Source organism: Xenopus laevis, chromosome 5S (genome assembly GCF_017654675.1).
Source record: "Xenopus laevis strain J_2021 chromosome 5S, Xenopus_laevis_v10.1, whole genome shotgun sequence".
NCBI lineage: Eukaryota > Metazoa > Chordata > Amphibia > Anura > Pipidae > Xenopus > Xenopus laevis.
In genome coordinates, this window is record NC_054380.1 from 9,701,213 (window position 1) to 9,845,391 (window position 144,179).

Sequence of the window (144,179 nt, forward strand, 5' to 3'; positions counted from 1 at the left end):
CATTTTACAAGTGATGTGTGGGTCAAAAAAACCTCGGCCCAAACCCTCCCCACGCACACCCAGCTTTCCCCTTCTATTTATAGACAAGCTCCGCCCCACTGATGGTGTCACAAAAATAGGCGGGGCAGGCGTGCGCCTATAAAAGCGAAAGCTGGCAGTGTAAGGTCGCGGGTGGTGAGAGCAGGCAGAAGAGCAGACAGAAGAGCTCAGCCCACGGCTTGCAAAAGGTGTGCTAAGGTCAGCCCGAAGCCGTCCGACCCGTGGGTATCAGGCCAACCCGCACATCACTACATTTCACTTCTGGGCATCACAAGGCTGCCATGGAAACTGCCGGCCAATCACATAGGGTTATTATTGACTTTTAATGTTTATCACTCCTCAAAACTGGTGTTGCATTATAATTGGGTGGGTGTGGCCACCAGATCAGTGGGTGAGGTTAAATCTGCATGGTACCCCCCTTTCCCCAGATTCGCTTCTAAAAAAATCTGTTTATGTTGGTGACAGGAGTTTGTAAAGACCAGGGTTGCCAGGTTGGAGGTTTCCTAGCCAAATTGAGCTATTAATTTAAAGCCTAGGCGGGTTTTGAAAGTACAAACTAGCCAAAGTACGGATTTGGGCTACTTTTGGGGCCTTTGGCTGGTTTGTACTTTGGAAACCAGCCAAAGTTTTTTTCTTGCCCTAATGTGCCATGCCTGCATCTCCCAATGCATGTTGGGTAATGTAGTTTTTGTTAAACGAATTGCCAACTAGCAAGTTTAATGTAAAACTATAATACCCCACATGCAATGGGACTGACTTGTGTAGACGTTGGGAGTTACCAGATTTTAGGCTCTGTAAACCAGTCTCCCGTCACCCTTAAGCATTCTCGCATTTTCTGGTGACTTTCAATCTGCTGGCCATCAAAATGTAGAGAGGTTTGACCAGTTTTACCAATATTTATTGAAATGATATATGTATTAGGGCCTTGTGGGGCCCCTATACCCACCGGCGACGGGAGAATCTGTCCTATTTTGCTTCATGGAAAAATTTGAAAAAGGCATAATTTCATATATATTCATTTATTTTTTAGACCTTTTTTCACTGCACATATTGCGCAATTTTGGGCTTCTTTTGAAGTGCCTCTTGGCTTGTTTTGGGTTGGTTTTGTAGCCTACTTTGGCTAGTTTTGAACATTAGACCTGGCAACCCTGGTAGAGACCAATGCAGTGCTCAGCCATTCCCATCTTGGCAGTTCACTTGTGGGTCAGTCATTTCTATGTGATAATCATCTGTCCCATGAGAGAACCTCATGGGCAGGACTGGACTGAGAATCAGAATAGGCCCCGGCATTTCAAGTACACAGAGGCCCAAAAAATAGTGACTGTCTATTAGAACTTGCAGCAGCCCCTCTGGCATTTGCCAGAACCCACAGATTGCCAGTCCGGGCCTGTCATGGGACAAAAGTCCTGTCAATTATCATTAAGGTTTAGAGAGGGGCATTCTGCTGGCACCAAGCTTGGAAATCATGCAGATGACAACCAGGCCCGGACTGGCAATCTGTGGGTTCTGGCAAATGCCAGAGGGGCTGCAGTAAGATGCAATAGAAAGTCACTATTTAATTGATCGGTGGGGGGGCTGTTTGGGCCTTAAATACCTGAAATACCAGGACTTGTTTAGAATCCCAGTCTGGGCCTCCTGCCAACTGATTCATGTAACATTGCCCTAAGGCTACGAACATGAGTCTGTGACTGAACTGCCTTCTGGCCTTGGGCCTTTGTATAAGGGTAGGGACACACTGGGCGATTTGTCGCCAACGTTTTAAAGAAGTAAATCGCGGCGACAAGACGATCGTCTTTTTTGAACAGACGATTCACAGCGACTATTGGCACAGAGCGATTTGTATCCCATTACTCTGTGCGGTACATGCTCCACCCAAACCGGAAACGGTTTGTGCTTCCCGCTGTAACCTGGCGTCTTTACGTGCTTGCGTTCTTGCGTCATTGCGTTCGCATTGTAATTTGAATACAATTGCTGCTACTTATCTGTATGTGTGTGTGTGTCTAGGAGATTTCAGTGCTTTTCTAAGTACATGCTATTTCTGATAAATCGCTCGGAAAAGGGTCTCAGTGCGTTTTGGAGCTACAGGCGATTCACAAACGCGCTGTGGGCACAGGAGCTGGCGTCTTTCATTTGGTTTTGTTCAGAGACAAAACGAGCGATATGTCGCCGCGATTTGATTTTTAAAAACGTTGGCGACAAATCGTCCAGTGTGTCCTTACCCTAAGAGGCTACTGGAATATGCCCTTGTTCAGTCTATGTAGGGCTGATGGGTAAATGCCTTTGCATGAGTATTAGTGGGGCTGCTGGGTAATTTTCTTTGCATGAGTGTTACTGGGGCTGATGGGTAATTCCCTTTGCACGAGTATAGTGGAAATGATAAGTGTTATTAGCAGCAAACGGCAATGTTACCATACCAGACTAAAAGAACAACTCTGAGACATGTCACTTGCCGTCAGCCTCCTCCAGCTCCCAGCAGATTGAGTTAACAGGCTAGGGGCGTGGCACACGCTTCCATTCCCCCCCATCCTTCCACTGATTGGACTGGTAATTTAGACAGCTGACCGCCTTCTCTCCAATCACATTGGACTTTTACTGTTCCATAGCTCTGCGTCCCACCAGGGTCGCCATGGTTACAGGGGAAAGGGTTACCCAGTTTGTCCAGTTACAGAACTCGTATTTATTATCTGATACAGCCAGGCGTAAAACGTCTTACACAGCTGGTACTTTGTTGTAAACACCAAACTGCGATTATTGCTATACAGTACTTTTGGGTTTGCTATTAGTTACTGGTAAACGTGTGTCTTGTCTTCAGGCATTGCCTAGGACACCTGTGAGGCTCAGTGTGAGGACCCCTGCTTACTTCCTGTTTGCGCTGAGCATTGGTTTGTGTCGGGAGAGTGTTTTGCAGCGCTGGGGCTGAAACCTTTCTGACTTACACCGTCCCGCCTTCTGCCAATGGGGTGAGTTTAGCAAGAAACGAGGACGGTTTCCAAATCCTTCCTGCACTACGTTTCCCAGCATCCCTGGCGGTCTCGCTGTACTGGGGATCGTATTACAGTAGCAGCTGATAAGTGACTTAGACAATTTCTTATTTTCATTTCTCATGAATAATCCAAAGCTTTTACTGTACTGGACCAGAGATGCCTGGGAACCCCCTGCCATTGGGCACTTCATGAGTTTTCAATTCTTCTTCCCCTTTTGTTCTAAATCTGACAGTAAAGCAGCCATTTATGGGCAAATTGCACGGGCAAGGTGAGCTCATAGTCTGCAGCTGTTTAATGCCAGTGTATGTCCTGCCCACACCACCTCTACTTAGTGCACTGAGGGCCCCCTACAACAACATTTTTGAGGCCCCCTGGGCCCCGCCCACACTGGCACCCAAGCCCCACCCCAGATCCCGCCCACACCAAAGTTGAAAGACCATAACCCCCCCCACACACACAAGTTATAAAAAGCTATTGATGGTCAGGGCCCCCTTATAAGTTAAAAAAAAACATTGGTGCCAGGGCCCCCCTTACAAGTTAAAAAAATTGGGGCCCCCCAAAAAAAAATTGAAAAAAAAAATTGGTGCCAGGGCCCCCTTACAAGTTAAAAAAAAATTGGGGCCCCAAAAAATTGAAAAAAAAACATTTAAAAAAAAAAACCATTGGTGGCAGGAGCCCCCTTACAAGTTAAAAAAAAATTGGGGCCCCAAAAATGTTTTTTTTTTAAAAAAAATGGTGCCAGGGCCCCCTTACAAGTTACAAAAAAAATTGGGGCCCCAAAAAAAATGTTTAAAACTTTAAAAAAAAAAAAAACATTGGTGGCAGGGGCCCCCTTACAAGTTAAAAAAAAAATTGGGGCCCCAAAAATGTTTTTTTTTTAAAAAAAATGGTGCCAGGGCCCCCTTACAAGTTACAAAAAAAATTGGGGCCCCAAAAAAAATGTTTAAAACTTTAAAAAAAAAAAACATTGGTGGCAGGGGCCCCCTTACAAGTTAAAAAAAATTGGGGCCCCAAAAATGTTTTTTTTTTTTTAAAAAATGGTGCCAGGGCCCCCTTACAAGTTACAAAAAAAATTGGGGCCCCAAAAAAAATGTTTAAAACTTTAAAAAAAAAAACATTGGTGGCAGGGGCCCCCTTACAAGTTAAAAAAAATTTGGGGCCCCAAAAAAATTTTTTAAAAAAATTGGTGCCAGGCCCCCTTTACAAGTTACAAAAAAATGTAATTTTTTTTTTTTAAAACATGGGTGCCTGGGGCCTATAGAATATTAAAATAATACATTGGTGGCCAGGGAATTAAAAAAAAACCACACACATTGGTGTTCAGTAGAATTGAACTCGTGGCTTCAGGACTTCAACTTCACCTCCTTTCATGATTTCGGGTCTTTTCGCAGCTTCGGGTCCTTCGGCTGTTCGGCTTTTCTAAAATTTGCGAAATGGCCGCACTGCTTGGGCGCTTGTAAGGGGGCCCGGCTCTTTCAAAACTGCAGCACTGCCGGGCCCCCCTTTATGCCCGGGACACTTGTCCCCCTCTGATTGGCAGCCCTATAGGATGTTGAACCATGTCATTTAGCACACGGGTGTCCTTTAAGTTAAAGGAACAGTAACACCAACAATTAAAGTGTCCTAAAGTAATGAAAATATAATGTTACAACAATGTTAAGAGAAAACTCTGAAGGAAATCAAAATGTGTCATCCAAAGCCCCATGTATAAAAGAGTAATAGATATATAGATACATTTGCATAAGCCCAACCCTGCTAAGGTCAAAATTCCAGTTCCAGTGGATAACAAATGTATAGATATATGGGCATCGCTCCAACCCTAATGCAGCCAAATTGTCAGTTATAAGAGGGTGACATCTATCTATCTATCATTTTACACTATTTTTTCTGGTCCCCTGAAAAACGTAAAATGGGGGTCAGCGCCGATCCGCGCCTTTATGCCGCCTGAGGCGGCCTTCCATTGCCGCCCCGACCCCTCCTCACGGCGCTCACATTTTCTGCGCAGGAGGGGGTCGGGGCGCTGCACAACGCTAGTGCAGAGAGCGAAATTGCGCTCTCTGCACTAGAAGAGCCAAATTTCCGGGTTGAAAACCGGAAATTCGGCTCTTAGTTACCAGGAGCGGCATTTTTGCCTCATTGGTGGAGCGCCCCTGATGGGGGTTCTAGTGTATACCGTATGTTTACGTGGACATAACTCCAACCCTACTATGGCCGAACCTCCAGTTATAAGACGGTACCCCATGTACTGAAATCCACCCCATCTGTGTCCTAAGAGGCCGGTGCCATGCCTGTGAATGCACCGCAATTTTAGGGAAAAAAAGGAAGCAGATAGTCGGTTTCTCCCTTTCGCACGCAGTACAAAATGCACCAGAACTTGTCTCTTCCAGCTCTTAACCTTCTGTTACATTGTTTCAGTAGTCAGAACCAGCAGTGCTGAGAATTGACGCAGCCAGTCAAGACATTATAGAAGATGTGGTTCTCCTTTAATAAGAGCAATACGTTTTTGCATACAAAGCAAGAGAGAACAAAATCATATGAAGAATAAAATAATACGGTGAAGTTCTGCTGAGCACAGGACTCCCCTGTACAAGTTTATTTATTCGACATCTATGGAGACATTAGTCAAACAGTAGAAATGGAGCGGCGAGGTGTCTATATTTGGACATGTGTTAGCAGCCCAAACTCAGTGTGAAACTGCAGGTTCCTGTGCGGTTTCCTCTGCATCAACGTTTGCTCTATGGGCCGCTTTGACAAAGCATTATTTTTGACACCAGCTGTATTTCATGTAGCCACAAGGTATTCTGTGGTGCGTAGCAAGAGGATAGCTTATTCCTAGGCCAGCATATCTGTGCCGCCACAAACTTGACTTCTGCTGCCACAGGAAGAGTTTGCTCCCCTTCTGCAATGCCAGGGGGCAAAAATAGCAACATTTCTACAATGAAGTATAACTTATAGGGAATGGAAAAACAAAAAAAAACTGTGGCCTAATGAAAGAAAATGTCATTCTAAGCAACTTTCCATAGGATTCAAAAAGAGAATAGAAGTAAAATTAAAAAAATACCAAAAGAATCCCAAACCAAATGTATCCCAAGTCCAGCCACCTATCAGGCTCTCTTCTGCCTTCAACACAGTTCCAAATCCAATCGATAGCAATTCCATTTACACAACAGTTTAAAGCAACTAAATGGATATTGAAAAGTTCCAAATCCAATAAAGGTCGCGGTATTCCTTAAAAAAGTGTATGGGAAAAAAACAGAAAAATACACAAAATAGCGTAGCGTTCCTGATTCGAAGATACACCCAGGGGCACATTTACTTAGCTCGAGTAAAGGATTAGAATAAAAAATACTTTGAATTTCGAAGTATTTTTTTGGCTACTTCGACCATCGAATTGGCTACTTCGACTACGACTTCGAATCGAACGATTCGAACTAAAAATCGTTTGATTATTCGACCATTCGATAGTCGAAGTACTGTCTCTTTAAAAAAAAACTTCGACCACCTACTTCGCCAACTAAAACCTACCGAGGTACAATGTTAGCCTATGGGGAAGGTCCCCATAGGCTTTCTAAGTATTTTTTTATCAAAGGAAAATCGCTCGATCGATGAATTAAAATCCTTTGAATCGTTCGATTCAAAGGATTTAAACGTTCAAACGAACGATTTTTCCTACGATCGTTCGAACGGACGAATTGCGGTAAATCCTTTGATTTCGATATTCGAAGTCGAAGGATTTTACTTCGACGGTCGAATATCGAGGGTAATTTAACCCTCGATATTAGACCGTAAGTAAATTTGCCCCTCAGTGTTTTTGTCATATAGAGAATCGGTGTTAAAGGAGAAGGAAAGGTTAAAACTAAATAAGCCTTATCAGAAAGGTCCACCTAAATATACCAGTAAACCCTCAAAGTAATGCTGCTCTGAGTCCTCTGTCAAAAGAAACACAGCATTTCTTTCCTTCTATTGTGTACTCATGGGCTTCTGTATCAGACTTCCTGTTTTCAGCATAAACCTCCAGGGCTAGGGCTTGAGCATGCTCAGTTTGCTCCTCTTCCCCCGCCCCCTCCCTTCTCTACTGTAATCTGAGCCCAGAGCTATAAGTGAGCAGTGAGAGACTCAGGTAGGAAGTGATGTCACAGCAAGCTAATACTGCAGCTGCTATCCTAAACAAACAGAGAGCTTCTAGAGCTATATACTCAGGTATGGTAAAACATTCTACAGAATAAATGTAGCATTCTAGCTTGCACTATTGCAGCTAATCTATTGGCAATAAAATGCCTGCGTAGCTTTCCTTCTCCTTTAAAGTAGAGACTTCCACCATGTCTTAATAGTGAATAGTGCTCTTATTCATCATCAAATTGCCAGCGATAAACCAAAAGGGATGGTTATATTACTATTAATATAAAAAGAGTTGGAGAGCAACACAAGCATTAAGAAGTCCCTGGAGTTACCAAATAAGGGCTGTGATTGGCTATTTGGTACCCCTATGTGGACTAGCAGTCTATGGGAGGCTTTTTTTGGCATTACACCTGGTTTTTATGCAACTAAAAGTTGCCTCCAAGCATGGAATTAAAAAATAAGCACCTGTTTAAGGCCACTGGGAACAACATCCAAGTAGTTTGTGAGCAACATTTTGCTCGCGAGTCAATGGTTGGGGATCACTGCTCTAGAGGGACAGTAATTTTAATCTATAAGAGAGAAAAATCTTTTCTTTGCCTTCAGGACTAATGATCTCTTTTCATGACCTCAGGGCCCACGTTCCACTCCTCTGCTTTCAGTCAACACTCATGGGTGTGTTGTTTTATCACTATTGACCCTGTTTAATCTTCTCTGCACCTCTTCCTGTGTTAAACATGAGATAAAGGCTGGAAATGCCCCAAGTACTACTATTTGTTAGCAATGCAAATACTCGGAAGTTTGGATCTGATATGCCTGCAGTAACATTGCCAAATAAACATTATTTGTAAAGGAGTCTCTTAATGGCTGGTCTTGTATTTTTTAAAGACAATGTTCAGCTTCATTCGTTTTTTTCTATAGCGAACCTGCAACCATTTGTTGGGGTCACTGACCCCGGCAACTGTTTTTTTCTGTTTTAATTGTACAGGTATGGGACCTGTTATCCAGAATGTTCTGGGGCTTTCCAGATCTTTTTGTAATTTGGATCTTTATATCTTATGTCTACTAGAAAATCATGTAAACATTAAATAAACCCAATAGGCTGGTTTTACTTCCAATAAGGATTAATTATATCTTAGTTTGGATCAAATACAAGGTGCTGTTTTATTAATCCAGAGAAAAAGTAAATTACTTTTTTTAAATTTCAATTATGTTATTTTAATGGAGTCTTTAGGAGACAGCCTTTCTATAGGAACTTTCTATTAGGAACTTTCTGGATAACCGGTTTCCAGATATCGGATCCCATACCTGTATATGAAAATGTGTACCGTTTTTATAAGAAACCTGACTGTATGCAGCGATATTCCCCCTTCATTTACTTGCTCTGACTGCTACAGAAAGGACGGTCCCTAACTGCTCTGCAGGGAAACAATCATACTTTCAAACAGCAGGGGGAGCCCCTCCCACCTTACTCCCCAGAACTCAAGTAGCTTTGTTTGTTTCCTGTAGAGCAGCCGGCGACTGAATAGAGATTCGTATCCACAGACCCAGTGCAGTCTGTTCTGAATATTAGTCTTGCTCCATCAGCTTCTATGGCAGATATCATTTGACTTGTGCTTTTTTGATAATTAATGACGATCCGTAAGATTAACCTCCCAACTGAAGCTCAGACCACACTGAGCATGTACATGGTCTTGGTCTTGCAAAGATGTACAGTATAACAAAAGTTACAAGATGACCCCCTGTGGCCAACTTTGGAAGCATAAATCATTTGTTTGATTAGGCTTGGGGGGCAGTAAGTTCATGTTTATATTTAGTATACAAAATACAGCATTTCTAGCCTTATTCTATTTTAGACTTTACTTCCCCTTTAACTGTGTAACGATCCTATGAAGGTGCCCATTAATTCACTGAAACTGTCACTTTCTGCCACATAGACTAATTACTCTGCTATGGCATTCCCTGTAGGGGGCAGCCCTGTATTGCACACGCACATATTTTTCTGCTCTAGCCACACAGGTGTTTAGGGGCAGATGTGAGCGGCTGCTGTTACACTGATCTCTTCTGCATTAGCCAATATGCATTGGGCTGAGGCACCTTGAACAGGGCCAAAAACAGGAAGAGAGAAATGAATTGCAGCTTAATATTTACAGTGAGTTTCCTATCTCTTGTGCACGTTGTGTGTTGCACCTGCTGTGGTTTATACATACGGGGGGAAATGTATTCATAAATATGTCAGGACTGATATCTCTCACCCACATACTCTTTATTGCAGCCTGTCTGATTTTAATCAAAAAATGAAAGTGTTTTAAAGTAATGAAAATATAATGTAGTGTTGGTAAAACTGATCTGTTTGCTTGAGAAACACTTTTATATAGTTTATATAAACAAGCTGCTGTGTAGCCATGGGGGCAGCCATTCAAGCACAGGATACACAGTAGATAACAGATAAGTACTACTATAGTTTATATAAACAAGCTGCTGTGTAGCCATGGGGACAGTCATTCAAGCACAGGATACACAGTAGATAACAGATAAGTACTACTATAGTTTATATAAACAAGCTGCTGTGTAGCCATGGGGGCAGCCATTCAAGCACAGGATACACAGTAGATAACAGATAAGTACTACTATAGTTTATATAAACAAGCTGCTGTGTAGCCATGGGGGCAGCCATTCAAGCACAGGATACACAGTAGATAACAGATAAGTACTACTATAGTTTATATAAACAAGCTGCTGTGTAGCCATGGGGGCAGCCATTCAAGCACAGGATACACGGTAGATAACAGATAAGTACTACTATAGTTTATATAAACAAGCTGCTGTGTAGCCATGGGGGCAGCCATTCAAGCACATGATACACAGTAGATAATAGATAAGTACTACTATAGTTTATATAAAAAAGCTGCTCTGTAGCCATGGAGGAAATCGAAGAAAGGCTGTATGGCACAGGTTAAATAGTGGATAACAGATAACACCATTATGTTCTACAGAGTTTATCTGCTATCTGACGATTAACCTAAGCCTTTTCTCCTTTGAATGGCTGCCCCCATTGCTAAACCGCAGCTTGTTTATATAAACTATAGTAGTACTTATCTGTTATCTACTGTGTATCCTGTGCTTGAATGGCTGCCCCCATGGCTACACAGCAGCTTGTTTATATAAACTATAGTAGTACTTATCTGTTATCTACTGTGTATCCTGTGATTGGATGGCTGCCCCCAGGCTACACAGCAGCTTGTTTATATAAACTTTAGTAGTACTTATCTGTTATCTACTGTGTATCCTGTGCTTGAATGGCTGCCCCCATGGCTACACAGCAGCTTATTGCTAGGGTCATTTGCCACAGCAACCATATATACCTTGAAATTGCCAACCGAGGGGCTACATAAAATATCTTAATAGTTCCAGATCCAATCCCAGAATTCCGACTTAAATGTCATTGTCTCCATTATACTAAAATAGGATCTCACTCATTAAGACATTCTGATATGGGGGTGTATGTTCCCTGTACTTGCAGCTGCGGTTAGAGAAAACCCATTCACCCACATAAACAGACAGGCTGCGTGACAGAGCCTGCATGTAACATACAGGGAAATAGCTGACTCTGCAGTATGACTTGTACAAGATTCACTACCCCTTTCTGCTGATATTCACATAATGATACCCTGACGTGCTCAGTCACATCCATATCACCCTCTGTTCTATGTAAGGAATTGCCCTGGGCATTATGCCATTCTCACATACAGACTCCTGCACTTTGCAACTGCCGCCTATGGATTTGACATTATTTGCCATATAACAAGCCCAGCTTTGTAGCGACACATTCACTCCTACCTGTACAGTGTGGTTATGTTATTGCTAATTTGTGACTCGGTTAAAGGGGAAGCTATGGAATTGTAAACATGCACCTACACATGAAGTTTATTTTTCAGCCATGTCCAATGTACTCTAACCAATCCTCTGTTAAAGTGCCCACATATGCCCAGATTTGATTGACTGTCGCGATGCACCGAATCCAGGATTCTGTTTGGGATTCAGCCTTTTTTAGCAGGATTCAGATTCAACCAAATCCTTTTGCCTGGCTGAACTGAATCTGCAAATTAGGGGGGGAGGGAAATTGCTTGACTTTTTGTCACAAAAGTAAAGTAAAGTAAAAAGTAAAAAATGTAAAAGTAAAGTAAAGTAAAAAATGTTTTCCCCTTCCCACCCCTAATTTACATATGCAAATTCAGATTCGGTTCGGTATTCGGCCGAATCTTTTTGACTGCATTTAAAATGTTACCAGTTTACCAGTTACAGTGCTTTAGTACAGGGGTCCCCAACCTTTTTTGGACTTTTTGGGATTTTTTTTTTTGTTTTTGCAAGGACCGAGGGATGGGGTCGGTGCCCGGTGGTTGGGGATCCCTGCTTTAGTATCACAGTTACTATGTCCAAACCAAAAGAGGAAAACTACAGTATACCCCTCAAACAATGTAGGTCTCTATAAAAAGATATTGCATAAAACAGCTCATGTGTAAAACCCTGCTTCATGTAAATAAACCATTATCTAGGGCTGTGCAACTGGCGGCTACATTTACTCCCTTCAACAGATTTTTATGCCCCCCCAAAGTGTTCAAAGGGATTTTGTCATGTTTTTTATGATGTCGTTTTTATTCCTAAATTACACTGCAAATAATTCACTCTACAATATAACATTTCATTCCTGAATCAGCAAGTGTAGTTTTTTTAATTTATAATATTGGTGTGTAGGTGCATCTCAGATCATTTTGCCTGGTCATGTGCTTTCAGAAAGAGCCAGCACTTTAGGATGGAACTGCTTTCTGGCAGGCTGTTGTTTCTCATACTCAATGTAATTGAATGTGTCTCACTGGGACCTGGATTTTACTATTGAGAGTTGTTCTTAGATCTACCAGGCATCTGTTATCTTGTGTTAGGGAGCTGCTATCTGGTTACCTTCCCATTGTTCTGTTGTTAGGCTGCTGGGGGGGGTGATATCACTCCAACTTGCAGTACAGCAGTAAAGTGTGACTGAAGTTTATCAGAGCACAAGTCACATGATTGGGGCACCTGGCAAACTGACAATATGTCTAGCCCCATGTCAGATTCCAAAATTAAATATAAAAATATCTGTTTGCTCTTTTCAGAAACTGATTTTGTGCAGAATTCTGCTGGAGCAGCACTATTAACTGATGTGTTTTGGGGGGGGAAAAATCATTTTAAGAGATCCATTAACCTCATTGGCGAATATAATTTTATTATAATCTCTCCCCCAAATGGGCAGTGCAGTGAATAATATATGAAAAGAGTTGGATAGCAGTGAGCTAGCAGAACAAACAGATAGTCTTCCCAAATCTCACCCAACTGTCCACTCTTGCATCACAGCAACCAATCCCCACAGTTTGGGAACCACTGCCCTAAAATTCATCCTTTCTTTGGTAATCTTCGCCTCTTCTGCCCTAGGTTTTAGTTCTGCTCAGGGAAAACCAGGACATGTGAATATGCCCTGCCCTGGAACTTACGGTTTATAAACCGGAAATATGTCTCCTCTAGTGTGAGAGACCGTAGTTACATTCTCTGCTCTAGCAAAGTGGCCCAATATCAACCCCCCTCCAGCGCAGAATAGATAAGCATTGGGGGGCGGCATTGCCGAAACCAACTCCTCATATAGAAACGGCACTAGGATCATGCCATAATAATGCCCTGCCAGTTTCTGGGTCTCAATATAAGACTATAATTTGGAGGGTGCAACCCTAATTAATGCAGAGGTGCTAATCCCATGGTGACCGCCCAAATGAAGCCTTCTTGTACAGAAATCCAAAAACAAAACATAAGGATTGCGCACTCAATATAAATATAAAAAGTCGAAAATATATTTTATCAAAAACACTTACATATCGGCAATTAGCCCAGTGATTGGCCCTACGCGTTTCGACCACTAATCCATAAAAAGGCCTTTTTATCCTTTTGTTGTACTTATATGGATTTTTCCCCTGATGAAGACCACTCTAGTGGTCGAAACGCGTAGGGCTAATCACTGGGCTAATTGCCGATATGTAAGTGTTTTTGATGAAATAAATGTTTGACTATTTATATTTGAGTGCGCAATCCTTATGTTTTGTTTTTAGCGTCTGGGTCTCAGCAGCCAAACCCAGGCACAAATAGCATTAGTTGATCTCTATCTGTGCTGGTGAATTTCTCAGGAAATAATACAGTATATATTTGCGCTGATTCGTTTTAGTGAACTTCCACAGAACTAAGGTGGGGATGTGAGATGTCACGGGCAGTGATTGATTGGGATTCCTTCCAATTCTCCCCATTGGATTTACACATAGCAGATTCTCTTTACTTGTATAGGATTCTCACTGCATTCTTACACATTGCTGGGGTTTGGGGCAGGGTGCCTAATAGCTTTCGTCTAGACAGAGTGCTAAGGGCGAGCAAATTCCTCCCTTCCATGGAGTCTGTTGTTCATCTGACAGGGTGGCTTTTATTTGCTTTTATTCTCCTGACTCTGCTAAGACTTCTACTTGTCCATATGTACTGTCAGCTAAGGTTAATGGCCAATGTGGCGTATTCTTACCGGCAGAAAGAAATGCCAAATATTGCCCCTGCCTCCTGACATTCATTTAGTTGCATCTGCCTTGAAACAATGTAGTAGAAGTCTGTTTTTCAGGTCTGTTACTCAGTTTCTGGGTGGAGTTACCCTTTAATTTAGGGCAGAGCCACAAACTCAGATTCGGAGAGATTATTCGCCTGGCGATAAATCTCCTCTTCTTCGGGGTCACTAAGCTCCCCTAACTGCTTCCCACCAGTTAGAATGTAAATCCCCGGCGGGATGGCAATCGGTGCGCTTTGTTTTCCGAAGTTGCCTCATTGGGAAACTTGGAGCAGCTTCGGAAAATGAAGCGCTCAGAGTGCCATCCCGCCAGCGATTTAGATTCTACCCGACGAGAGGCAGTTAGGGGAAATTAGTCGCCCCGAAGAAGTGGAGATCTATCGCCAGGCGAATAATCTCTCCGAATCTGAGTTTGTGTCTCTGCCCTAAATTAAAGGGTAACTCCACCCAGAAACTGAGTGTTCCCGAACCTGAGCGAGTGTCTCTGCCCTAAATTAAAGGGTAAGTTCACCCAGAAACGAAGTAACAGACCTGAAAAACATACTTCTGCTGCATTGTTTCAAGGCAGATGCAACTAAGTGAACGTCTTCCCGAATCTGATGGTGTGTCTCTGCCCTTAAAACAAAAAAACAAAAAAAAAAGATAAAATGATTTCTGTCTCTAAATGGCCAATCTATTATTCCCCCTTGCCTGCTGTCTGGGATAAACAATCATCTGTTGGAAAGGAGACATATAAATCAGACCTACTTAGTCCCTGAGTTCTGCGAGTGCCAAAATAAAGCAGGAAAGTAGGAAATCCGGTCTAGGGAGAGAGGGAGATATAATATTCTGTGCATAATCTATTCTGTGCTTTAATTTATGGATTCCAAGGAACAGGAAAATTCTACATGTGCTCCATCTATACTGAGCCTTACAGATAGGGATGCACTGAATCCACTAATTTGGATGTGGCCGAACCCCGAATCCTTAATGAAAGATTCGGCCGTATACCGAACCTGAATCCTACATATGCATATGCAAATTAGGGGTTGGAAGGGGAAAACATTCTTTACTTCCTTGTCTTGTGACAAAAGGTCACGCGATTTCCCTCCCTCCCCCTAATTTGCATATGCAAAATTCGGATTTGGTTCGGCCGGACAGAAGTATTCGGCCGAATCTGAGTCTTGCTGAAAAAGGCAGAATCCCGAACCGAATCCTGGATTCAGTGCATCCCTACTTACAGATAATAATACTGATAATTGTACTGAGCAGCTATGGGTTGAGAAAGCATTTTGCAATTGGTCTTTTTTTTGTTTTTATGTTGTTTAGCTTTCTGTTCAGCAGCTCTCCAGTTTGACATTTCGGCAGCTTTATGGTTGCTTAGGTCTTATTTACTATAGCAACCCGGCAGTGGTTTAAATAAGAGCCTGGCAAATGAATAGTAGGAAGGGCTGAATAGTAACTGATTAGTAACAATAAAATTGCAGCCTTGCAGAGCAATAGTTTTTGGCTGCTGGGGTCAATAACCCCCATTTTAAAGATGGAGAAAATCAGAAAAAGAAGTTAAATGCTCCAAAAATGAAATAAAAAATACTGAAGATCAATTGCAGAGTTGCCAGGACAGTCTATAAAATACTAAAAGTTAACTTAAAGGTGAAGCACTCCCGTCACCCAAAAAAATGATTCCAAATCCTATTTTATCACATTAGTCAAGCAAAATTAACTTTAATTACACTATATAAATTATCTGTATCTTGTTTAATTCAGTCTGGGAATTCATAATTATAACAAGCAGGCAGGAGCCATTTTGTGGACACTGTTATTAAGACAAGCCTTGTATCATCTCAGAATCTTGTTTGTGCACCAGAATGGGGGACCTGATGTCCATCCCCATGCCCTGGTTACTCAATTAAATGGTAAAGGGAATGTGGGGAGAGAAGTAACTAGGAAGTGCTGAATGGAAAGTGAAAGTAATTGCCTGTCCCGCCCCTATGCCTAAGGCATAGAGTAGGGGCAAGCAATATTTGATTGACAGCTGAGATTTTTAAATGAGCTTACAACAGATATGAATGCTTTAATAAAAATAAAGAATTTGGATTTCATGTTTAATAGGAAAAGGACTTTTATTATACAGATTTTTGTGTCTAGGTGACAGGTCCCCTTTAAAAATGAACCCCCTGTTTGTAAGGTCAGAGATGGTCAGTGGATAGTCAGACTGAGTATTGAATTGAAAGCGTTCGTATTCCTGAAATAAAGAGAGGTGGGGGCTGGGTAATTTAATGAATTGGCATATTTGAATAACATATGCCGAGATTCAATGGAAATATGATTATAATTTGAATGAGTCACCTCCGTCTCTGAGTTCTGGCAGCTTGTTGAGCAGAGAAGCTCATTCCTTGCTGGCGACGGCAATCCAAGTTGTAATGCATTTAATGCCATCAATTAATATTAATTGCTGTACAAGAGAGACGGTGCTGATTTGTGGCCTCATGTCCTTTATCAATTATAATCTGATTTATTTTACGTGGTTTGCGTTGTGTTTTTTTTTACAGTGATGGCCTAGGGCTACTGTGACACACTCTATGGCCACTCTATGGCCACTAAGTTACTTCCTGGGTTCCTCAGCTGTGGCCCTTCTTTTCCAAGTGAACGGGTAAAGAATCACCGGCACAACGTGGGTATTTCTAGAAGGGAGAACCCTCTCTTTTATTGCGGTGAATCACCGGCACAACGTGGGTATTTTATTTAAAAGTTTATAGAAGTATTTAGAAAGTTTCTTATTTCAGTATGATGAAGCTTATATTAAATTTTTATTCTCACGGTAGGTCCACTAAAAGATTCCAAGTTCACCTTTAAAGTTAAAAAGGGCTTATATTTTATTTGTTTAGTTCAGTATGAGGGCAGATCTTATTTTGTACACAAAACATATGGTGGAAGAAGTCACACTGTTCCCCTTTGACCAACATTTGGCATTCCAACCTTTGGTTAAGGCCCCCGTCATTTTGAGTCAAGCCATGGGGCCATTAATTCAAGAATAGTATGCAGCATATGAATGTTTACATGTATCTAATAGAGTGATTCTTCTCCAATCTTACCCATCAGACTGTGCCCCCCCTACTCCTCCAGGTCCCCTTCCATTTATTTGGGAGGTATATGCACTTGGGGAATATCTTTGTATTTCTGCATTTAAAGGGTTATCTGTACATCTCTGTAATCTCTCCTTCTGAGAAGGTATATCTGTTCACTGTCTCCCTCTCTCAATTTGGGGGGGGGGGGAGAGAGAGAGATACCTGTATTTGTTTTGGGCTGTATTTATTCCTCTGTGTGTTTTGGAGTAAAGTCCTGCAGCGGGTCGGGTACCCGCGGGTTACCTGCAAAAACCTGCAGTAGGATGACGTTTCAGGAGCGGGTATAGACGTGGGTCGGCAGTTCTCTGGGTTGTCGGGTTGCGGGTCTTCTCAATAGCGAGTTTTACTCCTTTTTTTCTGATCACGCCTACTTCTAATGATGTCACTTCCAGTTTACAATGACAGCACTTCCTGTTTCTTGATGGTCAGCGGGTCGCAGATCGGGTTGCGGATAAGGTACTTGCAGGTCGGGTTGGGTAGCGGGTCCAAGTGGGTAAGTATTCGGGTTCGGGTTTAACAAATTGGTTCTGCGCGGGACTCTATTTTGGAGTATCTGTATATCTCTGCATTTAAAGGATATCTTTGTATCTCGGTATTTTGGGGCTATTTGTATATCTGAATTTAGGGCTTATCTGTACCCCTGGTGAGATCTATCTGTGCCATTCTGTATTTTCTGTGGGCTGTCTCTTCCTCTCTCTCTCTCTCTATATTAGGGGTGGTATCTATACCTCTAGAAGTCTGGGGGTATCAGTGTTTGGGTGGTATCTATACTTCGATGCGTTTGGGGTATCTTTAGCACTCTTTGTTTGGAGAGGGTATCTGTACTCCTGAGTATTTGGAGGGCAGGCATATGAGCAGATATCAGTAGGTGTTGAGCAGTTGTACGTGTACAGTTAAATCTATGGCAGATGTGATTTACACTGGATTTGTTCCTGTGTTGTTATCCCTGTGTTTAGTGCCTGTGCATGGAGTGTGAGTGGTTTCTTTGTGTTGCTGTTTTCATTGGATTGCTTCGGTAGTTTTGTGGGTCTGGTTTCCCAGTTCTCATGACTTTATTTCGGATTTATAGGCCTATAATGTGGGTGAAATCCTTCTTGCTGAACCTTTTGCTCTTTAGAGATAATAAAAGATGTTTTTGTAATCAGTTTCTCAAGGCTGTTTTGTGCAGAAGATATTTTAATATAAATGTGATAAATGTCATTTTACTAGATGGGCCCATTCCAAGCAGGGATTTCAGTTCTGAATAAAGGGAGAAAAAGATCTTTCCCATAACCTGCTGCCAGTTGTTTACTGGGATCTGATGCCTTCAACCCCAGATGCCAGCCTTGTATACTGCACCCTGGATAGTAGCCCTTTACTTGTAAATTAGGAACAAACTGTTTACACTGACGGCAATGACAACCACTACATTCTATTAAAATGCAACTCCCAATATCCCACTGCCAGCCAAAGCCAAATAAACCTTTGCCATGCTCTTTCATGATCTATTGCTGTTGTTTTCTAATGGGTAATATCTCACTGATTGTAATCTATTCACATTGTGGTGCTGTTTTCGGAAGGTCCGCTTTTTTTGTGGAAGTCGGCAAATGAAAAGATAAGGCCAGCCTTGTGTTAGGCTCAAATTGGACTGATATTTAATTTGGCCTTGGGGCAAACACTTAGGTAATTCAGTCCTAAAATTGGCCTGAGTATCGCCAGCTTTAGTCTTTTCCTGTTGAAAGTACAAAAAGTTGAGAACACCCAAAAATCAGGAAAAAAAGATAGTTTGCTATACATATAGTAGGTCAACCAATGGGAAGACCAGACCAGTCCTTCAGCTTGAGGATCAAACCGATAGTTCACCTGTAATGTTTTATACTCTTTTGACCTGCCTTTATTGGGCGATGAGCCATCTGGTCCCCTTCCTTTAAAGGCTGCGGAGACCTTGGTTGGAAAGACTTATCTTCTCCAAAATCTTGCCATTCAACTGCACACAGTAGCAACATATTTTGAATGATGCTACAAAATCTCATCTTCAGTGTGGTAATATCAAATGTGATGTTTGCAATTTTCATTTGTCCAACAAAAGTTTCCCATTATAGGCTAGGTATACCTTAACAGAATGACTAGCCCAGCTGTAAAGGTGTCGGGTCAGAGCTGTGATTGGCAGAAACTCGGTTTAAAATAGAGCCCAATCATTCTCTATTAAGTGCCAGATGGGTGCAGCATTGCTTTGTTTCCCCAGTTCCCCTTCTGCTCTTTGCCCTGCACAATAGTGGATTTTATTGTCCATACACAGAAAGAAAACCCAATGAGCTGATAACATAATCGCAAATGACCACTTCATACTTAGGAGAAAAATACCTTAGACCTTGGCTTGACTTTTGAACAAATATGTATTTCTTTTGGACTTTGCCCCCTCTGTTGGAGCAGCAGCTTTTCCCAAGAAATCCTCAGCTTAAGCGATAATGGCTAAAGAGTTTGCCAAGAAAAGTAAAGGTCTGAGTGTAGTAAAGCAAATAGCAAATGCCCATCCATACCCTAATGTCGCTGCTTCAGTAAGCCGACTACATGAAAATATCATTGGCTCTTTGGTAGTAGCAGCTTGACTTTCTTTGGGATTAAATACACTGTAGTAGTAGTCAAAGCACTGGTCTTGGACTACATTAGGTTTCCATAGACTTAAGGTGGCCACAGACGTAGAGATCCGCTCGTTTGACGGCATCGTGGAAGTGGGTGATATCGGGCTTATCCAATCGGATTGTAATGCATCCGAAACAGGCAGTCGGATCGTGGGAATGCATAACCGCACAGATCTGACGGGATTTTTTTAACCTGGCCGATCGAGATCTGGCCGACTTTTGGCCAGATATAGATCGGGGAAGGCCGTCGGATGGCCCCACAGACGGGCCAATAAGCTTTTATTGGCCCGTGTATGGAAGCCTTAACGCTGGACTCACACAGGCTATACTTACAGTATCTGTACTAACTAAGTAAGATAGGACACTAGTACTCTCTGGACTCACAAAGTGGGATAGAAGGAGAATGGGCAGCCCAGATGGGCTAGTCTGTAGAATCCATAGGGAAATAAAACATGGGATAGACACAGGTCTCAGCCCAGATGAAGCAGTGACAAAAGAATCGTAGCACCCAGTATGGGGACAGGGGACAGAAGCCCCTGAGCATGAAGTTGGAATTTTCCTAATCTGATCTCAGATAGTTAGGGAATGGGCAGCTCAGACTGGAAGTAACAAGAGAATTGTAGAACCAAAATGGGTAGGGAAGTCTGGGGTGGATGAGTCAGAATATTATAAATCAGGGAATGAGAAGCCCATGGCACATGAGCCATCAGGTTTTCTCATTATTTTACATTCATACCTCTTCCATTGACAGCTCTTCCTCTGTGCCTTCTGCTATTTATGTTAATTTGATGACATTTTTGCAATTAATATAGTGATATTTTTTGTCTTGTATATGCCTTAAGGTGACCACGCACTGACCTACCTTCAAAGTGACCAAGCGATAACATACAGTACATACTCTATGGGGGTTATTTATCAAAATCCGAAATTTTCCCACTACTTTCTGAAAACCACTCCGACCTAATCCGCAGGGACTTCCCCCCCCCATTTATCAATACATTTTCATGAAAAAGATGGAAAAAGACTCAATAAAATCAGATTTGTTGCCACAAAACACAACTTTTTTCGGATTTAACGTCCAAAACCTGGGATTTTTTTTCGGATTTGATGCCCGTAACCATGAAATCTTCGGATTATTGAATGGAATCCTATTTTTTAATTCCTGGCTTGGACACAAGTTTTAGTTGCATAAAAACCAAGTGTACTGCCAAACAGAGCCTCCTGTAGGCTGCAAGGTCACATAAGGGCTATCAAAAACCAGAGCCATTGTTTGCCACCCCAGGAACATTTTTCATGCTTGTGTTGCTCCCCTAGTCTTTTTACATAAATTTGTGGCTTATGAGGATGGGGACCCCTAATCTAGAAGGAGGAGTTGAGACTCAAGGCATGGGAGGTGGCAAAATCATCAGTAAGCAAGGTGGGATGTTGGGTGGGATGTTGGGTGTAATAGGAGTTATACGGTATGGGTTAACTTTCAGTTGCGTGATTGCGGTTTGCATGTTGCAGAGCAGTGTCGGACGGGGACTCCAGGGGCCCACCAAAAACCCTTAGACCAGGGGCCCACCCAAAAACCTTGAGACCAGGTTTTTGGGTATTATTTTCTTCCTCTCCTTACTGAACCTCTATTTTCCTATTCTCTTTTCTTTACATACTATAACCTATTCATCCATCTATTTAGCCTCTTTATTCTCATAGAAATAGGGAATGGAGATGAAATCAGCCAAATGTTTAGAAGCAGGAGGGCCCACAGACACCTTGGCCCACCGGGAGTTTTCCTGGTTTCCCGGTGGGCCAGTCCGACACTTTTGCAGAGACTTGTTTATATATAAAGCACCATGCCCAGCCCTGCCTTCATTTTACTCCCTCATTTGGCATTGGTTTTGTACCCGTATACACAACATGCCTAGTTCTCAACAAATATACTTGGGATTCCCAATCTAATTGCCCCTTTCAGAGAGCTGATTGCCCAGTGATATGAGCAGAATGTATCAGCAGCAGCCAGGGCAATCATTTCATCTTTTGATTGATGTCTCTCTGCCTTGAGTGTAAGCGATAAATCATTCCTCGTTTGAATAAATCGCCCAAAAGTCCTTTGTTCATTTGTCTGTCTTGTGGCTACACAGTAATTGACTCAGTATGTGAGACTTTATTACAATGGTAAATAGTTCTGTCTCCTTCTCGCAATCACTCGTGTTTACAGACTGGAAAAGAATAGATTGTTTTAAAACGATCCTTTCAATTTGAACTTTTGACACAACGAAAAAGCCCTTTCCAATAACTGGTCTGACATATTTCCCACAATGCAATGCTCAAACCACCGTGCCGCCATGTTTGGGGCTTTTACTTACAGCAATAGCTCTGTCTGTTGGAAACGTTCAGTCTTACTGGTTACTATTTTGCAACTTGTAAAGCTATAATGAATATCCATTGCTTTATCACTTTGTGTTTGCCTTGTCCATAATGGAAAACTGATGAATGATGACCCAGTTTTGCTTGTCTGTTGGTTAATACCGGCCTATCTTGAAATGCATGTTCTCTCATTTCCCAGTACTTCTGCTAAGTGACCTTATCAACCTTTCTTCTGATTGGTTGTTTCATTGTGCTATGGCCATTTAAACATCAAGAAGAATTGGCATATGTGGCCAACATTACACTATGGGATGTCACACTCTTTTATTTACTTATTTATTGTTCACGATGGACTTGAACAGTAAAACCAAAAAAAGAAAGTCTTTTAAAGTAATGCAAATATAATGCAATGTTGACCCGCACTGTTAAAACTGGTAAAAACTACTATAGTTTATATAAACAAGCTGCGGTGTAGCCATGGGGGCAGCCATTCAAGCACAGGATACACAGTAGATAACAGATAAGTACTACTATAGTTTATATAAACAAGCTGCTGTGTAGCCATGGGGGCAGCCATTCAAGCACAGGATACACAGTAGATAACAGATAAGTACTACTATAGTTTATATAAACAAGCTGCGGTGTAGCCATGGGGGCAGCCATTTAAATCTGAAAAAGAAGAAAAGGCAAAGGATACACAGCAGATAACAGATAAGCTATATAGTATACAATGGCATTCTTCAGATATTTTATCCATTGTGTATCCTGTGCTTGAATAGCTGCCCCCATGGCTACACAGCAGCTTGTTTATATAAACTATAGTAGTACTTATCTGTTATCTACTGTGTATCCTGTGCTTGAATGACTGCCCCCATGGCTACACAGCAGCTTGTTTATATAAACTATAGTAGTACTTATCTGTTATCTACTGTGTATCCTGTGCTTGAATGGCTGCCCCCATGGCGACACAGCAGCTTGTTTATATAAACTATAGTAGTACTTATCTGTTATCTACTGTGTATCCTGTGCTTGAATGGCTGCCCCCATGGCTACACAGCAGCTTGTTTATATAAACTAAAGTAGTACTTATCTGTTATCTACTGTGTATCCTGTGCTTGAATGGCTGCCCCCATGGCGACACAGCAGCTTGTTTATATAAACTATAGTAGTACTTATCTGTTATCTACTGTGTATCCTGTGCTTGAATGGCTGCCCCCATGGCTACACAGCAGCTTGTTTATACAGGTATAGGATCCCTTATCCGGAAACCCGATATCCAGAAAGCTCCAAATTACGCCCATAGACTCCATTTTAACCAAACAATCCAAGTTTTTAAAAATGATTTCCTTTTTCTCTGTAATAATAAAACAGTAGCTTGTACTTGATCCCAACTAAGATATAATTAAATGGGTTGTTCACCTTCCCCAGAAATAAAGACTTTTTTCAATTACCTTCCATTATTTATTTTTTACATTTTTTCCAAAATCTAAGTGTAAAGTTGAATGTCCCTGTCTCTGGTGTTTGAGTCTGGCAGCTCAGTAATTCAAATGCAGGTTCTGAACTGTTAATAATTTTAGGCTGGTTTTGCCTCCAATAAGGATTAATTATATCTTAATTTGGATTATGTACAAGCTACTGTTTTATTATTACACAGAAAAAGGAAATCATTTTTAAAAATTTTGATTATCTGGATAAAATAGAGTCTATGGGACGTGGCCTTTCCGTAATTTGGAGCTTTGATTAAGGAATGATTAAATAATGTCTTTATATCACAATGTGACTAGAATATTGTCCATTTAACTTATTTACAATCCGTTAGTGGGTGCAGTTAATCGCCCTTTTGTGGATTTCATTATGGGAGACCGAGCACTGGGATCAGCATTATTTTGCATATTTTCTTTGTTTTTCTCAGGCCAATCAAGGGATTTTTTTTGCAAACGTGCATGGAAAATCAAATCAAAAGGAACTAAATGGAAATCAGGGACATTAGCGCTACATATGGTGCTTATTACAGAGGAATGGCAGCGGTCTGATGTAATTTTTATGCTGAGATGAAAAGTATTTATATGTTAATTAAAACTCAAATTGAATGGACCGTGTGGTTCAGATTAGTGATGTGAGGGCCGGCCTGAAACCCACGGGACCTGCAGGTTTACTGGCTCCTGTGCAAACATACCTCCCAACTGTCCCTTTTTCAGAGGGACAGTCCCTCTTTTGACAGCTCAACCCGTAGTCCCTCATTTGTACTGGAAAGTCCCTCTTTTCTCTGCACTGAACAGCCAGAAAAAGAAACAAAGTTTCTCACTTAATTGGCTTTTAGCAGAGAGCCCAGAACAGCTAACAGGTGCAAATAAGATACTTTGTAACAATTTTGAGACACAAACACACAGTTTAGATAAGGAGAAATATTTTCAAACTTTCATAACCTGTCAAATTTTGTAAAATGAACATGGTAATTAGGGAGGGTGGCCACAGAAAGGGCTGTGGTCAAAAAATTTGCTGCGCTACGTGCGGAAACATTTTTTTGTCGCTCTTTTTACTTCCAAAATGTTGGGAGGTATGCGCAAAATCTTCAGGTTGCTGGCGGGACCCGGTTGAATTTGTCACCTGCTCTCCCCTGCCGGCTTGCGCCTGCCCCACCCCTTTTGTGATGTCACTGCGGGGTGCGGATCTAGAAACAGTGGGGGAAGGGTGGGCCAGGGTGGGTGTGGTTTGGGAGGGGGCGGGGTAGGTGCAGGGCCAGAACTAGGGGTAGGCATAAGTAGGGATGCACTGAATCCAGGATTCTGTTCGGGATTCGGGCAGGATTCGGCCTTTTTCAGCAGGATTCTGATTCGGCCGAATCCAATTCCGAATTTTCATATGCAAATTAGGGTTGGGGAAGGAAATCACATGACTTTTTGTCACAAAACAAGGAAGTAAAAAATGTTTTCCGCTTCCCACCCCTAATTTGCTTATGCAAATTAAGATTCAGTTCGGTATTCGTCCAAATCTTATGCGAAGGATTCGGGGGTTCAGCCGAATCCAAAATAGTGGATTTGGTGCATCCCTAATATAAACAAGCTGCTGGGTTCATGGGGGCAGCACCATTCAGTCTGAAAAAAGGGAGAAAAGGCCCAGGTTCACATAACAGATAAGCACTGTAGAATACGAGATTCTATAGAAATGTTCTGTTATCTACTATGTAACCTGTGCCTTTTCTCCCCAAACATGCCTTTAAGCACATTTTAGGAAAATAACGTCAAAGTACACGTAAGCGCACACAGAGCTGATTGCAATATTTCGCCCACAGCGAGTGAACCTGCGCCAACCACAAAACACCTGGGCCTTATTAAGACTGGCAAGTAACACACAGCTGGCACCAGCCCCAAATTGTCGGCTGCTATAGCAGAGTGCAATCACCGGGAAAAGAGAGGAACGGGAGATAATGCCAAAGGCCTAAATTATAAGCACTTTTGTGATTCCAAAATAATATAATCCCTTGGCCACATCTGCTGCTTTGAAATGATGCCACCCGCTACCTGTACAGCTAAATAACAAATAGCGGACATGATGGCAGGTTAGGAGACATTATAATCAATTAATGCAAATTGCTTTTTGGAAGCAAAACCAGCCAATTGGGTTTATTTGCCATTTGCATGATTTTCTAGTAGACTTAAAGGACATGTAAACCCTCTCCACAAAACTGTAATCAGTGAACAGCTTCTTTGAAATCTTTAGATAACTGCGACTCTGGTTGTTAAAAGGTTACCAGTAAGGCTGTACCATCCCCATAATCACTTATAAATCTTTCTCCTCCTCTAACCCACTCTGCCCCCTCCCTCAGGAATTTGCTTTGGCTGTTGGCTCATGAGCATGCTCCGTTCTTCTCAGCTCAGATTACTAAACACACCCTCCAGTCTAACAGGCAATGAAGAGATAGCATTGCTGGTTCCCATAGAATCTCTAGCTGTCTGATCCTATTTTTTTCTCCTAACCACCTCTCCTGAGCTCAGTTTAACCATTACACTGCTCAATACCAGCAGAACTTTATTATCAAAGTATGTTGTGCCTGTGTAAACCTGCATTCTGCATTGCGTGACTCAATGTTACTGATAATGTGTCAGAGGGAAAATGGTTGCCGGGTGAAAGCTATTTGTTTTAGGAAAATGTGATGGTGTTGGCAAATGGAGGGGTATATGATGTGGCTTAGGTGGGGAAGATATGCCCAATTTATATACATGGTTAGAAAATGTAGGCTTTACATGGCCTTTAACTGAGGTAAATGCTCCTCAGTCAGTGATTCTTAAGGAATGAAGATCCTAATTACGGAAAATACCTCCTGACATTTTAGAAATAGAGAGAGGGACAAAAAGATTTGACGCATGGAGCATGTTGGAATGAATTCCATCATACTGAGTTCAATTGCAATTACAGGCGACTTCGGAAAACCATACTTACATACTAAGGGGCAGATTTCAAAATTAGAATTTCACGGTTTTTTTTTATGGTCAAAACTGTCAAATTCGACTAGGGAGTTATTCAGATTTGTGTTTTTTTTTAAATTTAGATTTTCGAGATTTATCATACTCTGGCCCTTTAACGGACCAGTAACATAAAAATTTTTTAAAAAAAATTAGTTTCTTTGCAAAGAAAAAAAAAACACCAAGAAAGTTTTAAATCACAAAGCTTTTATTAAGAAATTACTTACCGATTCTCTGCATGCTCTCCTCTTCAGAAATGGCGACAGGGCGACGATCCACTTTAACAGACCAGTAACATAAAAAAAATTGTTTCTTTGCAACGAAAAAAAAACACCAAGAAAGTTTTAAGTTTTAAATCGCAAAGCTTTTATTAAGAAATTACTTACCGATTCTCTGCATGGGCTCCTCTTCAGAAACGGCGATAGGGCGACGATCCATTGTGCCGCGCTCGATTTCTCCTCCCTGCCTTCTATAGGAGATAGGCAGGGAAGAGAAATTGAGTGATGCACGATGGATCGTCGCCCTGTCGCTGTTTCTGAAGAGGAGCGCATGCAGAGAATCGGTAAGTAATTTCTTAATAAAAGTGTTGCAATTTAAAACTTAAAACTTTCTTGGTGTTTTTTTTTTTCGTTGCAAAGAAACTAATTTTTTTTTCTTTAAAAAAATTATGTTACTGGTCCGTTAAAGGGCCAGAGTATGATAAATCTCCAAAACCTACATTTTAAAAAAACTCAAATTTGAATTTGACCATAAAAAAAACCTTGAAATTCTAATTTTGAAATCTGCCCCTTAGTATGTTAGTATGCAAGTATCGTTTTCCGAAGTCGCTTTGCGATTGAAAAGTTAAAACTGTATTGGTGTTTTTTTTCGTTACAAAGAAACAATTTTTTTTTAATGTTACTGGTCCTTTAAGAACTCGAATTTGACTATTCGCCACCTAAAACCTGCCGAATTGCTGAAAAAAACTCAAATCGAGTTTTTAAAATTCTAATTTGATTTTAGTCTTCGGGTCGATTCCATTCATCTGAGTTAGAACATTTTTTTTTAATACATTTTTTTAATAAATTTCGATTTGGTCGGATTTTTAATGGTTTTGAAAAACTCACATGAATTCAAAATTCGACCTTTGATAAATGTGCCTCTTAAAGTTAGGTTTAAGGTGATCCACCCCATTAGGGACTTGGCCACTGGGGGACTGGGAAGTGTTTTTTATAGGGGTTCTGTGGAACGTGCAGTGGGGGTGCTGGATTGTGCTGTGCAATATATAGAAGAGATTGATGGGTTTGGCAATATACACATAGTTTACTGTGTCTGCAGGATCCTATTGCTATAAAATAGGGATTCACCGAATCCACGATTCGATTCGGAATTCGGCCTTTTTCCGCATTATTCGGATTCGGCCGAATCCTTCTGCCCACCGAACCGAATCTGAATTTGCATATGCAAATTAGGGGAGGGGAGAGAAATTGCGTGACTTTTTGTCACTAAACAAGGAAGTAAAAAAAAAATGTTTTCCCCTTCCAAACCCTTATATGCAAATTAGGATTCGGATTTGGTTCGGTATTCGGCCGAATCTTTCACAAAGGATTTGGGGGTTTGGCCGAATCCAAAATAGTGGTTTCGGTGCATCACTACTATAAAATATTTTATAAACCTGCATTAGAAGTGATCCTATCCCCGGGCCTATGTTAATTAGTAGCATGGAGTCAGTATCCCTATTTGTAAAGAATCACATTGTCCCTATAAGGGCTCTTACAGACGAGCGTTTGAAGCTGCGCTCTCCTGCGTTACGTTTTTATGCGTTCAGCCGCAGGGGTGCGCAGGAGTAGACGCATTCAGTTTTTTTCAATGGGGCTCTACAGGCGCATGTAGGCGCCGAACGCAGGAAAAATGCAGCATGTTGCGTCTCAACCTGCGTTTGGCGCCTTCATGCGCCTGTGTGAGTACAGCCCCATTGAAAAAAACTGAATGCGTCTACTCCTGCGCTCCCCTGCGGCTGAACGCATAAAAACGGAACGCAGCATCAAACGCTCGTCTCTAAGAGCCCTAAGAAAGAACCCCGTGAGGTTTTTAAACCTGTTGTCTCAAACCTTGTTTTGACTGTCTCCCTGGTGTAAAATGTAGCACCTCTTCTCCAGACAGGTCATAAATCCCTGCGGCCTGAGCCGTTCCTCTCACATTCCTCTCTCCTTTCAGCATTTCACCACAGCTTTGTCCCCGTGCCAGCGCATATTTTTATGATCTTGTTTATTTATAAAGAGCAGAATGTTTTCTGTAACATTGAACAAAATGGGTAAAGTCCGAACAGCGGCTTATAAAATACTAACTGGGACCAATTGGTCAGGAATGTAGAGAGTGAGGGGGATGCTACTGGAATATAGCAACTTAAAGGACAACTAAAGATCAACAAAGAATTAGAATAAAAATATGTTTTGGGTTTCTATATCAGCCAAAACCACCTACAGCCCTTTAGCAGGTAGGATGGCCACCTGTCTGGATTTCACCCGGACAGCCCAGTATTTGGAAGGGCTGTCCAGGTGAAACTTTCCTGTCCGGATTTCCAAATTATGAAATCTAGACGGATTTTGAAAACAACGACATGGCAATCAGCCAAGCGCAGTCATGTCATCAGTCCTGCCCAGAGTCGGACTAGGGGGCCAAGGGCCCACCGGGACTAATGTCCAGGGCCCCCTCAGACCTCCGCCCCCCTACTATGACACGTAGAGCGCGCATGGATGAAGGCGAAGGTACCACTGCACTCCTAAATCAAAAGGTGCAGCGCGCATGCGCAGATGACGCTGCGCGGTGCCGGAAAAAACTTTTTTCCCCTAAATCTGATCGGGAGAGGAGAGGGGACTGGCCTGGCGGGGGCCCATTAGGGGTCGGGCCCACCGGGTTTTTTCCCGGTGTCCCGCCGGCCCAGTACGACACTGGTCCTGCCCCAACCCGACGTCACCAGTCCTGCCCCCCACCCTGCCTCCCTGCCCATTTTCCGACCCCAGAAAAGGTGGCAACTTTATTATTATAGATCTGTGCCTGTAAGATGCCCCAGTAGCTCCCCATCAGAAAACAAACCGCACTCCAAGGACTTCGTGTCTCAAATGAAGGTTTATTCTTGCTCAACGTTTCGGTGCTCCAACTGAGGCCGTCTTCAGGGTCTTCACCCTCCTGAAGACGGCCTCAGTTGGAGCGCCGAAACGTTGAGCAAGAATAAACCTTCATTTGGCTTTTGAGACACAAAGTCCTTGGAGTCCGGTTTGTTTGCTTTCTGCTATACTAATGTGTTGACCGGCACCCAGGCATTTGAGGACAGTTTAGAGTGCACCAGTTGTATGGGAAATATATATATATATATATATATATATATATATATATATATATATATATATATATATATATATATATATACACACCAGTCTAATTCTAAAACAACTGGACTTGCCGAGTAATCATTGAAGACGTTTCATTACTCATCCGAGCAACTTCTTCAGTTCAACTGACTGGTGTGGGAAGTCGTCAGCATAGAAACTCTTCCATCAATCCAATCACAACGGCACATTTATATGCCAAGGATTTCCCACACCAGTCAGTTGAAGTGAAGAAGCTGCTTGGATGAGTAGTGAAACATCTATAATGATTACTTCAATGAAGTCCACTTGTTTTAGAATTACTTATATTAGATATACCATGACCTGAATGAATGAAAATCTTCATAGTCAATACACCAGTCACAATACACAGCTAATTAGTAATGAATTCAGAATTACACTGCATGGCAGCATAGAAATCAGTGCAACCTTAATTAACATAAACATAAGGAGGCCGAGCACACTTTCAGCTCTCCAGGTTACTTTCCTCTGTTGTGTCTCTTAGTCATAGATTTAATTAAAAAGTTACTGCCCCATCATTAATATAATTAGGCCTGAACTTAAAATGTAAAACATTTTTATACAGGTCAGCCACCCACCCAACTAATTAGTGCAGATAAGTACACGTTGTTGAGCGATTTATGCTGATGATCACTGCAATGCTGGGGGTGTTGTCAAATGCAGTGACTTTAAAGAAATTGTTCAGTATAAAAATAAAACTGGGTAAATCGATAGGTTGTGCAAAATAAAAAATATTTCTCATATAGTTAGTTAGCCAAAAATGTAATGTATAAAGGCTGGAGTGATTGGATGTGTAACATAATAGCCAGAACACTACTTCCTGCTTTTTAAGCTCTCTTGGTTTCCACTGATTGGTTACCAGGCAGTAACCAATCAGTGACTTGAGGGGGGGCACATGGCTCATAACTGTTGCTTTTGAATCTGAGCTGAATGCTGAGGATCAATTGCAAACTCACTGAACAGTTATGGCCCATGTGGCCCACCTTAGAATTGCTGACTAACTCAGAGTTAAAGAGCTGAAAAGCAGGAAGTAGTGTTCTGGCTATTATGTTACACATCCAGTCACTCCAGCCTTTATACATAAAATTTTTGGCTAACTAACTATATTAGAAAGATTTTTTATTTTGCACAGACTATTTACCCAGTTTTATTTTTAAACAGACCTGTAAGCCACCCAAAGGTAAGAGGATCATTGTCATATCTGTGACCCTCCTTATGTCTATGGCGCACGTGTTTTTTTACCGCAGTGAAGCTCTCACAAATAACGACAATATGTAGATATTCCCATTGAAACTTTCTGCTACTTCTGCCCTCTGGTTTATGGCATTTTCAGCAGTCGGGGCTTGTCACTGCCAGTTTCCGCCTATTGCTCATTCGGCAATGGTCGTCTATTGCCCTCGTACTTGCAGACGAGGGCAATAGACGACCGTGTCATTTAATGGAATCGTTTTAACTGCTGATTTAGTCAAAGTTTTGGAGCCACGTGTCCAAACGACCAATCAGGGCCACCCTGCATATATTTGCTTCCCTTGTGTTAAGCATATTTGACTCACTGGGGGGGGTCCTTTTTCTCTGTGTCTAAATGTAAGTCGCTTTGGAATGGACTGGGCAAGAAGATGCCTTAAAGCTAATGAACACGTTAGACTGGGCTTTGGTATGAGAGGAAATTCATAAGTTCAGTTTAGATTTCAAAAGAGCTTTCTCTGATCTCCGTAAGTCTGTAAGATTTCCCATAGTCTGTACAGAGAGATCCCATAAAACTATGGCAGCATAGGTATTCCCTGTACTAAGCACAATTCAGCAGGAACATCCCCTAAGTTTGCTCATAGCCTGTACATAGAGATCCCATAAAACTATGGCAGAATAGGTATTCCCCTGTACTAAGCACAATTCAGCAGGAACAGCCCCTAAGTTTGCTGATAGCCTGTACAGGGAGATCCCATAAAACTATGGCCACATAGGTATTCCCTGTACTAAGCACAATTCAGCAGGAACAGTCCCCTAAGTTTCCTCATAGTCTGTATAGAGAGAATAAAACTATGGCAGCATAGGTATTCCCCTGTAGTAAGCACAATTCAGCAGGAACAGCCCCTAAGTTTGCTCATAGCCTGTACATAGAGATCCCATAAAACTATCGCAGAATAGGTATTCCCCTGTACTAAGCACAATTCAGCAGGAACAGCCCCTAAGTTTGCTGATAGCCTGTACAGGGAGATCCCATAAAACTATGGCCACATAGGTATTCCCCTGTACTAAGCACAATTCAGCAGGAACAGCCCCTAAGTTTGCTGATAGCCTGTACAGGGAGATCCCATAAAACTATGGCCACATAGGTATTCCCTGTACTAAGCACAATTCAGCAGGAACAGTCCCCTAAGTTTCCTCATAGTCTGTATAGAGAGAATAAAACTATGGCAGCATAGGTATTCCCCTGTAGTAAGCACAATTCAGCAGGAACAGCCCCCTAAATTTGCTCATAGATTGTACAGAGAGATCCCATAAAACTATGGCAGCATAGGTATTCCCTGTACTAACACAATTCAGCAGGAACAGCCCCTAAGTTTGCTCATAGTCTGTACAGAGAGATCCAGTAAAACTATGGCAGTATAGGTATTCCCTGTACTAAGCACAATTCAGCAGGAACAGTCCCTACATTTGCTCATAGTCTGTACAGAGAGATCCCATAAAACTATGGCAGCATAGGTATTCCCTGTACTAAGCACAATTCAGCAGGAACAGTCCCTACATTTGCTCATAGTCTGTACAGAGAGATCCCATAAAACTATGGCAGCATAGGTATTCCCTGTACTAAGCACAATTCAGCAGGAACAGTCCCTACATTTGCTCATAGTCTGTACAGAGAGATCCCATAAAACTATGGCAGCATAGGTATTCCTCTGTACTAAGCACATGAAATGACTCTTCCGTGACCCTTTCGTTTTCAGCTGTATTTCCCACACATTCATTCCTATATATGTGATGTAGTTCAGCCGTTCCAAGTGGGAAAGGAAAGCAATTATGGCTATTGTGTCTGTGCAGCACAGATGTTTTCCTTACAGTGCCCAGTAGCCGTCTGACTGAACTCAATTCCTGGTTCCAGTAAATCCCACAGTTACCTTACGGTAAAGGGGATTTGTTTGTATAATGTCCACCATTGCACATTCCACTGCGGATTAACCTCACTACTCAGTGCTAGTAGCAAGGTCAGCCCTCTGGTGGAACAGATACGATCTGGAGTACAAAGCTGATTCTGGATCCAAAGGAACAGTAAATCCTATGTAAGAGTTGCCTTTATGTGAAACTGCCTATAATTACGCAGTTCTGCATCAGGGGTTGGGGCTGTAACTGTGCAATAGTGTATATGAGTTTGCAGTAGTTAGGCACTCATTGCCCGGTTACTACCCATATATCCCACAATATCCCTTGGGTAGGATTTTGAATCTCTTACTGCTGCAAGTTTGCTTAAAAGGGTGGTTCACCTTTTAAAGGGATACTGTCAAGGGAAAACATTTTTTTTCTAAAAATCAGTTAATAGTGCTGCTTCAGCAGATTTCTGCACTAAAATGTGTTTCTCAAAAGAGCAAACAGATTTTTTTATATTTACTTTTGAAATCTGACATGGGGCTAGACATATTGTCAGTTTCCCAGCTGCCCCCAGTCATGTGACTTGTGCTCTCATAAACGTCAGTCACTCTTTACTGCTGTACTGCAAGTTGGATTGATATCACCCCCTCTCCCCCCCCCCAGCAGCCAAATAAAAGAACAATGGGAAGGTAACCAGATAACAGCTCCCTAACACAAGATAACAGCTGCCTGGTAGATTTAAGAACAGCACTCAATAGTAAAATCCAGGTCCCACTGAGACACATTCAGTTACATTGAGTAGGAGAAACAACAGCCTGCCAGAAAGCAGTTCCATCCTAAAGTGCTGGCTCTTTCTGAAAGCACATGACCAGGCAAAATGACCTGAGATGCACCTACACACCAATATTATAAATTAAAAAAATACACTTGTTGGTTCAGGAATGAAATTTTATATGGTAGAGTTAATTATTTGCAGTGCAAACAGTCTTTTAGAAATAAAAACTACATCATACAAAATCATGACAGAATTTAAGTAACTTAGAACGCCCAACTCTAACCAACTTTTCAATTGGTTTTCATTATTTTTCATAGGTTTTTCTTAATTATTTGCCGCCTTCTTCTGACTCTTTCAGATTTTGAATGGGGGTCACTGTCTCCATCTAAAAAACAAATGCTCTGTAAGGCTACACATGTATTGTTATTGCTACTTTTTTATTCAGGACATTTCCTACTCATTTTCCAGTCACTTATTCAAATCAGTGCATGGTTGCTAGGATAATTTGAACCCTAGCAACCTCATGGCTGAAATTGCAAACTGGAGAGCTGCTGAATAAAAAGTTAAATAACTCAAAATCTACAAATAATAATAAATGAAAACCAATTGCACTCCCTCTCTACATCATACTAAAAGTTAACTCAAAATTGAACAACCCCTCTAATGGATAAGTCCCACACACAAGGAGATAAAATTATATATTTTACTATTTTTATGCAAACATTGTTTGCTTATGCCTGACACAGGCGAGATCAATAATTCTGCCCCTAGCAAGACTAATTCTCTGTCTCAGAATCCTGCACTGCTGTATGGACCTGGGCAGTAACTAGCTCCGCCCTTTCCTAGCGCCAGCTGTCATTTGCATCTTCTTCACTTTTGTAAAAAGCAGCAAAAACAGGGACATAGTGTTTTATCTGAGGTACTTGTTCTCTATTAAATCTCATTAATTCCTGCTGCTGGTTAGAGATGGAAGCCCATATAATAACCCACAAAGTCACTATTAAATTGAATAATTTTTGCATGCAGGGCTCCCTGGTTTAGCGGCAACCGAGCAGCTTCCTGTTCTTTATGGCAGCTTCCTCTCTCACCGCTTCCTTTAGTGCTGCCAACCATAACGTCTGCCTCACATACCGACTGATTCTTGTTTTTCCTCATTGTATTGTGCTGCTTATCCCTGCTTAGCTTATTGTGTGCCCAGAACATTCCTCCTCTGTATATTTGCATTGAGACATATGGGTGGGAGGTTCCATATTTGTTTCCCTTAGACAGTACAGTATTAGGGTTAAAGTTTACTGTGTGCCCAGAACATTCCTTCTCTGTATATTTGTATTTATACATATGGGAACGAGGTGCCGTATTGATTCCCTTAGACAGTACAGTATGAGGGTATAGCTTATTGTGTGCCCAGAACATTCCTGTTCTCTGTATATTTGTATTTATACATATGGGAAGGACATACCTCCCAACTGTCGATTCAGAGGGACAGTCCCTCTTTTGACAGCTCAACCCGCAGTCCCTCATTTGTACTGGAAAGTCCCTCTTTTCTCTGCACCGAACAGCCAGAAAAAGAAACAAAGTTTCTCACTTAATTGGCTTTTAGCAGAGAGCCCAGAACACCTAACAGGTGCAAATAAGATACTTTGTAACAATTTTGAGACACAAAAACACAGTTTAGATAAGGAGAAATATTTTCAAACTTTCCTAACCTGCCAAATTTTGTAAAACAAACATGGTAATTAGGGGGTGTGACCACAGAAAGGGGTGTGGTCAAAAAATTGCTGCGCTACGTGCGAGAAAAATTTTTTTGTCCCTCTTTTTACTTCCAAAATGTTGGGAGGTATGGAAGGAGGTGCCATATTATTTCCCTTAGACAGTACAGTATGAGGGTATAGCTTACTGTGTGAAACAGAAAAACTTACACTCGCACACCCTGGCCGTCCAAAGACAAACGAATCCCAGGTGCTCGATGTTAGAGGAATTGGGCAACCTCAAAAACAGCGTAGACACAGAACACACCGGCACAAAATAGATAAGTCTAGCAGGATTAACCTTGCTCGTTTATTGCGGATGCAACGTTTCGGGGCGTGACCCCTTTCTCATGTTGTGCCGGTGTGTTCTGTGTCTAGCTTACTGTGTGCCCAGAACATTCCTTCTCAATATATTTGTATGTATAACCATTTATGCTAATTATACCCACTCCTGCAGATATATCTCTTACATTTGGCTTCATATAATCCAACTGGAGCTTACCAGGTGCCCTCCCCTTCCCCTTCATGTCCCCTTTGTTGAAGTTGTATCAGGTGAGAGAGTAACACTGGGACACATTCCAGGCACAGGGCAGATTTATTTTATCCCTCCATCTTATTCACATATAATGAAATGAATTTATTGGCGGTTCTGTTGAAGGTTTGCATCGTGTCATTGATCGGATCAGCACTTTGCAGGGTACCAGTTTTCTCCCTGTGTGTTCCTTTTTGCCATAAAAACAAGAGCTGTCAGGAATGGACTAATATTTACCTCAGTGCTCTTTTCTGGCCCAAATCCTATAAATGTGTAACCTCCAATCCGTATTTGCCTGTGTGATGTGTATACACTCACTGTCATGTCTGTCTCTCTGTCTGCCAGGGAGTGGTGACAATTACTGGGGGATTTATCTAATGGGACCCAATCACGGAACAAAGGTATTTTTATTTGGCATACTGAGCAAGGTGATACGGCTGTGAAATATAACAGTTATGTGTAAATGTAAGTCTGGGACTAGACAGGAAAGTTTGGTACTGCCAAGAAAAACTGTGGCAACAAATCACTGACACATAGAGCATATTGTACTACACGGGAGATGTAAGGAGCAAACACACTACATGTACTGCTTGACAGTATTGTATTTAGTATGGCTTTGTGTGTGCCCAGAACATTCAAATGTAAAAAGTGTTGGGGAGCAACACAAACATGAAAAAGTCCCTTGTGGTGCCAAATAAGGGCTGTGATTTGCTATTTGGTAGCCCCTATGTAGACTGACAGCCTTTAGGAGACTCTACTTGGCACTATACTTAGTTTTTATGCAATTAAAACTTTCTTCCATGCCTAGAATTTAAAAATAAGCCCCTGCTTTGAGGCCAATGAGTGCAACATTGGTGAGCAACATGTTGCTCACGTTCTACTGGTTGGGGATCACTGCCTTAGACAGTACAGTATGAGGGTATAGCTTATTGTGTGCCCAGAACATTCCTTCTCTGTATATTTGTATTTATACATACAGTATGGGTAGAAAGGTACCATATTGTTTCCTTTAGACAGTACAGTTTGAGGGTATAACTTTTTGTGCGCCCAGAACATTCCTTCTCTGTATTTTAGTATTTATACATACTGTATGGGGAGGAGGTGACATAATTCTTCCCTTATCGTGTGCCCATAACATTCCTTTTCTGTTTAGCCCAGTACCAGAGATATCGCCACCATGAACCACTTTTAATGCCTCAGACTTGACGTCCCTCTCTCTCTCTCTCTCTCTGCTTGTGTTTAGGACTCTAATGAAGACCCGGGAGAGGATGTTACTCTCCTGTCAGTCAGTTTTGAGGACACAGAAGCCACCCAGGTTTTAACCAAGCTGTTCCTGTCTCCACGAATTGAGCAGTAAGTAAAAAAGAAATTGGGGAAGCCCTTGCTTATTTCTTTTGCCAGGGTTAAATAAAATAAATGATAAGTAAAGGAAAGGGTAAGGTGTTCATTTACTGGTAGCAAAAAGCGACCGAAAGATGCTGGGTACATGCTGCGCTCTGTGCTGTAGATACAGACTGGCAGGATCAGTAATGCTATGAGTTTGGATTCAGAGAAGACCACCTGTAGGAAATACCTGGTATGTGTCACTCAGCTGCCAAAACAAAGCCAACAACAGAAAGCAGAGCCTGGCACCTCCATATGGTGCCCATTTCCCTTATTTAGCCCACGTAGGGCTGCATTACGCGCCTATCCTCAGGCCTTTTGTTACATCACAGATTTGTCTTATAATACTTAACATTTGGAGTTGATAATTACAGACAAGTGAAAGTGGATACAATTCCTACGAGTGGTCAGATTGGATCTGAGATCCCAACTACTTTCCCATGTCCAGTCGCTGTCTGATTCCTGTTTGTAACCAGTACAAAAGGAGCCGCCAAAGCGAATGAAGCCCCCTGTTTACAAGACCTCTTCACACCCTGGTAGACAGACAGATAGGGATATTTTAGAGGTTCCTGTAATGACCCAAAACTGATTGCTTGTTTATGTGCTGATGCTGAAATCCTGGCTAGCTTTTCCTTTATACCCCGAGCTGCTCTGTGTTTATATGTCCTCACATGAACCCGATCTCTTTTATTCCGAGCCCTGTGTGTGCCGGCTGCAACCAGACAACTCATGCAACAGGGACACAGCTCTGCGCTCACTGTAGCCTCCATCAGCAGCCGTTTATTTGATTTGGCAGAGGCTTCATTTGAGTTACATCTCCCAGTATTCTCAGCTAGCCATGGACTCATTATAAGGTCAGCAGCAGCTACAGAGCCATCCCCAGAAATAAAATACTTAAATAAATACTTTTTTCCAATTACTTTCCTTTTTTAATTTTTTGCTGTTTTTCCAAAATCTAAGTTCAAAGTTTAACGTCCCTGTCTCTGGTGTTTCAGTCTGGCAGTTAAGTAATTCAGGTGCAGACTCTAAGGGGCAGAGGGCAGATTCACTAACAGGCGAAAATTCGCCAGCGACCGCTTTGCACCCATTGCTACACTTCAACAGGCGAAAATTCGCTCAGACAACGCTAATTTGACTCAAATGCGAAGTTGCATCCAGGGCGCCGGACACGAATTTTCGCTAGCGTTACTTCGGCAATCAAAGCGGACATGCGCTAGCGTTCAATTATGCCTAGCGCAACTTTATTAGAGGTCTTCACTCAGGCTAATTTGCCTACGTCGGGAAATTGTAAAGTTTAAGTATATGTTTCAGCAAATACATTACATTATACAAGTCCAGGGAACCTTAATTAAAAAAATAGAGTTGTTATAATGCCCTACACATGAGCCCACTGTATAGTTTATGTTCCATATGTTAGAAAATGTATGGGGGAAGCCGGTTACCCAAAAAAAAGTTTAAGGACTTTTGCAGCCTATCACTCTGAAAAAAGGAAAAGACGCCAGCGTTTTTTGGACTTATGCACTCCAATGCACTACAGAATAAGTAATTCCACTGGCACACAGGTCTTAGTTGCAAGCAGGGACAACCCTTGCTGTATTTTATTTGCGTGATGCACTTCGCCTTTTCTGAGCTGGCGAAGGCAAGTCTGGTGAAAGAGGTAACGATCAGTAAAATCGGCATTTTATTAATTTGCCGAGTAATGTCCATTCGCCAGAGCGATAGAGTGCGAATGAGCGATAGTGTCTGTCTCTTTTGCTAGCGAAGTTACGCCTGGGCCTGTTAGTAAATCGTTAACGTGCCTAAAAATGGTAACGCTGGCGATTCGTCGCCAGCGTTAGTCACTTCGCCCTTTAGTAAATCTGCCCCTAAACTGTTACAATTTTGCAACATTTAGTTGATCCATTTCTCAGCAGCATCTCTGGAGTATTAGCAACTATTGCATCAATTCTAACAGCTGCCTTTAAAGGGGAACGCCACAAAAACATAACTTAACTTTTTGCAAAGTAAACATAATTTAAAGCAACTTTGCAATATACATCAATTAAAAAATATGCAGACCTTTCATGATATTTCATGGTTTGGAAAAGTTCCCTAAGCCTAGCCCTCTGCTCTCCTGCTGATCTGTCTGACTACTTTGCTGAGCTGTCTGACTACTGTTACTTTGTATCAACAGCCATCTGTCCTCAGCCTGCCTCTTCCAAACCCCACAATTCCCTGCACACGTGATTTCAATAAGGAAAGGAACATCACAGTGCAATGCATTGTGGGTTATATAATTCCTGCATGCTTTCTGTTAGAGTCCTGCGCGGAACCAATTTGTTAAACCCGAACCCGACACAGGACCTGCAACCCGGACCCGCAACCCGCATTTTTACCCACTTGGACCCGCTACCCGACTCGCAAGTACCTTATCCGCAACCCGATCCGCGACCCGCTGACCATCAACAATCAGGAATTACTGTCATTGTAAACCAGAAGTGACGTCATCAGAAGTAGTCGTGATAAGAAAAAAGTAGTAAAACTCGCTATTGAAAAGACCCATGGCCCGTCCTGCGACCCACAAACCCGCAGAACCGCCGACCCGCGTCTATACCCGCACCCGAAACTTCAACCCGCAGTTTACCCGCTTTTTTGCAGCAAACCTGTGTGGACCCGACCCGCTGCAGGACTCTACTCTCTGTAAGCTGTGGAGTAGTCTCTCCTTCCCTGCCAGGATTTCAAATGAGGCAGAAAGAGAAGAACTGTTACACAGCTGAATTCCAGCCTAGAAAATGGCATTTATTCATACTTTTTGAAGAAACAGGTTACTGTGATGGATATATTAGGGGTTTCTGTGTTATGTGGGGCCTCTTTATCTAATTTTAGTTTGGAAGTCCGAGTTCCCCTTTGATGAAACTCAGGGATTCTGCTCAGCAAGGACAAAGATAAGAAATGTATCAACTAAATGTATCAATTTAGTTACAGGGTCGGCGACCCCCCCTCACAGAGCTGCTTTAGAAGGTGAAATTTTATACTTTACAATTCAATATTAGAGAAACGGTCACACATAGAAAATGGAAAGTCATTGGAAAAAGTCTTTATTTCTGGTGAACAATCTGAAACCAAATAAATTGAAAAAAGTGTTTAAAATAAACATTACTCGAGCACGCTGTTCCCTGTATACGTCTGTGCCAGCAACTAATATTTACTAGTCCTCACCCATACAGATTATTACCCTTTATAGCACCAACATATTCCAGAGCTGAGTGAGTTCTGCAGCATTAGCTATTCCTGACATGTTATCTTGCACTCCTTCTATGTCTCCAAATGATCAGCGGCCCATAATGAGACTAATTGGGATGTTGGGGGTATAGTAGGAAAGATCAGGATACAGATGACAGGTCCATCAGAATAACTGCCCCCCAACAGTAGCTCATTAATGTGTTTAGGAGTCACAGCCTCTCTATAGGGAAGGAAAGAGAACCTGCAGTGCATTATCTTGGCAGTAAAATCTCATTGGAGAAACCCCATGTCTGTGATGGTTTGTTACTGTGACCAGAAGACCAAAACTGTAGGAGAAGTAGCCACAAACTTATAATCATCATGGCTAGAAATTTCCTCAAGCTCCTTATTACAGAACAGCGCGGGTATATATGGCAGCATCTGGGCAGCACAGCTGCTTTTGCCAACCTGGCTTTTCATCCTTGTTCAATGGATCATCTCACGTTCTCCCCTCTGCTAATGATAATGATTCCATGGACACTAAACACTTAAATTAATCTACTGTGTTTAGTACAGGGGAATACATATGCTGCCATAGTTTTATTATATCTCTGTGTACAGACTATGAGCAAACGTAGGGGCTGTTTCTGCTGAATTGTGCTTAGTACATAGGAATACCTATGCTGCCATAGTTTTATGGGATCTCTCTGTACAGACTATGAGCAAACTTAGGGACTGTTCCTGCTGAATTGTGCTTAGTACAGGGGAATACCTATGCTGCCATAGTTTTATGGGATCTCTCTGTACAGGCTATGAGCAAACCTAGGGGACTGTTCCTGCTAAATTGTGCTTAGTACAGGGGAATACCTATGCTGCCATAGTTTTATGGGATCTCTCTGTACAGACTATGAGCAAACTTAGGGACTGTTCCTGCTGAATTGTGCTTAGTACAGGGGAATACCTATGCTGCCATAGTTTTATGGGATCTCTCTGTACAGGCTATGAGCAAACCTAGGGGACTGTTCCTGCTAAATTGTGCTTAGTACAGGGGAATACCTATGCTGCCATAGTTTTATAGTACCTTTCAGTACAGTCTATGAACAAATTTAGGGGCTGTTCCTGCTGAATTGTGCTTAGTACAGGGAATACCTATGTGGCCATAGTTTTATGATATCTCTCTGTACAGTCTATGAGCAAACTTGGGGGACTGTTCCTGCTGAATTGTGCTTAGTACAGGGGAATACCTATGCTGCCATAGTTTTATGATATCTCTCTGTACAGTCTATGAGCAAACTTAGGGGCTGTTCCTGCTGAATTGTGCTTAGTACGGGGAATACCTATGTGGCCATAGTTTTATGGGATCTCTCTGTACATACTATGAGCAAACTTATGGGCTGTTCCTGCTGAATTGTGCTTAGTACAGGGGAATAACTATGTGGCCATAGTTTTATGGGATCTCTCTGTACAGACTATGAGCAAACTTAGGGGGCTGTTCCTGCTGAATTGTGCTTAGTACAGGGGAATACCTATGCTGCCATAGTTTTATGGGATCTCTCTGTACAGGCTATGAGCAAACTTAGGGGCTGTTCCTGCTGAATTGTTCTTAGTACAGGGGAATACCTATGCTGCTATCTCTCTGTACAGGCTGGAATAACTGTACTGGCATGAGCAGTTTTATTTTACAATGTAGGCAAGAGCCAATCCTTGCTATGTATGACAGCAGTTTGCCTTTAAGGTGGTAAGAGCAAAGTCTTGAGCAAGGAAACTTTGGGTTCGGCTTTGGGTTCCAGTCTGCACACATTTAGCCATAGATCAAAGTTAAACCACAAGAGAGACATTCTTTCCCTCTGTCCCAAAGTGGAGTAAATAGAGATAATTCACAGTGGCTGGGAAATAAAATAGGGATCTGGCAGTGTTTCCCCCCCAGGCTTCGTGTTCCTCTTTTATGGGATTTACAGAGATAATTGTATAATAAATATTGTCATGTTTGAAGGATATTTGTTGGGAGAAATACACAGACATCTGTTGGAGGAGGACGTATGTTTTCTCTTTATCGAAACAACCCAGTCGAGTAGGCCTTCAGGGCCCGCGCCTCCCTCCTCAGTCTGTGACGCCACCCTGAAATGTTCTTTATGTCTCCAAAAACTGCTGAAAAAAGAAAAAGCCGACTCAGCGGTTTCTCCTCGCTGTCCTGCATCACCGCACCTTAAACAACTCTCCCCTGGCATCTACTTCAAGGCTGTAGGAAGCCATGTCTGCTGTGCAGCCTTAGAAACCAGAGATCCATTGAAGTCCACTGGTCCACTGGCTTCTGCTACATTATTTCAAGGGGTTGTTCACCTTTAAATTAACTTTTAGTAGGATGTATAGAGTGATATACTGAGACAATTTTCATTTTTTATTATTTGTGTTTTTTTTTTCGTTATTTAGCTTTTTATTCAGCAGTTTTGCAGTCTCTGCAATCTGGTTGCTATGGTCCAAATTACATTAGCAACCAATGCACTGATTTGAATAAGAGACAGCAATATGAGTAGGTGAGGTGTGAACATGAAAGATGAGTTATAAAAAGTAGCAATAACAATATATTTGTAGCCTTACAGAGCATTTGTCTTTAGATGGGGTCAGTGACCCCCATTCTGAAAGCTGTAAAGAGTCAGAAGAAGAAGGCAAATAATTCAAAAACAATATAAAAATAAATAACAAAGATCAACTAAAAAGTTGCTTTGAATTAGCCATTCTATAACATGCTAATAGTTAACTTAAAGGAGAACCAAACCCTAAAAATGAATGTGGCCAAAAATGCCATATTTTATATACTGAAATTATTGCACGAGGCTAAAGTTTGAGCTTGTCAATAGCAGCAATGATCCAGGACTTCAAACTTGTCACAGGGGGTCACCATCTTGGAAAGTGTCTGTGACACTCACATGCTCAGTGGGCTCTGATTGGCTGTTGAGAAGCTAAGCTTAGGGCTCGTCACTAATTATCCAGCAGAAAATGAGCTTCCCTGGCTGTAATATAAGCTGATGCTACAGGTTTGCTGATTATTCAATTCTGATGCTAATTGCACTGGTTTCTGTGCTGCCATGTAGTAATTATCTGTATTAATTACTAATCAGCCTTATATTGTGACATTTCTATTCTATGTGTACTGTATATTGTGAGTGGGTCCCTAAGCTCAGTAAGTGACAGCAGCACAGAGCATGTGCAGTGAATCAGCAGAAAAGAAGATGGGGAGCTACTGGGGCATCTTTGGAGAAACAGATCTTTACTGCTAAAGGGCTGTGGTTGCCTTGGGCTGGTACAGAAGCACAAAACATCATGTACAGTATTTCTAGCTACTTTTTTAGTTTAACTTTCCTTGTCCTTTAAAGGTGAACCACCCCTTTAAAGAGTCAGAACCAGCAAAGCAGAGCATATAAATAGCCACTTTTGTTAAATATTAGGGATACAATCAACTATTTTGGATTCGGGCGAACCCCCGAATCCTTTGCGAAAGATTCGGCCGAACCCGAATCTTAATTTACATATGCAAATTAAGGGCTGGGAATGGGAAAACATTTTTTACTTCCTTGTTTTGTGACAAAAAGCCAAGCAATTTCCCTCCCTGTCCATAATTTGCATATACAAATTAGGATTCGGATTTACTTAGGACGGGCAGAAGGATTCAGCCAAATCCTGGCTGAATCACGAACCCAATCCTGGATTCGGTGCATCCCTATTAAATATACAATATTTAGATGTGTCCCAATCCTTAGTGTCCAGCTGAACTGAATCTGAACTCTTATGGGATTGTATTGCCCAGATGGGGAAAACTTCCCAGCTTCTCCCAACTTAGCTTAGGTCCCTGATGTTCAGGCTACACCCGATTCTTTTCAGCCAAACTTACAATTTCAATCTCATCCACTTTTAATTAATCCCCATGATTTTTCAGGTCTAGGATTTAAATAATCCATAGTGTCATGCACTGGGTCTGGTACTGGAATACCTGCAAAATGGTCAGGACTTTGGACAGAAAAACCCTTGACCACCCGTGTGATATAATTTAAACCTCAATCCAGCTGATCCACCCTAAACGTCACATCACTTCTGGTTTATAGTGACATCACTTTTTTTGGTTATAATGACATCACTTCTGGTTTATAGTGACATCACTTTTTTGTTTATAATGACTTCACTTCTGGTTTATAGTGACATCACTTTTTTGGTTATAATGACATCACTTCTGGTTTATGGTGACATCACTTTTTTGGTTGTAATTACATCACTTCTGGTTTATAATGACATCACTTTTTTGGTTGTACTGAAATCACTTCTGGTTTATAGTGACATCACTTTTTTTGGTTATAATGACCACTTCTGGTTTATAGAAACATCACTTTTTTGGTTATAATGACATCACTTCTGGTTTATAGTGACATCACATTTTTTGGTTATAATGACATCTCTTCTGGTTTATAGTGACATCACTTTTTTGGTTATAATGACATCATTTCTGGGTTATAGTGACATCAATTCCAGGTATAGGGATGACACTTTCTGGTTGATTCATTAGAAGTGGTGCATCCATTCTCTCTTCACCTTTGCAAAAAGGTGGATGGAAAACACCCCCCAGTCCCTGTCTATGGGGCACATTCGTGTTAACAGTGGGCTTAATGTGTCCAGATGGAGAATGCTCTTATTCTTAATTTCTGCCGAAAACATGTACTCTTAATTCCCACCCCAATTGTCCCAGCATTATTCCAGCAGATAATGGGTTAAAATCCCACCCTATTAATTCCAGATCCTGCAGGTCTGGGTCAAGGCCAGTGACCGAAGCAGAGAGTAAAGCAGTTAAAGGGATGGTTCACTTTTGACTTAACTTTTAGTATGTTATAGAATCGCTAATTATATATATATATATACATTTTTTCTTCTTCATAGTTTTTACATTATTTGCCTTCTTCTTCCGACTCCTTCCAGCTTTCAAATGGCGGTCGCTGACCCCCATCTAAAAACAAATGCTCTGTAAGGCTACAAATGTATTGTTATTTTTTATTATTTTTCTTTTTATTCAGGTATCTCTTTTCCATATTCCAGTATCTTATTAAAATCAGTGCATGGCTGCTACGGTCATTTGGACCATAGCAACCAGTTTGCTGAAATTGCAAAATGGAGAGCTGCTGAATAAAAAGCTAAATAACTCAAAAACCACAATTAATAAATAAGAATAACCATTTGAAAATTGTCTCAGAATACTACTCTCTACATTATACTAAACGTTAATTTAAAGGTGAACAACCCCTTTTATTTGTAACCCCGGAATATCTGTGCTCATGCACTAGTCTCAGCTCATGGGGATGGGTGTGGGGGGTGTATATTTGTAGTGTTGTGTTGCTGGGAAATCCCAGCTGAAGTCCAGACAAAGCCCACACTGTGATTACTGGGAGACTGATTTACTGGAAGGAGTGGGTGCAGCTCTGGTCCCTTCTCTAGCCGCTCCTTTGTTATGTTTCCCAGTGCTCAGGTCTCTTCTGGCAGGAAAGGTGTCAGGGGGTTGGAAAGGGGCAGACAGGGCATTACTGGAGTCCATAGACATTGTGCAGAAGGTGCATTTAAAGGGGAACAATCTACACGTTTACAGCTATTTTAGGACTATAAAGCATTTTTGACACCACCATATACCTTAATATGGACTAACAACTCTGGGGTGCTTTACCCCATCTTACAGTTTCCATTAATAAAAATTATACATTTCTATTATTTATGAAAACCCTAAACACCAATTTGTTCAGGATCACTTGTGGCCGGTGTCAGGTCCGGACTGAGAATTAAAATAGTCGCTGGCATTTCACTTTGGCCCGAAAGTGACATCACTTTTGACTGGCATTGACGTCACTTTGGCTCGGCATTAACGTTGCTTTGGCCCGGAAGTGACGTCACTTTGGCCCGGAAGTGACGTCACTCAAATCTGCATATCAGAACGTGTGTTCGGTACCCGGGTGGGTTACCCGCAGACTGCCTGCACGCCCAGGGAGTCAGGGACTTTTTGCCCAAAACCCAACCACTTTACAGTTATTCCGCAGGTACCTGACCCGATGCAGGACTCTACCTCCAAGAGCACTGATGTACTTTCAGAAAGTGAGTGTGCAGTAGAGTCCTGCAGCGGGTTGGGTACCCGGGGTTGTGGGTAGAAGTTCTGGGTGCGAGTATAGACGCGGGTCAGCGGTCTTCTCAATATAGATTTCTACTCCTTTTTTCTGATCATGCCTACTTCCAGGTCGTGGGTCCGGGTTGCGGATAAGGTACTTGTGGGTCAGGTAGTGGGTCCAAGTGGGTAAGAATACAGATTGCGGGTCCGGATTGCGGATTGCAGGTTGCGGTACAGGTCAGGTACGGGTTCCAAAAAATGGACCGGCACAGGACTCTAGTGTGCATTGCATAATAGTGACCATAAGATAGAGTCCTGCAGCCGGTCGGGTACCCGCTGGTTACCCGCAAAAACCTGCAGTACCATGCGGGTTTTTCGTTGAAGTTCAAGGTGCGGGTATACCCGCGGGTCAGCGGTTCTGCGGGGTTGCGGGTCGGGCTGCGGATCTTCTCAATATAAATATTTGCTCCTTTTTTCTGGTCACGCCCACTTCCGATGATGTCATTTCCGGTACACAATGACAGCACTTCCGGTTTTACTCCCTTTTTTCTGATCATATCTACTTCCGATGATGTCACTTCCGGTTTATAATGACAGCATTTCCTGATTCTTGATGGTCAGCGGGTCGCGGGTCCGGGTTGCAGAGAAGGTACTTGCGGGTCGGGTTGCGGGTCCAAGCGGTTAAGAATGCGGGTTGCGGGTGCGGGTTGCGGATTGCAGGTTGCGGGTACGGGTCGGGTTCGGGTCCCAAAAAATGGACCCGCGCAGGACTCTACCATAAGATTTGTAATAACGACATGGGGTAAAGGACGGAAAGAGAATTGGGCTAATATGCCTTTAAAGAAAAGCTAAACATTTCATTCCAAAGACTTACATAATTGTTTTCCACACTAACTGTAATCATTTGGGGGAGTCAGAGCTTTGCAGATAAGCCCTTTGAAGTTCAATTATATATAATTATATATTAACTGCTTGCAATGATGATGTTAAGTCTCAGAGATGCAGCTTGTTTCCCTTCTGTGCATATTGATTGTCTTGAATATTCCCCCCCGTATTGAGTGGCACATAAAGTGCGTGGGAATGGGCGACAGACAGGGACATGTTCTGAGACCATTAGCAAAGAATGAAGCCCATTATGTGCTTTTATGTGAATGTTGCTAAAACTATCATTTACTTCTATGGGACGACTGAATGACCGTGTGGGGCTGAAAATGTTACAATTACGAATAAATGATAGAATATGATACAGTATTGCAGAGGTAATGAAGGTCTAACTGGGGGTTTATTCATGTAATGTGCAGTAATCTTATAAATTATATGGGGTATTACAATTCAGTAAGGATCTTGATGATCATATAAAGGCACAGGGTTACAGGGTGAGCTATAAGGGGTACTTTGAGGATATTAGAAGTCACTGAGGGGTTGTTCTGTGACCATATAAAGGCACAAGGCTGCAGGCTGAGTTATACAGGGAACTCTGAGTATCACTCATGTATTATAAGGGATAATGTACCCCCTACTGTAAATGATAAGGATATTAGAAGTCACTGAGGGGTTGTTCTGTGACCATATAAAGGTACAAGGCTGCAGACTGAGTTATACAGGGAACTCTGAGTATCACTCATGTATTATAAGGGATAATGTACCCCCTACTGTAAATGATAAGGATATTAGAAGTCACTGAGGGGTTGTTCTGTGACCATATAAAGACTCAAGGCTGCAGGCTGAGTTATACAGGGAACTCTGAGTATCACTCATGTATTATAAGGGATAATGTACCCCCTACTGTAAATGATAAGGATATTAGAAGTCACTGAGGGGTTGTTCTGTGACCATATAAAGGCACAAGGCTGCAGGCTGAGTTATACAGGGAACTCTGAGTATCACTCATGTATTATAAGGGATAATCATAAAAACATCATAAAAATCAAGACAGAATCCCTTTAATAAAATTAATTTTACTTTAAAGAAAGCATCAAGAACACATTTGCCACTGAACCTCAGAAGGAAAGTGCAGTGAATTTCATAGAGCTTCCCTAAACCCTCACTAGCACCCACATCATTTTTGCCATTCCACTTCCCACCAGAGCTGTGGAGTTGGATTCGGAAGCAATTCTGAAATCAGAGTCAATGGTCTGACTCCTAATAACTTTAAATACAAGCACTGAAAATAATCAAATCAAATTTAAGGAGGATATGGCAGAGGCAATTCTGTTTCTGAGATCAATACTTTTTGACTGTATTTAACAGCTGTATTGCAGGTTGTGTTATGTTTTAGAATTGATTTTGGTTTATGTAGTGTAACTCTTTCCATCAAACACAACAAATCAAAGGCCAGTTTGCAAAGTCTTGGTTTGTCCATAAGGCCTTCCTTCCCCCACCACCAACCCAAATGAGCATTCCAGAAAAGTCTTTCCTGGACCAACCTCCTCCAGGAGGTCACACTTTCTTTCATATTCATATCTGAATCAATTCTCCCAGATAACAGAAAGCTGCACCTCCAGTCTCCAATATTCCAATAGAGACAGTGACCAGAGACAATCCATGGTCAGCTCCAATAAAAGTGAACCATGCCATAAATTTAGATAATGTGCCATGTATTATTCATTATTGCTTATATGATGAGGCTAATTCCCAAATAGAATCAAAGCAAATGTATTTGTCTTGTCCCCAATGGGAATTTTGTGTTTTTCTTTAAAGTGGCTGAATAAAAGAGCCTTGAACTACTCCCAACCTTTGTCTCGAAATTTGAAGGGCCATTTTACCTTTACCTTTCATCTTTTCTTTGCATCTATTTTATGGAATATGTGAACAGGTTTCTTTGTTAGCTCCTATTTACTCTTAATATCTTTCTGGCTCAGATTCATTTTCAGTCTTGCCTAAACTGCCATTGTTTTAAGATGACTGGCCTCAGCCTTTCTCTTAATACTTTTAGTCTTCACATAACAGTATACTCCCTTTAGAAGTAATACATTCTGAGAGCTATACTTTAACAGTAGCTGAATGGATGTAGGCTGGGAAGTTGTAAAGGGTTGTTTTCGCCATCTTGTTCTAATGACCAGCTTTAGTCCCCATCTTGCCCTGTTTTAACTGCCATCATCTTGCCCTACTATCTCCATCTTGTCCTACAGTCTCCACCTTGCCCTACAGTCTCCATCTTGTCCTACTGTTTCCATCTTGCCCTACAGTCTCAATCTTGTCCTACTGTTTCCATCTTGCTCTACTGTCTCCATCTTGTCCTACTGTCTCCATCATGTCCTACTGTCTCCATCATGTCCTACTGTCTCCATCATGTCCTACTGTCTCCATCTTGCCATACCATCTCCTTCTTGACCTAGTGTCTCCATCTTGTCCTACTGTCTCCATCGTGTACTACTGTCTCCATCTTGACCTACCGTCTCCTTCTTGAACATCTTGCCCTACTGTCTCCATCTTGCCCTACTGTCTCTGTCTTGTCCTACTGTCTCTATCTTGTCCTACCGTCTCCATCTTGCCCTACCATCTCTTTCTTGCCCTACTGTCTCCATCTTGCCCTGCAGTCTCCACCTTACCCTACTGTCTCCATCTTATCCTACAGTCTCCATCTTGTCCTACTGTCTCCATCTTGCCCTACCATTTCCCTCGTTCCCACCAGCTCCTTCTTGCCCTACTGTCTCCATCTTGTCCTACTGTCTCCTTCTTGTCCTACTGTCTCCATCTTGCCATACCATCTCCTTCTTGCCCTACTGTCTCCATCGTGTACTACTATCTCCATCTTGCCCTACCATCTCCTTCTTGCCTTACTGTCTCCATCTTGTCCTACTGTCTCCTTCTTGCCCTACTATCTCCATCTTGTCCTACTGTCTCCTTCTTGCCCTATGGTCACTATCTTGCCCTACTGTCCTCATCTTGGCCTACTAACTCTACCTTGCACTACTGTCTCCATCCTGTACTACTGTCTCCATCTTGGCCTGTATTTCTCCATTTTGTTCTACAGTTAATTTAATCTCACTTTTTATTCCTGTGTATAGCTGCTTCTCGCTGGGGCCCCACCCTGTGTGGGTTTGTTGCCCTCTGGAATCCCCTAAAGACAGCTTTACTCATGTTGTTATTGAATGTAATCAATGAGAGACTAACAATAAGAGGGCCAGTGCAATTTGCCAGAGCATTAGGATAAAACATTTTTGGCACTGCAGCAAGAAGTTCCCTCATATATAATGTAATGTAATTTAATAAGATAATAAAACATCAATTAATGAATGCATGGTAATAAAAGCTGAGCTATGCTCATGGATTAGATACAGTCAGTGATAGCCGAGCAGAAAAACAATTAGCCGATGGAAGGAAACAGCAGGAGACTTTTCTTCTTATTCCCTTTCAACCGTTGCCGATTTTTTACACCACACTTTGCACAGAGGGAGTGGGAGTGTTTGTGTGCCCAGCCCTGCCACAAAGCTCTTAATTGCAAAGTGTAGTAGTGAGTGCCAGCTGCCTCCCAGCCTTGTTATGTGTTTTCAAGATTAACTACTTTCCCGTAGAGCTCGGTGGAACCACCTACATGACATCACCCTATGGAGAGTCACGGATTAACCTGCTTACCTCTAGCTCCAGCCTCACACCCAGGCTTTGTGGTTTATTTATTTGGGTTCCTGCAGTCAGAACGCTGAAGCCAAATCATTAGTTTGACGCTGAAAGGGAATGCACAGATACATGGCAATGCTTAGAGCCAACACTCATGTGGGGCAAAGTATAACACTCCAATGAACATCAATATTTATATTTATAGGAGACTGCCTGTGTATTTGTCAAATGACGTATGTCAAACTTACATCAAATTATTTGTGCCCAGGAGACTGAGCGATGGGTGGGAGCTGATTTTCTAACATTGGTACCCCAGTGATGTAACCCTTAGCAAATAATAAGCAATGACTTACTACAAGTTGAAAAGAAAATGAAAACTGAAGTGCTTTGATTGATTGGTTGGTTGCTATGGGTAGCTGCACTGATTCATTTTAGCATGTATTTTTGTCTGGGAGAATGGTAATACACCTCTATAACTGATTTGCCTGTCTGAATGGTCTATACAGTGCAACTGCACATATATATCTTCATTGCCTGAGAGAATGGACTATACAGTGCAACTGCACCTCTATAACTGCATTGTTATATATAACCCATTGTTTTCCTGGGCTTTTATGGTGTTGGGGCCTTCCAACAAGTAAAACTGGGGCCTTTCCTTTACATACACAGTCATACCCCTGATCCATGTGGCCACTCCCCAATAATGCTGCACTCTACCCCGATCTGCCTGGTCACTCCCCTATTATGCCAAACTCCACCGAAAGTCCTCCGAGCCATACTGTACCCAGCGCCGGATTTCATTTCTGGGCGCCCCTAGGCCTCGCGGTCCAACCAGGCGGCCGCCTTCCCAGCGAGCCGGCGAAAAAACACCGGCGCAGCTGGTGTAGTTGAACGGCGGCTGGGCGGCATGCCGCCCCTATTTTTTTGCCGCCCTAGGCCCGGGCCTATGCGGCCTTGCCGCAAATCCGGGCCTGACTGTACCCACATACCACAAGCCTCTCTCCTTTAGTTATCCTTAAATCAAGCTTTTCCATCTTGGGTCACCCCCTCTGTCAGGGGGTCCTTTTCTGCAATACCCCCTGTACCCCCACCCGATAGATGCCCTGTTTGTTGGTACTATATTTTAGGAATGCACCGAATCCAGGATTCGGTTCGGGATTCGGCCAGGATTCGGCCTTTTTCAGCAGGATTCGGATTCCGTTGAATCCTTCTGTTCAGCCAAACCTTATCCAAATCCTAATTTGCATATGCAAATTAGGGGTGGAGAGGGTAATCGCATGATTTTTTTGTCACAAAATAAGGAAGTAAAAAATGTTTTCCCCTTCCCACCCCTAATTTGCATATGCAAATTAGGATTAGGTTCGGTATTCGGCTGAATCCTTCGTGAAGGATTCGGGGGTTCGGCCGAATCCAAAATAGTGGATTCGGTGCATCCTTACTATATTTGTATAAGGGTGTAACAAGGATGGGGTCAAACAGATGAACAGTTAAGATCCCCAGTGGAAATAGAGGGCTTTAGGGGAAATTTAATAAAAGTTGCAACAAGAAAAACAATTCCGACCAATAAGAATAAAAACTCACATGTCGCAATGTAATATTGTTCCTTAAAGGGATTCTGTCATGATTTTTATGATGTCGTTTTTATTTCTAAATGACACTGTTTACACTGCAAATAATTCACTCTACAATATAAAGTTTCATTCCTGAACCAGCAAGTGCATTTTTTTGTTGTTGTAATATTGGTGTGTAGGTGCATCTCAGGTCATTTTGCCTGGTCATGTGATTTCAGAAAGAGCCAGCACTTTAGGATGGAACTGCTTTCTGACAGGCTGTTGTTTTTCCTTCTCAATGTAACTGAATGTGTCTCAGTGGGACCTGGATTTTACTACTGAGTGTTGTTCTTAGATCTACCAGGCAGCTCTTATCTTGTGTCAGGGAGCTGCTATCTGGTTACCTTCCCATTGTTCTGTTGTTTGGCTGCTGGGGGGGGGTGATATCATTCCAACTTGCAGTACAGCAGTAAAGAGTGATTGAAGTTTATCAGAGCACAAGTCACTATGTCTATCCCCATGTCAGATTTCAAAATTAAATCTAAAAAAATCAGTTTGCTCTTTTGAGAAACGAATTTCAGTGCAGAATTCTACTGGAGCAGCATTATTAACTGATGTGTTTTTTTAAAAAAAAAAAATTTTTTCCCATGACAGTATCCCTTTAAACTGCGATATTTTAATTGCACACTTTTAAGAAGTGCTTGAAAGCATCGTAATCATTCGGAGCAAACATAACACCTTCTTCAGTAAGAAGTTTTATTACATTTACTGCGCATTGGTACAAACTATAAAATTTGAAAACTTTCGCTAAACAGTTTCCAGGTTCACTACATTAAAAAAAATTTTCACGAAGGCATAACTTTTCACATTGCGAATAGTTTTTTTATAACATTCCCCCATTTACAGTATATAGGGCTGCTGTATAACAGAGCTCATAGAGAAGGGAGGCGCAATTGTGTTTCTTCAGTATTAATTGTATCTCCAAAGCAGGAACTTGCACATTAAACGGAAATTAAATGTTTCATTTGTTTGTGATACAGTTTGGGGTATCAGGGTTTTGAAAGCACTGAGACGTTCAGCTTTTTATTCATGTCAGGCCCTGGCACGAGTGAGTCAGGGAAACCAGTGTTAGGAAACCCAGCACCCCTCCCGCCCCTGTCTCAGAATATTAACTGAGATGGATGGGTGCTCTCAGGAGCCGGATGGGTGCCAAGTGCGTGACATAATATACGTTTTCTGCCGTCTTCGCAGTTGGCTGATACCTTTATTATTGTTGTTCTTGGCACCGGGCGAGGGTGAGTGAGATAACAGCGCTGTTTGTTTCCCGTCCCACAATGTCCTCTCTGGTTGACTGATAAGTACTGTGGGCTGTTCTGCCATTTAAAGGAGAACTATAAACTAACTAAAGAAAAGTAGCTAGAAATGTTGTACCGGTATAGGACCCCTTATCCGGAAACCCGATATCCAGAAAGCTCCGAATTTACGGAATGGCTGTCTCCCATAGACTCCATTTTATCCAAATAATCCAAATTTTTAAAAATGATTTCCTTTTTCTCTGTAATAATAACAATAAAACAGTAGCTTGTACTTGATCCAAAGTACCGTATATACTCGAGTATAAGCCGAGTTTTTCAGCCCCCAAAATATGCTGAAAAACTGTACCTCGGCTTATACTCGGGTCAAGCGCAAAAACGGTCGCCGGCGCCTAAGAATATTCGCCGGCGCCTTAGAATAGTAGCCTGCGCCTAAGAATATTCGCCGGCGCCTTAGAATAGTAGCCGGCACCTAAGAATATTCGCCGGGCCCTTAGAATGTTCGCCGGCGCCTAAGAATATTCGCCGGCGCTTAGAATAGTAGCCGGCGCCTAAGAATAGTCATCCAAAAACGAGATTGAAACTTACCAGAAGCTGCTGCATTTCTCACCCTCGGCTTATACTCGAGTCAATAAGCTTTCCCAGTTTTTGGAGGTAAAATTAGGTACCTCGGCTTATACTCGGGACGGCTTATACTCGAGTATATACGGTAAGATATCATTAATGCTTATTGGAAGCAAAACCAACCTATTGAGTTTATTTAATGTTTAAATGAATTTCTAGTAGACTTAAGGCATGAAGACCCAAATTACGGAAAGATCCGTTATCTGGAAAACCCCAGGTCCCGAGCATTCTGGATAACAGGTCCCATACCTGTACATTAGAGTCCTGCAGCGGATCAGGTACCCACGGGTTACCCACAAAAACCCTGGGGGTTGCAGGTAGAAGTTTCGGGAGTGGGTATAGATGCGGGTCGGAGGTTCTCCAGGTTTGCAGGTCGCGGGTCTTCTAACTAGCGAGTTTAACTCCTTTTTTTTCCTACTTCTAATGATGTCAATTCCAGTTTACAATGACAGCACTTCCTGTTTATTGATGGTCAGCGGGTCGCAGATCGGGTTATGGATAAGGTACTTGCGGGTCGGGTAGTGTGTCCAAGTGGGTAAGTATGCGGGTTGCGGTTCCGGTCGTGGGTCGGGTTTAACAAATTTGTTCTGTGTAGGACTCTATTGTACATGATATTTTGTGCTTCTGTACCAGCCCAAGGCAACCACAGCCCTTTAGCAGTAAAGACCTGTGTCTCCAAAGATGCCCCAGTAGCTCCCCATCTTCTTTTCTGCTGATTCACTGCACATGCTCTGTGCTGCTGTCACTTACTGAGCTTAGGGACCCACTCACAATATACAGTACACATAGAATAGAAATGTCACAATATAAGGCTGATTAGTAATTAATACACATAATTACTACATGGCAGCACAGAAACCAGTGCAATTAGCATCAGAATTTAATAATCAGCAAACCTGTAGCATCAGCTTATATTACAGCCAGGGAAGCTCATTTTCTGCTGGATAATTAGTGACGACTAGGGATGGGCAAATTTTTTCGCCTTGTTTCTCTGCGGAAATGACGCCCATAGACTTGTATGGCGTTGTGCGTCAAAGAAAAATGATGTGCGTCAAAAAATGTTCAAATTTTTTTGACGCCCATAGACTTTAATGCGATATTTCGCCAGCTGTGAATTTCTGGCGAAGCGAAACGGGTCAAATTCATCCAAGCCTGCTGACCTTTATGAAAAGCCACACATTGTACACCTGCACCCTGCCTATGATCCAGGCTCAAAAAATCAACCAATGTAACTTCCTTTAAAGCAGCCTCTTCTAATCACATGATCAGATAATAAGCTCCTTGTGTCAAGGACTTTTTGTCAGCCTGCTGCAGGTTAAATAAAAGCAAACATTTGATCTGGTTGCCATGGGTTACTGCCCAGGTGAAACTATGTGCAGCCTTTGTAAATGAGCACCAGTGTCTTCTATTGTAGCTGTTGCAGCAGGGAATGGGTTAATCAGTATGACATCTTCCCTCTTAGCTGTAAAACTCTCTATTTATTCTCGCCGGCACCTTGAAACAATGCAGACCTGGGTGGGTCCTACTTTAACCCAGGGTGGAGACTGTGAAATGATTTAGTAGGAGCTAGGGATGTAGCGAACGGCGGAAAAAATGTTCGCGAACATATTCGCGAACTTGCGACAAAACATGCGAATAGTTCGCGAACGTCGCGAACCCCATAGACTTCAATGGGAAGGCGAATTTTAAAAGCTAGAAAAGACATTTCTGGCCAGAAAAATGATTTTAAAGTTGTTTAAAGGGTGCAACGACCTGGACAGTGGCATGCCAGAGGGGGATCAAGGGCAAAAATGTATCTGAAAAATCCATTGTTGACACAGCGCTGCGTTTTGTGCTGTAAAGGGCAGAAATCACACTACGTCACTCAGGTGATGTTTCTGGACACGGAATGTGAAAAAGCTCACACAGCTAGGTGGCACTTGGTTAAAGACTGGGCAAATAATGCCTGCAAGGGCAACGTATACACTACAGCCGTTGGATACGGAATATATTATTGCTGCTTGAAAAACGTCACTCGGGTGGTGTTTCTGGAGACGGTATTATTATTGATATTTAGACAGCTAGGTGGCAGTTGTTTGAAGAACAGATGCAGATGAGAGATCAGCAGCAGGACAGACAGCTGCCCACAGCAGCTACATACAGAGCACTGCAGTAGAAGGTAGATTACTAGCCAGCAAAGCTACCTAACCTAAAATGTCCCTCAAATCCCTGCAGAGTTCTGTCCCTACAATACAGAGCAGTATCAAGTAGATTACTAGCCAACAAAGTTACTATCAACTGTCCCTCAAATCACTAACAGCTCTCTCCCTACACTAGCTCTTCCAAGCACACACAGGCAGAATGAAAAAACGCTGCAGGGCTTCAGTTTATATATGGAAGGGGAGTGGTCCGGGGGTGTGGGGGTGGTCCAGGAGGGAGAGCTTCCTGATTGGCTGCCATGTATCTGCTGGTCTGGGGTGAGAGGGCAAAAATAAGCGGCAGCTAAGGCGAACCCAAATTGGCGAACGTCGCGCGACGTTCGCGAACATTCGCCGAACGCGAATAGTCGATGTTCGCGCGAATTAGTTCGCGGGCGAACAGTCCGCGACATCCCTAGTAGGAGCCCTATGGAGTTGGACTGTGCATGAGTGGGGTCAGGAAATCCCGAGTTCCATCCACTCGTTCCCGCAGACTTGTCTCTCTGAACTTCCACAGGCTCAGGGTACTCGCACATTAGCCTCCTGGGACCATCCTATAGTCTGTCTCTCACTATAATAAACATTGAGTCATCTCAGGACATGGGACAGCCAGAACATTTCTCCTAAGGGCATAGTTGGCCTTTACACTGTATAAATGCACAACGCCAGGGCCCGGCATTAATGGGATTATATTATTATAACAGCGTCTTTCACCAACCTATGACTGCTCAGTCTTTATTGAACTACAAATCCCAGAGTCCTCCAGCATCCTGCATAGATGGATGTGTTTGAAGCCATGTTAATACCTTTTAATGAATAAGGTTTTCTGTGTAACTGACTGCAGGGACATTTTTGGGCCCACAAGTCCTGTGCTGAAGGTATGGGGATACCCTGCTAAGCATTTCTGGGGGCTTCCATCTTGCTTGGCCTCTATCTGGCTACTAGACACACGACGGACAGTCCTCTGAGCATGCTGGGAGTTTCAGAGTTCAGAACGCATTCTGCAGAGCACTAGAACACCTAACACTCCTGATTAGTGAGACAAATGCCTTTATCTGCCCCTTTCGCTCTGCTCCTACTCACCCCTCCCCTCCCCAAGCTTTTGTAATAGTAATTATTTCTAGGGATGCACCGAATCCACTATTCGGCTGAATCCCCGAATCCTTGGTGTAAGATGCCACCAAATACTGAACCGGATCTGAATCCTAATTTGCATATGCAGGAAAGGAAAAAGCGGAAAAAATTCTTCTTTTGTGGCGAAAAGTCACATGATTTCCCTACCCACCCCTAATTTACATATTCAAATTAGGGTTCGGCAAAGCACAAGGATTCGGCCGAATCTGAATCCTGCTGAAAAAGGCTGAATCCCAAACCGAATCCTGGTTTCGGTGCATCCCTAATTATTTAATTATCTGTATTCAGATTAACATTGATATCATTAAACCACTGTGCCCTTTATATTCTTTGTATCTAAAGGAGAACTAAAGCCTAACTAAAGCAGTAGCTAAAAATGTTAGATTATGTTTTGTGAGTCAACCACAGCCGTTTAGCAGTAAAGATCTGTGTCTCCAAAGATGCCCCAGTAGCTCCCCATCTTCTTTTCTGCTGATTCACTGCACATGCTCTGTGCTGCTGTCACTTACTGAGCTCAGGGACCCACTCACAATATACAGTACACATAGAATAGAAATGTCACAATATAAGGCTGATTAGTAATTAATACACATAATTACTACATGGCAGCACAGAAACCAGTGCAATTAGCATCAGAATTGAATAATCAGCAAACCTGTAGCATCAGCTTATATTACAGCCAGGGAAGCTCATTTTCTGCTGGATAATTAGTGACGAGCCCTAAGCTTAGCTTCTCAACAGCCAATCAGAGCCCACTGAGCATGTGAGTGTCACAGACACTTTCCAAGATGGTGACCCCCTGTGACAAGTTTGAAGTCCTGGATCATTGCTGCTATTGACAAGCTGAAACTTTAGCCTCGTGCAATAAGTTCAGTACATAAGATATGGCATTTTTAGCCATATTCATTTTTAGGGTTTAGTTCTCCTTTAATCTCTTGTATTAACCTGGGCACAGTTGTATGGCAGCTCCAGCCTTGGCTGTGTGTGCAGGGGGAATAGCTAGTGCCTTTCTGGTTAGTTGAGTTTAGGGTTTCCACCTGGCTGGTAAAAATGATGGTTGATCTCAATGTTATTAACAGGGAAAAAAATAAATATATAGGAAAAGGTGGCAACCCTAGTTGAGTTGAATGTTGTCCAAGTCAGATAAGAGACGTGTAAGACGTGTAGCTGACACAAGAGATACGGGGAGTACTGAGTCGTAACAGGAGGCACATGAGGACAGACTGCACAGAATAACATGATTGTATTTACAGCTTTCTTGGCTGCGTCGGGCTGCGGTTGCTGAGTTCTGCTCGGGGAAAGCTTTAAACACTTTTGTTATTTAATTTTCCTCTGTAAATAAAAAGCTCCCAAGCTGGCGTTTATGGCCGGTCATGACTGTAAAACAATGGCAATAAATCGATGGAGTGTTTGTTGTGCCCGACCCAGTTCTTTGCCTGTTTTATGGCACTTGCCTTGGGGGACCTGATGGACTTTCCCACAATGCCTCTGCCCCATACAGAATGTTTCTACAGGTCCGTTGTACCCGTGATGTTGAAGTGTTGGGGTGGGCACATGAGATAAGTACCATACTGTAGTAATATGTAGACCTATGTATATAAGAATATTTCTTAGTTCTGCCTGCTTCAAAGGATTACCCGTCCTGTAGTCTAATCAAATGCAAAATACGTTAGGTCTGATTCCTAAGTGACAACATACCCCGAGAAATCATCTGGAGAGGGTCTTGTACATCGCACAGTGGGACTGTTTGTACAGTTGTTATTGGTAAAAAGAACATCTAAAGAAATGATCTGGTTTAACTAAAACAACAAGATTGAGATACCTGTTTAAGTCATCAGCCAATCAGAACCATTCCCCATTTTGGTCAGTGGGATAGAAACAGGATAACAAGGGAACTGGTTTTGGCTGATTTGAAGGAAGGGAGAAAAGAGAGAATGGGCATAGGGAAAAGCTCTTTTGTAGACTATACCCGATACATAAAACCTGTGGGCACATACCGTATATACTCGAGTATAAGCCGAGTTTTTCAGCCCCCAAAATATGCTTAAAAACTCTACCTCCGCTTATACTCAGGTCAAGTGCAAAAACGGTCGCCGGCACCTAAGAATAGTCGCCGGTGCCTAAGAATAGTCGCCGGCGTCCAAGAACAGTCTCCAAGAATATTCGCCGGCGTCCAAGAATGGTCGCCGGCATCCAAAAACGAGACGCCGGCACCTCCAAAGGGAGCAGAAACCCTCAATTTTTTGATTGAAACTTACCAGAAGCTGCTGCATTTCTCACCCTCGGCTTATACTCGAGTCAATAAGCTTTCCCAGTTTTTGGAGGTAAAATTAGGTACCTCGGCTTATACTCGAGTATATACGGTATAACCTGTCTCTGGGCTGGATAATCTCAATAGAGGGAGGGAGGTAAATTCAGGATCAATCATCTACTATAAATTACATTTTTGTAGAATAGGCTCCATTTTACAGTAGGATAATAGGTAAGACCCCCCCCCCCCCCGGGCATAGCGCTGCTACTTAAGTGATATAGTGTCCCATTATTTATATTGGCAGCCCTGCCCAGATAATTTCCAGATTGTGATAGGGCAGCAACTTTGCAGAATGGAATTCTCTGGGCACACAACAAACAATACCTCCAAATATACAGAGAAATAATGTTCTGTGCACATGAGCATGTTGCTCTGTCTGAAGGCAACAGTATGATGGAGCATGAGCCAAGATATACTGTATTTCCACTATGATTTATGGTCAATGACTGGGGCAGCCAATGAACAGTAAATATGCCATTTTAATATGGACAAATGCTTTATTACACTGTTTTCTGGCATTTCACAGAACCTCTAATTTTCCCAGTTTTCTGGTATCATCCATACATTGGGTCCCTCCCTCCTAACTACATACTTTATTGCTGAGTCAAAGAAACGGCCCGCACCCTGATTTATATACATAATAATCCAGAGGAAAAAATAGAAGATAAGCAGATCCCATTGCCATAAAAAGAGGTTTGATCATAGGACTGGAGCGAGTAGCACTAAGTCTCCATAGCTCATTATGGAGACGCTCTCCCCTTACATTGAGTCTGTTTACAAATCAGCTTCCCGCCAACGGAAAACTCCCATTGGGCCCTGTTTTATTGCTTTATGAGCCTAAGCAGATTTTTGGATGTATCATCTAATATAAAGCATGCACAGAAGCCTTTCCCAGTACAATAGTCCATTAAAGTGCAATTGTGCCTATAATTTATAGCATAAGAAATGATTTTATGGTAGAGCAATTGTAGTTCTGTTCCTGCTGAATTGTGCTTAGTACAGGGAATACCTATGCTGCCATAGTTTTATGGTATCTCTCTGTACAGACTATGAGCAAACTTAGGGGCTGTTCCTGCTGAATTGTGCTTAGTACAGGGAATACTTATGCTGCCATAGTTTTATGGTATCTCTCTGTACAGACTATGAGCAAACTTAGGGGACTGTTCCTGCTGAATTGTGCTTAGTACAGGGGAATACCTATGCTGCCATAGTTTTATGGGATCTCTCTGTACAGACTATGAGCAAACTTAGTGGACTGTTCCTGTTGAATTGTGCTTAGTACAGGGGAATACCTATGCTTTCATAAAAACAAAGTAGTGCTGCACAAACACTCTCACCGCTTTTTGTAGCGTCGGTTGCCGACTGTGACTCTGTCTGCTCAGGTCTAGTCCATATTCAAGAAGGTATTTCAGCAGCACTCCGATCAAGTGAAAAAATTCAATCAAATCGGAGTGCTTCTGAAATACCTTCTTATCTATGCTGTCATTGTTTTATGGTATATCTCTGTACAGACTATGAGCAAACTTAGGGGACTGTTCCTGCTGAATCGTGGGTAGAACCCAGCCGGAAGGCCAATTAGGGTGAGATTTGGGGTGAGTGCTTATTTGTGCCCTGGATACCCCTGGAACTATATCAGGGTGACACCCCAATGTTTCTATATATCTGTAACCTTGTTATGAGCTAAGGGGGCCCAGTCTGAAGGTCAGTTAGGGGGACATTTGGGGTGAGTGCTTATTTGTGCCCTGGGTACCCCTGGAACTATAGCAGGGTGACTGTTACCCCAATGTTTCTATATATCTGTAACCTTGTTATGAGCTAAGGGGGCCCAGCCTGAAGGCCAGTTAGGGGGAGATTTGGGGTGAGTGTTTATTTGTGCCCTGGGTACCCCTGGAACTATAGCAGGATGACTGTTACCCCAATGTTTCTATATATCTGTAACCTTGTTATGAGCTAAGGGGGCCCAGTCTGAAGGCCAGTTAGGTGGAGATTTGGGGTGAGTGCTTATTTGTACCCTGGGTACCCCTGGAACTATAGCAGGGTGACTGTTACCCCACTGTTTCTGTAAAACCTTGCTACAGATGATGATAGCATAAGCCCCACTAAGATATGTGGAACCATACATGCATTCCAGATTGGTGTGAGTGTCACATACATGTTCATGGAAAGTGATGACAAGCAATTTGGGGCATTTTGACTGCCTCCATTTCCCAGCTGAGAATAGCAGCAGTCATAAGAGCCAGTGTGCAATAAACAATACCTAGAGTGAGAATATTATCAGCAAATAACTATTGCTCAATTTTTACTGGTCAGTCCATGTTAATGGGTAAATGTCTAGGTTACCCCATAAAGACCTATATAGTCTGCAGCATCGCTGGAACCGCCTATGAAAGAGAACCGATGTTGATCTTGGAGTGCCTTTCCACAGAACCGGTTCCATTACCTCTTGCTAAAGAACTTACGTAAATAAAACACACTTGTTTCCTGTTTACCTCACTTTCTAATCGTGTCGTTTCTTGTGAATTCAGCGGGATATGGCACTTCCTCCTAGCAAGGTGCAGGAAACGAGCTGCTGGGAAAATGGTGGTGGTCTGTGGTCTGACTGCTGCGACATGCTCACCCAGGTTTCGGCAATGGCAATGGGCGCAGGTTACGGGCCTCAAATGCGGGTTAACATTTTTTTCAGCCTGTAACCTAAAGTGTAGGACTACATGGATGTTTTTGGCGCGATCTCACGCACTGCGACAAACTGCATGCGACAAAAATAAGGTAAGTGAATGCATTGTCGCATGGTGTCACAGCGTTGAACCGGCGCTGCGACACGACTGTCGGATCACGCCGAAAAACGTCCATGTAGTCCTACTCTTAGGGAAGTAAATAAAGATGCATCTTGATCACTGTAACAGCCTTAAATTACTCTAAACTACTTTCTGCTGTACCCCTAGAAAATTCTCGTCTTTTTACACATACAGAGAATTGTCTTTCTAAAATCCATAATCTGTCAAACTATGCAACTGCCACTTGAAGCCACTGTATTGCCCACTGTGCAAGTCCAACCTTGGACCAGGGTCCTCCTTAGCTTATAACAAGGTGACAGATGTTGAAAGTATTGGTGTATCTGTCATTCTGCCATAGTTTCAAGAATATCTAAGGCATCAAATAAGTTTCCACTCCAAATCTTGCCCTACTTGTCCTTTAAGCTGGGTTTCCAGGTTCTTGTTTGTTAAACAGAGACACTTTTTCTTCACACACAGGCTCAGACATTGTTGAATCTTTTGACAGTAAACAGATGATCACACTTAGGGGCAGAGTGGCAAACGCTGGTGACAATTTGCCCGCATTAACGCCCGCAGGGACATCGCAAATTTACTAACAGGCGCAGGCACCAATTCGCTAGCGAAAGAGACAGGCGCTATCGGTCATTCACACTCTATCGCCAGGCGACAATTCGTTCTGGCGAATGGACGTTACTCCGCAAATTCACTAAGATGCAGATTTTACTGAACGTTACGTCTTTCACCAGACTTGCCTTCTCCAGCTCAGACCAGGCAAAGTGCATTGGAGTGCAGAGGTCTTCCTCAATCTTCTGTTACTTAAATCATATTCTTTAGTGGAAAAAGCATCAATGTTTAATAAATCTGGCGACTTTTCCTTTTTTCATAGTGATAGCCTGCAAAAGTGCTTGAATTTTTTTTTTTAAGGTAATCGGTTTCCCCCATTTTCTAACATATGGAACATAAACTATACGGTGGGCTCATGTGTAGGACAATATAACATCTCTATTGTATTTATTAAGGTTCCCTGGACATGTTTAATTAACAGTGGAAATGTATTTGCTGCAACATGTAACATGAAGACGTCCATTCAACATTAAATTTCCCGCCGTTTGTAAATTAACTTGAGCGCAAGACCTCTAGCGCATTTGCGCTAGGAAGAAATGAACACTAGCGCACCTTCGCTTTGAATTGCTCGCATTGCCGAAGTAACGCTAGTGAAAAGTCGCCAGCATTCGGCACGCACGACGAAACACCGCATTTTAGTGAATTATCGTTGTCTGAGCGAATTTTCGCCTGGCAAAGTGTAGCGATGGGTGCGAAGTGGTTGCTGGTGACTTTTCGCTGGTTAGTGAATCTGCCCCTTTGCAAGAATGAGGCTGATGTGCAAGTGGAAAGAGGATGGCCATGGGATTAGCAGGAAGTGCTGTATACTCTCCTGTGCAAGCAGAAACAGAACGGTCACATGATTAGAAGTGCTGTATACTCTCCTGTGCAAGCAGAAACAGAACGGTCACATGATTAGAAGTGCTGTATACTCTCCTGTGCAAGCAGAAACAGAACGGTCACATGATTAGAAGTGCTGTATACTCTCCTGTGCAAGCAGAAACAGAATGATCACATGATTAGAAGAGTTGTATACTCCTGTGCAAGCAGAAACAGAATGATCACATGATCTCCTGTGCAAGCAGAAACAGAATGAATACATGATAGAAGTGCTGTATACCCTCCTGTGTAAGCAGAAACAGAATGATCACATGATTAGAAGAGTTGTATACTCTCCTGTGCAAGCAGAAACAGAATGATCACATGATTAGAAGTGCTGTATACTCTCCTATGCAAGCAGAAACAGAATGATCACATGATAGAAGTGCTGTATACTCTCCTGTGCAAGCAGAAACAGAATGATCACATGATTAGAAGAGTTGTATACTCTCCTGTGCAAGCAGAAACAGAATGATCACATGATAGAGGTGCTGTATACTCTCCTGTGCAAGCAGAAACAGAATGATCACATGATTAGAGGTGCTGTATACTCTCCTGTGCAAGCAGAAACAGAACGTTCACATGATTTGAAATGCTGTATACTCTCCTGTGCAAGCAGAAACAGAATGATCACATGATTAGAAGAGTTGTATACTCCTGTGCAAGCAGAAACAGAATGATCACATGATCTCCTGTGCAAGCAGAAACAGAATGATCACATGATAGAAGTGCTGTATACTCTCCTGTGCAAGCAGAAACTGAATGATCACATGAAGGAAGTGCAAGTAGAAACTGATGGTATTTCCTTCAGCGTCAGAGATCTATATCATTTCCCCAACATGACGTGTTATTTGTGTATTAGTGTATTAGGAAACAGGAATTTTCTTTGCAGTCCATCTGAACCAATTGGCAAAGGGAGGATGATATGATATGGTATTTATTTATAGTGATGGGCGAATCTGGCCCATTTTTCTTTGCCGAAAATTCCCGAAATGGCAAAAAATTTGCCAAATGCATAGAAGTCTATGGGCGACAAATTATTTTCCTTCACCCGTTGGAGTCTATGGGCGTTTTGCCATGACATCATTAAAGGAATTGTTCAGTATAAAAATAAAAACTGGGTAAATAGACAGGCTGTGCGAAATAAAAAATATTTTCAATATATTTAATTAGCCAAAAATGTAATGTATAAAGACTGGAGTGACTGGATGTGTAACATAATAGCCAGAAGACTACTTCCTGCTTTGCAGCTCACTTGGTTTCCACTGATTGGTTACCAGGCAGTAACCAATCAAAGACTTGAGGGGGACCACATGGGTTATAACTGTTGCCCTTGAATGCTATGGATCAATTGCAAACTCACTGGACAGTTATGTCCCATGTGGCCCCCCTTAAAGTTGCTGAAAAGCAGGAAGTAGTGTTCTGGCTATTATGTTAAACATCCCGTCAATCCAGCCTTTATATATTTTTGGCTAACTAACTATATTAGAAACATTTTTTATTTTACACAGCTTATCTATTTACCCAGTTTTTATTTTTATACTCAACTGGTCCTTTAAGAATAACTCAGTGTCAGGCTGATCCATTCAGCATCAACACACAAGTGTCCATCAGTTTTCCAGTGGTGTTGGCAGGTAGAATGAATGGGACTAGTGGCCCTGGTGCAGACACCATCCTGTATGAGTCAGGGCTTGGGGTGAGAATTCTCTTTGTGTCGAATGTGTGACTAATTGGCATTGTGCTGAGTAACCAAACGAGATGCTCATGCGCTCCATTCACTGTGCCGGGTGAGTCAACTGCTAGGCTGAATAATTACTCAGCTGAGACAAGATGTTGGAATGGAGCTAAGTCTACAGCATGGCATTCATAATCGGGAAATCATCTGCAACAATGAGAGGCTCGTGACTCATGAAGTGGCCAAGCTTGGTCTTCGGCCAATCAAATCCTCTTCTCATTGAGTCAAGTGCAACAGTGTCATGCAGGGAGTTTTCAAGACCCATTCATGCAGATGAAAATGATTTGTTTGCAGCGCATATTAAGCTCTTTATAGTAATGATTTCAATTGATTAGATTCATAACAAGCCAAGGTAAGAAACAACTGTGGTGGTTTGGAGAGGTGGAGACTGGGGAACCCAGTAGAAGAATTAGCACACAGAGATCACATACAAACCCCAGTGCAGTGTTACTGTGTCACTTTGCACCCACTTTACCATCTCCTGGGAGATATCGATTATATTTTGTTGTATGATTGATTTTAACATGGTCAAACTAATTTTAACTAAAGGTTTTTAGGTCATTTGAAGTTTTAAGATTTAATTGCGGGTGGTTTTGGTTACACTCAATTTCAACTACGGACGCACCGAATCCTCTATTTTGGATTCGGCACCAAATCCACTATTTTGGATTTGGCTAAACCCCTGAATCATTCGTGAAAGATTCGGCCGAATACCGATTCGAATCCTAATTTGCATATGCAAATCAGGGACGGGAAGGGGGAAAACATTTTTTACTTCCTTGTTTTGTGCCAATAAATCATGCGATTTCCCTCCCTGCCCCCAATTTGCATATGCAAATTCGGATTCAGTTCAACTGTGCAAAAGTATTCGGCTGAATCCTGATAAAAAAGGCCGAATCCTGACCGATTCCTGGATTCGGTGCATCCCTAATTTCAATTTATCTTAATTTATCTTATCTCTTTTCCTTCCAAGTTTCGTGGGATTTGTGTTTTTTTAGGCAAGCTTCAGCTAGGGAAGGTAAATACTGAGACCACAGTCCCAGATACTCTGACTTCTCCATCTTTGTGGTGTTCCAAAGGTGGCCAACAATAAGACAGTTCTAATGGGACAACTCCACCTTCTATGAAATTCATTTTCCTACGTCTCTACTGATGAATTTAAGCCTAATGGTTAATTAATCCTAAAGATTGGTAATCTAATATTTAATAATTTATCAGCACTAAGTCACATATTGAGGATTGGAATCCTAATTAATAATTTATTTATACTTTAGCTAACTGGTGAATTTCGTTCTATAAAGTGATGAATTTATAATACTTCTTTTTATTAATCACATATTAATTCATGGAGGTTTAATTCATTTCACCATTTAATTGTCAATCTAAAAGGTCTTAGAAACCAGCACCACTTTGGGAATCAATTGGGTTTAATTATTGATGATAAATTGGTTGTTCGGGTTAAATGAATTCATTTGTAATTAATTCGTATTCATTTAATTTATGAAATACTGATCTCAATCACGTTTTAATTAGTTGATTCAATTATTACAGTACTGGTAGTGGAATTTATTGGACATATAGTAGAAGTTGATCATATTCGGGTATAAAAATTGATTAACAAGGGGTTCTTTTTCTCTACAAATCAGAATTTGTTGTATGATTAGAACACTCAGCACATTGCCGTTTGTTTCCTCAGTGCCCTCGGTGCTCTTCAGCGCTTCACATCTCTGTGTTTCCAAGTGGGAGTTGCCTTATTGATTATGTCCCTCAGGTCTGCCAACAAGGTAAGTTTAACCAGCCTATACCCACCACATCATCTATTCCTGCTGAGCATTTACTATGCGCCACCAACACAATAAGCAACCCCCACCCATAGACATTCTTTATAACAGTGATCCCCAACCAGTGGCTCATGAGCAACATGTTGCTCTCCGACCCCTTGGTGGCCTTAAAGAAGGTTCTTTTATTTGAGTTCCTGGCTTGAAGGCAAGTTTTAGTTGCATACATACCATGTGTATTGCCAAACAGAGGCTCCTGTAGGCTGCCAGTCCACATAGAGGTAACCAATAAGCCAATAACAGCCCATATTTGGCACACAAGGAACATTTTTCATGCTTGTGTTGCTCTCCAACGTTTTTTACATTTGAATGTCGCTCACGGGTAAAAAAATGTTGGGGACCATTGTAAAAAGTCAAATGTATTTTCTATGGAATCTTTAAATAGGCCAACATGATACGAAATGGATAGAAGGAGCCATGCAGCTTATATCCAGTACATCAGTTCAGAACAGGGATCCAAAAGCAACACATTGGGGCTTATTTATCAACACTGGGCAAATTTGCCCATGGGCAGTTACCTATAGCAACCAATCAGTGATTACCTTTTAAAGCCAGCTGCAAGTAAAACAATGAATGCAGCAATTTGATTGGTTGCCATGGGTTACTGTCCATGGGCAAATTTGCCCAGTGTTGATAAATGACCCCCATTGTGTCATCTTTCCTTCTCAGTTGGCAGCCAACCCCTAAAACGATTGAATTCCGTTCCTGATACAGGTGCTGTAATTGGTGCTTAGGTAAGCGCAACTGCAACCCTCTGGAACGAGCGGATTTGTGCAGCGTTGGGGGCTAAATTGTTCCTTGTTTATATTAACACAATTTAAAAATGGGATTTTGCCAGGAAAAAAAAGCAGCAAAACTATCCCAATTATACGATCCTGCCCTAAAAGGTGCTGGGCATCTTATTGCTTTTGTACAAAGTGTTCTCTGCCCAAGGCAGTAAATGTGCAGCAGCCAATTCCAAGACTTTGGTGTCGTTACCTGCCTCAAATGAACACTAATGTGCAAATTTATCAAAAGTCTAATTTATATGAATTTTTCTTTACTCCAATAAATTCGAATATACTCACAACTCGAATGGGAGGTTATTTAAAGGGATACTGTCATCGGAAAACATGTTTTTTTCAAAACACATCAGTTAATAGTGCTACTCCAGCAGAATTCTGCACTGAAATCCATTTCTCAAAAGAGCAAACAGATTTTTTTATATTCAATTTTGAAATCTGACATGGGGCTAGACATTTTGTCAATTTCCCAGCTGCCCCTGGTCATGTGACTTGTGCCTGCACTTTAGGAGAGAAATGCTTTTTGGCAGACTGCAGTTTTTCCTCCTCAATGTAACTGAATGTGTCTCAGTGAGACGTGGGTTTTTACTATTGAGTGTTGTTCTTAGATCCACCAGGCAGCTGTTATCTTGTGTTAGGGAGCTGCTATCTGGTTACCTTCCCATTGTTTTTTTGTTTGGCTGCTGGGGGGGAAAAAGGAAGAGGGGTGAAATCACTCCAACTTGCAGTACAGCAGTAAAGAGTGATTGAAGTTTATCAGAGCACAAGTCACATGACATGGGGCAGCTGGGAAATTGACAATATGTCTAGCCCCATGTCAGATTTCAAAACTGAATATAAAAAAATCTGTTTGCTCTTTTGAGAAATGGATTTCAGTGCAGAATTCTGCTGGAGCAGCACTATTAACTGATTCATTTTGAAAAAATGTTTTTTTCCCATGACAGTATTCCTTTAAGAAACAATTTGAACGTCTAATATTCTATCAAATTGTCCCAACCAGAACATTCTAATGGAATTCGAATCGAGTTTTCCCACCGAAAAAAACTTGAATGTCAGGAAGGCAATTAATTAATTCAAATGGTTCAACGGACCTCTGCCATTGACTTGTAAATAGGGATGCACCGAATCCACCATTCGGGATTCGGCCAGTATTCGGCCTTTAATTTGCATATGCAAATTAGGGACGGGGAGGGAAATCTCGTGACTTTATATTATAAAACAAGGAAGTAAAAACATTTTCCCATTCCCACCCCTAATTTGCATTTGCAAATTAGGATTCGGTTCGGGATTCGGCCGAATCTTTTGCGAAGGATTAGGGGGTTCGGCTGAATCCAAAATAGTGGATTCGGTGCATCCCTATTTGTAAATGAACACGCCAGGTTTTAGGTGGCAAATATTTGAATTAGAAATATTTCCATGTTTGGGGTGTGATAAATTTCACATTTTGACTCGAAATCGAAAAATTCGAATTGTGATTCGAGTTTACTATTCGACCCTTAATAAATCTGCCCCTAAATATACACTGTATCCAGATAACGTATCAAACCCAAACAAGCACAAAAAGTGTGTCGTATCCATGCAACTTGCCTGCCCAGCACAAAGCCATTAGTGTGACTGCTGTATAATTCTAGGTGCAGTATGTGATCCAAGGGCACCACAGGAGACGCGAATATATCGCTGCTTTTCTCAATATTTATTATATTATATAACAAACGAACGCCAACCTCTGCATTTCTTTGCCCTTTTTTTACGAGCACCCATTAAACATTTTCCATTTCAATAACAGCATTTATTTGTTATTGCAATTAAATAACTGCACTGCTGGTCCTGGCTCTTGAAGCCAGAGCCTCCAATTTCCTCAAAGCTTTACACCTGCCAACTGCTACATTGTACAATATATTGGAATGTGGCTTAGAACTAAGTTTTCTTTCATTATGCATAAAATGATTGCAACCCAATTAGTAAAAAAAAGTACCATGGTTCCCATGAAGGAAGCGAGTTTGGGACAATTCCTGTGTTTTTTTTCCTGTCAATAACCTGCAATTAAACCACAACATGATCTCTTGTCCCAAACCCAAATATACTCAGAGCATGCCGCCTGGGGTTGTTGACAGGGAGTCGCTGAGATGGAGGGATTGGGCCCAAGCCAGCTGGCGGGCCTGATGTACTCGCTGCAGCTTTTCCTCCAAACATGAGACCGGTTACAACTGAGCCCATTTATTAAGTGCCAGAAAGCAGCGGCTGATTAAAGGCAATTCTAGGGTGGAATTCTAATTGTCTGTACAGCTGAGCTGGGGAAAAAAACAGCTTGCCGTGTGGCTGCTAGCCAGGATACTGGTCCAGGACATGACCCAGTTTGGAATCACATGCTATGGGTGTGTCCTGCTGGATTCAGGATGGTGTTGAAATATCTGGATTTATCCTAAACACACAGAAAGTGCATCCATCAGTGGAATGAAAGTGCAATATTCAGCACCACCCTAAGCCTTGTAGCTCCCTGCATATATACATTAGCTGGGTGCCATCTCCTCTTTAGGGAGTCAGAAATATACCCCCAACTCTCTCTGATACCCATCACCATTCATAAAAATCTTACAATATACAAAAGGTTCCCTTCTGCACCATATGTGGCCTCTGCTTCATCCCCTGGTGAGTCCCTGCCCTTGCAATGTAAGTGGTCACAAAATGCCAACCTACCTTATTCCTCCAAATTAGGGTGATATGACCCATAGTGCTCTGGCAGCCACCTGCTGTGGATGTGGCTGAGAATGAAGATTTCTGATTTCCTCTGAGAAAGCTTTACAAGTCACTTACTGGCCCTGCCAGTGCAATTATATTTACAGCGCCATGTTCCTCTCTTGCAGGGGGTCGTAGAATATGATGCTGAAGGATTCACCAAGCTGACTCTGTTGCTGAGTTGGAAAGACTTCTGCTTCCTGGTGCACAGTAAGTACCACTTTACTCCTCATTTGCCACACAGAGATGCCGTTATCTTGTAGTTAACCCATTTCATTCCATTCACTTGTTTAAAGGAGAAGGAAAGTCTTTGTGCACTTGGGGGTGCCAAATGTTTGTATTGACTTACCTGAAACTTACCTGAAACCCCGGGCTGGTGCTCCTATCAGCAGAAAATTGCACTGGCCTGGGCTTATACCAGTGAGCTCCACGGATCGGTCATCTTCCGTCTTCCTCTTTCTTCACGCGGCTGTGCATGCGCAGTACAACGATAAAGCCAAACTTTATCTAAAAAGTCGGCTATTTCGTTCAACTGCTCATGCGTTTGCCCTGGGAAAATTGAAGAAAAAATTAAGCCGGAAGAGGATCACTCCGTGGTGCTCACTGCTATAACCCTAGGCCGGTGCAGTTTTCTGCTGATAGAAGCACTGGCCTGGGGTTCAGTGTCGGACTGGGACACCAGGGGCCCACCAAAAACCCTTAGACCAGGGGCCCACCCAAAAACCTTGAGACCATGTTTTTGGGTATTATTTTCTTCCTCTCCTTACTGAACCTCTATTTTCCTATTCTCTTTTCTTTACATACTATAACCTATTCATCCATCTATTTAGCCTCTTTATTGTCATAGAAATAGGGAATGGCCATGAAATCAGCCAAATGTTTAGAAGCAGGAGGGCCCACAGACACCTGGGCCCACCGGGAGTTTTCCTGGTATCCCGGTGGGCCAGTCCGACACTGCTGGGGTTTCAGGTAAGTAAATACAATCACTTGGGGTGCCTAACATTTGGCACCCCCAAGTGCAAACAGCCTTTCCTTCTCCTTTAACTAGTTCAGTGGGATTTTTTGTCTTCATATCCTGCAGTTAAATATTAATATATTAGTTGCATGTCTTGTGCCAATCTAAAGACAGACCTGCATATCTGTATCTGTCATAGTTCACACTGGCAGACCTCATGCATAAAATGCATCAGTGCCAGCAATGCCCAGAGATGCACTCATGAACTACCAGGCAAAGCGTTTTTTTGTAGGTACGGACACGCTTTAATAGATGTACAAAGGTGCTCCACCCAGTGACTGACTCTAGCGCACTCCCTGGTACACCCAACACCATTTGACAATAAAATACCGACATTGTGCCTTGCAAAGTATCCAGAGAGCCCAGAACGTGTAGCGATTCAGCATCAACTATACAGCAGTGAAAGGGCAACTGTCCGGAATGTGTTCTGGAAAAGCAAAGGTTGTGAGATGCGGGGAGTTTTTCATAGCTTGACTCGTGGCTGTAAGCAGGGCTGGACTGGGTGTAAAAAGCAGGCCTGGTAACAAAAAAAAAATCAAAGCAGCCTACATATAAATGTGCAACATTGGCGGCCAGGCCCCCCTCTTTAAATTAAAAAAAAAAAGCATTGGTGGTCACGACCCCTCCATAAAACTAAAACTTTGTGGCGGCTTCTTCATTCAACTTCGGCTCCACCTCCTGAACCAAAAGCAAAGCGGCGCACCATGAGATATGTAACATATGTTGCACGGCGAGCACAATCCCAGGCCTGTGGCATAAGCCATAGTAAGGTCACTGTCCAACCAGCACAACCCAGCCATCTTTGTTCCTTATTCTCTATACTTGAGTCTTAACCTGATAAATGAGCTCGATCTTTCCATTCCCACACCCAAAAGGGCCAAATATTTGTGTAGAGCTCTCGGGATTGGAAGATTGTTTAGGGATTGTTGTGATTGCTATGGAAACAAGGTGTTTATAAGAGCAGTTCCAAAGGTGCCTGGTGTTTGCTCCCATTCTACCTGATCAGCATTTATATACTGTAAATAAGGTGCAAAGTTTGATGCCAAGGAGGGAATTAGTGTGCGTGTAGAGCCAAAGTAGAGCCATGTACATGTCAGTTTAGGGGTCCCTCGCTGCATTCCCTTCCCATGGGGAGACCGAATGATTCCACTCTCTACTCAGCCAGTGCCTCGTGCTGCCCAGATAGTGAGGATTCCCTGTTCTTAATATCAGCATCTCACTCATTACATGAAACCCCAACAGCACTCCGGTGTCCTGCGCACAACCACAACTTCCCAACATTTACCATTTCTGTGTGTCTGCCCCCCTTCACACAGCCTCCCAGCATACTCCAGTACCACACAAACTCCCAGCATCCTCCAGTACCGCACAAACTCCCAGCATCCTCCAGCCCTGCACTCAACTTCCCAGCATCACCTTGCACTCAACCCCCAGCATCCTCCATCCCTGAACTCAACTTCCCAGCATCCTCCAACCCTTCACAACAACTCCCAGCATCCTCCAGCCCTGAACTCAACTTTCCAGCATCCTCCAGCCCTACACAAAAACTCCCAGCACCCCAGCCCAGCACTCAACTTCCCAGCATCACCTTGCACTCAACCCCCAGCATCCTCCATCCCTGAACTCAACATCCCAGCATCCTCCAACCCTGCACAAAAACTCCCAGCATCCTCCAGCCCTGAATTCAACTTCCCAGCATCCTGCAGCCCTGCACAAAAACTCCCAGCACCCCGAGCCCAGCACTCAACTTCCCAGCATCACCTTGCACTCAACCCCCAGCATCCTCCAGCCCTGAACTCAACTTCCCAGCATCCTCCAGCCCTGCACAAAAACTCCCAGCACCCCGAGCCCAGCACTCAACTTCCCAGCATCACCTTGCACTCAACCCCCAGCATCCTCCAGCCCTGAAGTCAACTTCCCAGCATCTTTTAGCCCTGCACAAAAACTCCCAGCACCCCCAGCCCTGCACACAAACACCCAACATCTTCCAGCCCTGAACAAGAACTCCCAGCATCCTCCAGCCCTGAACTCAACTTCCCAGCATCACCTTGCACTCAACTTCCCAGCATCCTCCAGCCCTGCACACAAACTCCCAGCATCCTCCAGCCCTGCACAGATTCAGGCATCAGCTTGGCCTATAACTGCCTGAAACCTGGAGTCCCTCAGTGGTGGTGACAAATTTGCGCCATTTTTCTACTTCTTTGTTTATTTTATTTTCCCTACAGTTTGTGACATGAAATCATTTGCCTGACAATTGTGTGACGGTTCCTTTCATTCTTGTGTAAACACAGACTCCAATGTGTTTTCAAGCCGCACGTCTGCCATGCTGAGTGATTCACCAGTGAAGCAGGATCTATATTTAGGGCTGCACTGGCGTGTGCCATACTGAGACGCAGATAAAAGCAGTGTAATTGTTTACTAAAGCTTGTGACAGCTCCCATGTGAGAGAGGGTGAGTAAGCCAGGGGGCTGCTGCCACTTTCACACTCATTTCTCATCACACGTTGGTTGTAGTCACAGCCGCTGTGCGTCAGCTCATACACTCACTATCCACTTGCACCTGAAAACTGTGTCATATGTAAACTAGGGGCATCTGGGACACGAGTGGCGCTTTTAAAGATCATGTCAGGAACACCATTTCCAGCTACTCACGTGATCATCTCTACTTCCTGCCTGGAAAGCAACAGCAGTCCTGCCTTGCTTTATGGCATAGATATTCATTCTAGTCTCACATAACACTGAGCCTGGTCCATTGCTTACACAACTGCAGGCTGGCACCCTTACTGGGTAATTTAACAACAAGATACATTTACTTTACAGCGCTGCGAAATATGCTGGCGCTATATAAATAAATGTTAATAATAATAATAATTAGTAGTAGAGAAGTACAAATATAGTGGAAGGGGTATGGGCACAATACAGAGGCTTCTGCTTTGCCATCACAATATCCTTAGGAGGGCATTTTTTGTCAAGTAACCATAAATGGAGGCTACTGTAGTTCAAGCTCCTTGTCTGACTCACTGAGGGATTTGGGCTGCTGAGCACATGCCATATAGAAAATCAGACAGTAACCTGACTCCCAGTGCTTCATAGTGACTAGTGTATATGGGGGTAGCACAACAGACATTTCCTAATTGTGTCAAGGTGCTTATAGTGGTTTCATTTTTGATGGACAGATATCAACCATCACTCATATGTTAAACAAGTTAAGTTATATTAAGACATTCTCTTAAATCCATATGTCCCCTCCTACCCCGTGGATAACATAACACCCCCCCATACTTAAACACCTTGCCCCTAACAACGATTTACAATTGCTAAAAAAAGAGTATGACACAGACAGACAAGATAGGGCACACACAGGGAGCATATGGAAGGCAGAATAGAGCAGGAGACGGGGAAACCTGTACAACATACAGTGACACAATGCTGGTGCTCCTCCAGCTGTTGCAATGAGGTGTCAACAGGTGAATCATGTGGGAATTTACAGTCTGGGTCTGAGGCTGAACAGTCCTGGGATCTTACTGTCTGAATTTAAGGTGTAAGCACTGGCAGCGCCCATCTCAGTAGTGATACCTTTATAGTTTACACAAGGTGAGCAGTCACAGCAGATTTTCATGTAGGGGGCCACACAAGAGGGGGTCGTGGGGCACCTGTTGGGCAGCACGGATCTAGAATATCTGCTGAGTTCTGACAGAACTATTACAACATCAGAATATACAGTATATCTCTGCCCAATGAAAACAGTTTCAACTTTCAGGTACTTTTGACACATTTTAATACCTGAACTGCCTTTACTTTTGGTTCAAAGATACCATTGGATGCCATGAATATTTTTTTATTGGCTATTGGTATTTCACCACTCAATAAATCCATTGTTATCAGACAAAAAGAAAAACTCCCCAGAAAAAAAAAAGAAACTCTGTTTGCGTGGGTGGGCGCTACTATGTCAGCCCCCTAGGTTTCAGTGTTACTGTCCCTTTAACCATTCCCAACAGTGACCTGGAAACACCCCGTCAATCAGTAGTTGCTCAATGTTTTTTGTACTCGCTGCGACCCGATACTGTAAACAGAAAATGTGCTCTATGGGATGTATTATTGCTCTGGAGCCACAATTCCTATAGCCGGGTAATTTCAGGTTACTTCCTGTTTGTGTGAATTCCAACCATAACTACGTATAGACTTCTGCTCGTGTTGTGACTCCTGTACTGGAGGGATGCTGCTCCAGCCCCATGCTCCATTGTGACATCAGCTTCTTCTTGCTGCCCATGCCTTCTTAATGGCTGAAGAGTTATTCACTGATTTTTGTAGCTTAGAACTGAATTGCTTGCACATAAAGGAAGAGCTTTGGTTTACAGTGAGTTTCTTTGCTGCAATTTTTCCACCGTGATCAAAGCCAATAAGAGTCGCTGTACAACCTCAGAAGAAATTGGGGGGAGGGGGACAAAGAAAAATGGAAAAAATCTATAGTGTAACATTCTAGATCAAACTAACATAATTGCCTGTGGTTGCAGGTTACCGAAACTTGTGACCACAGGTTTCCCAGATGAATTCAGTGATTCCTGCAACTCAACAGAGCTCTATTTGTGAGGGCTGGACGAGTGGAGGCACATAGACATTTTGGGGCAAATTCACTAAAGGACGAAGCGCCTAACGCTAGCGTTTATTCGCTAGCGTAGCGCATTTTTGTTAATTCGCCGATTCACTAACGGACGCTGGCGTAAATTCGCTAGGGTTACTTTGCACCCTTACGCCTGGCGAATTTGCGCAATGGACCTAACTACGCAAATTCACTGATGCGCGCATTTTTCTGAACGCTACCGTTTACGCCAGACTTCCTTCGCAACCTCAGACCAGGCGAAGTGCAATAGAGTAGATAGCGATTGCTTCAAAAAAAGTTAAAAAACGCTGGCGTTTTTTCTTTTTTATGGGTGATAGGCTGAAAAAGATCGAAAAAATTTTTGGGGCTCCCCTCCTTCCCCCCTACATTTCCTAACTCATGGCACCTTAACTATACAGTGGACACATGTGTAGGACAAAATAACAATTTTATTTGCTGTTTTGAAGGTTTCCCAGGCTTGTGTAGTGCTGCTACATATTCCTCCATTGTAACTTCAATTTGGCGCCGTATGCAAATGAAGCATCGCTAGCGTAACTTCGCTTTGCTTGGTGAATTAACGCTAGCGCAACTTCGCAACCTTACCCTTCCCCTGAGCGCAACTTTGGATTTTAGTGAATTTGCGTAGAGCTGGCAAAAATACGCCTGGCGAAGCGCGGCAAGGGGACGCTGGCGCAACTACGAATCTTAGTGAATTTGCCCCTCTGTCTCTTTTCCACTACCCATACCCAGACTTGCATGTGATAAAAATGAAAAAAAAATAATAATTTTTAATTCTTGGTGTTACTGGCCCTTTAAAAAAAAGCAGACCCTTCTGTTAGGCAGACTTGGAAGGGTCTACAAAGAACGCTGACTTTAATTATTAGGATTCATTGGAAATCAACTCTGCTGGTACAAATTGCATGTTGTGTGGCTACTGAGGTGCAGCACAGAACTGAGGGCCCAGATGTTGAGCAGTTTTATGGAGCTGAATAAGTAAGGTACAAATTCTTTGCTAGGCAGAAATGTATTTATTCACAAGCATAAGGGCGATGCATTTCTTCTAATCCAGTTTTCTATATAAAGACCCAAACTCACATGCAATGGTTCCTTTAAGCTGTGCGCACCTGTTTGTGTGAAAATTCTAATTATTGCATTATTTCTGACATGTGCACATTTTTAAAAACTGTGTTTAAAAATGTGCCCACAAAAGATTTTTTTTTTTCCGCATATAGCCAAGAAAGAATTAGAGGGAACATTTCTCACATGCAATACATTAAAGGGCATGTAAAGGCAAAAAAAATGAATCCCATTTTTACTTTCTTTAATGAAAAAGAAATCTATCTCCAACATACTTTAATTAAAAAAAAGTATTTAATTTATAAGAAACCTGTATGCAGTGAAGTTCCCCCTTCGTTTTACTTGCTCTGACAGCTGAGGAACTTCAGATGGTCCCTAACTGCTCTGCGGGGAAACAATCATACTTTCAAATGACAGCTTACTTCCCAGAACTCGAGCAGCTTTGTTTGTTTCCCTGTAGAGCAGCCGGCGACCGTGTAGAGATTTGTATCCGCAGACCCAGTGCAGTCTGTATATTCTGATTATTAATCAGTCTTGCTGTATCCGCTTCTATGGCAGATATTATTTGACTTGTGCTGTTTTGATAATGTATGATGATCCCTAAGCTTAACCTCCCAATAGATGCCCAGAACACACTGAGCATGTGCACAGTCTTGGTCTTGCAGAGATTTAAAACATAGTTACAAGATTGTGGGGGCAGCCATTCAAAGCTGAAAAAGAGGAAAAGGCACATGATACACAGCAGATAACAGATGAGCTCTGTAGTATATTCTTCAGAACTTATCTGTTATCTACTGTGTATCCTGTGCTTGGATGGCTGTCCCCATGGCTACACAGCAGTTTGTTTATATAAACTATAGTAGTACTTATCTGTTATCTACTGTGTATCCTGTGCTTGAATGGTTGCCCCCATGGCTACACAACAGCTTGTTTATATAAACTATAGTAGTACGTATCTGTTATCTACTGTGTATCCTGTGCTTGAATGGCTGCCCCCATGGCTACACAGCAGCTTGTTTATATAAACTATAGTAGTACTTATCTGTTATCTACTGTGTATCCTGTGCTTGAATGGCTGCCCCCATTGCTACACAACAGCTTGTTTATATAAACTATAGTAGTACTTATCTGTTATCTACTGTGTATCCTGTGCTTGAATGGCTGCCCCCATGGCTACACAGCAGCTTGTTTATATAAACTATAGTAGTACTTATCTGTTCTCTACTGTGTATCCTGTGCTTGAATGGCTGCCCCCATGGCTACACAGCAGCTTGTTTATATAAACTATAGTAGTGTTTCTGAAGCAAACACACAAGTTTCACCGGTGCAGGGCACCAGTACATTATATTGTCATTCCTTTAAAATACTTTCCTTTTTTGGTGTTACTGTTCCTTTAACAACAAGACACTTGTAGGCTTGGGTCCCATCGGTGTTTTGGGCCACGCTGGTGGGTAACTTGCCCAGCATTGCCTTGTCTCCTCCAGGCTGGTGCTGTACAGAAAGGCACCACATTTTCAGATTTATGTGGAATAGCTCTTTTTGTGCACTCCCTTTAAGATGCAGTCATTGGGAATAAATACACAAGAGTAGAGGGCACATACCCAATTATGAATTTGAGGGGAGCTTATCCTGGGGAGGTCGCCCATTAAGAGTCTCCAGGGACATACATATACCAAAAAAATCTAAATGGAAAGCACACTCCTAAAAACAATTATTTATTATAGTAAAATTGCCATCATTTAATAGTCCCTACATGTTAGACGACCCATCAAGCTTATGGGTCGTACCTTGTTTCCCACTTGTTGCACCCTGCTCTTTTATGAAGCTTATCCTCAGACAACCCCAGTTTGTATCTGTCTATGCAAATGAGTATGGAAGACAGGTGTAATAGTTATGTGTTTCATTACTCATCCTTATTATTGAGTAACGGGAAAATAGCTGCTGGCGAATACGCGAGACAAACACTGTCTATAGCTCTATATTGCTAAACCTGCAATTTGTTTTCAATCCAGATCTGGGAGGGGTTTGTTTTGCTCTGGTTTCTATTATTTTAACCTGATGTCCCTGTTATCTCTCTCTCTTTGTATATCCATGGCTTTATTTGCATAACAGAGTTAATTGGGATTGGCTGAAGGCAACACCCTCCATCTCGCTTATTGTTTTATTGGCGCTTTGATTAGGGCTTAGATAAGAAAACACATTGCCAAACCCTATATATTACTGCAGATACTACATGAAACATATTCAGTATAAGTTCCTTTAGCTGCATTTATCCTGTCTTACAGTTAGGTCCATAAATCTTTGGACAGAGACAACTTGTTTTCTAATTTTGGTTCTGTACATGACCACAATGAATTTTAAATGAAACAACTCAGATGCAGTTGAACTGCAGACTTTCAGCTTTAATTCAGCGGGTTGAACAAAAAAAAATTTGCATAAAAATGTGAATTTTTTTTTTTTAACACAATCACTTCATTTCAGGGGCTCAAAAGTAATTGGACCATTGACTCAAAGGCTATTTCATGGGCAGGTGTGGGCAATTCCTTTATTTCCTTATCAATGAAGTAGTAGATAAAAGCCCTGGAGTTGATTTGAGGGGGTGCTTGTAAGTGGAAGATTTTGCTGTGAACAGACAACATGTGGTCAAAGGAGCTCTCCATGCAGGTGAAACAAGCCAGCAAAAAGAAAAAAAACTCATCCGAGGAATTGCTACAATATTAGTAGTGGCAAAATCTACAGTTTGGTACATCCTGGGAAAGAAAGAAATCACTGGTGAACTCAACGTACAAAGACCTGGACGTCCATGGAAGACAACAGTGGTGGATGATCGTAGAATCATTTCAATGGTGCAGAGAAACCCCTTCACAACAGCCAAACAAGTGAACAACAGTCTCCAGGAGGTAGAGTATCCATATCCAAGTCTACCATAAAGAGAAGACTGCATGAAAGTAAATACAGAGGGAGCACTGCAAGGTGCAAGCCACTCATAAGCATCAAGAATAGAAAGGCTAGATTGGACTTTGCTAAAAAAAAACATCTAACACAGTTCTGGAAAAACATTATTTGGACAGATGAAACCAAGATCAACCTCTACCAGAATGGTGGCAAGAAAATAGTATGGAGAAGGCCTGGAACAGCTCATGATCCAAAGCATAGCACATCATCTATATAACATGGCGGAGGCAGTGGGATGGCTTGATTCCAGCCCATAACTTAATAGACATGCAGATAAAACAGCTGCTTTCTACTAACACCTTTGCTGCAAGTGCTCCAGATGTGGCTGAAGACAGTCCCTTATCCATTGTTATCTCTAGATAAACAACAGTAACTTGGAGCAGATTGACTGATTGATTGACTGATATAAATCCGACCTGAAGGAGTCTATGGAAGGAGTATGCAGACAGGAGCTGTCATATTTAGAGACAGGTCACAATCTAGGAAAGCATGAACCCACTGGAACCACCTGTCTTGATGAAACCCACATCTTCCTTGGATCAATCATTAGCAACATATGATCCGTGCCACAGACTGGAAGACCTGAAAACGTTTCTCTGATGTCCAAGAACAAAGATAAGAATATAACAGGATCTCATATTTCCTGTTACTCTCTGTGGACAAGGAAGCAGAAGAAGTGGTGACACCTTTGATGAACTTTGGCATTGCTTGGAATGGAACAATACCTTGGGTGGCAAAGGAAATGAACAAGTGCATCCTTGACCAGCTCAAACCAGACCTTCCATTTAAAGCAAAAGGAACCAGATTAAAGAACAACTAATACATCTGTTACTCCTACACCTCCATTATGGATTTTCCATTGGAGGCTCAGAATTTCACACCTCCAGTTTAAGCTTTTGTGAACGAATGCCTGAGAAAAACATTGCTTATTATGTCACTCAAGGCCACCAGGCTTGGAAAGGAGTGAAAGCGGGACAACCCAGAGGCTTCACATGCCCCATGAACCTTCTCTCTATGGCAGCATAGGAATTCCCTGTTCTATGCACAATTCAGCAGGAACAGCCCCTAAGTTTGCTCATAGTCTGTACAGAGAGATCCCATAAACTATGGCAGCATAGGTATTCCCCTGTACTAAGCACAATTCAGCAGGAACAGCCCCTAAGTTTGCTCATAGTCTGTACAGAGAGATACAATAAAACTATGGCAGCATAGGTATTCCCTGTACTAAGCACAATTCAGTAGGAACAGCCCCTAAGTTTGCTCATAGTCTGTACCAGGTAAAGTTGTTTGCACCGTGTTAGCCCATTGAGAAAGTTATAGGGAAGAGCTTTTGATCTGAAAAATAACAAAAGTGGTGTAAAGGTGATACCTTTATTGGCTAACCAAGATGATAATCACAGCAAGCTTTCAGAACATTGCAGTTCCTTCTTCAAAGCTGATTACCATAGTCTGTACAGAGAGATCCCATAAAACTATGGCAGCATAGGTATTCCCTGTACTAAGCACAATTCAGCAGGAACAGCCCCTAAGTTTGCTCATAGTCTGTACAGAGAGATCCCATAAAACTATGGTAGCATAGGTATTCCCCTGTACTAAACACAAATGGATATTGCTGGGAAATATAGGATATATTTGGCCTTTCAGTTGAGCTGTTTAGGTGGGGGTGTTGTTAATTAATTGATAGTGTTACAGGGAAAATAGCACATACTTTATCATAAATAAATTCTTACCCAGATATTGTGTCAGATCCAGAGTTAGTTACAAAGCTCACAGCACCCAAGTGTGTTTATTCAAGAACATCATAAATTAGGCCAGACCCTTTGAAGCAAACAGTTCCGAGTAGGCTGGATGGATGTATGGGCTGAGCAAATCAAGCCATTGTGTATATCCTTCCATAACATTATATTCATTATCAACTGGAAGCAGAGTTTATAACACAAACAAAGAGGTGATTGTGGGTGAATGTACTGACTCGCTGCCCGAAGCTGGTATAGTAAATCAAATTACTGTAACATGCGATTCAAGTTCGTCTGTATACCTCATGTGTAAGGACACATTTATCCAGCTGGACTGGAAGTTCATTTTAAAGGACCAGTAGCATCAATTTTTTTTATTAAAAAATGTGTTAGTGTAGAACGAAAAAAAACCCACAAAGACATATTAAACTTTTAAATCACTAAGTCTTTATTAAGAAATAACTTACAGAGACTCCGCTTCCTCTCCTCTTCAGAAAAGGCGATTCATCGTGCGGCGCTCGATTTCTCCTCCCTGCTTTCCTTATAGGAGATAGTCAGGGAGGAGAAATCGGGCGCCGCACGATGGATCGTCACCGTGTCGCCTTTTCTGAAGAGGAGCGCAAGCAGAGTTTTGGTAAGTCATTTCTTAATAAAAATTGAGAGATTTTAAAGTTTAATACATCTTTGTGTTTTTTTTTTTCGTTCTATACCAACACATTTTTTAATAAAAAAAATTGATGATACTGATCCTTTAAGGCTTACTTACCCTTTATATTCTAGCCTACAGCAGAAACAGTTTGTATTTGGCTGTGAATCCGGCCCGCTATATTAATTGTATATTTTATATATATAGTTCTGATCATTAATTAAACCCTTCACATGACATGAACATTCGCTTGCAAGAAGTGCCAAGAAGTTTATTTCTGTACGTCCCAGAATCACAAAGTTGCTCATGTAGGAGTTGAGTGGTTACAGCCTGGAATCCTGACGCGTTTCCTCCTGACGCGTTTCCCCCTGGCGCGCGGCAATTATTGGCCTTAGCTTCCATGAAAATGAGCAGCTTTTTTTAGTTCAAATAAGTGGGGTTCAGATGCAGCAATTCCTGAAGGAGGACAAGGATAACCTTAATTTCAAGGATTTTTTATATTTATTAAATGAGAAATCAGATCTTCGTGGAAAAGAAAGTTCCGAATTACAGAAAGACTGTCTCCTGTACACTACATTATATCCAAATAATCGACATTTTTTAAAAAACTATTTATTTTTTCTCTGTATTACTAAAACAGTAGCTTGTACTTGATCCCAACTAAGACATAATTAATCCTTATTGGAGGCAAAACCAGACTATTGGGTTTATTTAATGTTTATATGATTTTCTAGTAGATTTAAGGTATGAAGATCCAAATTACAGAAAGATCCATTATCCAGAAAGCCTCAGGTTCTGAGCATTCTGGATAATAGGTCCCATACCTGTATAGAAAGTACAGAAAGACCCAACTACTGACTTACCAGAAGTCAGGTTATTCCCTTTTAGGATGGTACTGCCTAATAGGGATGTAGCGAACGTCGGAAAAAAAGTTCGCGAACATATTCGCGAACTTGCGCAAAAACGCGAGCGGTTCGCGAACGGTTCGCGAACCCCATAGACTTCAATGGGAAGGCGAACTTTAACATCTAAAAAAAAAAATTTCTGGCCAGAAAAATGATTTTAAAGTTGTTTAAAGGGTGCAACGACCTGGACAGTGGCATGCCAGAGGGGGATCAAGGGCAAAAATGTATCTGAAAAATCTGCCTGTGTGTGCTTGGAAGAGATAGTGTAGGGGGAGAGCTGTTAGTGATTTCAGGGACAGATGATAGTAAGTTTGCTGGCTAGTAATCTGCTTGATACTGCTCTGTATTGGAGGGACAGAAGTCTGCAGGGATTTGAGGGACATTTTAGCTTAGGTAGCTTTGCTGGCTAGTAATCTACTGTTCTCTTTAAACAACTGCCATACGTTGACCTTGTAGGCATTGTTTGCCCAGTTTTTTTGGACGCAGCCACTGAAGCACAGTTGCCAGAAAAAATATGCCATATAAATGCTGAAAATAGTCATTTTTTCGCATACGTTGACCTTGTAGACATTGTTTTGCCCAGTTTTTTTGGTTGCAGCCACTGAAGCACAGTTGCCAGAAAAAATATGCATATAAATGCTGAAAATAGTCATTTTCGCCATACGTACGTTGACCTTGTAGACATTATGTTTGCCCAGTTTTTTTGGTTGCAGCCACTGAAGCACAGTTGCCAGAAAAAATATGCCATATAAATGCTGAAAATAGTCATTTTTTGCCATATACGTTGAGTCAACGTATGGCAAAAAATGACTATTTTCAGCATTTATATGGCATATTTTTTCTGGCCTCTGTGCTTCAGTGGCTGCGGCCAAAAAAAACTGGGCAAACAATGCCTACAAGGTCACGTCGTTGACCTTGTAGGCATTGTTTGCCCAGTTTTTTTGGGCCGCAGCCACTGAAGCACAGAGGCCAGAAAAAAATGCCATATAAATGCTGAAAATAGTCATTTTTTTGGTCGCAGCCACTGAAGCACAGTTGCCAGAAAAATTATGCCATATAAATGCTGAAAATATGCATTTTTTTGGTTGCAGCCACTGAAGCACAGAGGCCAGAAAAATTATGCCATATAAATGCTGAAAAATATGCATTTTTTTGGTTGCAGCACTGAAGCACAGAGGCCAGAAAAATTATGCCATATAAATGCTGAAAAATATAAATTTTTTTGGTTGGCAGCCACTGAAGCACAGAGGCCAGAAAAATTATGCCATATAAATGCTGAAAATATGCATTTTTTTGGTTGCAGCCACTGAAGCACAGAGGCCAGAAAAATTATGCCATATAAATGCAGAAAAATATGCATTTTTTTGGACGCAGCCACTGAAGCACAGTTGCCAGAAAAAAATATGCCATATAAATGCTGAAAATAGTCATTTTTTGCCATACCGTTGACCTTGTAGACATTGTTTGCCCAGTTTTTTTGGTTGCAGCCACTGAAGCACAGAGGCCAGAAAAAATTAAACCAGTAGGGTTTGCACCCTAGTTTGTAACGGTGGCGGAGGAGGAGGAGGACGCTAAAGGACAGCTGTGTGTGGAGTCCATGAGGCTTGAAGAGAAGGACAGCTGCATAGAAGTCAGAACAAGTCTTCCGGCGTGCAGTAACCCTCCGAGATCCACCCCTCATTCATTTTAATAAAGGTCAGGTAATCGACACTTTTGTGACCTAGGCGAGTTCTCTTCTCAGTACAATCCCTCCTGCTGCACTGAAGGTCCTTTCTGATGAGACACACTTGAGGCTGGGCAAGACAAGAGGTTCATGGCAAATTGTGACAGCTCTGGCCACAGATCAAGCCTGCGCACCCAGTAGTCCAGGGGTTCATCGCTCCTCAGAGTGTCGATATCTGCAGTTAATGCCAGGTAGTCCGCTACCTGCCGGTCGAGGCGTTCTTTGAGGGTGGATCCAGAAGGGTTGTGGCGCTGCCTTGGACAGAAAACATTTGCATGTCTGACGTTACAGACTGGCCAAAGGGCTTTGTCCTTGCAGGTGTGCTCGTGGCAGGATTACTGGCACCTCTGCCCCTGGAATGTTGATGAGTTTCCTGAAGTGACATCACCCTTAAAAGCATTGTAACAACATGTTTTGCAGGCTGGTTTGTAAATGCCGCATCTTTTCGGACTTGTGGTATGTTGGTAACATTTCTGACACTTTATGCTTGTACGAGGGTCTAGTAGCGTTGCGACCCAGTACAGGTCCTTCTCCTTAAGCCTCTTGATACGGGGGTCCTTCAACAGGCATGACAGCATGAAAGACCCCATTCTCACAAGGTTGGATGCAGAGCTATCCATCTCCGCTTCCTCATTATCAAGGACTGCATCATCCACGGTCTCCTCCCCCCAGCCACGTACAAGACCAGGGGTCCCCAAAAGGTCACCACTAGCCCCCTGGAAGCCTGCTCCTGTTGGTCCTCCTCCTCCTCCTCCACAAAGCCACCTTCCTCCTCTGACTCCACTTCTGGCACCTCTCCCTGCGTTGCAGGCAGGTGCCTGGGTTCGTTCTGGTGATTCCGACCAGAAATCGTGCGCTTCCAGCTCCTCGTCACGCTGGTCTACAGCCTCATCTGTCACTCGTCGCACGGCACGCTCCAGGAATAAAGCGAAGGGTATTAGGTCGCTGATGGTGCCTTCGGTGCGGGACTGAATATTTGTCACCTCTTTCAAAAGGGTCGCATGAGCCTGCAGGCATCGCGCATAAGCACCAGTACGGGGGAAAAAAATCCCCAGCTGTGCAGATCCAGTCCTACCACCCAGTTCAAAAAGGTACTCGTTGACGGCCCTTTGTTGTTGCAGCAGACGTTCCAACATAAGGAGCGTTGAATTCCAGCGAGTCTGGCTGTCAGAAATCAAACGCCTGACTGGCATGTTGTAGCGCTGCTGAATGTCAGCAAGCGCGTGCCATGGCTGGTAGGAACGTCTGAAATGGGCCGACACCTTTCTGGACTGGGTGAGAACGTCCTGGAATCCTGGGTACTTGGAGACAAAACGTTTGGACTATTAAATTTAACACATGTGCCATGCAGGGCACATGTGTTAAATTGCCTAGTCTCAACGCTGCCAACAGATTGCTTCCATTGTCACACACCACTTTTCCGATCTGCAGTTGGTGTGGGGTCAGCCACCGATCGGCCTGTGACTGCAGAGATGACAGGAGTACAGATCCGGTATGGTTTTTGCTTTCCAGGCACGTCATCCCCAAGACAGCGTGACAACGGCGTACCTGGCACGTCGAATAGCCTAGGGGGAGCTGGGGGTGCACAGGTGTGGAGGAGGAGAAGGAGGACCCAGCAGCAGAGTAAGAAGAAGAAGAAGACGAGGTAGAGAGCGATGGAGGAGTAGAGGTGGTGGCAGAACCGCGTGCAATCCGTGGCGGTGACACCAACTCCACTGTTGTTGTTGAGCTACCCATTCCCTGCTTCCCAGCCATTACCAAGTTCACCCAGTGGGCAGTGTAGGTGACATACCTGCCCTGACCATGCTTGGAGGACCATGCGTCAGTAGTCATATGGACCTTTGGCCCAACACTAAGTGACAGAGATGCGGTAACTTGGCTCTGCACATGTTGGTACAGGTGTGGTATTCCCTTTTTAGAAAAAAAATTGCGGCTGGGTACCTTCCACTGCGGTGTCCCAATTGCTACAAATTTGCGGAAGGCCTCAGAGTCCACCAGCTGGTATGGTAAAAGCTGGCGGGCTAAGAGTGCAGACAAGCCAGCTGTCAGACGCCGGGCAAGGGGGTGACAGTCAGACATTGGCTTCTTACGCTCAAACATGGCCTTCACAGAAACTTGGCTGGTGGCAGATGACTGGGAATGGGAACAGGTGGTCAAGGTGGAAGGCGGAGTGGAGGGTGGTTCAGACGGGTCAAGGAGAGCAGAGGTAGAGCAGTAAGATGCTGGACCAGAAGGAGTGTGGCTTTTAGTTTGCCTGTTGCCTTTGAGGTGTTGCTCCCAAAGTGCTTTGTGCTTGCCGCTCATGTGCCTTCGCATAGAAGTTGTACCTATGTGGCTGTTGGGCTTACCAAGGCTCAGTTTCTGACTGCACTCATTGCAAATTACAATGCTTTTGTCAGAGGCACACACATTAAAAAAATCCCACACTGCTGACTTTTTGGAAGTGTGCGATCTGGCGGTAACAGTAGAAGTTGGCGGCATTGGCGGCAATGGCGGGTGCGTTGGCCGGCTGAACACAGGTGCCGATACATGTTGTTGCCCTACTGATCCCTGCGGGCTGTCCTCCCTGCTTCTTCTAAGTCTTATTCTCCTACTGCCTCTCTGACTCTCCGTCTCTCCATCTGAACTACCCTCCTCTTGCTCTCTTCTACTAGGCACCCACAAAACATCAATCTCCTCATCATCATTCTCCTCAGATGCATCAATTTCTTCTGACACATCACAGAAGGAAGCAGCAGCGGGGACCTCCTCCTCATCACTCATTATGTCCATCTCTGTCGTGTTCTCTGCCAGAATTAAATCTGGTGTAAGGTCCTCATCTCCTTCATCTTCTTCTGGCAATAATGGTTGCGCATTACTCAGTTCAAGAAACTCATGGGAAAATAACTCCTCTGACCCCAGTGAAGAAGGGCACCGGTGGTGGAGGAAGTGTTACGTGGGGTGGCCATAGCAGTGGAGGATGAGGAGGATGTTGTGGTAAAGTTAGAAACGGTAGAGGATGGGGTGTGCTGTGTAAGCCAGTCAACTACCTCTTCAGCATTTTGGGAGTTCAGGGTCATTGGCTTTTTAAAACTGGGCAATTTGCTAGGGCCACAGGATTGCATAGCAGCACGGCCCCTAGCACGGCCTCTGCGTGGCGGCCTGCCTTTGCCTGGCATTATTTTTTAAAAAACAACAACAACAACAAAAACTCAGTTGGTTTTTCTGGAAACGATAATACACACAGCTAGATGGCGGGTTGAAGAAAACAGTGTGCAAATAATGCCTACAAGGTCAACGTATACACTACTACAGCGGTGGATACGGATTACGTAAAATATATTATGGCTGCTTGAAAAAAGTCACTCCGGTGTTTTTTCTGGAGACGGTAATATTATGGATATTTAGACAGAATGTGAACAAGGTCACACAGCTAGATGGCGGGTTGAAGAAAACACTGTGCAAATAATGCCTACAAGGTCAACGTATACACTACTACAGCGGTGGATACGGATTACGTAAAATATATTATGGCTGCTTGAAAAAAGTCACTCCGGTGTTTTTTCTGGAGACGGTAATATTATGGATATTTAGACAGAATGTGAACAAGGTCACACAGCTAGATGGCGGGTTGAAGAAAACACTGTGCAAATAATGCCTACAAGGTCAACGTATACACTACTACAGCGGTGGATACGGATTACGTAAAATATATTATGGCTGCTTGAAAAAAGTCACTCCGGTGTTTTTTCTGGAGACGGTAATATTATGGATATTTAGACAGAATGTGAACAAGGTCACACAGCTAGATGGCGGGTTGAAGAAAACAGTGTGCAAATAATGCCTACAAGGTCAACGTATACACTACTACAGCGGTGGATACGGATTACGTAAAATATATTATGGCTGCTTGAAAAAAGTCACTCCGGTGTTTTTTCTGGAGACGGTAATATTATGGATATTTAGACAGAATGTGAACAAGGTCACACAGCTAGATGGCGGGTTGAAGAAAACAGTGTGCAAATAATGCCTACAAGGTCAACGTATACACTACTACAGCGGTGGATACGGATTACGTAAAATATATTATGGCTGCTTGAAAAAAGTCACTCCGGTGTTTTTTCTGGAGACGGTAATATTATGGATATTTAGACAGAATGTGAACAAGGTCACACAGCTAGATGGCGGGTTGAAGAAAACACTGTGCAAATAATGCCTACAAGGTCAACGTATACACTACTACAGCGGTGGATACGGATTACGTAAAATATATTATGGCTGCTTGAAAAAAGTCACTCCGGTGTTTTTTCTGGAGACGGTAATATTATGGATATTTAGACAGAATGTGAACAAGGTCACACAGCTAGATGGCGGGTTGAAGAAAACACTGTGCAAATAATGCCTACAAGGTCAACGTATACACTACTACAGCGGTGGATACGGATTACGTAAAATATATTATGGCTGCTTGAAAAAAGTCACTCCGGTGTTTTTTCTGGAGACGGTAATATTATGGATATTTAGACAGAATGTGAACAAGGTCACACAGCTAGATGGCGGGTTGAAGAAAACAGTGTGCAAATAATGCCTACAAGGTCAACGTATACACTACTACAGCGGTGGATACGGATTACGTAAAATATATTATGGCTGCTTGAAAAAAGTCACTCCGGTGTTTTTTCTGGAGACGGTAATATTATGGATATTTAGACAGAATGTGAACAAGGTCACACAGCTAGATGGCGGGTTGAAGAAAACACTGTGCAAATAATGCCTACAGGGCAAATAATGCCTAAAAGGTCAACTTATACACTACTACAGCGGTAGTAAAATAAAAAAAAGTAAAATAAAAAAAAAATGAATATTAAAAAAAAAAAAATTAAAGTTGGTGCTGCTGAACTACTAGGAGCAGCAGATTAGCACACCAGTCCCACTCCCCAACACTGCTAGACTAATAGCACTGGGCTCTTATAGTAGTAGTAGTAGTAGTAGTAAAACAACAAAAAAATAAATAAAAGCAGTCCTTACAAGGACTACTGTTATTGCAGCAGTCAGCAGATGAGATCAGAAGCAGGACAGCTGCCCATTGCAGCTACATACAGAGCACTGCAGTAGAAGGTAGATTACTAGCCAGCAAAGCTACCTAAGCTAAAATGTCCCTCAAACCCCTGCAGACTTCTGTCCCTCCAATAACAGAGCAGTATCAAAACGATTACTAGCCAGCAAACTTTCAACTGTCCCTGAAATCACTAACAGGCAGCAGCTCTCTCCCTACACTATCTCTTCAGCACACACAGGCAGAGTGAAAAAACGCTGCAGGGCTTCGGTTTTTATAGGGAAGGGGAGTGGTCCAGGGGAGAGCTTCCTGATTGGCTGCCATGTACCTGCTGGTCTGGGGTGAGAGGGCAAAAAAAAGCGCCAACAATGGCGAACCCAAAATGGCGAACGTCGCGCGACGTTCGCGAACTTCCGGCGAGCGCGAACACCCGATGTTCGCGCGAACAAGTTCGCCGGCGAACAGTTCGCGACATCTCTACTGCCTAAAGTATTATGTATTTTGAGCTGCTCTTGCTTTAAAGAAACATAGATTTTTATAATCGGGCTCTGGGGGAGCACATTTATATTACTGCCTAGCCACCATCTATGTTTACTAATTACTACCCACACGCTATTCTCTGGCCAAGCCATTAGATCCTGGGGCTGGTCAATAATATAGTTAGCAATAATTCAATCTCTCAAAATCATGAGGCTAATACTTTGATCCAAAGGATGTATCTAGAATAGCTGCCATAAAGCAAGACTGTACCGCCGATTTCTTTGTCAAGAAGACATAAGTACGAGGAATATACCACCCCATTCAAGCTCAAAAACGAATTCAGAAGCAAAGGAAATATTCTACAAATTTCTACAAAACTATGCAGCTGGTCTGTTTTTATTCTGATGACATTTTATTGACATTTTGTTATACCGGCCCTGCTATTAGTAATTAAAGGAAGTGGTTAAATTAATTAAAGTCATGAAATTGCTACATTTATTTAAAAAAAGTTCCTTTCTTGTTCACTTTAAAGGATAAGGAAAGTCATCTTGCACTTGGGGGTGCCAAAATGTTAGGCACCCCAAGTGATTGTATTGACTTACCTGAAAACCCGTGCCGGTGCTCCTATCAGCAGAAACTGCACCGGCCCGGGGTTATACCAGTGAGCACCATGGAGAGATGTATTATAAGGGATAATGTACCCCCTACTGTAAATTATAAGGATATTAGAAGTCACTGAAGGGTTCTGTGACCATATAAAGGCGCAAGTCTGCAGGCTTAGTTATACAGGGAACTCTGAGTATCACTCGTGTATTATAAGGGATAATGTACCCCCTACTGTAAATGATAAGGATATTAGAAGTCACTGAGGGGTTGTTCTGTGACCATACAGGGACAGACAGGGACATGTTCTGAGACCATTAGCAAAGAATGAAGCCCATTATGTGCTTTTATGTGAATGTTGCTAAAACTATCATTTACTTCTATGGGACGACTGAATGACCGTGTGGGGCTGAAAATGTTACAATTACGAATAAATGATAGAATATGATACAGTATTGCAGAGGTAATGAAGGTCTAACTGGGGGTTTATTCATGTAATGTGCAGTAATCTTATAAATTATATGGGGTATTACAATTCAGTAAGGATCTTGATGATCATATAAAGGCACAGGGTTACAGGGTGAGCTATAAGGGGTACTTTGAGGATATTAGAAGTCACTGAGGGGTTGTTCTGTGACCATATAAAGGCACAAGGCTGCAGGTAGAGTTATACAGGGAACTCTGAGTATCACTCATGTATTATAAGGGATAATGTACCCCCTACTGTAAATTATAAGGATATTAGAAGTCACTGAGGGGTTGTTCTGTGACCATATAAAGGCACAAGGCTGCAGGTTCAGTTATACAGGGAACTCTGAGTATCACTCATGTATTATAAGGGATAATGTACCCCCTACTGTAAATTATAAGGATATTAGAAGTCACTGAGGGGTTGTTCTGTGACCATATAAAGGCACAAGGCTGCAGGTTGAGTTATACAGGGAACTCTGAGTATCACTCATGTATTATAAGGGATAATGTACCCCTACTGTAAATTATAAGGATATTAGAAGTCACTGAGGAGTTGTTCTGTGACCATATAAAGGCACAAGGCTGCAGGTTGAGTTATACAGGGAACTCTGAGTATCACTCATGTATTATAAGAGATAATGTACCCCCTACTGTAAATGATAAGGATATTAGAAGTCACTGAGGGGTTGTTCTGTGACCATATAAAAGCCAGAATGGAATCCAGATAAAAATTTACGTTAATATTTAATTTCTCCTTGTGCAAAACCTTCCTACTCAATCAACCAGCTCCACAACCTTTGTATCCATGAATTGAACCTTAATGTCTCTCTGGGGCTCCCCTACCACGGGGCCCCTGACTGGACTCTCCTTCCCCTGATGGAATCCCTACTTACAAGAGCTTACAAGCTACAAGATGGGCTACCAAAAGCCTAATTATTTGTCATACCCCACAGGTTGCAGCCGGTAGTTCAACATGTCTACATAGTGAGGCAGCTCTGCATCCATAGTAAGCGGTAGGTTTATTACACAAGGGTAGTCCCTGGAGTACAAGGCATGCAAGCTAGAGAGGGCCAATGAGCGTTAGGAGCTGGAGAGCCCTGTATTGCCTGTCAACAGAAGATGTTAAATTCAGGGCTCTATTGTGCAACTGGCAATCCTGCATTGAATGAATCGTAACCCTATGAGTGTACTGTGAGTCTGATGGGTCATTTTATGCCCCAGAGCCAGTTATGGTATAGGGTCAACCTCAAAGTGTCTGTTTTACACCAGCCTGTAAAACCCATCAGAGTATCTCAATTATGATCAAGCCATAAGGGATCCAATTGCATTGCTTTTTACCTTGCATCTTCTCAATGACACTTTGTATGCCAACAAGTTGCTAGCTTCAGTGAGCTTCGACCACCAGAAATCATATTGTCCAGCTATATTTTTATTCTTGGGTGAAGAGCACAGGGCCTGAATAACCAATCAATCTGAAATCCATACCAGCACCTGGTAAGAGAACCAGGTAACCAAACTGCAGTGTCAGCTGCAGAACTATGGGGTGCCGTTTGTCCCAAATACATTCTGTATACAAAACTATCCCTAATACACAGAATGAATGTCTCTCATGTTATATAAGTATTTGTGACCATACACAGAGAAAACAAATATACAAAAGACTTATTTCTATTAAAGAATGAACACAAAACCTGGTTAGTGCACAAAAGGATGTCATTATATCACAAACTCCATTCTGTACAGTTTAACAAGCAATCTGTCTCACAAATGTATAACCTCCATGTAATGGAAGCACTTATGTGCAAAGTTACTTACAGAATGAATTATGTAAAAACAAAGTTGGACATAATATATAATAGTGTAAGTAACTAGTGCTTGTCAAGCTACATTTGAATGACTAAATAGATATCTGTGACAGAAAGCAAGATTTTATAGTACAGGATTCATTCTTTCCACAAAATGACAGTTTTGTTTCACAAAACAGATAAAATAACCATTCTGTGAAGCAATACTGTCAGTCACATTCCTGAACCAATAAGAACAAAGCTTATTGCCATATACAAACAAGATGAGAAGTGGCAGCTCTGCTCCACATGGCTAAGGCAAAGTATCTGACCTGCTATAGAGGCGCCTCTAATGTCCCCTGTGCTGCATAGTAATAAACATGAACAAACATTTCCTAAAAGAGCTGCTGTTAAAGGAAAACTATACCCCCCAAACAATGTAGGTCTCTATTAAAAGATACTGAGTAAAACAGCTCATGTGTAAAACCCTGCTTCATGTAAATAAACCATTTTCATAAAAATATACTTTTCTAGTAGTATGTGCCATTGGGTAATCATAAATAAAAAATTGCCATTTTAAAAAATAAGGGCCGCCCCCTGAGATCGTAAGATTCACTGTGCACACATACAAACCACATGTAAGGTCACATGAGCCAATTAACAGACAGAGTTCTGCCTTTTGCTTCCTCACTTCTTCCTGTTACAGTTAGAGCTGCAGTATTTCTGGTCAGGTGATCTCTTCCTGTTACAGTTAGTGTTCTAGTATTTCTGGTCAGGTGATCTCTGAGGCAGCACAGATAGAGTCACGAAATGGTGGTTCAAGGCAAGAGATGTAAAAGGGCAATATTTATGTAAATATATATTCCAGTTTGGTAAGATTCTTTAATATGTCATTCAATTTGATATAAACTATCTGTTGCTTAAGTATTCATTTTGGGGGTATAGTTTTCCTTTAAACACTACAGGTTCATAAATGGAAGTTTTTACAAATGGCTGAAAAATATAATGCTGCACTTATAATGATTGTAGAGAAATAAAAGTATGCAAAACTTATATAAATATGATCATTTTAGGTGATATAGCTATTCTTATTGTAGCAACCTGCTTGTGTGGCCATTTTGGTTAAGGGCATTCCTGCTGTTTTGCCATTATCTTATGACTCACTCCTGTTCCTCTTCCTGTCTAAGCTGAGAGTAATAATGGGACAGGCCACACCCACCTGCGATGTTGTATTAAATGTACCAGAAGTTACTGTGCTTGTCTGGCTGCTTTGCCTGACTCTCAGAGTCAGTTATAAGTTTTGTATATGATAGTTAGACTCCAATGCCTCCTCCTAGCTGTAATCTTGCACCAATTAGCTTGTAGTAGTCTCTTAATAACGTGCTTACCTGTAGTTCAACTACTACATAATAGCTTTATACTGTAGTGTTTAACAGCAGCTCTTTTAGGAAATGTTTGTTCATGTTTATTACTATGCAGCACAGGGGACATTAGAGGGCGCCCTCTATAGCAGGTCAGATACTTTGCCTTGCCATGTGGAGCAGAGCTGGCCACTTCTCATCTTGTTTGTATATGGCAATAAGCTTTGTTCTTATTGGTTCAGGAATGTGACTGACAGTATTGCTTCACAGAATGGTTATTTTATCTGTTTTGTGAAACAAAACTGTCATTTTGTGGAAAGAATGAATCCTGTACTATAAAATCTTGCTTTCTGTCACAGATATCTATTTTGTCAGTCAAATCTAGCTTGTCAAGCACTAGTTACTTACACTATTATATATTATGTCCAACTTTGTTTTTACATAATTCATTCTGTAAGTAACTCTGCACATAAGTGCTTCCGTTACATGGAGGTTATACATTTGTGAGACAGATTGCTTGTTAAACTGTACAGAATGGAGTTTGTGATATAATGACATCCTTTTGTGCACTAACCAGATTTTGTGTTCATTCTTTAATAGAAATAAGTCTTTTGTATATTTGTTTTCTCTGTGTATGGTCACAAATACTTATATAACATGAGAGACATTCATTCTGTGTATTAGGGATAGTTTTGTATACAGAATGTATTTGGGACAAACAGCACCCCATACAGAACCTAATCCAAAAACTGCAACAAACGTAAAGGTTGCAAAATATGTGAGTATGCAATTGCCTGAATCATACTGAGAGTTTATTTTACAATGAACTTCCCCTTTATTATATTGGACATTGCATCTGATGTTTTATTCTTCACTTCCTCTTCTGCAGAATATGAAACTGCCCCTGACCTCTAAATGCACTGGAACAGATGCTCTGACTGATTTGCCACTTGCTTGCGGCTAAAGTCAGGCCTGTGGGAACCTCTGTGGGACATCAGGTGCTTCTACTGTGTCCATCACAACCTCCATAACTATATCTTCTATTGAGACAAAGAAAACGTGTCCTAATCATATCCAGTAGGAATCAATGAGAATGAGCGATTATGACTTAATGGTACAAAAACCGGCCAAGGCTACACGGAGCCGTCCCTGACATCACCATAGGATTTCTGTGTAGAACATGGAAGCTCCTGCTCCCTGGCGTCTCCAGTTGTTATTTTCCTGGTACTGCTCAGACTTGTCCCGGCACCCGGCAAACTTGTTTGTTTTTTTTTTGTTTTTTTTAAACACCAAAACAAAAAGTTCTTGGCCTCCTGACAGAAACTGAGCCTGACCGGGCTCTCTTGTTTATCACAACTAATTTTATGGGCTGCTTGTTTGTGTGCACCTCCCAGCTATTAACCTTTAGTCTTGTCTTCTGAGCCCCTCCCAAAGGCACCTCTTCGCTTTCCTTAAAGGGCATGTAAAGGCAAAAAAATAAAATCCAATTTTTACTTTCTTTAATGAAAAAGAAACCTATCTCCAATATACTTTAATTAAAAAATGTGTACCGTTTTTATAAGAAACCTGACTGTATGCAGTGAAATTCTCCCTTCATTTACTGCTGTGGATAGGAATTGTCAGACGGTCCCTAACTGCTGAGCAGGGAAACAATCATACTTATGAAGAGCAGGGGGAGCCCACACCTTACTTCCCAGCCATGCAGAAATCAAGCAGCTTTGTTTATGATGATCCCTAAGCAGCCCAGACCACACTGAGCATGTGCACAGTCTTGGTCTTGCAAAGATGTTTAAAAAAGTTACAAGATGGTGACCCCCTGTAGCCAACTTTGAAAGCATAAATTATTTGTTTGATTAGGCTTGTAAGTTCATGTTACATAATACATAATACAGCATTTCTAGCCTTATTCTATTTTAGACTTTACATGCCCTTTAAAGTAGAACTAAAGCCTAAATATCTGTGTCTCCAAAGATGCCCCAGTAGCTCCCCATCTTCTTTTCTGCTGATTCACTGTACATGCTCTGTGCTGCTGTCACTTACTGAGCTTAGGGACCCACTCACAATATACAGTACACATAGAATAGAAATGTCACAATATAAGGCTGATTAGTAATTAATACAGATAATTACTACATGGCAGCACAGAAACCAGTGCAATTAGCATCAGAATTTAATAATCAGCAAACCTGTAGCATCAGCTTATATTACAGCCAGGGAAGCTCATTTTCTGCTGGATAATTAGTGACGAGCCCTAAGCTTAGCTTCTCAACAGCCAATCAGAGCCCACTGAGCATGTGAGTGTCACAGACACTTTCCAAGATGGTGACCCCCTGTGACAAGTTTGAAGTCCTGGATCATTGCTGCTATTGACAAGCTGATGCAATAAGGTCATTATATAAAATATGCATTTTTAGCCACATTCAATTTTAGGGTTTAGTTCTCCTTTAATGATAGGTCGGGCCATTGGGTTCATTAGTCTTTACATCAGCACATGTTTGTACTTCAGCTCTGGAAAAAACTACATTGGGGTCACGGGGGCTTAATTTGAGCCTCATTTTTACCTAGGCAGGGTCAGTATTTCGAATTTACCCGACCCTTACTCAATCCGCCAACTTATGTCTTTCTCCCTTTTCACCACCCCCAAACTAGTTGTATCATCAATAAAATATTTTTAAGGGGGTTTAGTGATGTATCAGAAAATGAAAACCACTTATTACTTATTATTCTGTTAGTCACTGGCCATTGTATGGCCCACTGGATGTATTCACGGCCGAACTCAACTGAAGAGCTTGTCATTAGTTTTAACAGAAACCGCCAGTTACCGCTAGGCGAAGAATGTGTTTCGACTCCTTCCAAACAGCCCGATGCTGCGAATGGGATTCGTTTATAGAGCCAATTAGCATGTGGGTGCTGCTCGTTTCATTTAAAGCGTGGGCTCTAAAAATAGCTGCCAAGCTACAATTACAGATCCACCAGAACTGGTTTTGCATCTAGGTCACCCTGTGGAATAACAGTGATTATGGAACCTGTAATCTTCATTAAAAGGGCTCCTTTATATTGTGTGGCCTGAGCCAGAGGTGGGGCATCATCCTAAATCGGATTTTAAAAGCGATACAATCACTCTCAATGAACAGGCTTTTTATAGGGGGTGTATATCTGCCCCTGAACCCTGGACTTTGTTGCCTTCTCCTACCTCCTGTTTAATGTGTACTAGAGTTCTGCGCGGAACCAATTTCTAAGACCCCGCATCCCACGACCCGAACCAAAACTCACATATTTACCCACTTTCATTCATTACTTGACCCTGACCCACAACTGCCTTATCCGCAACCCGCTGACCATCATCAAACGGGAAGTGATGTTGCTGCAAACTGGAAGTGACATCATCAAAAGTGGACAGGGACAAAAACATGTTTTGTAAAGCTTTAAATGGAGTAAAATATAGACAATATTACATAAGATAAGAAATTTAGATTAGACCCGCAACCTGCAGACCCATATCTATACCCGCACCTGAAAATCCTCCCCTCATTCCACAGGGTGCCCATTTTTTTTGTGGGTAACCTGCGGGTACCCGACCCACTGCAGGACTCTTATGTGCACCCCTCGTATTGTCTGTATGTATGGAAGGTGGTGTGGTCCTGCAGGGGTTTATGGACAAGCACAACCAGCTGTAGGTGGTACAACCTGGAGAGAGTAATCATTTATAGGTTCATAATTATAATAACCAGTGATAGTTTAACCTCTGGTGGCCATCTTCCCCCGCCAGGGCAGTTTATGAAAATATTTTGGGTAAAGTCTCATTAATAAAGAACATGGAAAGATAAACTCATTGTGTGACTGGTGACCTCATGACTAACCTACTTCTCCCCACTAATGTTCTTTTCTGTCAGTGTCCACTAGGCGATGTAGGCTTTATTTATACAACAGCAAGTTGGGCCAATGTCCCACCCCTTAATAGTGCTGACCCTTCCCCTAAAATGCCTGATCCCACCACATTAATCATTGGAGTTGGATCAGGTTTGGATCATAAGTTTGAATAGTACTTCTCTGGCCTGGGTTGGGTGTGTGTTTGAAAATAGAGGGTTTGGGTTGAAAACAACTGCTATAGCTTCCCTTGACTCATTGCAGATTCCATAAGCTGCTTTGTATCATGGACATATGGAGCACTGGTAGAGAGAAGATTAGAAATTGTGGTCACCATGGGGTGCCCTAAAACATGGGTTGTCTTTAATTTGTTAGGTTATGTCTAAAGCCAATAATGTTCCCCTTACAGTTAAAGAGGTAAAGAAAAAAAAGGGAAACGTGTTTGTTAAACCACTTTATGGTTCTGACTTGACTCTAACCAACCAATGACCACTTGTACCATCCACTACAGTTGGAAAGTGATAATACAGCCATGGGATCTGTTCTTGGAACCTGAAGTTTTCCAGATTACAGATCTTTTGGATCTTCATACCTAAAGTCTGCTAAAAAAAATCATTCAAAGGAAAGAGAAGGAAAGGTTTCAGGCACTTGGGGGTTCCAAATGTTAGGCACCCCAAGTGAATGTTTTTACTTATCTGAAACCCTGTGCCGGTGCTCCTATCAGCAGAAAACTGCACCGGCCTGGAGTTATACCAGTGAGCACCACTGATCAATCCTCTTCAGGGTTTCAGGTAAGTCAATACAATCACTTGGGGTGCCTAACATTTCCTTCTCCTTTAAATAAACCCAATAAGTGTGTTTTGCTTCTGATAATTATTAATTATATCTCAGTTTGGACGCAGTAAAAGGTACTGTTTTATTATTACAGAAGAAAATAATTTTTAAAAATTGCGGAAATTGTAAAAGCTCAAAAACCACCAATAATAAAAAATTAAAACCAATTGCAAATTGTCTCAGAATATCCCTCTCTACATCATACTAAACATGAGCTCAAAGCTGAATAACCCCTTTAAAAAGGAACTAAAACCATTGTGAATAGCAATGACCTGCCTTATGCAAGTAAAATATAGATTCCCCAACCTGCCTCGCTGGTGCCCATCCCTGTGCCCCAGGCAACATGTGTACAGTGAGCTGACAGTCAGTGCAGCCTACCAAATTCTTTGTTCAAGGGATTAAGTGTCATAAGGGTTTAAACCAAGCATGGCGGCCATTGGTCAAGTTCCTTAGGGCTGCTATACCTGTCATGCACCTCAGCAGTTCTTTATTTACATACAAACATATCTGGGGGGGAGGCAGTTTTTATATCAAACTCATAGAGGCACATTTATCAAGGGTCGAATTTCGAATTCATGTGAGTTTTATAAAACTCCCCTAAACTCCCATCAATTCAAAATTCGACTAAATGAAATTTGTTAATAAAATTTAATTGATCCGATTTAAAAATATAAACTCGATTTGAGCTTTTTTTCTTTCTGAAGAATGTCAGGAAGGCTACAAACATCACCAAATTGTTCCCTGGACCTCTCATTGACTTATGAGTGAAATAGTCTAATTTGATTTCATAAATCGCCAGATTATGATACATTTCTAAAATTCTAATTAAAACTCGAATTGAGTTTGGATAATTCACAATTCGAATTTGAGAGTTTTGACCAAAATAAAATTGAATTCGAATTTTCACTTCGACCCTTAATAAATATGCCCCTTAACTTGCCAAATAGTTTTATAAGCAAATTGTATAATTCCATCTATATTAACCAAGCTGCAATTTCATATTCTCTTCCAGGGCCTATTTCCGAAGCTTTGTTCCTCAGTTCCAGGAAGCTCTAATGGAAAACTCTAGACTGGTGTAAGATGCCAATGTCACTGGCATGTAATAGACTGGCAGTGCCCTGTGAATGATGGTGGCAAAGCACTGTATCAAGTGCCCTATCAGCTCTGCGTATGGGAGAAACAATTGTGCCACATGGTTCCACAATCCTGATTATTATGATCTTCTCACCCAAGAAAGCTATTGGAAAGAAGCTTGTGAGCATTGCTTTGATGGATCCCTTCTACTGTAGTATTGGCGGCACAATGAGCCCTAGAGAGTTTAATTTTGGGTTGTGGAGATATGAAGTGTTCTTCTTTTAAATCATCAAAATAAAAATATGTTCCTACATATTCATGGTGTCTGTATATGTATGATTGTGAGCAGTGTGGGCAAGCACCAGGGCGTAAAAGGCAGAATAAAGGAGACTTAGACACAATGATTCCTTCTCTTCCTTGGGAATGAACGCTTCACCAGGGCTGCCATCAGGGGGTACAGAACCGGGACCAGGCATAAAAGGGGTCCTGGCTGTCCTGCTCTCTCCGAATTAGCCTCTCCTCCCTTGATAGAGCACAAGCCAAACCAGAAGTCCCGAATCGCCAGAGTCCTGAAGATCTTAAGTAATTTAAGAGCACACCCCTTGGCCAACCAAGATTGGACTGACCCACCGTGAATCAAGTGAATATCTTTGGGGCTCCTACAGAAGAAAAGGTTGTTAAGAAAAAGGATAAAGAAAGGATGGCTGATCAAAACAGGTGATTTTTAAAGAAAGATGGAATTTAGTTGAAGAGGAACAGGAAGAAGAAAGGCAGTGCAGAATGCCCAGCGAGCTTTTGTAGAAATCAAAGGGAGAGGAGGAGTTTTCAACAGTGAAGACAAATTTCAAAAATCAATGGAACAATGAGATTTTTGACGCAATCGAGTTTTTTTTTTTTACGTGATATTCTAGAGGTCAAAAAAAAAAACATAGATCAAGTTTCATTGCAAACATTTTTTCTGGGATTGAATTTTGAACATTGGAGAGAGACATAAAAGTGGAGACCATTAAAGCAATACAAAAGGGATTACAACTGGGTGGGGAGAAAATGTGCACCTTCAAAGAAGCGCACACCCCATGGACCAAGAATATTTCACATATTAAAAAAGCCCTGCTTTTAATGAAGTTGTATCAGTTTTCCCAAGCGAAGGGTTCGGATCATGGGTACCTGAACCATAAGTGAAATTTGGTGAGCGTTATTAATGGAACCCATTGTAAATAGCGATAATAATTGGCATTGAGATATGAATGCTTCTTTATGTATTTAAGTCGGTATCAGGCTTATGTCGCCAGCCTTTGTGAATGGGAAGAAAATAAAGAATGAGTTGAAATGGGACAATAAAGGTGGCCATAGACGTAGAGATCCACTCGTTTGGCGATGTCGCCAAATGAGCAGATCTCTCCCCAGTATGCCCACATTGAAGTGGCCGATATCGGGCTGATCCGATCATGGGCCCTAGATATCGATCGGGGAAGCCTGACGGATAGGGGCCTTTAGAAAGGCAGTGCAGTTCAGTTGTGAGAGTTACAAAGATTATTTATCAACTGCAGGTTAGAGCTGATGCCTCCATAGACTTCTTTGTCCATAAGGGACATTAACTTAGGTCACAAGTGCAAGAGCTGATTGCACCCACTTTGGAATTTGCATCCATGACAGGTAGTAAAGGGTCCCTGTAGCATTTGCTCCTCTGGCTTATATCTACCCATGGCTACCGTTGACTTGAATGTGTACCCTGAAGCCAAGATCTACCTCTCAAAAAGTCTGAAGACCACCTAGACATTCTAATGCAGTGATTCACAACCAGAAGTTCGTGAGCAACATGTTGCTCTCCAACCCCTTGGCTGTAGCTCCCAGTGGCCTTATTTTTGAATTCCAGGCTTGCATAAAAAAACAGTTGTACTGCTAAACAGAGCCTCAATGTAGGTTGACAATCCACTTAGGGGCTACTAAATGGCCAATCACAGTCAGAGCCGGGCATGCGCCCTCTGTAGCTTGCCCGACTGCGCCGGCTGGTTGAGCACTTCTGTGCATGCGCGAATTGACGCATGCATACTCGCACAAATGGGAACAAGTAGGCGGTCGGCAGAGAAGGGACCGGACTAGGGGTAGGAGTAAGTACGTGCCTGGCGCCCCTCCACCTTTGCGCCCTAGGCACGTGCCTACTCTGCTTACCCCTAGTTTCGGCCCTGATCACAGCACTAATTTGGCACCCAGGAACATTTTTCATGCATGTGTTGCTCCCCAACTCCTTTTACTTCTGAATGTTGCACACGGGTTCTAAAGGTTGGGGATCCCTGTTCTAGTGTGTTCAAACAAACTCATAATAGAGTTACTATAGCTTGTATCTGCTAGTGATGGGCGAATTTATTCGTTTTTTCGGAAAAAAATTTTTGACGCCGGCGAATTTTTTCCGCGAATTTTCGCTGCCGTTTCGCGAATTTATTCGCCTGCCGCGAATCGCGCAAATTCGCCGCGAATTCGCGGCAGGCGAATAAATTCGCGAAACGGCAGCGAAAATTCGCGGAAAAAATTCGCCGGCGTCAAAAAAATTTTTCCGAAAAAACGGACGCCCGCATCAAAAATGGGCGCCGGCGTCGGAAAAACGAGCGCCGGCGTCAAAAACGGGCGCCGGGCGTCAAAAACGAGACGCTGGCGATGTTTCGCGAATTTTTCGCCGTTTCGCGCGAAATTCGCGAATTTTTCGGCGAAGCGAAACGGCGCAAATTCGCCCATCACTAGTATCTGCCTCATTTAATCCAACTGAGAAAGCTCCCTTGTCTGTGTAGTTAGAAGTTCAATGTATTATTACACTAACGTGTTGGATGGGGGTGCTGGAGGCCCACCATGGAGCTGTCATCTTGGTCATCAGGTATCAGTTTTGCTTTATGGATCATCTTTTCACAAGTGCATCTGTCACATGGGTACTGTGGGGATGAGAAGTGTGGGTGAAGGAATTTAGGCCTTGTGCTACCTACAATGCAGATGGTGAATCTGGTTAGAAATGGAGTGAAATTGGCACCTTGTGGGGTCAGTATCTCATCTTATATAATGATACCCCTTCAGTAGACAAATGAAACAGGAGTTTGATGGTTAGGTTTCATACCTGTGCTTGTGCCGACATACCGGCATGTAGATCTAGATTTATCCATTCCCTTCATTATGTGGGCAACGGCATGAATGTTAAGAAACCACATCATAAATGAGGAAGGAAAGCAATGTGTAGGGGAAACTGCTGTTAGTAACCTAAGTGTACATCAATCATGCTGGTGTCACAATATATCTTATGAGCATTGTCCTTTTATATTCTCCTAAATCTTTCTCTTGTGTTTCCCTGATGTGCTTCTTGATCTGCCCAGGGCTGGATTTATGAAGCGGGTGCTCCTAGGCTCACTGCTGTTCGTCACCCCTGTCCCCTCTCCTTCATTCAAGCACAAATTTTCATTTTCAGGTCGGGAGAACTGACGGGAAATGTAAAGAACTATTGTATCTCCTGAGCAGCCCCAGAGTTTCCAAAACAATGTTGGGCGGGAATTTCTGCTCCCTAAAATCCTGCTGCCCTAGATCCGGTCTTTCCACAAATCCGGGCCTGGATCTGCCCACACTTACTGGGCAGTCTCTGAGTAATATGCCCAAAGGTTTGAGCAAGAACATTGTCTTCACACTCCAGACAGGTAAAACGTTGCATCTGTGCACCCTCCATTATCAAAGTCAAAGGACCTTACAGGGCACAACCTACTGGGACTGCTCCCCCATATAGTAATGACGATGGCTCCAGAACTTCCCATAATGCTTTACTGATGATGTTTAGCTCTGGTGATTGGTGAGGCCATGAAAGATATTTGATTTCCACCTGGTGTTTATGAAATATCTCTAAGAAGAGTGTTTGAGTTTGACATGCAGAAGGAATTGTGAGAAGGAATTGCTCCTAAAATTTTAATTTACTTGGAATACCCTTGAAATTGAGCATCACATAATGTTTTTTTTTTAACAGGGTAGTCTGCACCATAGGCTGCCCCTGCTATTACAAAAACCCAATATCTTTGTAAGCCTTGGTAGTAATATGACCATGAAGAACAATCGCTGTTCATGATCCACCACCATGTTTAAAGGGATTCAGTCACTGTTTACACTGCCTTACTTATAGGAGATAGCCAGGGAGAAGAAATCGAGCGCCACACGATGGATCGTCACTATTAAGCTTTTTCTGAAGAGGAGAGGTAGCGGCGTTTCGGTAAGTTATTTTTTAATAAAGGCTTAATTAGTTTAATTTGTCTTGGTGTTTTTTTTTCTATGTATACTAACGAATTTTAAAAAAAAATGTTTTTGATGTAACTGGTCCTTTAAGAGCTCATGCTGGGTTCTGGTGTCTGAGAGCACAGGCTGCACTGACAATGACTTCTGAGCGTATCGCTGTTTAGTAAACTTAGTCGCTGCGAATATTCTGACGTAAAAATATTCTCAGCGATAACATGCGGAAACTTAAAGTCAGATTTAGCGCACTTTAGTAAACGGACCCCCTTGTAAGCCTTATCAGAAAGGTCTATATAAATACACCATTAAACCCTCAAAGTAATGCTGCTCTGAGTCCTCTGTCTAAGTAAACACAACATTTCTTTCCTTCTATTGTGTACTCATGGGCTTCTGTATCAGACTTCCTGTTTTCAGCTTAAACCTCCAGGGCTAGGGCTTGAGCATGCTCAGTTTGTTCCTCTTCCCTCCCCCTCCCCTCCCCTCCCTGCTATAATCTGAGCCCAGAGCTATAAGGGAGTTTTTAAGAGCTTTTAAAAACATTCTACAGAATAAATATAAATAAATATATAAATAAATATAACATTCTAGCTTGCACTATTGCAGCTAATCTATTGTCAATAAAATGCCTCCGTAGCTTTCCTTCTCCTTTAATTCAACAGCATGCAATTGGCTTGTGTTGGCTCCCAATGTTAAATTTTTTTTTATTGTTTTAGCCACACCCCTTATTCACACAGCCACGCCCAGTTACACCCAGCCATGCCTTTTATCCACCCACCAGGAAGTTCTTGGCTGTTAGGGTAAAAAAAATCATGTTATCAAGGCCCCCATACACAGACCGATAAAAGCTGCCGACAGACAGTGAGTCTCATTTATCAACACTATGCAAATTTGCCCATGGGCTGTTACCTATAGCAACCAATCAGTGATTAGCTTTTTAAAGCCAGCTGCAAGTAGAACAATGAATGCAGCAATTTGATTGGTTGCCACGGGTTACTGCCCATGGGCAAATTTGCCCAGTGTTGATAAATGACCCCCATTGTCGGCAGCTTATTGGCCCGTGTGTGTGGGGCCATCCGATGGGCTTTCCCGATTGATATCTGGCCAAAACTTGGGCAGATCTCGATTGGGCGGGTTAAAAAATCCAGATGGATCGCGGCCGTATCTCTGTGTGTATGCAGTCCCACAAACTGACCGCCCATTCTCTTGCACTATGATCCGATCGTTGGGCCCTAGGGCCCATGATCGGATCAGTCCGATATCAACCACTTCAATGTGGGCATATAGGGCAGAAATCCGCTCATTTGGCGACATCGCCAAACGAGCGGATCTCTACGTCTCTGGACATCTTGAGAATCAGAATAATCAAGAGATTTAATTACCTATGCAGGAACATTCTCCAATCAGAAGGCTCCCTACACCTGCTGATACCATTGTCTGCCATTAACAACAGTACATAAAAGGCTACCGTATTGCTCACTCTTTGTAACAAAGCTTCAGATGTCCCATTGCCCAAAATATTTCTTTTTTTTAATGATTAAAAGGTACTTTCCAGCAGAGAAACATTAATTTGGGATATTGTTCCAGAACAAGAGGCTTTAGTTCCCTTTTTCACAATGTATATATTAATAGAGAAAAGCAGAAACCCGACACAAGGTTTGCACAGAGTAAAATAGAAAGGATTTTATATTATAAGGATATTAGCAGTAAATTATAAGGATATTTAAAGGGGAACTGTGGTGAAAATTAAAATGTAATATAATCGTCATCATACTGAAATAAAACATTTTCTAAATATAATTATTTAAAAATTCTGAACCATTTCTGAATTAATCAAGTTCATTTTCACTCTCATCCACTCAGCATAGGTCTCCTTTCATTCTTCCTTCATGCAGGAGTCAGATTTTCATTGACAGTTAGATCCAATATATCTTATAGAGGGTGGCTCACTCTATTAAAATAAACATACATTTTGTTTCCCTACATGCAGAATTTGTGCTAAAATCGATTATTTAGTTAGACTCTTGTTTGCACTGGAGTTGGCGCTAATGAGTGAACTCTACATCTGCTAAGCAAAAGGAGCCCCCCCTCTAAAAGATATGCTGGATCTCTCAATGAATCTGACACCCAACTCCTGCATGAAAAGAGAATAAAGAGAAACAGTGAAAAGTAACTTGATTATTTCAGAAATGTTTCAGACTTTTTAACTGATTGTATTTGCTGTAGAATGTTTCTTCGGTATAATGAAGGTGTATTCAATTTTCATTTCCACAATAGTTTCCCATTAAGGAGAAGGTACTGAGGGGTTGTTCTGTGACCATATAAAGGCACAAGGCTGCAGGCTGAGTTATACAGGGAACTCTGAGTATCACTCATGTATTATAAGGGATAATGTACCCCCTACTGTAAATGATAAGGATATTAGAAGTCACTGAGGGGTTATGTGACCATATAAAGGCACAAGGCTGCAGGCTGAGTTATACAGGGAACTCTGAGTATCACTCATGTATTATAAGGGATAATGTACCCCCTACTGTAAATGATAAGGATATTAGAAGTCACTGAGGGGTTGTTCTGTGACCATATAAAGGCACAAGGCTGCAGGCTGAGTTATACAGGGAACTCTGAGTATCACTCATGTATTATAAGGGATAATGTACCCCCTACTGTAAATGATAAGGATATTAGAAGTCACTGAGGGGTTGTTCTGTGACCATATAAAGGCACAAGGCTGCAGGCTGAGTTATACAGGGAACTCTGAGTATCACTCATGTATTATAAGGGATAATGTACCCCCTACTGTAAATGATAAGGATATTAGAAGTCACTGAGGGGTTGTTCTGTGACCATATAAAGGCACAAGGCTGCAGGCTGAGTTATACAGGGAACTCTGAGTATCACTCATGTATTATAAGGGATAATGTACCCCCTACTGTAAATGATAAGGATATTAGAACTCTGAGTATCACTCACCAGGCAGAATTCCTGACAACTCTTCCATATTGGTAACGAGTGTTCCTGATTATAAAGGATAAAGGGTTAATTGCTGTATATATATCATTCAGGCAAATGTTTCTGCACGTGTCCCATCTACAGTATCTGGTCTGATAACACATGAATCAGGATTTTAATGAAATGAAAACATTTACATGTATCTAAATGTCAGCCAGCTCATTTAGCGATCTATTAATTGTTTTCATCTTAAATGAGTCCTAATGACGCAAAAAAACAGCACGCCGACCATTGTGGGTTATTTATTTCCCATCCTTGATTTTATTATATTAACACTATAAACCAATAGCATTATAAGTGTTTTTTAAGAAGTAGAAATGGGGGAGGCTTCCCAGAGCCACAGGCACAATGGGTCACACAGAGCAGCAGCTTAAGGACGGAGTGTGGGACTAAATTAGGCCAAAATTGGGACATTAAGACAAGATGTAGACTGTCATGATGGGGGTGAGAAATAATTAAACCATGTCTAACCCATCCAGACCATACCCAATAAATATCCCTGCTGGACCCGCCCATTGCTGATGTCTCTAGAGGGGGTGGGGCAGGGCAGAAGCCGTCAGACAGAGGGGGAATGAAGAAGGTGCTGCCTCATGCTGAGGCCAATCCTGCCACCCTCTAGAAAAGTCTTTCAGGATGGAGACAATAGGACAAGATGGAGACAGTAGGTTAAGAAGGAGACAGTAGAACAAGATAGAGAGATTAGGACAAGATGGAGAGAGTAGAGTAATATAGAGAAAGTTGGACAAGGTTGAGAAATTAGGAAAAGGTGGAAAAAGTAGAGTAACTTAAAGACAGCAGGACACAATGGAGACAGTGGGACTGGATGAAGACAGTAGGACAAGATGGAGATAGTAGAGTATGAAAGGACAAGATGGAGATAGTAGAGTATGAAAGGACAAGATGGAGAAAGTAGGACAAGTTGGAGAGAGTAGGGTAAAATGGAGAGATTAAGACAAGATGGAGACAGTCGGACAAGATGGGACAGTAGGGTAAACTGGAGAGATTAGGACAAGATAATGATAGTAGGGCAATATGTAAACAGTAGGGAAGGTGGAGAGAGTATAACAAGGGGGTGACAATTGAATAGGAAGGTGACAGAAGTGTTAGACTGGCCCACCAGTATACCAGGAAAAGTCCCGGGGGGCCCAGGTGTCAGTGGTCCCTCATGCTGCTAAACATTTGGCCTATTTCATGGCCATTCTCTATTTCTATGAGAAAAAAGAGGCTAAATAGATGGAATAATAGATTATATTATGTAAAGAAAAGAGACTGGGAGAATAGAGGTTGAGTGAAGAGAGGGAGAATAATAGTGGGGAGAGTGGGCCCCTGGTCTAAGGTTTTTTGGTAGGCCCCTGGTCTAATGTATATGGGTGGGCCCTGGTGTCCCAGTGCAACACTGGGTGATGGTAGTGAATTGTTACAGTAGGGTGTAACAATAGTAAGGCAAGGCAAGATGGAGAGAGTGGGGAAAAATATCACAGCTCTCTGAATACCAGATCAGAAATGTTTTAGATGTCCCAGAACCCCCTGCAATCCCCACTCGCCTATTGATTTTCTCTGGTACTTGTCCTTTAAGCATTTGCCTATTATCATCATATAATAGAAGTGACTGTTCACTTTATATTTTTTCACATCTGAGTGACAGCACACAATCTGTTTAGGATTTTCTAACAAGAGGTTCGGGGAGTAACAGTAAAGATCAGGTGGTACCAGCTTAATTGGGTTCTTGGATGATGATTTTTACACAATGATTGGACAGTCTTGCCCCTGAATAAACACCATATATAAAAGATTTGCAATATGTCTATTAGCCAATAGCACCAATGAATTTTCACCCAATACAAAGTAAACCTGGCAGCAAATACTGATCCACTTGTATGATGTAAAGCTACTGATCCATCAGTGCAGAGTGACTGGGAGTCTTGAAGAGAGTTGCGCTTTTGTGACATCACTTATACACCAGGCAATTGTGACATCTCCTATAATTATCTCTTATGGCACAATGGGTTGATTTTGCAGGGTTAATATTTTCATTGTCATCAAATTAACCAAAATCGTATTCCACCTCCATGTTTTTTTATCTGCAGTCTCTGCGTCTATCAACTTCCCCCTACAGGCAAAGACATGAGCTCATTTTTGTATGGAAAAAATAAATATGACAGAAAATGCAGAAGTTGGGAGCTGCAAATAGATACAGCATGGGTTGGGCTCATCCTGAGTTCTGCACATGGCACAGCTGTTGGGCACAATGTAGAATTGCCAGAACACAGGGCAGATAGAATAGAAGACTCAGTGCCCCCAGTCTGAGTCTTACATGATTATGGTGTTACCATGGAGCTCTCTTGTGCCCAACAGCACTGCACTCTACATTTTCCACTAGATTTTTAATCCAATACAAAGTGCAAAGTGAAGCTGCTCCACTGATGACATCAGGACATCACTCACAGGGTGCCCTCAAACCTGTTCATCACAAATGAGCATCACAAATCATTGCAAATGGGCCCAATAGGTTCAGTTCTGGGCAGATAATGAGATATTTCATACTTGTCATTTGCAGTAAGTCAGAGCAGGTCCCTTTGGTTGCGGTATCCCGGTCTGCATCGGACTGGGGTACCTGGGGCCCAGTGGGGGGCACGGGGGCCGGATTGCAGCTCAGGGAGGGGGCTGGGTTCAGTGTCAGACTGAGGGGTCTGGGGGCCCACTGGGGCTGCTACCTTGGGTCCACCCTCCCCGGACGCAAAGCGCTCTTTGGACCCCCTCCCTGAGCCGCCACCCACCAGTATCAGACTGGGTCGACGGGACACAGATCCGTCCTTTCGTGGAAGCCACTGCCTCCCTCCCTGGCCCCCAGTGCAGCAGAAAGAAAAAGAAGGTAGGCTCGGGGGCCAGAGTGCTTGGGGAGGGGGGCCAGAGATCGCTTTGTGTCTGGGGTAGCAGCTCTAGTGGGCCCGACCCCCCAGTCCGACACTAAACTCAACCCCCTCCCCGAGCTGCAATCCGGCCCCCGCACCTACCTTATTTTTCTTTCTGCTGTACTGGGGGCCAGGGAGGGAGGAAGCGGCTTCCACAAAAGAACGGATCTGGGCTGCCGGGGCCCAGTCCACCATGTTTTTTCCTGCCGGCCCAGTTAGACATTGATCCCAGTGATACACAGGGTATAATTCTGGGTGCTGGGAGTTGTTCTAGGTGGTCCATGGGCCAATTCAGTTTAAGTGACTTTCAGGTTTCCCACATCTTCCCTTTTAGCTTTGCTGGTTCATTTATCAACAGGAGTGTGAATTGTTGCTTGTGGCAGTTTCCTCACATTGTGTGTTTGTTCCTGAGTAAACCCTACACTCAGCTCTCATCCCCTCCACTCTCCCTCTGTCCTTCCCTGGTACAATAACAGCTAATAAATAACACATTGGGCCTTTAAATATATGCATTGAGCAGGGGACCCGCAACACTGCATAATGGTATAAACCCATAAACATTGGCAATAAAATGTATTTTCTACATGGTTATATTATATATTATATGAAGTCCCTATAAAGAGTTGTCCCTGTCCCTGAATGTTCCACTCTGAGATCTGTGTATTCTCATGTCGCCTGCCCGCAATCTATTTCTCTTTTCTTTAATGTCTAAAATGATGTTGTAACCGGGTGCAGAGATGAGGGTGTTGGCAGTGAGTCCGGAACAAAGGGAGAAAACTGCCAGTTCTCATTGGGCATGTCTCTGCACTTCCATGGAGCGCTACTTGCAGCTTAATCTGTAAAACCCGAAAGCTTGTGAAACAGATAATTAGGCAATTTCACTTGTAATTATAGATGGAAAATGTTTCAAGATAAATAATGGGGGGAGGGGAACCTACCAAACACATGAACTTATGTAGTGGCACCCGCGGGTGAACTTCACTTGTTCGGGGCTGAGGGTCGGAGGGGATTTAAACTCAAAAAAATATGTTGATGTAAACTTACTCGGGGGTTTTCTTCGTGCACTTTTGCAATTCACATTCATTTTATATGTTTAGACATATTTGCATTTCAGGCTGCTACTACCAGACTTTGTAGTCAATGGAGAATCAGCAGACTGAGGTTTAACTAAATCCAGGCAGTGCAGAGGAAGAGTATAGGCAGTTAGGGTTGCTGAGACTCTAGGCCTTCAGAGAGAGAGCTAAAACCTGCCGAGTAGTGTGAAAATATCTAAAAATTCTAATTTCTTAGAAAAGGCTTACAACTGAAAATGTATATAAATTGCAAAAGTGCTCATAGAATCATTCTGAATATATATATATATATATATTTAGCTCTCATGTAAAATATTTCTTTCACTCTTTCAGTTCACTATTATCCTACTGTTACTATAGGCACCATCTCTCCCTACTATACCTGCTATCCCACAGTCACACTCCCTTCCCAGAGACTATTATCCACTGTTACTATAGACACCATCTCTCCCTACTATACCTGCTATCCCACAGTCACACTCCCTTCCCAGAGACTATTATCCCACTGTTACTATAGACACCATCTCTCCCTACTATACCTGCTATCCCTCAGTCACACTCCCTTCCCAGAGACTATTATCCACTGTTACTATAGGCATCATCTCTCCCTACTATACCTGCTATCCCACAGTCACACTCCCTTCCCAGAGACTATTATCCACTGTTACTATAGACACCATCTCTCCCTACTATACCTGCTATCCCACAGTCACACTCCCTTCCCAGAGACTATTATCCACTGTTACTATAGGCACCATCTCTCCCTACTATACCTGCTATCCCACAGTCACACTCCCTTCCCAGAGACTATTATCCACTGTTACTATAGGCACCATCTCTCCCTACTATACCTGCTATCCCACAGTCACACTCCCTTCCCAGAGACTATTATCCACTGTTACTATAGGCATCATCTCTCCCTACTATACCTGCTATCCCACAGTCACACTCCCTTCCCAGAGACTATTATCCACTGTTACTATAGGCACCATCTCTCCCTACTATACCTGCTATCCCACAGTCACACTCCCTTCCCAGAGACTATTATCCACTGTTACTATAGGCACCATCTCTCCCTACTATACCTGCTATCCCACAGTCACACTCCCTTCCCAGAGACTATTATCCCACTGTTACTATAGGCACCATCTCTCCCTACTATACCTGCTATCCCACAGTCACACTCCCTTCCCAGAGACTATTATCCACTGTTACTATAGACACCATCTCTCCCTACTATACCTGCTATCCCACAGTCACACTCCCTTCCCAGAGACTATTATCCACTGTTACTATAGGCATCATCTCTTCCTATGCCCAGTGCATTAATTTAAAGAGCCTGTTAAAATTTGGGGTCTGTTTGGGAGACGTCACTTGGTTGGTGGGAGTTATTTCCTGAGGGTATAAAAGGGGGGCTGCTGGCCATGGTGCTGGAATTCATTGTGGGTTTTGTGCTTGGCCTGTGCAGGAGATTTCCCAGCATTCCACTGCAACAGTGCAGAATTTGAAAGCCCCTCTCCAATTTAAAATGCTGAAATGCTAAAAATGTTCAGTGGCGCAAGAACCAAATCATTTTTGGTGGAGGCAGGGGGGTAGGTGTTGGGGATATTGCGTAATAACTTGTAGCTAACTGAGGGGTTCTTCTGTGACCATATAAAGGCACAAGGCTGCAGGCTGAGTTATACAGGGAACTCTGAGTATCACTCATGTATTATAAGGGAAAATGTACCCCCTACTGTAAATGATAAGGATATTAGAAGTCACTGAGGGGTTGTTCTGTGACCATATAAAGGCACAAGGCTGCAGGCTGAGTTATACAGGGAACTCTGAGTATCACTCATGTATTATAAGGGATAATGTACCCCCTACTGTAAATGATAAGGATATTAGAAGTCACTGAGGGGTTGTTCTGTGACCATATAAAGGCACAAGGCTGCAGGCTGAGTTATAGAGGGAATTCCAAGTATCACTCATGTATTATAAGGGATAATGTACCCCCTACTGTAAATGATAAGGATATTAGAAGTCACTGAGGGGTTGTTCTGTGACCATATAAAGGCACAAGGCTGCAGGCTGAGTTATACAGGGAACTCTGAGTATCACTCATGTATTATAAGGGATAATGTACCCCCTACTGTAAATGATAAGGATATTAGAAGTCACTGAGGGGTTCTGTAACCATATAAAGGCACAAGGCTGCAGGCTGAGTTATACAGGGAACTCTGAGTATCACTCATGTATTATAAGGGATAATGTACCCCCTACTGAAAATGATAAGGATATTAGAAGTCACTGGGGGTTCTATGACCATATAAAGGCACAAGGCTGCAGGCTGAGTTATACAGGGAACTCTGAGTATCACTCATGTATTATAAGGGATAATGTACCCCCTACTGAAAATGATAAGGATATTAGAAGTCACTGGGGGTTCTATGACCATATAAAGGCACAAGGCTGCAGGCTGAGTTATACAGGGAACTCTGAGTATCACTCATGTATTATAAGGGATAATGTACCCCCTACTGTAAATGATAAGGATATTAGAAGTCACTGAGGGGTTGTTCTGTGACCATATAAAGGCACAAGGCTGCAGGCTGAGTTATACAGGGAACACTGAGGACCATGTGATGAATGATGACATATAGGAGATTATACATTATGTTTGTGTATAGCTATAGCCAGTTGCTAAAGTAAATTATCCAGAATCTCTTAAGAGAAACAGACTATGGAGCTGCAGGTGGGAAATTGTTTATGTACATTTTACATACACTAAAAATTATGAATATTGTTTTTTATTTTGCTATTCTAACCCCTGATGTTGCACTAAAGAAACAGGAAATATTGCAATGGTACAGGCGCATTTCTGGAGAAATCAGATCAGCACAGAAGTGACAGATGTTTCCTTATTTCATCTGCAGTGTGAGATGGGAACACGGACAAAGTAATGGAGATTCAGCTCCAGATAAAAACTCTTTGCTTTAAAATATCTGAAGCGGATACTGTGGACTTATAATACAGTTTATGCTTCTAACTGGATTAAAAGACATACAGATATGCAGTTAGAAATTAGCACTAAAAATAGGGCAGGCACTTCCCCTTGGTGCAAATTCGCTATTGGCCAAAAATTCGCTAGCGAGGGCTTCGCCGCACTTCGCCACACGTAGTTTTCGCCAGGGCTGCTCAAATTCACTAAAATCCGAAGTTGCGACCAGGGAGGCGAAAGGTTGCGAAGTTGCGTTAATTCGGCAAGCAAAGCAAAGTTACGCTAGCGATGCCTAATTTACATGCGGCATCAAGTTAAAGTACAATGGAGGTATATGTAGCAGCAAATACATTACATTACACAAGTCTGGGAAAGCTTTATATAATAAAATAGAGTTGTTATTTTGCCCTACACATGTGCCCAGTATATAGTTCAGGTGCCATATGTTAATGGCACCCGAACATGTTAATATTAATGTTAATATATTAATGTTAATATCACCCTTAAAAAAGTAAAAGACACCAGCGTTTTTTGGGACTTAGAAAAATGTTCAACTTTTTTTTGACAAACTCCTATCTCCTATGACAAACTCCTATATCTACTCTATTGCACTTCGCCTGGTCTGAGGTGGGGAAGGCAAGTCTGGCGCAGGAGGTTACGTCCATTCGCCAGAGCGCAACTTCGTCTGGCATAAGGGTGCGAAGTAGCGCTAGAGTATGTCTACTTCACTAGAGAATTTACGCCAGCACCCGTTATTAAATTGGCAAAGTGACAAAATGACATCAAAATGACGTCACGCTGGCGAATTTTCACTAGCGTTAGCCACTTCGCCCTTTAGTAAATGTGCCCCCTTGTCGCTGCCAATCCCTATTTCTGTAGGGAAATGAGAGAGAGCAGACAGTAACCCTTCCAACACTTTCCTCTTGTCTCTATATATTAGGTACCTATCTAGTGTTACCAATCCTTATTTCTGTAGGGAAATGAGAGAGAGCAGACAGTAACCCTTCCAACACTTTCCTCTCTTCTCTATATATTAGGTACCTATCTAGTGTTACCAATCCCTATTTCTGTAGGAAATGAGAGAGAGCAGACAGTAACCCTTCCAACACTTTCCTCTTGTCTCTGTCCCTATATATTAGATACCTATCTAGTGTTACCAATCCCTATTTCTGTAGGAAATGAGAGAGAGCAGACAGTAACCCTTCCAACACTTTCCTCTTGTCTCTATATATTAGGTACCTATCTAGTGCTACCAATCCCTATTTCTGTAGGAAATGAGAGCAGAGCAGACAGTAACCCTTCCAACACTTTCCTCTTGTCTCTATATATTAGATACCTATCTAGTGTTAACAATCCCTATTTCTGTAGGGAAATGAGAGAGAGCAGACAGTAACCCTTCCAACACTTTCCTCTTGTCTCTATATATTAGGTACCTATCTAGTGTTACCAATCCCTATTTCTGTAGGGAAATGAGAGAGAGCAGACAGTAACCCTTCCAACACTTTCCTCTCTTCTCTATATATTAGGTACCTATCTAGTGTTACCAATCCCTATTTCTGTAGGAAATGAGAGAGAGCAGACAGTAACCCTTCCAACACTTTCCTCTTGTCTCTGTCCCTATATATTAGATACCTATCTAGTGTTACCAATCCCTATTTCTGTAGGAAATGAGAGAGAGCAGACAGTAACCCTTCCAACACTTTCCTCTTGTCTCTATATATTAGGTACCTATCTAGTGCTACCAATCCCTATTTCTGTAGGAAATGAGAGCAGAGCAGACAGTAACCTTTCCTACACTTTCCTCTTGTCTCTATATATTAGATACCTATCTAGTGTTACCAATCCCTATTTCTGTAGGGAAATGAGAGAGAGCAGACAGTAACCCTTCCAACACTTTCCTCTTGTCTCTATATATTAGGTACCTATCTAGTGTTACCAATCCCTATTTCTGTAGGGAAATGAGAGAGAGCAGACAGTAACCCTTCCAACACTTTCCTCTTGTCTCTATATATTAGGTACCTATCTAGTGCTACCAATCCCTATTTCTGTAGGAAATGAGAGCAGAGCAGACAGTAACCCTTCCAACACTTTCCTCTTGTCTCTATATATTAGATACCTATCTAGTGTTACCAATCCCTATTTCTGTAGGGAAATGAGAGAGAGCAGACAGTAACCCTTCCAACACTTTCCTCTTGTCTCTATATATTAGGTACCTATCTAGTGTTACCAATCCCTATTTCTGTAGGGAAATGAGAGAGAGCAGACAGTAACCCTTCCAACACTTTCCTCTTGTCTTTGTCCCTATACTGTATATTAGATTTATATCTAGTGCTACCAATCCCTATTTCACATGCAGGAGGCACATGATTATCTTGTGTTGTTGCTGAATGTATAACGTATCAGACAGAGCTGTATTTAGATCATATTTTCCAGCAGAAGAACATGATAGTACTGGGAACACTGAATTTTCAGGTCTTGTGATTTCCCCCTTTTTCTCTATTATTAACATAATTGTTAGGGAAATAAGCAGAAAACACATTATTTTCCAGTGGAAGAAATAAAAAGCCACAGTCTTGACCTTACTTCACACTTTCCAGAGATAAAAAAAAAAAACAGAGACCCTGCAAAATAAGTAATTAAAAATAATCTAAATACAAAGAAGGCGGCACCCTGAAATCCCCAACTGAGATTAAGGAGCTATTCGCTGCACTACTGGTTCTGAGTACTGAAACAATGTAGTTTTATACACTATAGGGCCACAAGTACCCTATCTACCTGCCCAACATACAATTTCCAAACCAAGGAAATTATTATGAAGCTGCTCCTTCATTTGCTGCTATAACTGTCCCATCTCTTCTGGGAAGGTCCCCACTAGATGTTGGAACATTGTTGCTGGGAGTTGCTTCCACAAGATCATTAGTCAGTTTGGGCGCTGATGTTGGGGAACAGACCTGGCTCCCAATCAGTTTTCCAATTTATCTTCCTAGGGGTTCAGTTGGGTTGAGGTCAGGGCTCTGTGCAGTCAGTTCTGTCTCATCTCAGCAAACCATTTCTGTATGGACCTGGCTCTGTACATGGGGACATTATTGTGCTGGAATGGGAAAGGGCCTCACCAAACTGTTCCACAAAGTAGGAAACACTGAATTTTCAGGAATGTCATTGTACCCTGTAGTCTTAAAGTTTCAATGGAACCAGGGACCCAAACCATGGCCCAGTTTATTATTCCTCCTCCACCAAACTTCATGCATTCAGGCAGGTGGTGTAGCCCCCGGCATCTCAGATTTTTCTGGGGAGTTGCCATTTATCCCTCCAGAGGACCACTTTACAATGCCCCAGAGCCCAATGGTGGTGCTTTTACACCACTCCAGAAAATGTCTGACGTTGCACATAGCAAACACATGGGGATGTTAGGTTTGTTTGCCTCTAATTTCCCATAAACTCTCCACCACTCCATATGATTCTCATGTTGAATTTGCTTCTGGAGCAGTTTGGGATTCAGAGGAGAGAGAGAGACTCAGAACGGGGATGTTATACAGAGTTACTGGATGCTTTTGGCTACATACTGTTTTAATGTTTTTTTAAGGATGAAACATTATTGAATTATTATTGAATGCGTGTTTCTATAAGGAAACCAGGAATTGTTCTGTTTGGCATTCTCATGGAATTTGTTTGGAAGAGAACAACGGTAAAGATCCATGTGTTCTGGAGGTAGGTGATAAGTGATGATGCTGATTTAGGTGGGCAGATCTATTCCTATCCAAATAGAGGGGGAAGGATAATGAAGCAGCTACGCATAGTATAACATGACCCCCCCCCCCTTCAAAGAAAGAAAATGAAAACATTTAACCTAAATTTAACCTAAACTGTGTATATTAGACAGGTTATTCTATGTATTGGGACAGAAGGGAAAGATGGAGACAGTAGGGTAATATATGAGCAGAAGGGTAAGATGGAGACAGTAGAAGAAGATGGAGACAGTAGGGCAAGAAGGAGACGGTAGGGCAAAACGAAGACAGTAGGGCAAGATGGAGACAGTAGAACAAGATAGAGACAGTAGAGCAAGATGGAGACAGTAGGGCAAGTTGGAGACAGTAGGACAAGATGGAGACAGTAGGACAAGATTAAGACAGTAGGGCAAGAAGAAGATGGTAGGCCAAGAAGGAGACAGTAGGGCAAGAAGGTAACAGTAGGGCAAGAAGGAGACAGCAGGGCAAACCGAGGACAGTAGGGCAAGATGGAGACAGTAGAGCAAGATGGAGACAGTAGAGCAAGATGGAGACAGTAGGGCAAGGTGAAGACAGTAGAGCAAGATGGAGACGGTAGAGCAAGATGGAGACGGTAGAGCAAGATGGAGACAGTAGAGCAAGATGGAGACAGTAGAGCAAGATGGAGACAGTAGGGCAAGGTGAAGACAGTAAAGCAAGATGGAGACAGTAGAGCAAGATGGAGACAGTAGAGCAAGATGGAGACAGTAGAGCAAGATGGAGACAGTAGGGCAAGGTGAAGACAGTAGAGCAAGATGGAGACGGTAGAGCAAGATGGAGACAGTAGGGCAAGATGAAGACAGTAGAGCAAGATGGAGACAGGGAAGAGGGGGAAGGATGATGAAGCAGATACGCATAGTATAGCATGAAGGAGATGGTAGGACAAGATGGAGAACATAAGGCAAAGTGGAGACAGTAGGGCAAGATGTTGAGTAGAGCAGGACAGTGACAGCTGGAAATAATGGCGACAGTAGAACAAGATGGTGACAATTCATTTCACTGTTGCTCAGTTTACAGCCCTTCGGATGTTGTACAAATATAGGAAATCTGTTCTTCAGCAGCTAAATGTATAATTATGGGTGGAACATTCTTACATATCAGTCATGGTGCCCCTAATCTTTTTTCCCAGATTGTACCACAACAAAAACATTTTCTGTTCCCTAACATTGCCTGCTTCTTCCACCTGTGATATTCACTTACTGTCCAAGGGAATCAGTATGGCACCTCCTCCCATTTGTATAAATACAAATATACAGAGAAGGAATGTTCTGGGCACACACACTATATATATAAAGGGAGTATCTGTGAGCAGGTATAGGAATAGCATTTCTGGCACAGGACAAATGTTCAGTATATTCCAGATCGGCCCCAATAAAGTTTCCAGGGCCCCTGCTGAGCTCATGTTCTCACTTGTCTCTCGCAGGCAGAGAACCCTATAATTAAGCACACGCAGCACTATGTTCTCTATGCTAAGAATGTGCAAATTTTTTAAAAAGTTCAAATTTAAATGCTGTGATTATTTTTAACTGCTTTCCCTTAAACGTCAAATCCGGCTACTGGCACAGGCCTGGCAACTGCCACTTTACAGGGACATAAACCTTGTTGTTCAACCTCACTTGATTACAGACTACAAAGTTCACCAAGCTTTAACATGTTGCCAACGGGGTAAAGCATGCTGGGAGCTGTAGTCCAGTAACATCAAGGTTATATTCATAAAGAGAGAATTGCTCTTGATTTGATCCTGGGTGCTGATTTACTGGCTGGATGGCAACCTTCACCATTAAGTTATAGCATGGCCTATTATAAGCAACTTTGCAATTGGTCTTCATTATTAATTTTTTCAACTTTTTGAAGTATGTGCTGATGGGGGTCACTGACCCCATTTAAAAAAACAAGTGATCATTAAGGCTACAAATGTATTGTTATTATTGCTACTTTTTATTACTCCCCTTTCTATTCTGACTCTTGACTATTCATATCCCAGTCTCTTGGAGAAATCAGTTTATGGTTGCTAGGGATGTCGACCCTAGCAACCACACTACTGAAATTGCCAACTGGAGAGCTGCTAAATAAACCAAAAACCACAAATAATAAAAAATGAAAACCAACTGCAAATTGTACATCATACTTTAAAGCCACAATAATTCAGCCCTAAAGGGCAGTGCTCCTACTAGCTGTCAGTGGAAGCAAAATAAATGAAATGAAAAGACCAACTAAATTGTTGCTTGATACTTAATCTAATATTTTAGTAATGAAGGTGAAATTGCCCTTTAAGCTGTGAGTCACAGTTCTCCCAAGAGACCTGCTTATCTCAAATTGATACAATTGTTTCTAAGTGCAGGTGCTGAGTATTCTGGGCTCTCCCCCCCAAAAGCCTCTTTTTTAATTAAGTTTTAGAAACGCTTGTTAGTTACAATTGTTTCTAAGTGCAGGTGCTGAGTATTCTGGGCTCTTCACCCAAAAGCCTCTTATTTAATTAAGTTTCAGAAACTCTTGTTAGTTACAATTGTTTCTAAGTGCAGGTGCTGAGTATTCTGGGCTGTTCACCCAAAAGCCTCTTATTTAATTAAGTTTCAGAAACTCTTGTTAGTTACAATTGTTTCTAAGTGCAGGTGCTGATTAGTCTGGGTTCTCCCCCAAAAGCCTCTTATTTAATGAAGTTTCAGAAACTCTTGTTAGTTACAATTGTTTCTAAGTGCAGGTGCTGAGTATTCTGGGCTCTTCACCCAAAAGCCTCTTATTTAATTAAGTTTCAGAAACTCTTGTTAGTTACAATTGTTTCTAAGTGCAGGTGCTGAGTAGCCTGGGCTCTCCCCCCAAAAGCCTCTTATTTAATTAAGTTTCAGAAACTCTTTTTAGTTACAATTGTATCTAAGTGCAGATGCTCAGTATTCTGGGCTATCCGCCCCAAAAAGCCTCTTATTTAATTAAGTTTTAGAAACTCTTGTTAGTTACAATTGTATCTAAGTGCAGATGCTGCGTATTCTGGGCCTCTTATTTAATTAAGTTTCAGAAATGTTGTATCTTTTTCTGGCATCAGTGCAGGGTATCAAAAAGAAACTCAGGAAATATTAATAAAAACCCAGGATGTGCGGACTGAGCTTTCAAAGTCGGGACTGTCTCGCAGAAAACTGGAATTTGGAAGGTATGATATACCATGATACCTAATGAGTATTTGTTGTGATAAGTGTCCTGGTTCTCTCCTGGGACTTGGAACCACAGGACACAGGATTCAACCACCCACCATCTTTAAGCAGCTGCTCCATCTGCAACAATCAATGGACCAGTTTTTGCTCATTTCTAGATATTCCAGTTGCTTTTGGGGTATCAGTAGCTGAGCAGTGAGATGCTTCACTGGTGTTTCATAGGTGTTTCAGGGAGTCAATGAGGGGTGAGTATCTGGGCAAGTGTTTTGAGCATGGAATGTTTAGGTGAAGCCTAATAACAGGTGACTATGCGGCATTAGACATATCATTCAGCCTAATGGAGTCATGGGGATATTTAATATGAATGCAGGTGAGCTTAGTCATTGGAATGTGCCATAAATATGCAAACGATTCTGCCGCCTGGCTCATCTCCACGTGCATTGTGGGTGAGATGTGAATTTTGGTGACAGTGAGTCAGCTCTCCCCAAGTGTCAGGCAGCAGCATCCAGCTGTTATGGCTCATACTTATTATTATCTATTCCTTATTATAGAACTGCTTGTGTCAGAGCCGTGCAACAGAACCGCTGCTGCTCACAAACTCATTTTTACTATGAAATGGTTATTTTCCTCTCGAGGGGCAGTTTTCCCGAAACTTATTCTGTAGCGCCTGGAGGCAATTTGTTTAATTTAGTCGTCTGTTCAGGGAACGGCATTGGAGTCTGCTCCATTCATGGTTTTTGTGATCTGGGAGACGGGGGGGGGGTGGAATTCCCAACTATAATAAGACTTCAAGGACCAAACTTGCACATGTTGACATTGTGGGGGTGACTCAGCCAGACTGGGCCCTGGGCCTGTTACCTACCTGCAATCTGCCCATTGGACCTGTGAATAAGCCTGTGCTTTTGAGTGAGTCTGCACACCACTTGTCTCCACAGCTTGCACTCTTATCACCGAGTGAGACTCTAAAGCCTGAATATTGTGTCACCTGACCTCTACTAATGGGATGTTACACCTGCTAGGACCTCCCTAACCTCTCCTACCAGAAACTTTGAGTAGGAAACTATAGTAGGTCAGTAGGTGCCAAGCTCTAGTAGCAGACTAGTAGTAGGGGCATTTACTTCATTGGGGTGTCACTTATAAGACATGCCCATGGAGGATCTGAGTGCAATTATAAACCACAAAGAAGCCCTTACAGACAGTATTGTAGCTCAACAGCTATGCAAATTGGAAAATGAGAACAACTAGGGACAAATGCTACTAAACATTGCAAGTTCCAGGAAAACGCTACCCCAAAAAGAGTTACATGACCACTTATATATTGGGTCACTGACCCAGCAGCCAAAAAATGATTGCTTTGTGAGGCTCTGTCTATATCACACTATGATTTTATCTACAAATTAACTGTCCCTTTAAATTGCCAGTTCGAGGCCACCATACAAAAAAGTCAGTTTCCTATCAGAGCGCCGGGAACTCACATTGATAATAAATTTTCAGTTGTGCAACAAGGAGCAACATCCTTCCTTATAGCAACAAGTCTCAGTATATTAGTTTGCGCCTATTTACCTTCCTGCTCCTTGTTAACAGCAATTAGATTCAGGGTGTTGTAGCACAGAGACACAAAGGAGATCCACAGCCAAGTTAAGCGCTTATATACAGTATACTCTGGGTACCCCTGGAACTATAGCAGGGTGACTGTTACCCCAATGTTTCTATATATCTGTAACCTTGTTATGAGCTAAGGGGGCCCAGTCTGAAGGTCAGTTAGGGGGAGATTTGGGGTGAGTGCTTATTGTACCCTGGGTACCCCTGGAACTATAGCAGGGTGACTGTTACCCCAATGTTTCTATATATCTGTAACCTTGTTATGAGCTAAGGGGGCCCAGTCTGAAGGCCAGTTAGGAGGAGATTTGGGGTGAGTGCTTATTTGTGCCCTGGGTACCCCTGGAACTATAGCAGGGTGACTGTTACCCCAATGTTTCTATATATCTGTAACCTTGTTATGAGCTAAGGGGGCCCAGTCTGAAGGCCAGTTAGGGGGAGATTTGGGGTGAGTGCTTATTTGTGCCCTGGGTACCCCTGGAACTATAGCAGGGTGACCCCAATGTTTCTATATATCTGTAACCTTGTTATGAGCTAAGGGGGCCCAGTCTGAAGGTCAGTTAGGGGGAGATTTGGGGTGAGTGCTTATTTGTGCCCTGGGAACCCCTGGAACTATAGCAGGGTGACTGTTACCCCAATGTTTCTATATATCTGTAACCTTGTTATGAGCTAAGGGGGCCCAGTCTGAAGGTCTGTTAGGGGGAGATTTGGGGTGAGTGCTTATTTGTACCCTGGGTACCCCTGGAACTATAGCAGGGTGACTGTTACCCCAATGTTTCTATATATCTGTAACCTTGTTATGAGCTAAGGGGGCCCAGTCTGAAAGCCAGTTAGCGGGAGATTCGGGGTGAGTGCTTATTTGTACCCTGGGTACCCCTGGAACTATAGCAGGGTGACTGTTACCCCAATGTTTCTATAGATGAGTAACCTTGTAACAGTGCAGTGTGGCATGGTCCCTAGGCTCCTTTTTTAAGGCTGCTACAAGCCACTCAAGTTATAATGTCCTAGAAGACATGCTGTGTGACCCACAATGTGCACCCGGACCCCTCTATGCCCCACTACCCAGACACAGACCTGACTCGGCCTGCAATGGAATAACTTACCTTCTGACCAGGAACCCTGCAAAATCCGAAATGACCTCACTCTGATCAACTCAGTAAGAAATTAAAATAGCGGTATCCCCAATGGTGGGTGGGGTGATCGCTTCAGCAGGATACCCAGGCGAGTTACATGACCAGTAAGGGAATCAGGGACTTTCTGCCCAATGCCTGACTGCTTTTCAAGTATTCTGTGGATACCCAACCCAATGAAGGTCTCTTCTACATGCAGTAATGCATCTCACTGAGCCCATACAACATCCCTTTAACATAGCCAGACAGGAATGCTACAATTAGTAAGATGCTCACATTATGTTACTCTGTGGATACTCTCTGGACACACTGTACTTGCTCCCGAGGTAGCGCAGTCTGTGTTTATTTTTGTTGCATCACTGCTGCGTGACTCACTTTTACACCATTAAAATGACTTTTCTTTCTGATAAGCAACAACAACCAAGAACCCAACAATTATTTAAAAAAAAAAATGACATTTCATGAGTGTGTCACTTAGTAAATAAATATAATTAGCAGTTCCTGCATAGGGCGTAATTACTCCCCTGCTGACGTTATAAGTGAAATATCACAAGCGCAGAGTGATGTTTGGGACCGTGATGCAAGGTTGTGTTATTACACCTGTTAGTGAACTAAGGAGCAAAATAGCAACAGCTTGGAAAATGCTAATGGGGGGTTCAAATAGGGGAGACGTCCTAGGGGCAGATTCACTAAAGGGTGAAGTGGCTTATGCTAGCGACTTTTCGCCAACATTGCCTCCTGCAATTCACTAACAGGCGCAGGCACCATTTCTCACTCTATGGGGCAAATTCACTAAGCGCCAAAGCGCCGAACGCTAGCGTTAATTCGCTAGCTTTTCGCATTTTCGTTACTGCGCAAATTCACTAACGAACGCTGGCATAGTTTCGCTAGTGTTACTTTGCACCCTTACGCCTGGCGAATTTTCGCTAGCGACGTAACTACGCAAATTCACTAACTTGCGCAGTGTACTGAACGCTACCTTTTACGCCAGACGTCCTTCGCCACCTCAGACCAGGCTAAGCGCAATAGAGTAGATAGGGATTGTTTCAAAAAAAGTCAAAATTTTTTCTAAGTCCCAAAAAACGCTGGCGTGTTTTCTACATTATGGGTGATAGGCTGAAAAAGATCTAAATTTTTTTTGGGGCTCCCCTCCTTCCCCCCTACATTTCCTAACTCATGGCAACTTAACTATACAGTGGGCACATGTGTAGGGCAAAATAAAATATTTATTTGCTGATTTGAAGGTTTCCCAGGCATTTGTAGTGCTGATACGTATTCCTCCATTGAAATTTGAATTTGGCGCCGTATGCAAATTAGCCTTCGCTAGCGTAACTTCGCTTTACATAGCGAATCAACACTAGCGCAACTTCGCAACCTTACGCTACCCCTGAGCGCAACTTCGAATTTTAGTGAATTTGCGGAGCGCTGGCAAAACTACGCCTGGCGAAGTGCGGCGAAGTTGCGCCTGGCGAAACTACGAATGTTAGTGAATTTGCCCCTATGAGAGTGACCCGAAAATACATTAAAGTTCAAAAAACGCTGGCGACTTTTCCATTTTTTAAGTGGGATTGGCTGCAAACTTAGACTTTTTTTGGGTCACAGGTTTTCTCCAGACATTGTATAACATATGGAACATTCATTTTACAGTGGGCTCATGTGTAGGGCATTATATTAACTCTCTTGTCTTTTTAAGGTTCCCTGGACATTTGTAATAATAAGTGGTAACTTCAATCATTTGCACCAACATTTATAATAAAGACGTCCATACAACTTTAAATCTCCCGTTGTATGCAAATTGTCCTAAGCGCAAGATCACTAGCGAATTTTCGGTAGGCACAAATAACGATAGCGCATCTTTGCTATGAAATCCTTGCACAGCCAAAGTAACGCTAGCGAACACTTCACAATTTAGTGAATTAGCGTATTCATATCGCATTTGCGCCGGGCGAAGTGGTGCGAGGGGTGTGAAGCTGGCGAAAATTCGCCCGTTAGTGAATCTGCCCCCTAGGGTCCCACACATAGGGGTAAATTTATGAAAGAGTGAAGTTAGAGATCGCCGCAGTCTGCTAGAGTGAATTTCAAAAAACAGAAAACACTCACCCCCAAATCTCCCCCTAACTGGCCTTCAGACTGGGCCCCCTTAGCTCATAACAAGGTTACAGATATATAGAAACATTGGGGTGTCACCCTGCTATAGTTCCAGGGGTACCCAGGGTACAAATAAGCACTCACCCCAAATCTCCCCCCTAACTGGCCTTCAGGCTGGGCCCCCTTAGCTCATAACAAGGTTACAGATATATAGAAACATTGGGGTAACAGTCACCCTGCTATAGTTCCAGGGGTACCCAGGGTACAAATAAGCACTCACCCCAAATCTCCCCCTAACTGGCCTTCAGGCTGGGCCCCCTTAGCTCATAACAAGGTTACAGATATATAGAAACATTGGGGTAACAGTCACCCTGCTATAGTTCCAGGGGTACCCAGGGTACAAATAAGCACTCACCCCAAATCTCCCCCCTAACTGACCTTCAGACTGGGCCCCCTAAAATCATAACATGGTTACAGATATATAGAAACATTGGGGTAACAGTCACCCTGCTATACTTCCAGGGGTACCCAGGGCACAAATAAACACTCACCCCAAATCTCACTCTAACTGACCTTCAGACTGGGCCCCTTTAGCTCATAACAAGGTTACAGATATATAGAAACCCCCAATCTCCCCCTAACTGACCTTCAGGCTGGGCCTCCTTACCCGTTAAATTACTGGCATATTGGATTGGATAATCTGGATTGAGTAGAGTTAAGGGCAGTGGAATAATTTTTCAAACCTTTGTAAATGAATACATACAGTATAATCCCTTGTAATGTCATAAAAGTTTGATAAAGTTTGCCCAGGTGCAGTGACACATAACAACCAATAAGATTTAAGGTTTTAAAAAGGTGACCATTACCTGTTGATTGGTGGGTATAAGTTATCGGCCATGTAGAAAACTTTGCACCTATTATTACATAACTCTCATATTGTATTAAATATCTTTAGCATCTTGTTTGATGTTCTCTGCTCCTGTCTCCCTAAAGGGCTCTTACACACGGGCGTTTTTTCCTGCAGGAGTAAACGCACTCAATTATTTTCAAGGGGGCTGTACTCACACAGACGCATGTAAGCGCCAAACGTAGGTGGGACTTGTTGCATTTTACCTACGTTCGGCGCATACATGCGTCTGTGTGAGTACAGCCCCCTTGAAAATAATTAAGTGCGTCTCTCCTTGTATTAAATATCTTTAGCATCTTGTTTGTTGTTCTCTGCTCCTGTCTCCCTAAAGTCTTAGGGCTCTACACACAGGCGGTTTTTCCTGCGCTGCCCTGCGTTGCGCTTTCTTCTGTTCAGCCGCAGGGGAACGCAGGAAAAACCGCCTGTGTGTAGAGCCCTTATACATAGTAACATAGTAAGGTAAGTTGAAAAAAAGACACATGTCCATCAAGTTCAACCTTTTATGTCTATATACAGTATAACCTGCCTAACGTCTAGTTCATCCATAGGAAGGAAACAAACCCCTTCTAATGTTATTACAGGATCTCTCTCTATATAAATATATCACTGTGTGTCCTTCTGTATTCTTTATGGTGCAAGTTTATCACCTGTCTTCTCCCTACACTCTTCTATTAAGTTCATTAAAAATAACATTTCTTTTACTGAACTTTTGCACCAAGACATTTTATAAGCAATCGAACATAGTGCTTCTTCGGTGTCCAAAATATTGACTCTTTTTGGAGAGAATGGGTATTTTGTTATCGCTCCGACGTCCACAAGTCTGGGGGAAAACCACTCAATAACTGCACCAGTGTTTCCTTCAAAGAAAACAAACAGAAGTATTTGATCCTAATTAATTAATCTTGTTGAGTATGTGCAAGTATTTATTAAACAAACCATCTGTCACAGAATATAATGCTCTGACTGGATATTCAAAGGCTCCAATTAATCTATAGTGACATTAGGGACTTTCCCTTTAAAACCCCTTCTAACAGAAATGCTATTGTTGCAACCTTATTGGGTGTAAATACTGCATTTCTGGGAAACAAACTGTGCCTGTCTCTCTTAATAGGTTATGACTTAGGGGACTGTTCCTGCTGAATTGTGCTTAGTACAGGGGAATACATATGCTGATATAGTTTTATGGTATCTCTCTGTACAGACTATGAGCAAATGTAGGGGCTGTTCCTGCTGAATTGTGCTTAGTACACGGGAATACCTATGCTGCCATAGTTTTATGGGATCTCTCTGTACAGACTATGAGCAAACTTAGGGGCTGTTCCTGCTGAATTGTGCTTAGTACAGGGAATACCTATGCTGCCATAGTTTTATGGTATCTCTCTGTACAGACTATGAGCAAATTTAGGGACTGTTCCTGCTGAATTGTGCTTAGTACACGGGAATACCTATGCTGCCATAGTTTTATGGGATCTCTCTGTACAGACTATGAGCAAACTTAGGGGCTGTTCCTGCTGAATTGTGCTTAGTACAGGGGAATACATATGCTGTCATAGTTTTATGAGATCTCTCTGTACAGACTATGAGCAAACTTAGGGGCTGTTCCTGCTGAATTGTGCTTAGTACAGGGGAATACCTATGCTGCCATAGTTTTATGGGATCTCTCTGTACAGACTATGAGCAAACTTACTGTGTTGTAGGTAGAATATTCCAGAAGCCTAACTTGATTTTCTGTTCCAGTTTCTTTCCATGCGTTGAACTCAGCAGTTCTTCAGGTTCACTTCAGGTGAGGCTGATTCATAGAGTTTGAGCAGAGGGAAGTTGCACTTGAGACACAACAGTGCCCATGGTCTGGAACAGCACAGACGTCTATTGATCACCCTCGACCAGGTGCCCCCACGGAAGAGATTGATTGGCTGTCTATTTTCAGGGATGTATTTATAGGAGGGACAGTGTCATCCCTGGGCTACAGGGATATAAATCTCTTTCTGTATCAATGGGATGCATTCATCATATCAAATATGACATTCTATATTTCCATCTGCTCCAGACATGTTTATGGTTCATTTATTTAACCTGTTACTTTACTATACACAGATCTAAAAATACACCCTCGCTTTATCTTTATTGTCGTCTAACGAGAACATCAAAAGACTAAGGGCACATCTTGGATTTGGGATTGACCCAGACATCACTCAAACATAAAGAGGTTCAGTGAGGAACAATTTTAGGCCAAGGCAAAAACGACTGAGAAAGAAGGATTTTCCCTGAACGTTCAATTGGTCTGATTAGCATTAATATCTGGCCCATGTTCCTCCTACGAAGAAAAAACTGTTTGCAAGCAACTTTCCTTAGAGTCCTACAGGAGATCTTATTCCTGAAAGGAGAATGTGATACTTCCCCTTTACCGCCCTTGTCTGTATTATTAAATCATATTGAACTCTTGATTAAAGGAGAAGGAAAGCTAAGGAGGCATATTATTTCCAATAGATTAGCTGCAATAGTGCAAGCTAGAATGTTTTATTCATTCTGTAGAATGTTTTACCATACCTGAATAAAAAGCTCTCAAAGCTCTCTGTTTATTTAGGATATCAGCTGCCGTATTAGCTTGGTGTGACATCACTTCCTGCCTGAGTCTCTCTCTGCTCACTTATAGCTCTGGGCTCAGATTACAGCAACGAGGGGAGGGGGTGGAAGAGGAGCAAACTGAGCATGCTCACGCCCGGGGCAAGGAGGTTTAAGCTGAAAACAGGAAGTCTGATACAGAAGCCCATAACTACACAATAGAAGGAAAGAAACGTTTTGTTAAGGCTTACTTAGTTTTAACCTTTCCTTCTCCTTTAAAGGAGAAGAAAACCCTTTTGCAAAAAACCCCGTACCCCCCACCCAACGTAGACCCCCCTCCCCCCTCCCCCCAGGCTAACTACCCCCCGGAGAAATGCCCCATACTCCATACTTACCCATACCTCCCAACTGTCCCTTTTTCGGAGGGACAGTCCCTCTTTTGACAGCTCAACCCACAGTCCCTCATTTGTACTGGAAAGTCCCTCTTTTCTCTGCACTGAACAGCCAGTAAAAGAAACAAAATTTCTCACTTAATTGGCTTTTAGCAGAGAGCCCAGAACAGCTAACAGGTGCAAATAAGATACTTTGTAACAATTTTGAGACACAACAACACAGTTTAGATGAGGAGAAATATTTTCAAACTTTCGTAACCTGCCAAATTTTGTAAAACAAACATGGTAATTAGGGGGTGTGGCCACAGAAAGGGGTATGGTCAGAAATTGCTGTGCTACGTGCGGGAAAATTTTTTTTGTCCCTCTTTTTACTTCCAAAATGTTGGGAGGTATGCTTACCCCTTGTCACAAATGCTTCCATCTTCCACGTCCTCGGTAAGCTGACTGAGAGATTTGCAATTTCCGTGTAATTACGCGCATGCGCAGTTGTCGCAAACTGGAAAACTGCTCCAACTGGGCATGCGCAGAAATACCAATCTCACAGTCAGCTTACAGACGACGTGGAAGATGGGCGCATGGAACTTCGCTGGAAGAATCTGCGATGAGGGTTAACTATGGAGTATGAGGCATTTCCCCGGGGGGAGGTAGTTAGCCTGGGGGAGGAGGGAGGGGGGTCTTTGTGGGGTGGGGGGTACGGGGTTTTTTGCAAAAGGGTTTCCTTCTCCTTTAAGGGCAGCACAACTGCAATCAACTTGTTTTTAGCCCCAGACAGCCTTGGACTGGGGCCCCACTGGGGCTGCTGCTTCAGGGGCCTTCACATGCCCCCCCCAGGCCCTCACCCCAGAAGCAACCACCCCCCCCCCTGGCCCCAGCCAGAAATCCCCTCCACCTCCCGGCATGTACATTGTTTCTTCTTCTCACAGTCGCAATTGCTGCCTGGTTTGTGGTTGGGGGGGGCAGCACACAAGATTTCAGGAGAGGAGTGGATCTGGGTCGGCAGGGCCTACAAGGGCTGGGGCCCACCAGGTTTTTTACCAGTGTCCTGACCCAGTCTGTCCCTTGGCCCAGATTCAAAACAGTAAACAGTTAAATGTGCTCAAGAAATGCCATTTTTCTTGATAACCAAGTGGAGAAGACCTCTTGGTAGAACCTCTTGGTAGAACGTTGCACCCTCAGAGGCCAATTACTCTTCATTTTCTGTATAAATTCATGCTGACGAGGTTGATTTAAGGTCCCGTATGCTAATGGCTCAGGAACAAACCACACACTTGGTAACCTTACAGTGTGCAAATATTTTCTCCCTTCTACCAACGGCCAACAAAAATAACCAGCCAACGCAGAAAAGCACCAGCTAAAAATAGTCCCGTGTTCCTCACCACTTCCTCAAACAGTTCACAGACAGTAGCCTTTATCTCTAGGAAAAGTCCTTGTCACAAGCAGAATGGGATCCAAGTGCGTCATGCGTATCGCTGGTCATGGATAAATAAAGAAATATTAGACACAATTCTATTTGCAGAGCCAGATGTTCTCTTCAGCCTCATCTCCTATGTGCTGATGCGTAAATCTTTGAATCACATGGTCCAGCGAGATCCTTATTGCGTTTCCTTTTGCACTGAGAGCTACTGTAATATAAAGTCAAGTCTATAATAAGGATATCACAAGACTGCATGGGGTCACGCATTTCAGATTAGAAATCTTTATCAGTCCTTTAGTTAAATATTAATGGAGTATGAGGATGTCTATAGATACACCTGTAGATATGTTGACTCAGGGGTGTAACTACAGAGGAAGCAGACCCTAATATACAATTTCAATAAATATTGGTAAAACAACAGGTCAACCCCTAGACCTTTTTGGGCGCCCCATGAGACCCTAATATACCATTTCAATAAATATTGGTAAAACAACAGGTCAACCCCTAGACCTTTTTGGGGGCCTGAAAAATAATTTGCTGTGGGGCCCAGTAATATCTAGTTATGCCACTGTGTAGACTGACCTGTTCAGAATAGGGTCCTTACCAGTTCTATAACCATATTACATAACTACAATAACATGGAATATAAAGTGCAGTCATCACATTGTACCTTCAGTCTAGATCAGTGATCCCCAACCAGTAGCTTGTGAGCAACATGTTGCTCTCCAACCCCTTGGATGTTGCTCTCTGTGTCCTCAAAGCAGGGGCTTATTTTTTAATTCCAGGCTTGGAAGTGAGTTTTAATTGCATAAAAACTAAGTATAGTGCCAAGTAGAGCCTCCTGTAGGAGGAGGCTTATTGGCCCGTGTGTGGGGCCATCCGACGGGCGTCCCAGATCAATATATGTCTGAAAGTCGGCCAGATGCCGATCCGGCAGGGTACAAAATCCCGTTGGATCGTGGCCGCATCTGTTCGTTGATGCGGCCCCGCGATCCAACTGCCTGTATCACCTCCATTCTGATCAGATCATTGGGCCCTAAGGCCCATGATCGGATCAGCCTGATATTGCCCACCTCAATGTGGGCATATCAGGGAGAGATCCGCTCATTTGTCGATTTATTTGTTACCCCAAGGGACTTTTTCATACTTGTGTTGCTCCCCAAATCTTTTTACATATGAATGTTGCTCATGGTTAAAAAATGTTGGGGAACCCTGGTCTAGATAGACCTATTGGGATCCTATCAGAATGCAGAATGGACTGACTGAATTGCACCCCCAAAAGACCATATTTGCCCATATGGTACGGAAATGAGATTGTGATGAGCCAAACCGGCCAAACCAAATCTTTGTATATAATAATTAGAAAGATGATAACTATCGTATACATGTTTACAGAGCGTGCAGCCATGTCCACAGTGGTGGTATTTGATTGTGTCGCACAGTAAATAAACGGTACAGGTATGGGATCCCTTATCCGGAAACCAGTTATCCAGAAAGTTCCGGATTACGGAAATATCATCTCCCATATACTCTGTTTTAATCAAATAATTCAAATATTTAAAAATGATTTCCTTTTACAATTTAATATTAAAACAGTACATTGTACTTCATTCTAACTAAGATATAATTAATCCTTATTGGAGACAAAACAATCCTATTAAATTCTTTTTTTTTAGACTTAAGGTTTGGAGATCCAAATTACGGAAAGATTCCTTATACGGAACGCCCCAGGTCCCGAGCATTCTGAATAAAAGGTCCCATACCTGTATATGGTTCCTCACTATGGATTACAGCAGCTAAACTTATCCCATAAGGGAAATCCTTGTTTTCAGAAGAGGTTCATGTAACACAACTGACCCAAATAATTATAATTGATGACATTTCTAAGGATCTACTTTGTGACTGTACAAATATGGGATCCATTACGAATTACAGGAAGGCTGACTCCATTTTATCCAAATAATCCAAATTTATTTAAATTATTTCCTTTTTCCCTGTAGTAATAAAACAGTACCTTGTGGATGATTTAAACTAAGATATAATTAATCCTTATAAGAAGCAGAACCAGCCTATTGGGTTTATTTAATGGTTGCATTATTTTTTTAGTAGACTTAAGGTATGAAGATCCAAATTATGGAAAAATCCACTATTCAGAAATCCCCAGGCCCGAGCATTCTGGATAACAGGTCCTATACATACATAATTCTGCAGATCTCTTCTAGAAAGCAGTTCCACAGCTTTGCTTCTCTAGAGACCACAAAACCCACCCAGTTGAAAGAATGAGTTAATGAGTTCTCATAAATGAAATGAAACAATGCATCGACGACGTATTTTCTAATAGTGACACATTAAGCCTGAACTATAGGTGTATTAATAGCCTTATGCCTTCAACAGGATTCTGATGTAAATTAGCATTTTCTAAAGATAATTCAACCATAATCATGGAAAAAAAGATTCAGCCCCTTACTGGAAACAACCATACTCAATCTAAATACTTTTCTTATTCAATTCCAGTTACTTCTAAGGAAACAAAACAAAAGATAGCAACAACAGTCTTCTGATACACACAAGAATGAATGGCTCCATTGGAGATTCCCGAAACAAATGAAGTCACAACGACTGTGTTACTTATCTTTGTACCGAACACAATGAAACTTTTGCAGAACAAGATTGAAACCATGGCAGATATACAATGATACGCACAATGGTGCAACGGTGAGTCAACAAATGTGTTTAAAATAAAGTAAGAGTTGCTTTATTATTAAAAATTTTGAGATTTTCCCCAGGAACTCAAAGGGACCAGAGTCCCTCAAATACTGACATACATTCCAATGGAATAATACAATAAGAACAAAATAAAAGGAAAGTGGATATGTTACTGACATTTCGTAGGAGCACAATAAATGGATCCACAGACACTAGACAAATCTCTGAGTGGTTGCTATAGGCTACAGCAAAGGGGTACATTTGCTCAGTGATGTTACCAATGAGCCATATAATACATGTGGCTTTAATAATGACATTCTTGATGAACACAGGAAACCAAAAATAGCTCTATCATATGAATATGACTCGATCCTCACCCAGGAACACAAAAAAACAAAATGACTGATGTATATCAAGAAAATATGAGCACAAATGACCCTAATGTTGCAATTACCAAGAGGCAAAATGGAGCAGAATGGATTCAATAACTAATGTTCCCCAGCAACACAATGAAACAATATCCAGCTGCTATTGTTCAACAGGAACATGATAGAACAAGAGTGACACTTATGTTCGCTTTATATCTCTTATCCTCTATATTCTTCTATAATAACAGGGTAATTAAGGAATAAGAAATCCATAATTAGCAAGAACCAAATAGAATCAACTGATGTAGAGTTGGGTTCAGCCATGGGCTTTAATTTTGCTGTGGTGGAAAGTAAAGTAAGTGGGAGTGGTTGAGCACGGTGATCTGATCTCTGTTTTCCACCTTCTCTACTATGTTTCCGTTTTATTGATTGTCATCATGAACAGTCACTAAGACTTTCCATGAACATAATGGAACAGCATTGACATTCTTAATGAAGAACACAGGGTAAAACTGAGTAAAAAGCACATTTGTAAAGCAGAATTATCTCTCCAACCAACCAAGATTAACAGCATTGACTCCAACTATGACATTAACGAGAAAAGTGAAAACATAACACATGCTTTTATCACTGAGATTCTCCAGGAACAATACTGGTTATTAGTACACCCCCCCCCCCAGGGTGAACACAAGGGAAGTACCGTATATACTCGAGTATAAGCCGAGTTTTTCAGCCCCCAAAAATATGCTGAAAAACTCTACCTCGGCTTATACTCGGGTCAAGAGCAAAAACGGTCGTGCCTAAGAATAGTCACCGGCGTCCAAGAATAGTCTCCAAGAATATTCGCCGGCATCCAAGAATGGTCGCCGGCATCCAAAAACGAGACGCCGGCACCTCCAATGGGAGCAGAAACCCTCAATTTTTTGATTGAAACTTACCAGAAGCTGCTGCATTTCTCACCCTCGGCTTATACTCGAGTCAATAAGCTTTCCCAGTTTTTGGAGGTAAAATTAGGTACCTCGGCTTATACTCGGGATGGCTTATACTCGAGTATATACGGTATAGTCTACAATATCTCAAATCTCTTGGAGAATCCATTGAACTAAACATCAGCTGTAGGTAGGGTTGCCATCTGGATAGTATGTTACTGGCCTGTCGGGCAAAAATACTGCTTGGTGACAATATTGTTAATTAGGAAAAACCATAAAAATATAGGATGGCCAGTATTTTTTTCCAGAAAAGGTGGCAACCCTAGCTGCAGGTTGAAAGTTGGTCATCTCTGATTTATATCTCGAGAAATTCCTACAGAGAAACCTTCTTCCTTCATTCCTTTTGTGACTATATTCCTGGGTGCTTCAAACACCTAAAACTGCATTGAAAACATTAAAGGTAGTGGCACACAGGGAGATTAGTCGCCCAGCCACAAATATTCTCTACTGCGGGTGACTAATCTCCCCAAATGCCTTTGGTTTTCTGAAGTCGTCCGAAGTTTCCTTGTGAGGCAACTTCTGAAAAAGAAGCGATACGTATGCCATCCCGCCGGGTGATTCACATTCTTGATGGTGGAAGCATTTGGGGAGATTAGTCACCGGTAGAAGAGAAGATTTGTCAATGGGCGACTAATCTCCCAGTGTGCCACCACTCTAAGAGACAGGAAGTCACTATGTTGTGATGGAGGCAGACTTATAACCTTCACCCAAGCAAGGTCATGAAAGAAGACTGTGTGGCACAAAATAGGTGCAACATTTGGGAGGTTTTGGTTTTTTTTTTTTTGCTTTATTTGTATTTCCCACCATTTACTAAATTACCATGTTGTGTTATAACTATTAGTCACAGCAATGAAACTTTAGAAATGGCCCCCACCAAACCTTAAACCCTATTATACACATGCCTTAAAGGAGAACTAAACCTCCCAAGAGAGAGTCCTGATCCAATAGACCCCATTCGCTCTCCTCCATACTTCCTCCCCGCATATTCCACTATTTAGAAAAGTGTAGGTGAAAGTCGCACAGATCTCTCCGTGCAGAGTAATGCAGTGGAGCTCATGGGTGGCATCTTTGGTATCTTCTGACCATCTTCTTCCTTTTGGCTATTTACAGAGCGTTCCGGCGCATGCGCAGTAGGTGCATGTGCCAAATGGCTCCAACTGTGCACGTGCAAAAAAAATGTTGCAAACATAACTGAGCATACTGAAGATGCCACTCGTGAGCTTCTCTGTGCTACTATGGAGAGGTCTGTGCCACTTTCTGCAACACTTTTCTCAATAGTGGACTATGAAGGGAGGAAGCAGGGAGGGCGGAGAATGGGGGCTATTAGATGAGGACTCTCTTTAGGCGGGGGTTTAGTTCTCCCAAAAAGGTAGCAACAATGATAAATTATTTATTTATATAACCACGGAATGTATTGAATGTATTAAAAAATTAAGAACCCTGCAAGGAAAGAAGAGCAAGAAGACAACAGACGTCACCACCATGTGTTTGACTCTCCTCCTTGACTAACAATCAATTCAGATCACTAAAATGTATTCTTCGATCAAAACCTGGGAGGTCAATGAGCTGTCAATATAATGCCTGTTAATGCTTTTTTCCAATATATTTTTTGTATATAGGTTATTTTGTATTCACTTGCATTGCTTAGCAGGATACAGTACACAACAAATAGACTTAGAAAGGATTATTCTCCGTTTGCTAACAAAACTCTAGTCTTTGAATTAGATTAGAAAGTAAAGTCTAAGAACCTCTAGCTCCTTTGCCAGATTACAAGTTTCTATACTCTACCTCTAAAAAATCTTTGTTCATGAGGGTCCTTTGTTCCAGATTAAATAATGGTCCTGGCACCCCTATAGCCATGCCCTGTGGGTTGAAACTGAGTTTACCAGTAGCATTGTTCTTGATGAGGACTAAGCAACCATTGAAACATGAACAATTTTAAAGCAGCAAGCTATAAGAATGAAGAAACGGTGGCTTATATAGTTTAGAAGGCAATATCAAACAGTATATTCATAGCCTTCATATCTTGAAGTCCATGAGCACAGAACAGTCCTGTAGTGCTTACAGGGTGTATATTCCAGTGGTCTTATATTCAACAGGAATGCAACGGGGAGGGAACTTGCATTTGACATTGGAAGCTAATGGGCGGTTGTATAAGGCAGTCTTATCTGGGCCTAAGTGAAGTAAGTTAAATAATTTAGGGAAGGTACACCAAGCTGAGTCTCAACATCTAGATATTGTATGACTACAATAACCCCAAAAAAGTATGGGAATCGCATGACATGGGCCCTTTATTTCACATTTATTTTCATATTCATAAAGGATGAGTTTTATGACAAAATGTTGAGAGGAACAAGTGTGCTGTTAACAATACATCATAAGCCATTGCCACAAAAGTCCTACATGAATATAAATCAGTGGTTATTCTTGATTCCGTCAAACTGGCAGCCTTCGAGAGGCATGAATGGGAGTTAGATGCTCTGAAAATGAGATCCTGGACATGGGAACTCGCTCTTGCTGAATGGGCCTCTTCTGGGTTTATAAATCATTGTATATCGTTCCTGGACATGAGTGATTGAAACCTCAGATCCCCAGTTTCCCAGCTCATACTCCAACTCATTATCTGAAGGCTTTTACACCCCAGTAAGAAGCAAAGCATGAATGGGGGACTGAAGTCTCTAAGAAGCAAGAAGCAAAATACCAATGTGGGCTCCCCCCCCCCACTCATTAATAGAGATAAGCAGGAGAGATTTCCTCTTAGTCTTTCATCCCGTGCTGATGCTTTGGCCAACACACATGATGGAAATTCATGCAGTGTTTGTGTTCACAAGATACTGGCACCTTACTTTGTAGCTGTAGGAGGTGCACGTGTTCCTTTCCAGAGAACATTCTATGTGCCAGGAAGCCTGATCCAACATGTAGGTGGCAATAAAAATAGATAAAATGAAAATGTATATAATGTTTTACCCTTCTCCTGCCTCTGAGTATGTGATGTACAATAATGTTACAAGAAGAAGGAATAAGAAACCAGCCATGTGGCTCAAAGATGCTCAGCCAACTGAGACTCTTTGCACTTATGAAAGCTGTTGTACAAAGAGCTGTGGAGTATATTGAGTATCTATAGTGCTATAGAATGAGATTAGAATCCAATATTTGGCCTTTGGTTGTATTTAATCAACCGAAATGGCAGCCACAACAGAACTCACGGGTATCCAGAAAAGTGTTCTCAAACATGACATTTTCATGTGACAGCTCAAAACTAAGAATCTAGTTTGGTGGTGACTTGCAAACTATGGGTTTTTTGGTTGATTAGAGAGCTGACATCTCTCACTGGGCCAATGAACTAACCAGCTATAGACTGGCCCGGATTTGTGGAAAGGCCACCTAGGCCCGGGCCTAGGGAGGCAGGATTTTAGGGGGGCGGCATGCTGCCCAACTACACCCACATTGGTTCAAAAACACTGGGCATGTGCAGAAGATACAATAATTTTGTTAATTTCCTGTGCCCAATCCACATTACTCAGGTCTCGATTATGAAAATTTGCATGAATAAAGGGGGGGGGGCACGGGTGACGAACGGCAATGGGCCTAGGGGCGCCCACTATGCAAATCCGGCCGAGTGTAGAATGGCCATGTCTCCTACATACCAATCATCTGACTGATAACCTAGTGAGTGGGAAGCTATCCTCATGATTGATGTTGGCCTTCATGAAAGAGTGCCCAAGAAAGAAGAAATATAATTATCACCAAGTAATTATTGGTAATAGCATGGTCTGCAACTGTTCTGAGGATTGTGGGAAATGGTTTGACCAGCTTTCTTATAATAAACTACACATACTCCTAATGATGAGCTTGTTATAATGGCAGTTAAGCAAAGGGTGTTCAGTCTGCACCTGTCCCACTCAAGGCACAGCTCTAAAATACCAATTTCTGGGTAACACACTCTTGGTTAGATCCCCAAAGTATTATAGATCTCTGGTTGATACCTTAAAGAAATTAATAAAAAATATTAGACTTTAGTCGTCCAATATGTGGGTTGCATAAATTACCAATCTCTTTCTGCATGCCCTGACATATGGTCTCAAGTGGTCATGTGACAGCACCCCATCTTGTGATTGGCAGGGCTGCCAACTGTACATCAAATACAAGTAGCTGTAATACTTGCTTGATTGTAAACGGCTGATCCACTAGTGCTTTTGATCTGTGATGGTGTAATAATTGCATTTACAGTGATGTAAAAAATGTTGTGTCAACAGGTTCGCCTAGTACATGCCGTTGTATATTTCAAATTAAGGGGTAATTAAAGAACAGGGTTATGTCAACAGAGGTCATCATAAGGGTGTGTCACCTGACTTCCTGCCAAGGACAACCATCCAAACCAAAAAGTGTAGCTGTGTCACGCGAAGGTCTTCTTTGATAGACCACAATTAATGACCATGAATCAGCACTAAATACAGAGAAATAGAGTAGCTAGGTCAAAAACATACAAAAAAGGTAAAACAATTGTCTGCTAGGGGCCCTGTTGTTCAAGAGCAGTACAACCCCCTTAAATCCCATCCCTACTGCAGTTCAGGCTGCTACATTGGGGTTACAGTCACCCTGCTATAGTTTCACAGGTACCCAGGGCACAAATAAGCACTCACCCCAAATCTCCCCCTAACTGACCTTCAGACTGGGCCCCCTTAGCTCATAACAAGGTTACAGATATATAGAAACATTGGGGTAACAGTCACCCTGCTATAGTTCCAGGGGTACCCAGGGTACAAATAAGCCCTCACCCCAAATCTCCCCCTAACTGGCCTTCAGACTGGGCCCCCTTAGCTCATAAAAAGGTTACAGATATATAGAAACATTGGGGTAATAGTCACCCTGCTATAGTTCCAGGGGTACCCAGGGTACAAATAAGCACTCACCCCAAATCTCCCCCTACCTGGCCTTCAGACTGGGCCCCCTTAGCTCATAACAAGGTTACAGATATATAGAAACATTGGGGTAACAGTCACCCTGCTATACAGTAGTAATACATAATATATTGGTATCCGTGACATACTAGAAGTTAGAGTGTGCCATGGCAAAATCCTGCAGATATAGTTCTTTTCTGACAAAATCATGTCAGCACTGAGATTCAGAATAAATCCTGAGATTTCGAGTACTCAGGGCCCAACCATCCTCTCACAGGCCAGTCTACAGTATCTTACAGTAGCCTTGCTGGCATTTTCCAGTATATAAAGATTGCCAGTACAGACCTGGACATAATCCTCTCTTTTTATATTATAATTACATATCTCAAAGTTACTGTCCCTTAATCTCTTCTTTCTATACAGGCTATGAAACAAAGCCCATTCCCTTGAGGCCTTGACACTATCTTTCCTTACTACACACACTATCCCTTGGTTACATCCCCTTCTACATATCAGATTGTAGAAGAACAATGGAATTTCTTTACTTTGCCTCTGAATTCAACTGCCCCTAATTGGACACAATGTAGCTGCACCTGTTCACCCTCCATACAGACATCTCTTAATATTCATCCTTTTCCAGACTCACGTGTAACTTGTAGGTGGAGAGGAAGAGTCATCACTATGGAATATATACTATGCAGAAAGAATGCGTTCATATCCTACTGCTCATCAAAGAAAACAGGCAGGGACATATTTATTCCAAGAAATATAACTCAACTCTGGCTGTGTGCTTCCAGGTTATAAACACGCACAGGTCATGAAGCAATTATAACATGTACCTGCTATAAACAGGATGTAGAATAAATTACACCACAATAACTTCAATATATTTAAAATAGGTCTTTCCAGCTGCCAAGAGGTCACCCATTCCGATTAGAATGTGTTACTTTTCCCACATCCCTTGATTCCTACACTGGTTTTCTTTGCATTAGGACAGGGGTCCCCAACTTTTTTAACCGTGAGCCACATTCAAAAGTAAAAAGAGTCGGGCAACACAAGCATGAAAAATGTTCCTGCCAAATAAAGCTTGTGAATGGCTATTTGTTAGCCTAAAACTGGACTGACAGCCTACAGGAGTCACTGTTTGACAATACACCTGTTTTTTATACAACCAAAACTTGCCTCCAAACCTAGATTTCAAGAATAAGCATCTGCTTGGAGGCCACTGAGAGCAACATCCAAGGGGTTGGGGAGCAAAATGTTGCTCAGGAGAAACTGCTTGAGGATCACTGCGTTAGGGAATGGCAAATTTGGCACAAGTACTTCTTCTATGGTGGATTCATAGGACAATACACCAGTATAAATATTACTCATGTTAAAAAATGGTTCTGGTCTAACCAGTTGGCCCCTCACCTGATCCAGACCTGTTAACCCCAGACCTGGAACACAACATTTTTACAACCTCTTTTCAACTACCCACCACTTGAAAAAGGTCCTGGTCAGTAGTGTGAGTAGATGTCAAAGGGCCCCCAGCGGCTTAATTTTAAAGACCCCAACATATCCATAAGTTGTCCTGTTTAACCAATATATGTTGAAATTGCTCATTAATTCTGGCCTCATGGGGCCCCCTATACCTCCTGGGCCCCTCTGCACCCACAGGGTCTGCTTCCTCTGTAGTTACTTCCCTGGTCCTGGTGATCCAGAATGCTGTGTAGACCATGACATAATAATGAAATGACCACCAAAGAACAGCAGTTGGGTGCGGTCCTCCAGCTCTTTGAGTATATCCACCACCCAAGGCCTGACAACAGGCCCGGACTGGCAATCTCTGGGTTCTGGCAAATGCCAGAGGGGCTGCTATAAGGTGCCATAGAAATTCAGTATTTAGTGGGCTGGTGGAGGCTGATTGGGCCTCTGTGTACCTGAAATGCCAGGGCCTATTTTAATTCTCAGTCCAGACCTGCCTGACAACTATACCCACTGCCTGTACCAAACACCAAAGTGACGTCACTGTAAACAGCAAAGTGACATCACTGTAAATAGCAAAGTGACATCACTGTAAATAGCAAAATGACATCATACAATGGCGGGTAGAAGGCAAGAAGAAGAGAAATGATGACCGTATGTCACATGACTCTATGGGGCTATGGGAGGGTTCTTAACACTTGAGACAGACATCACAGGTGATGTTGCTCATAGCAACCAATCAGATTTTGGCTTTTGTTTTATAACTTGTAGATAACACATCAGATCGAATTGCT

General features: G+C 42.3%; 1 long non-coding RNA gene across 2 annotated transcripts; it reads left to right on the forward strand.

Annotated features, from left to right (window-relative positions):
- The first annotated feature begins 2,670 nt into the window (after positions 1 to 2,670).
- LOC108717668 lies at positions 2,671 to 102,039 on the forward strand. Of its 2 annotated transcripts, XR_005961517.1 has the most exons (6): positions 2,671 to 2,999; positions 37,073 to 37,182; positions 67,900 to 67,987; positions 71,688 to 71,769; positions 96,839 to 97,173; positions 101,663 to 102,039. It is a non-coding gene; the product is annotated as an uncharacterized LOC108717668 (long non-coding RNA). The 2 variants fall into 2 exon arrangements; XR_005961516.1 differs by lacking the exon at positions 96,839 to 97,173 and having other exon boundaries at positions 2,756 to 2,999.
- Positions 102,040 to 144,179: the final 42,140 nt, after the last annotated feature.